The sequence below is a fragment of the Excalfactoria chinensis genome, chromosome 2 (assembly GCF_039878825.1).
Source record: "Excalfactoria chinensis isolate bCotChi1 chromosome 2, bCotChi1.hap2, whole genome shotgun sequence".
Lineage (NCBI taxonomy): Eukaryota > Metazoa > Chordata > Aves > Galliformes > Phasianidae > Excalfactoria > Excalfactoria chinensis.
The window spans coordinates 126,681,744-126,824,699 of record NC_092826.1 but is presented as its reverse complement, the minus strand read 5'-3'; the positions used below and the strand labels follow the sequence as shown (position 1 = coordinate 126,824,699).

Sequence of the window (142,956 nt, the reverse complement as noted above, 5' to 3'; positions counted from 1 at the left end):
GGAGCATTTTCTCTACTAATGAATCAAATAAAATTAAAAAAAAAAAAAATTAAAAAAAAAAAAAAAAAAGAAGAAGAAGAAACAGAAAGGAACAAAGAGGTGGAACAAAAAGCAATAGTGCAACATTAAGATGGAGAGTGGCAGGATGAGCAGCTGAAATACCACCTGCAGACAAGTGGTCTGGATGCTGAGGATGGTTCTAATTTTATATAACGTGGCACACAATATAAACTGATCCGCCTCTCTCTCATCCTCTTTCTCAGACTTACTTTTTTCTTGCATGTTGCATATTGAATTCTGTGGGTTTTGTTCTTTTTTAAGGCGGGTTAAGCAAACACATCTTAGACAGATGAACAGTCAGCATGTTAAGTCTTCTGATGAAAGGTGGGTTTTAAGAATTGCCCTTCATTGCATGACAGTCCAGAGCCACGCATGGATTAAAATCTTGCTGTGCCACGGGAAGTATGTGAATTCCAGGTCTGCCAAAGTAATTTTCCATGAGATTTCTGTGCAGTTTTGCTGAGGGCAGCTCAGCAGAATATATTTACCAGTCCCAGCACTGCAAGGCCAGCCAAGCAGCCCATGCCACCTTCACTGCTGCTGTTTTCAGTAACACGGGGAAGCTGGTGTCCTGGAGAATGGCAAAAGCATCTGACATCTCCCAGAGGAATAAGAAAAGCATCACAGGTGGAAGGGAGATGTGCAAGGCTGAGCAGGTCATCTCATGCTTTCACTTCCAGTGGAGAAAAGCAAGACTTGTAGTTTCAGATCCTGTGCCTGTTTATGCATATGGGCTTTGTTTAACCTGGTTTAGATGAGAATATCTGTGTTCTTAATCCAAGGAATCCATCAGGCCCAGGCAAAGCTTGCTCATATGTGAGATCCAGATTTGAGTCCACCATCAGGTTTGGTACATACTGGGACATGAACTTGTTCTCGAGCCCTCATTCCCTGACCTTCACAGATCTCTGTGCTTTCCCTGTGCATTGCCCAGCAAAGTGCTATACCTGGAATTTCACTATTCAGATCCTGGCAAATGAAGATAAGCCTTGGTCTCACAAATGGTATTTTGTCTCTTGGCAGCACTTGTTCATATTGCCATGTGCATCAGGTGCAGATGCAAAAATTGTAGGGGAAATCAAGTTTTCAGGAGACAGATCTAGGTGATGCTACACGTACTGGCAGTAGTCAAAAATTTTGGTTTCAGTTCTGTTTCATAAAACTGTTGAACAAAGGGTGTTTTAATTCTCAGATGTTCTGCACCTGTTGTTTCTCTCTAGTTGATGAATGTGGTGATGGAATTTATGTTGAGCAAAATGCCAATTTTTATTTAGCTTTTGTATTTTTGCAGCTGTAGCTTCTGCCTTTAAATTCCAGAACTGATGGTGCAAGAGCCTTTGACAGTTCAACAGTCCTTCTCAGCAGCAGAAATGTCCAGACAGTCTATGAGGATTTTTGTGTTCACACCAGTACCGTGCTGTGGCCACTGGGACACTCTCAGGCAAGGAGCACAGATGTGCTTCCAGACAGGATTGCATCCAGTTCAGATTTCTGATATTCAGAGCTAGAGAGAGAAAGAATAGCCCTCCTTTTTCCATCAAATTTCTATTAAATATCACTTACCCAGTGTTTGGGGACATGTTTAAAAACAAAACAAAACAAAACAAAACAAAGAAACACTATTTTTCTTCTATATTTGTGTGTTATTTCTGGTCTGAAAACAACTGAACTTCAAGGATTTTGAGCATTGCTCACTGACCTGCAGAAACAGCCATCCCAGTCAGTATAGAATCAGCTTATCTAGTTTTAATTTCAGTTTTCTTTTCCCATAGTTTCCAGTACTGGATTCAAGCTGTAGAACACAACTGGGACATGAAGAAATGAAGGAAGGCATTTCTTCTGCTGAGTGCTAAGGCCAATTATTTGTGAAAAGCACTTGTAAGCTTGGCATTTCCGTGGGCAAGCAACTTGGCAAGTCAGGAGCAAGTGACTTGCAAGAACGGTTAAGCAAGTGACAAGCAAAAATAGTTAAACCTTCCAGAGAGAATTTTCATAATTTGAACTTTGTCTGCTTTCAGAAATCATCAGTTTTACTACCTTCTGGCTTAATCTCTGAGAAAGTAGATTAATTAGCATTTTTCTCCTCAGACCACATACTGAAATAAAGATCTAGTTTGTTGATTTGAGACACTGCATCATTTGGATTTCCTAAAGGTTTAGCCATAAATTGAACTGACGGCAAGAAATTAGAGTTCTGTGCAGGATCTTGTTCTTTGTATCTTGATTATTGAAAACACATCCAACATTTGGACGTAAACTTCCTTTATTTCTGTTCTGAGAAATGTAAGGATATTTTTCTAAACCAGTACCATGGCTCAGGTGGCTTCCTCAATTGTCACACATATCATGAGCAAATGAAGCTACCCCTCTGTTGAGGTCTGACACATGTAGACATGACATGAGTATCACTGTAATGCATTTTATCTGACATCCAGTCATAAACAGCCCCCTGTCCAGTTTCCTAGATTTTTGCCAAATATAGGCCATAAGCTTACAATTGTTTCATTCACGTCTACTTAGGTTTTGCTTCCCTGAAAGTTCAACAAAATCAGTCTGGCTATCTCCTCAACAGCAACAGGAGAGCATTGGATTCCTCATACTCCATAGGGAAAGCATGTTATTAAGAGGAGAGAGTCATCAAATCCATTGTAGACGTCCCATTTTGGATCAAACAGCCATGGCTCACAATGTTTGTCAGTCACAAATAACTATAAGGAGAGCTCAGGGTGATCAGCTGACATGGAGATGTTGACTTCAGAGCATTGCCATTTGTTCGTATCACTCCCTGCTTTGTTTAATCTGTCAAAATGTCTCTGAGAGTCAACCTGTGTGAGATCTCCTCAGGCTGTCTTTCACATGAAGGGAACTAACACACCTCAATAGTCTTTCTGTACACAGTTCCCTGGCTGTAATGGGCTGATTCTTGCAGAGGAGTGGGTCAAGATGCTCTCAGTTTTGTGGTGAGAGCTGTGCACAGACATCTCGAATGTGTCTTGTGTTTCACTCCACTCTTGCCACTGCTGAAGTGCACTACCCACTGCCTCACTGCGTTCATAACCACTGTGTGATCTCCACCAATGTTCAGTAAGCATCAATGAACATCAGTGGATACACTGTTTTCTGCATGGAGGAATTCAATTTCACACCTTTGCTTCCGATGCCAGGATCTGACACGTTAGACTCCATTTTGTCAGACCGCCCCTCTGCTGCCATCTGTCACGTGGCAACAAAATGCAACAGGATATTGGTGAGAAGGTTCAACCTCTACTGCCATACCACCAACACGTGCCACTGACATTGTGGGCCATCATAATAAAATAGGAAGCATTACTTCTGGAGCAGCCTTTGTATGCTGGGATTTCCAAGATGGTCTTGTTGCTATGTAAGCATCAACAAAGCAGTTAACAAAACAAAAGAATAAGAACCAAGAGGAGAAAACAGCCATGTTTCAAAGAGTAGTATACATACCTCCCTTAGAAACAGGCTGGAGTGAGACATATTTTAATCGATTAACAACACTGATTAAAGCATTCGAATGACTCCATGTAGACAATGAAAATACATGCTGTCTTTGTGGGATCCTGGTGTTTGAGTGACCGGGCACAGGGCCAAGGTAGCTCAACTTGGACAGTGGGAAGAGACTGCCAAGGGGGTTGGCCACAACCAGCTCCAGCCTTGGGGGACCAGCATTAAAACCAAGCCTTCATCATCCGGGTAACACCAGAGCAAAAATCACCACTCTGTAACAGCAAAGCTTGTCCTGGCCACAGCCCCTGATGCAAGTCTGAACCACATCTGCAGTCCAACCTGCACATCCTCAAGCATCACATGATCCATGCAAAACAAGAAACATAACTATTTGTATGAAAATGTAGTTCAGCCTGAAAAGTCCTTTCACACAACAAAGAGATGCTCTGACAAATTGCTGGGGGCAGAAGGTAAACTGTGCAGCTCCGAGAACATTTTCCAAATAAAAGCTCTATCTCTTTCCCATTAATTTATGCTACTGCTGTGGAGGACATATCTGACTAATTGCATTTGTGGGTATACTCAGATCTGGGGAGGCAGGCATCTCTGCAGATTGGCTACATGTATCATTTCAGGATATAGGTGGAAAAAAATTAATGTTTTACCACAGGCCGTGCTAGGGATGTGATTATCTGATTAATGAACATGCATCCTGCTAATGGGATCCTTCCTCTGATAATGGGATTGAGAGTTTGCAGACTGAGAGCACAAAAGCTTTAAAAATACACCCCAGGTGGTTAACGCTACCTGAGGTTAATTGCAATGACCAAACAACACTGTCACTAAAAGCTCTCTGTGAAACGTAGATACTGACTTCTTTAACAAGTGATTTATCTAATTACTGTCCCGATTATGAACGGAGCACTGTTTTCCAGGCAGAAAGGGTAGCTGCAGCTTTCTGTTAGCTCATGTTAGACAGCATTTGACGAAGAAAAAGAATACTGAAATTAATTCAGGGGTCTGAGGAAGATCTGCATGGGCCTGTTTGCATGCTCCAGTGATGACATTTAGTCGTACAGGAAAGCATGTAGGACTGTCACTGCTCATAGAGCACTGTAGGCTGTTTCTGTGTCTCTCCCAGGCCATCCTGTTGCTTCTGGATAACTTTTCCTTCCCTCCCAGCTGCTTGCAGCTTTCAGGACATCTAATGTACCCCTGACCTAGTGTGCTGCCTGCTTGACACACGACTGTAAGTGACATTCATGCTTGTTAGCGTGCAAGAAAGCCATGCATTAGTTCCACTATTACAGAGGTGGATTCCCTTCTCAGCCAGGTGTAGTGCCATCCCTGTATTAGGGTAGGTCCAGATGCGCCCAGAGCTGCAAGAGAAATCTGAGGGGGATTTGTAACTGGATATAAAATGGAGAAACAATATAAGGACATTGTCCTAATTTTAATCAGTTCTTGACCAAGATTCCTCCAGTGCACAGGGGGGAAAGTCAGTATTTTCTCTTAGGAGTAAAGAAAGGGCAGCTGTTATTAGTACAAACATTTAAAGTTAGAGTTACAACGGAAGGATAAAAGTTAAAACAGCACAGAAATACACTTTTGCTTTTGCATGTAAAATATTACTATTTTCATTTATATACTCTTACATAAAAGAAGACTAACAAATACAGCTGTTTCACTGACCATTTTTAACATTTTTGTATAAACAAAATACAAATTTTAAATTGTTGAAACAGAAACCTCTTAAATACACATCTAGAAGTCATTCAAAAGATGTCCAATTTATAGACCTTCAATAAGAATCACAAAATTACTGTACACTAAAAAAGTAATAATGACAAACAACTGGGATAATGCAGTGTTCCTTTACATAGACAATCACCATTTCAAATAGGGCACTCACCACATCAATCAGCACTTTTCTACTGCTAAAAAATACATAATGTGACTTTAACATGCAAACTCATCAAGGAAAATTCATATAGACTACCTAGTTACAGTTCAAAATACTGAAAATGAAGATAAAATGAGAAGTATAATGTATATTGTAATTGTATAACGTAATGAGAACCCAAAGAAACAAAGTTAGTGCAATGCCAGGAGAAACTGGTGTGAGTTTTTTCTAGGGCAACACAGAAGATTACATTCATCATTATGTACATGTTCTAACTTGCCTTTGTCATGACATACTCTGAGATCCTGCAAAGTGCCCACTCATCTTTACACAATTAATGAAAGAAAGGATTTCTACAGATGGATCTCATGTTCTCCACTTGCAACTGCAGACATTTCTTTCTCTACAGTTCCATCTGCATTGGTTGTTTCTCCTAAAACTACTACTAAACTCGACAGAGTGGTATGAGGATCGAGTAGTTTCAGAAGAGGTACGTCCACCTTTCTGTCTTGGAAGATGCGATTCTGAATTGTCATAGCTAACATAGAGTCTATGCCCAATGATGATAGTGGTGTATTCATCGTCAGTTCATCTGGGTTTAGTCCAGTGAGGTCAGCCATCAGTGAGGTAATATAGTCTTCAGACTTGACTGAAGCAGTACCCTGGACTTGAGATTTCTCAGAGGTTTCAAGCTTACCTCCAAATTCTTCTGACATGAGTGATCTAAAACGACTTTTAAGCGAAATAATTCGGGAAAAAACATGATTAAATAAAGTTTTAAAATTTAACTTGACAACAGCTTGCTGAGGGTTATTTGAAAGTAAGCTCTTCTTGAGGTACTCATGAATCTCATGCACTTCCAGAATATCTATGCCCTTGGATCCCAGAATGTTCTGAATCTGGGTTTGATTGAGCAATATGCCAAGGTTCAAAGCACCCCAGTTAATGGATTGGCCCGAAAGACCACAGTTCCTCCTGTAGAGGCAGAAGACATCCAAGAAGGAGTTTGCAGCTGCGTAGTTTGCCTGCGTGGAGTTTCCTAGAAAGGAAGTTACAGAGGAGTAGCACACAAAGTAGTCAAGCTGTTCGCCTCTTGTAGCCCAATGAAGATTTAGAGTCCCAGCCACTTTGGGGCTCAGCACTTTCTGAAAGTCAGCAAACTTCAGAACTTCAAGGCGACCATCGTGTAAAGCAACAGCACTTTGAAAGATGCCTTTGATTGGACAACCTTGAAATAATTTTACGATGATCTGGAAAGATTCCTCCACATCACTGGTCAAAGTAATGTCACACTGCACAGACACTATTTTGCTGCCTTCATACTTCATCTGCAGATCCCTCATCTCATCTTGTTTCTCCTTGCTTGGAATTTTCCTGGAGAGAATTGCAATACACCCTCCTCCATTTGCTGCTATGAATTTCACAGTTTCAAAGCCAAGGCCAGTGAGCCCCCCTGCTACTACGTAAACAGCATTCTGCTTAAATATCTTCTTCTCAGATTCATACAACGGGATATCTGAAACAACGGAGATGTCCTTCTGCTTTCTCAGTACAACAAGTGGAACAGATTTGCAGGTAAAGGAGCACATCACAGACTGCAGCCTTTCAAAGTTCTCAGATTGCTGAAAGACGGAGCCTGGCAGATATCTAAACCGTTTCATATCTAAAGAACTGATCCACACTTGCACAGCCTTTTGGAGTTCCTTTAGAGATGCCTTCTGGAAGACACTGCTAAGAATGACAATATGAAAGCTGATATTTTCATGATCGAGCCCACTGACGTTCTGAATACATTCCGATTGTTGATGGCCACATACTATCACCACATCTTTCAGACAGTACATTTGGGCCAAATCCTCCTGAGACAGTCTGCCTGCTGGAGGAAGAACAACAAGGGCATTGCATGCCTTTATGTGCTGCAACATATTAGAAGTGGGCCTTGCAAGTACTGTTTTCCAGCCCACCTCTTCTGCTGCCACAGAAAGAACACGGCATAAAACCGATGATGGTTCTGTAGAAATAATACCCAAAGTTCTGCCATATTTCCCTTTGGGTAGCCTCTGATTTAAGATCTCCCACGCAACGATGAAGTAGGACACACAAGGGACGGTTTGAAAGCATGGAAATTTCTTTACGTTTAAACAAACTGCTCCTGGGACCTGAATTCTGGAGGACGCAGCAGCCGGATAACATGAAACCACGTGATCACCCACTTTTATTTTCTTCACAGCCGTGCCTATTGCTGTGACTGTGCCACTGAAATCAAGAGCTAAAAGCCTGTGTTTGTCTGCAGCTTGGGAATTCCAGTAGAGCGTATTACCAAAGTTACGACTAGAGACGCTAATGGGAAAATAATCTTCAGAGTGGATACATATCTTATCCACTTGAATTTCAACACTTTGATTTTCCAGCCGAGTAGCCGTGCTGGTGGATAGTTCAGCAGACAAGTCTTTTGCTGAGTATGGGTCAGCAGTGTACAAAGTGAATGCTTCGGAATTCTGGACAGACCTGACATGCTGGCTGTAATCTGCATCTACAAAAGGAGTGCGTTTGATTTCCGATGCATAAATTCTTCCTTGGCTGATGTAGATTTCTGGATAATCCTTACCACTGTATTTGACAAGGACATCTGATAATGCTGAGATGTCCAGGGAGCTGGAAGAGCTGAGGTCGATTATCTGAAAAGTGATTTCTGGAACTTCAACAACACAAGTTCTGGTCATGCCATGCAATACAAACCCACAGTTAACGTGGTCTACATTTCTTTCTGTAGTTCTGTAGCAGATCAATCGGATTGAACAGTGAGACCTTTTCTCTCTTAACGCCACGATAACTTGGCGATAGGCTTCACAACACTTTGAGAGCTGGTCTACCACTTTACTTGGGAACTCTTCATTCACCCTCTGAATTCCCCACAGGAAGAGAACTTCATCATAATCCTCAACCTCTGCTTTCATCTTATTCCCTGCGTGGTCATCCAAGAGGGATTCCCAGTCTTCATACATAACATATCTGGAATCAGGATGCAAGTATTTTCTGAGCTGCTCAGCTATCCCAAACTTGTCAGCAAACACCAAGACTCTAGGCACTGCTCCTAAATGGCCGGTCGTCTTTGATGGAGAGATTTCTGACCACTTGTTTTCAAACATGAACTCGTTGTCTCTGGAAGATGCTGGCGTCATGAAAGTGATTGCAACACGCTTGAGTTCAGCCAAAACAGACCCATGTTTGTCCATGAAGCATCCACAGACCTCAAAGCAGTTCCCAATGGATTTGCTTGTTCTCATATATATCATCATTTCTTCCTCCAGAGGTCGCAGCACCACCAGGCTACCTATCCCTGAAGGAAAGCCTGCTCTGGACTGCTGCGTGCTCGAGATCATGACAGCAGTCATCTGCATGAAACAGTCCAGCAGCACTGGATGGATACAGTAGCTGTACATCTCCCCGAGGGTCTCCTTGTTCACCTTGATGCTTGTTATAGCCTCCTTTAGTTCCTGGCAATAATGCACATCCCTGAGTTGCCTGAATATGGAGCCATACTGAAAGCCAACCTGAGACAGTGCTTCGTAGACCTCCTCTGTGCTAATCACTGATGTGCATCTGTGATAGACCTCTTGAAAGGAGATGGTGCTTTCTTCCACATCAGCCTCAGGCACCTTTCTCACTTGGCCTGAAGCATAAACTGCGTTGGAGGAAGAGAGTATCTCAAAGGTCGTCACTGCTTTTTGTGGACTCAGCTTGACATTCAAGACTTGTGAACTCTGTGTGAGAACACACGGTGCTGAAAAACTGATGCTCAACTGGCAAGCACTCAGAGGCATTTTAGGTCCTGAGCTGTTCATCACGCAGGCCAGAGCAAGCTCCACATAAAAAGCACCAGGAACTAAAGCCACACCATTGTTCTTGTGCTCATATAAATACGATGTGGTTTCCTGGGAGAGCAGGCTGCCAAACTCCATGTTGTCACTGTTGATTACATAAATTAAAGGATGACTGGAGCTGACATCACTTGGCTTTGCTTGTTGATGGGTATCCAGAGAGGGCACAGCTCTTTTACGATCAAATTGATACCGTGGAATGGTCACTGGAACGCTTTGATATCCCTCATAAAAGTGCTGCCAGTTGGGATTATAGCCCAGCTCAAACAGATTTCCTACCAAGCTGAAGAGTACCTGATACTCTGCATCAGACTGCAAAGAAGAGAACACCTTAGTGACTTTTCCTAGAGTCTCCTTGATATTTCGCTGCAAAGCCCTATGAGGACTTATTTCAACAAACACTACATTGTCCCTGCCTCTAGCTGCAGCTTCTATGGCTTGAGTGAAAGCAACAGGCTCACGGGTATGCTGGGCCCAGAATTTGCCGCGAGTGAAGTCATTTGCAGAAGCCGCTGCCCCGGTCAGTGTTGAAATTACTTCAAAGTCACCCTTCTGTTCTTCTAAAGGATCTATGCTCCGCTCCAACTCCCCAAGTATCACATCCATGCTAGGGCTGTGGTAGGCAGCTGGGACATTTAAAACATGAAGAAAGATGTTTCTGTGGCTGAAGGCTTCTGCTAAATCTTTCTGGACCAAGTCCACATCATCTGGATTTCCAGACAAGGTGCAGGAAACTGGGCTGTTGAAAGCTGCAATGCACACCCTTCCCAAGTAGGAATGCAGATGTTCAGCAATCTCTTGAACGGGGATGTTTCCAACCACCAGCATTCTGCCCCTGGCAGTCTTTGCCTGCAGCCTGCTCCTGTGATAAATCACTTTGACCGCATCTGCCAGGGAAAGGTACCCAGCAAAATGTGCTGCGGCAACTTCCCCCACAGAATGGCCAACTGCAGCAACCGGCTTAATGCCCCAGTACTTCAGAAGAGAAGCTAAGGCAACCTGCAGGGCAAAAAGCATGGGCTGGGAGAGTTCTGGATTCAGCAACTCCTTCGAGCTGCGACCACTTGCTGGCAGAAGGCTGATGGGAGCGTGTTTCTGAAAGAGCGCTTCTATTTCCTTACACTTGTCTCTGAACACCGGCTCTGAGTTCAGCAGTGCCTCACTGAACTCCTTCAATGTTACGCCGTTGCCACAGAACACAAACACCAGTTGAGGCTCCACCTTTGTCATGCCAAAGTCAGTGCTTGCTGCCGACATAACTTCTTGCTGCAGGTGTTGGAGAGAGTTTGCCACAAATGCTTTTCGGTACCTGTAGTTGACGTGGCTTCTTCTGCAGGCAGATGTATAGGCCAGGCTTGGGAGACTGATGCAGCTTCTTGTACTCAGATGCTCAGCTGTGTCTGCCATTGCCATCTGAAGGGATTTAGCTGACGCTGCAGACAGGAGGACTAATTCCAGCGGCCTCTTATAGGCAGGAAGAAGCTCTGGCTGCTTAATCTGCCTGACTACAACATGGGCATTGGTTCCTCCAAATCCAAAGCAGTTGATGCCAGCTACTCTTCCGTACTCACTGGAATCTTCCCAGGGCTCGACCGCAGTGGGAATGGCAAGGTTTAACCTCTCTGTATCGATGCTGCTCATCTCCTTTGAGTAATGCAAAGATGGAACAATCTTCCCGTGATGCATCATCAGAAGCACTTTGATCAAACCTGCTGCTCCAGCAGCTGACTCGGTGTGGCCAATATTTCCCTTCACTGAACCAATTTTCAGAGTGGGAACTTGTGAAGGTCTGTTTTTACAAATGACATTACCAAGGCTTTCAGCTTCCGTGGGGTCTCCAGCAGCAGTTCCTGTCCCATGTGCTTCAATGTACTGCACAACTGAGGGATCTACACGACCTTCATAAATGCTGCGCAGTAAATTCTCCTGCTCTATTTGGGATGGCCTTGTGATTGGCGTTATAGACCTACCATTCTGATTGACTGCACTGATGTTTATAACACCCCAGATTTTGCTGTGGTCTTCCATTGCCTGTTCCACAGAAAGAGAAAATCATCTTTAAGCATCTCATGTTTTATCTACCTGCAAGAAAAAGAAAAATCTTTCCCAGTGCAGGTGAGGTGCATAAATGTCTCCTTGATGCTAATAGTGAGCTTGAATTAGAGAAGTTTTTTGCTATGGTAATTATAAGAACTGGAAATACAAAATTCAAGTAAGAAGTCGGGCTTATTTTAGGCTTCTTCCCCAACAATCTTACCTTTTTCAGTGGCTTGAGGAAAACAACACCGCAGCCCTCTCCCCTTCCATAGCCATCTGCCTTTTTGGAGAAGGGTTTACTCATTCCATCTGGAGAGATCATTTTTGCTTTACTGAGAGACACAAAGGTACTGGGACCTATTATGATGTTCACACCACCGCAAATAGCTGCCTCACAATCTCCTGGAGTAAAATAGAAACATATTCCACTTGAGATGTTTAAGGTCACCCAAAGAAACACATTAACTATAACATAGTTGACTAAAAAGTTAGATTACAAAATGACTTTACTGATACTCTAAGTTAGCTGTGCTATCTTTATTGTTAAGATTGGAATCTGACATCATGACTGGATGTTGAAAAGCACCCAATACAGTTATCTAAAATTACAACAGGATATGATAGAGAAAGTAACTGAATTTCCTGCAGCAAAAGGATTACTGCTTCTGCAGGTACAGTGCATATTTCTGAGGCACTGGAATCCATTAAGGCACTTACTGGTGAACATGAAGGTCTTAATCACATCTCAGGAAGAATGAAAACATGAAAGAGTAATATGTCAGCAATTTTGTACTACATCAATCCTAATTTCTTTGCCTACCATCTCCTCATTCTGATTACCTGATTTAATTGCTCGCAAGGCATAATGCAGAGCAAAAAGAAATGATGAACAAGCAGTGTCAACTGTCAGCGATGGTCCAGTCAGGTTAAACGTGAAAGAGACCCTGTTAGCAGCTATGCTCATTGCTGATCCTGTACCAGCATAATGATTTATTTCACTTACTGATTTGCTTCTTATGATTTCAAAGTCTCGATTCATAAGGCCTGTAACAATACAAAGACATGTCACATTACCCTGAGCAAAAAAAAGCAATGTTCCACCTTGCTTGAACTCAACACCGCATCCTTATCTCTAAATTGGGGATACACGGATTTGAAGGGTGGACTGTTCGGTGGATAAGGAATTGTTTGGAAAGTTGCAGCCTGAGGTTTGTGGTCAATGGCTCTGTGTCCAGATGGAGGTGGTAAACAAGCAGTATTCCACCAAGGTTTGTCTTGGGACTGATATTATTTAACATCTTTATCAATAGCATATATGATAGGATTGAGTGTATACCCTTGTGGTGGAAATGCTAAGTCACGGCCTGAAACAGTGATTGAGCACCTGGTGGGAAGGCAGGGCCAACCCAGGTGAGCTCAGGTGCATGCAGTGTGCCTGAGTGACTGGAAATGGTGGAGCCAGGATCCATCCCTTCCCAGACCTCATTTAAGGGTTGACAGTGGAGATGAACATATCTTTTGCTTGAGGTCCCTGCCAACCTGAGGTCTTACAAAGGTAAGACACTCTTTTCTTTCGTTTCTGTGGCTGCTGCATTTGGCCTCATTTTCATTTGCTGTAGCCAAAGTCTTTGCCACCCTGCTATTATCATCATCCTATTATTGCATTCAAACCCTCAGAAGTTTTCTGATGACATCATGCTGACCAGTGCAGTTGATAGAGGAGAAGGAAGGGATGCCATCCAAAGGGACCTTGATAAACCTCTTACCAACAAAAACACCCGTTTTGGTGCCACTGATGGCTTCTACAGGGACTCCTGCATCCTCCAGTGCTTTGTATGTGCATTCTATCAATAACTTCTGTTGTGGATCCATGCTTTCGGCTTCCATACTATTTATTCCAAACAGCTGATTGTCAAATGTGTTAAATCTAAAATACAATATATATACATTACTTAGATTACCAGCTTTTTTTTTGTAATGTCACTAAAAGCAAAGCGGCAAGTGATACTGAGAACACAGTTCCCATTTATGAAATTAAAAAAAAGAGTAGACCAAGGGTGCTTTTTCTGCCATGAAATAAGTATTTTTATCAACTATTCTACATTCAGAGACAGGAGACCATTGTGATTTTTTTTGTTGCTGTTGTTTTGTTGCTTGTTTGTTTTTTTCCCCCACACTGGTAAATTATGATACTGGTGCCAACAGCCTTTCCCACATCATTAAGATTCCCTTTGCAGCAATGTTGACCTACTCAACAAGTTTTAAGTACTACCTTCTAAACAATTTAAAGACAATAAGTACCAATGACTGTACAATTTAAATATGTATGGGATCAGCTCAGATGCTCCCAGGAGATGCCCCTTCTTCTCTAATAATAAATTGAAAAATACTTTTTTTTTTATATGTGTTTATCTCTTAACTTTAAAATGGGCCCACAGTTATAAATAATTAAGCCCTGATTTTAGTTTTTATCCCAAAATCACATTTCTATGTCATTCTGTCATCTCTTGAATCAACCAAAAAATTAAATATCTAGTAGGAGACTAAGTTTGTAAGTCATTCAAATCCATACCTAGTAAGTACTCTTCCCAGGGCTAAGTAAGATTAATTGTCCATATATATTGAGGGAAAAAAATGTGTATCTCTAACATAGTTTGACTTGAAACTTTAAGGCACAAGTGAAAAGATATAAACTATAGTTCACACCTCCATGACTTCTTTGTTCAGAAGGATCGTTAACCAACATTAATGTACACAGGATAAGGTCCTGAAGTCCAGCAGATCTGGTCAACCTTCAAACTGAAACTGGGCAAGACTCATCAGGCAGATCATAATCAGAGTCCATACTCTGCTGCCTTCTTCCACAGGCCAGAAGTGGGATTTACAAACCCTTTGGCAGGCTGTAGCCCATCTCAGATCTGAAATACACACCTCTGTACATAATGTATGTGCATGTGAATATACCCAAAATGTACATGCATTCATTGCATGACAAGTATGCATACACAAGCTGCATTATGCTGATCCAAAGATCACGGCATGCAAAGAAACGTGCTCATAACTGTCCCATCACAGGAATTCCTGCAATTTGAAAACTAAAAGATCAATGTGTGAGATGAAAGAAAACTCACTTCTATGTCCAATATATAACATCTCCCTGTGGCTTGCTCTCTCTGAAAAGCTGGACGCATCAGACTAGATGCAGAAAAAATCTGTGGCACAGTAACACACTTACTCATTGAGAAGAGCAGCTCGTGTTGTATACGTTTTTCCTGGCTTGTTACCGTCTGGATCATACCAGTCTTTGGTATTAAATCTCTCTGGGGGGATTTCTACTGTGCAGTTTTTGCCTTCCTCCAGCACTTTCCAGAAATTGTCAATTCCTTCACCTATTGTATAAATATTGCAAAGAGGATTAAGTTATGTGCTCCTTTGCATCATGCTCATTCAGAAAGAAAACACATTCTGTTACCTGCAACTCCTACAAATGAAGCTAGGTAGCTGAAAAGAAATTGCTACAGATAAACAGATGACCACAGGTGACAGGAATACGGAAAGGAATGACTCATCTTTTCACTACGTGCTTCTAAGCAAGTTACCCCACCAAATTAAATCCTTGAAAACTCTGTAGAATGTTTAAGAAAAATAACACGGCAAACAGACAAATGACATGGCATCAATGTTACAACACACATCATTTCATCTCCCCGAGCTTCAGCTTTCCCCAGTACTATTGTGTCCTCGTCCACACTCACTCTGGAAAGGTGCTAACCTGTGGCATGACCAAGTACTGATCAGCTCAGCTCTAGCTGATGTGGAATATCGAAGACTGCAAATGTCAGGAATCATTACTGAAGGACAGCAATCTCACACAGGGCTGAACATCCATGCTCAGCCCTCCAACCAGCTACCTGAATCTCTCCACCTGTCTACACTAAGGATATAAACATCCATATGGATGCACAGAACTACACCTGTGTGTGATCATATGGCCAGCAAACATGCAATAACATGAAACCATCCTTGACACATTTGTTTTGTCTGCAAGAGTTTCACACATGTAGTTCAGCACCCTGCCCACAGCAAATACTGCAGCTCTTGCTCTCAGTGGACAAATTCAAACTAACTCGTTTTCAACATAATGAGATTATTAATATAATATATAATATTAGAATATAAGATACATGAGGCTGTAAGGAGATACATGATCCTATAAGGAGCAAGGCCATGAACTCTGCAAAAGTAAGAAGGAAAACATGTTTTACTCCACCTCAATATTAACAGGCGACTGTGCTTTTCAATATTCAGTCAGAATCCTGCTTTGTATTTACTCAAAACTTACCTCCAGGAAAGTTGCATGCTATTCCCACAATAGCAATTTCATCTCCTGTCTCCATCTTCGTCACCTGGGCAGCACAATGTAGTAAGAAACAACGCTCAACATACAACTTTACATTAACCGTAAGATAAATATTAGTTCAAAAGATTATCATCACATAACTACACATATTTGCTCAAAGGTTGGCTTATTTTGAATGCCCTATTTTTGGCTGCAGTGAGAATGGTGGCCAGACCTCAGGAGTGTTTCTCATTCACTCTCTGCATTTAGAGGAAAGTCCCTAACTATTTCCCCAGACTCCCTAACCCACAGACCTCTCTTTTCACTGTTTAGCCTCTGATACATCGATCACCTCCTCATCTGATCTTCAGCGAAAAGCACAGCTCCCAAACAGGTTCTGCATGTTACCAGTTAAAATCAGACCAGCTAAACAGCCAACAGACAATCAAGTAAGGGAAGGAACAATCCACACTCTGAAAAAGCGCTTGGAAAGAAAATCCTATTCCTGGCAGTGCTTTGCCGGATCCCATGGCTGCATACCTTTTCTCTAAATTGCCTTTTACTGGAGAGGTTCAATAAGAGAACAGACTATGCTCAAAGCCACCAACAGCAAGCCATGAGATCTCTGTAGTCCTGACACTGAGCAATTTGCAAATAGCACCACTACAGCCCCTGGAGTCACTTGCCTTGCATCCCATCCACAGATTCAAAGAGAAAGCTTGTGATAAGGAGAAATTTAAAACAAAACCACGACGTTTTTCAACTAACATAAAGGTAAGGAAAAAAACTGTATCCAATGAAATTTTTCAGCATAGATTTCAAGGACTTTTTGGTCAGTTTCTTTGTTTAATTCTGGGAATTTAAATTGGGAGACAAAAATGAGTTCAGTCCAAAGAATCTTGCATTGGAGCCCTTGCTGGGCTTCCTTCAGCCTGCAAAGCTGAGAATATCCACAGTCAAAAGGATATTTTTTAAATGCAATCATCTTTTAGCATCATAGCAGAGTAGGTCCCAAAGAGTCTTTCAGACATACTGACTGCAGTGAAGGAGAAATGAAGCTGATTCACTGCCAACAGATCACATCTATGGTTTCAAGGAGGCTATCTTTGGAATGGGTAATTAAAACAACTCTTAAGATTCATACTGTGTGATAAAAACTTAGGGAACAAACTAGAATATACAAGAAAGTCAGGATCTAGCTTTCTAGGATTAAATTCTATTTTAACAGTCATAATAAACATAAAATGCCATAAAAAATGTTTACTTCTGGTTCTTTCCTAATCTCCTGTTTTTATGACTGGGGATCCCTTCCAAACAGTTGAAAATAATTATGATCTTAAACACATCTATTACTTAGGATTTTTTCCCCTACACTAACCTCACATTCTAGTTTCTATTCCTGTCAAGCTCTTCATTAATTTATATTTTGAGTTTCAGCTTTGATTTATTTCCATTTCACAATTTAAGCACTATTATATTTGTGGTTAAATTTGCTTTTCATTTCCACTTTTGCTGTATTGGTTTCCATGTTATTTCTATTGCATATTTTAATTCACTGCTAACCTAAAGTGGCAAAGCACAACACAGATACTCTTACCACAAAGATACGTGAAATCACTGGATTTAAGTTAGCACCTAAATAGCATTTAATAGAAAAAGAAGGGATTTCCCCTTTTAACATTAAATATGACAGCTACCAATGAAATATGTAACTCTTACCTTATGTGATTCCAGTAGGGGTGAGTGACAGGATGAGTCTTTGGAAGTCCTTTATATAGCATTCTGGGAGGTTTCTTATTCAAATGCATGCTAAAACGTAGCAAAAATGTGAACGCCTTTTAGAAGAAAAACCGTAAATGCGTCATTACATTATGATTAGTCAGCAGCCCTCTCCACGACTAAAGTTCAAAGCTCCCTCCTTGAAGGTAGTAAATATTTAATGAAATCAAGTTTTACATCAGGACAAAAGAAAAATATGGTTCAGGCTTTTGTGGTTCTGTCTCCTCAGCCCGCTGGGGAGCCATAGCCACCTACCTGTAGCTTCTGGATTCTGGGTTAAATTCTATAAACCAAACAGTTAGGAAAGTGTCCACCACTAAAATGTTCAACTGGACCTACCCATCAAACAGCAGTTTTCCCCTCTTTTTGGCCATTGTCTTGCTTATAAATCCACAGACCTCTTCAGCAAGCAATGCCAAAATGTGATGTGCCTGTGCAAAAATGACACAGCTTCCAAATGTATAGATTTGCTTTTGCTTTCTCCCAAAGAGTAATTGGGGATCTACCAACAGAATTTATGCAGTGCTGGCAATATTTGGAATTTTCTGCTGTGCTGGGAATAATTCGAAACAAACAAACAAACAAACAAACAAAAAACACATTAGTAAATGTGGATAGCAATATACCATGGTTCTAGAAAACTATATAATTCCCTTACTGATTCTACACACCAAACTAAGATGACTGATGGTGCCTCTGAGTCACCTTTTTTTTCCTGTGGGACGTGTCTGCACTGGATTGAAAAGCAACATGGTTATGTTTTGAGCCTCTTACAAAGAGAAATCAAAGAGAATCCAAAAAAAGCAAGAATTGTCCATGGGTCAAGGTAAAGAAGGAAAAGGAAAAAACAAGCAGGTGAAGCAAAGGCAATCACTAGCCACCTCTCATGTGCACACTGATGTGCTGTGAGACTCTGAGCAATGGCCATCTTGGTAGAACTCCATGTAGTTTTATCACAGAGCATGGTGTTATATTCTATGGGATATCTCCTGTGTTAATTCAGGTCACACATCCCAGATGTGACCCCTGCTCATCTGTCTTCATGCTCATCCCCAGACTATTCATGGAAGTAGCAGAATGATAAACAGAAAGTCTTGATGCTCAAGATCTAAAACAGAGATATACATCAGCAACCACTTTTTGGTGACAAATCTAAACCACAGCACCTTACAGGCTGCTATGGAAAAAATTAACTCCATCCCAACCAAACCCAGTACACAGCCACAGGCAGAGGAAACCAGCACAGAACAGAACAGAAATCCACCGCAGAGCATAAAGACTTTTTGGACAGAAAAAAGGATGGGCAAGAAAATGCTCCATGCAGCCTCTGGACACGTAGTACAGGTGAAGACGTGACTGCCTCACTGTTTGTATGGGTGGCTCAGCAGTTGATCTGTTCTATGGGGTCTCAGGCAAAAGACACAGAAATTAGGCAAGTTCTACTTTTGCTGTTGTTTTTAACTTTGAATCTTCCGAAGGTTCAGACCTCAGCTTATAGCACTGTTTATCTGTGTAGTTAGTGTATATATAAAAAGGCCTACGACTTTCTGAATCCTCCAAAATTCACTGGCAATTTTTTCTCCCAGTCTAGGGAATGGTATTTGCTTGACCAGGCATGGTTCTAGCTGTCACACAGCCTGGACTGAGAATAAAAGCTCTCTCTACTGCATTCAGAAAACAATCAGAAATCATACTCTGCTGCTTTGAAAACCTAAGTCTTCCCTAAGTTAGAAGTCTGTTTTTGACTGTAAAATAATGTCATAAACATAAAATTACTCATGACTGCAATTGATACTGACGTTACATGAAACTAATCTGCTTCCCGAAAAGGCAGCTGATATGTCATCACACAGAAACATCAAGTACAAAGAACTTATGGCTTAAGAACTTACTTAAAAGCCATAAAAAAGGTTCAAAGTGTGAAGCAAAATGGCATTCCTTGGCACCTTACAGCACAAAAGATTCACCTAGAAGGAAATGTAATATTAATATGAACCTGAATAATCTGGACAACCTAACTTGCAGATAACTCCTTTACAAGAAATATTTCCTGTAAACAGATTATACGGTAATGGCAGGAGTGTGGATCATGAAGTGGGTGGCCAGCAGGGACAGTGAGGTGATTGTCCCTCTCTACTCTGCCCTCATGAGGCCCCATCTGGAGTGCTGCGTCCAGGTATGTGGCCCCAATACAAGAAAGGCGAGGAACTGTTGGAGAGGGCCCATAGTAGGGCTACAAAGATGATCAGAGGGTTGGAACACCTCCCCTACAAAGACAGGCTGAGGGAGATGGGCTTGTTCAGCCCAAAGAAGGCTGTGGGTAACCTCATTGCAGCCTTCCAGTACCTAAAGGGAGCCTATGAGCAGGAGGGGAGACAACTCTTTGAAAGGATAGATAACAACAGGGCAAAGGGAAATAAATGGTCTTAAGTTGAAGGAGGGAAGATTTAGGTTGGATATCAGGGGGAAGTTCTTTACTGTGAGAATGGTGAGGTGCTGGAACAGGCTGCCCAGAGAAGCAGTGGATGCCCCGTCCCTGGAGGTGTTCAAAGCCAGGTTGCATGGGGCCCTGGGCAGCCTGATCTTGTATTAAATGTGGAAGATGGTGGCACTGCCTGCAGCAGGGGTGTTAGAGCTTGATGATCCTTGAGATCCCTTCTAACCCAAGCCATTCTATGATTCTATGAGGTTGGGTTCAACTGCAGATTTAAACACTAAATGGTGCACACATAAATTGAAGAGTCTTTACAAAGAATTGCCCACTGACCAATTGTCACTCTAGATTGTGACAGTACAGTCATCGGGAAGATGAGTGTCTAAGTGTCCTTTACAGCCTGTGGACATACAGTCCACAAAATTAGAGGAGTTTTGCAGAGAGCTGGCCTTCTGACCAGTGCAGTTTCCAGCCTCCCATTCACAACATTTAGACCTCCAAAAACAATGAGAACTTAGCTCACTCACATAAAATTACCTACACTGCAGACATCTAAATGTAGGTGAGATGGGTGTCATTAATACCACTCCAAGTAGAGGCATTGAGCACTCCTGGAATGATCCAGAAAATGGAGAGAAAGGACTCTCAGTAAGTGGACAATTTCTATCCAAGAAAGGTAAATGGGAAGTAGGAGCAATGGGATTACATTTTTCTCTTAAAAATAGTAATCTCAGAAGATCCCTCGCCTAGCAGGAAAGATTTCTCTAAGCAGTATTCCAGTAGGTGACCAGCAAGGAAAAAGAGTGAAGATACAAAATCTGAATGCGCAACAGCAACAGCAGGATATGTTGCTCAGACAGTCACACTGATAACAAATAAATACGTATGCCTCAACAACCTTGACTGATGTGAGAAGGAGATAATTTTGCCAACGTTCTCTTGTTACAGGAAAAATGGCACAGATATTGATTAGCAGAAAGTTTCCATCCATGTGAATTATACTGTTATTTTCCCGTAATAAGCTATGAAAGTTTATGGGTTATATAGGTAACATCATAAAAGCTGGAATTATATCATTTGTTCCCCTTACTTGACCCTACCGGGAATTTTACAAGGAAGTTGTAATATAATGTGTAATATAACAACACCTGCAAAGGCAATATCCCCGTCACTGATAAGATAATGTTTAAAGCGGTTGACTTCTTACAGTTTCCACAGAAGTTCTGAAATAATTTATATTTATTGAGGAAAAAATTCTATAATTCTTATATAAGGAGTAATGATTCAAAAGTTGATGAAGGTTCTTCATTATCCTCACATTACATAGTACTTATGGCACTCCAGGGCTTTAATAGTGTAATTTAGAGCAGTTTTCGTTATTCTGAAATCACAGTGCAAACAGGAATTGTTACTTATGTCAGCTCTAAAAGAAATATTCCTGGAGCTTACATAATACAGTCAAGCAGCTCACTTTGTCTTTCCGGTAATCAGTATTAACAAGCTGAAATTCTGACCATCATTCTCATGTGCAGGGGCTCCTCTAAAAGTAATGCCTCCTATTTTATTATGTTGGCCCAACACATAAAAGGCAGATGTTGGTGTTATGGCAGGAGAGGTGGAACCTCCCCACCAATATCCCTGGCAATGTTGTTGCCACATGACAGATGGCAGCAGAGGGGCAGTCTGACAGAATGGCGTCTGGCATATAAGTGCGTATGCAACAAAGTTGTGGAACTGAATTCCTCCATGCTGAAAAATTTGCACCCACTGACATTCATTGATGCTTGCTGAATGTTTATGAGGACCAGTGGATGTAAGCACAGTGAGGTGTGGGTGGTATGTTTCAGCAATGGTGACAGTGACAGTGGGTCACCTCTACTGGTGAAGATTTCTAAGAGCATGGCATCACTAGTGAAAATGCATAACTAATGGCAGTCTCTATGTTAAAAAATAGTGCTTTGTAGCTGAGAACGTGCTCTATCAAACAGAGTTATTGTGCTCTTTGCACCTCTTTTAGTTTCCAAGGAAATAAATAGGAGGCATTATTTTTGGGCAATCCACGCGCAATAAAAGCAGCTTATCACCTAGCATGAGCATGTCCAGCCTATGGGCCAACCCAGTCTGTCCCGTGGCTGTCCCCCACCCCATGCCATCATGGTAGTGAGTCTCTTGCTGAGCAGCACAGCCCGGCCCCAGGCACACCCCCATCACACAGCAACAACCAAACACGGGTGTGCAATCAGTGCTATCTGAAATCAGGGCACAGGGGGGACAGCGCCCACTCAAGTTGTGGCAGATAATGGCAAATTTCAATACTTTGCCTAAACACAGTCCTGCAAACAGTGAAAAATATGCAGTCTTGTTTTCTGTTTTGATAAAGGGATTTGTGAACAGATTTCAAGATTGCTGAAAAGATCACCAGTTTTTGGTATATTCGTGTCTCCATTTTCCATTGACATAAAAACTTTACCTAAAAGTTTTCAAATGGAACGTACAGAGTTGCAGTCAGATATCCAATTCACAAACTTGACCACATCTCTCTACCAGACTTCTATAAGACCTCTTATTACCAGAGAAAAATATCCCTCACTTCACAATCATGCCTTACTCATGTTGTTGTCCATAAAATGAATTTGCCATCGCCATGCAATGAGTCGATCATCACAAACTCAGGGGAGGTGCTGCTTATTTATTTCAGCATTGTGCAAGCCAGGGTGCTCAGAGGTTTCTCTCGGATCCAGCAAAGACCCAAGGCAAATTCCTTCTCACACAGTGCGGCCCAGACAAGCCAAAACGTTGGATACCCACGATTTAGTCAGTTAAAAATCTACATGCAACTTTACACTTCCTAAAAATAAAAAAAGCTCAACTAAGTACAGAAATTCCTGAAAAGCCCCACAACACACCTAACACACATTGATAACTCTGCCATACCACACAAGGCACTCACAGTTTTTCATACGATTTGGCCACCTGCATTGACACTGTCCCTCCTCGCATGGCCTAAGGTACATAATCACAGCAAACACCACTCTTACCATCGATTAGAGGAGCAGCAGTCACTCACCCTGACGCATCCTGATACTGCTCCGTGGATGGCAATTCCACAGAATCATTATGCATAACAAAAGCAAGGAAGAGCAAATCTTCAGTGTGAATAAATATCAGCTCATCCCACATCCTGGTGTCAGAGTGACCTCAAAGTTCTCCTTAGAATAGTTATTACCTAAGTAGATGAGTTTCACTAGAAGAAATCATGAATTCACTCACCACGTAGGTATGCTCATCACCAGGCTACATCCCCATCATTCCCATCATCTGCACATGTTTAAAGTCACGGATACAGACTGTTGCTGCCAAGCACTGGAGGCAAAGACCTATCTTTGATGGCAGTCATGCATGCAAACAGAGAAAGCAGCTAGGCAACCAACAGAGCACATCCGCCCAATCCAGGCGGTCGGAAAGGCTGCGTCAGGCAAGGAAGCAGCTTCCCTGTCATTGCGGGGTACAGCAGTGGGCACTGCTAAGAACACGTTACTCAAACTTCCTTCAGAAATGCTGTGGACATACCTGACATTGCCTTACGGCAGAAAGAGTAGGACGAAGAAATGTATCAGTGCCCCTTTTGTAATCACTCTTGTGCACACCAGTGTGCCTGGGTTGTTTGTCAGGAAGCTCAGGGCTGAATGCTTCCCGTTTGTCTACAGACATCTGGCAAAGCACTTTCCACAGGTAGCCTGGATAAAGAAACACTCCCCTGTTCTGCAGTTCCAAAGAGAGGCGCAGAAATGAGCCTTCATGTCTACAGGCAAACAGGAGACATTCAGGCCCTGCTGGTCTGCACAAGAGCTGTTACGTTTCCAGACTACTCCCATAACCCTACAATTCAAACCCCAACTTTTTTACAGTGCTCAGCTACAGCAACCTGAACAACCAGCCTTGAGCTACACAGAAGCTCTCTGGAGCCAACCGTGCCAGCCTAATTTGCTGCTCTTCCCACGTCGTCACTCGTTATTCTTTCCCTGTGCACAACCTGCACTCCTCAGCCCCCTCAGTGAGTTTGTTCGGCTCCTCACACGCACCGAAAGCCGAGCGCTGCTTTTGGCTTGGAGAAGCTTTACGCTTCGAGGGGCCACCGCCACGCACTGCCAGAGGGCACGGGCGGACCGCCGCCCCTCAGCCACGGCCACGGCTGGCAGCGGGGCACCCGTCACACAGCCGACCCCGGGAGCGGAGCGGGCAGCACTACAGCCCCACCTGCGTGCACGGGGGTGCGGCGGAGGGAGCGGTGAGGGCGCGGTGAGGGCGCGGGAAGGGCGGGGGGCGCGGCCACCGGCCGGCAAGGGGACGGCCCGCAGCGGAGCGGCCACAGAACGCTCAGCGCCTCCGCTACGTGACGGGGAACGACCGGTCGTCTTCCCGCGTGGAAGAAGGCCGAGCTCCGGCGTGAGGTGGGTCCGCGGGGAGGAGCTGCCGCCGGCTCGGCCATGGGGCAGCCGCGGTCCGCCCGGGAGCGCTGCTCCTGCAGCAACACCAACTGCGTGGAGCGGCCCCTGACGCGACTCTTCGAAGCTCTGGGGCGCGTCGTGGCCGCCCACCCCTGGCCCTTCGTGCTGCTGCCGCTGCTGCTGTCGGCCGGGCTGGGCGCCGGCTTCTTCTTCCTGCCGGACCTGCAGACGAACGACATCGAGGGCCAGTTCACGCCGACCGGCGGGCCCGCCAAGGCCGAGCGCGACTTCGTGCGGCGGCATTTCCCCACCGACGATTCGGAGCGCTTCTCCGCCGAGCGGCTGCCCACGGAGGGCGCCTACGCCGCGCTCATCGCCGTGGCGGCGGGGGACGTCTCGGTGCTCGACGTGCCGGCGCGGAGCGAAGTGCTGCGGATGGACGCCGAGGTGCGCGACAGCGACTACCGGCGGCTCTGCGCCCGCAGCGGCGGCGCTTGCGTTAGCGCCAACCCGCTGCTGCCGATGCTGGCCGACGGCGGCGACCTGCCCGAGCTGCGCTTCCCCGGCAGCGGCGACGCCTTCCTGGGCACGGCGCTGGGCGGCGTGCGGACGGACGGCGGCGGGCGCGTGGAGCGGGCGCGGGCCCTGAAGCTGATGTATTACCTGCGGGAGGACGGCGGCGAGGCGGGCGAGAGCCGGGCGTGGCTGGAGGCGTTCGTGCGGGACTTCCCGGACAAGCTGCGGACGCTGAACCTCACGGCCGTCGAGGTAGCGCCGGGGCGGGGGGCTGCGGCTGCGGCGGAGCGGGGCTGAGCGGCGTCCGGGGCAGAAACGCGTCCTCTGACCTCTCGCTGTTTCCGCACCAGGTGACGTACTTCACCTCGCTGTCCAGACAAGAGGAGTTCGAAGGAAACACCAAAAGCGTGATCCCGCTCTTTTCCATCACCTACTTCTTGACCATCACCTTTTCGGTCGTCTCTTGCCTGAGGTAAAGTACCTGTAAGGCCCGGGGCTGCGAGCAGCCGCCTCTGCGCTTCCGCTGCGGGTGCAGCAGGGTCTGGGCTCCTTGGGCTGCTGCTGAGCAAAGTGGTTCTGAAGACGCGGCCCTCATGAAATGTAATCGTAGGCAAAACACGTTTCTTTGTTCCTTCTCTCCAAAGTACACACGCATTGCATCTGCTTTTGTGGGGTTTGTACATGTTTACCCTCAGGTGCGTTTCTCTGTCACTATCCAGCAATAATAGTATATGTGGCACCTGCCATATACATTCATTTTGTCTTAATGCTTGGGAGCAATCCTAGCAAATAGCAGCTTCCATCAAGTTCTCTTCGTGGTTGGGATACGATCCGTATCTCTGCAGAGAATTCAGTTGTCATGCCAAATGCCTTGGTGAAATACTTGACGTGTAACTAAGCTGTTCCTTAAAATGTTTTCAGGCTGAGCTGTGTAAGAAATAACATCTGGCTTGCATGCTGTGGAGTGCTTTCCTCCGGTTTAGCTGTATTAAGCAGCTTTGGATTGATGCTGTATTGTGGAGTACCGTTTGTGGCAACTGTAGCAAATGCTCCATTTCTTATTCTTGGTAAGTAGAAAAAGTGTGTTGGGCTCCGTGTGAAGAGAAAAGCAGGAATTAAAACAACTTGACAGTGTTACACTTTTGGTGGCATTGGTTCATAAGTAGCCTACTCCTATGGAGATGCAGCTTCCTCCAGCCTCCTACAGCACAGTGAGCTGGTCAGATTAGTTTGTGGGTACACTAAGAGCAGCAGAAGGGCTGCTTTCAAAAAAACAATGCCTGCCCTCATTCCACTGTTCCACGCATTGAACACCTTTTCTTACAGTACACTGAGAGCTCCCTATCTGGCTGCTTCACATCTGTTTCAGGGTAGCTCAGCAACAAGCACAATGGAACATATGCCCCATGTGCAACTTAGGCTGAACTTGCAGTGACATAAGCCAGTATGTGTATTATGAGCTGAGTATTGGAAGTCACTATGAGCTTTTCTATCCTATATTAGGAGTGTAGTCTTCTGTCAAATGAAATCAAGCCTCAATAAATCAGTACTGTCTGCTATTTTAAAGAAGTTCATCTTGTTTTAAGAAGATGTGGAATTTCCTATGCAATATAATGACTATATTTTGGTCTCTTATTGTTATAACATTGAAACAATGCTTGTTCTTAGAATCAGTACCCCACAAGAGCACAAGGAAGTTACTGAATATAACTGCCAGTTAGACAGACCACTTGTTAGCTGGAGCTTAGCTTTCAAAACATCTTCCAATAATGCTGCTGGAAATAAATGAGGGCTTACTGCTCATCCTTTCCTGGGTTTCTGGCTGATGCTCAGGGAGATGAGTGCCAATCCCAAACATGTAAAGGTCACAAGCTTGGTTTGAAATCACGAGACATTTCTGGAATAAAATCTATGTGCTTTTTATTCTTCTGCTTTGTGGGTATGAACAGCTGCTTGTGTTTATAGTCTGTTAGGTTACATTTTCAGGCTCTCCTTCGTGGCATCAAAGTTACAGGCACAAATGGGAGGGCTGAGCTCCTTAATCATTGAATGCTAGAAGCTGCGCTTTCAGGCAGATTCCAGGGACAGCAGCAGATGCTTCTAAAGATGAGGACAGAGATGTGACAGAATAAGCAATGCATTTGTATCTGTGCCATCTGTATCAGTGCGTACTTGAACAGCAGCCACAAAACACTTGTCAGAGATGGGTGAGGTGTGCTCAGTCCTTCAGCAGAGCTGGGTGAAGGATCAATGATGTGACAGGTCACCATGAGTTTTTGAAAGGTGGTAGAGACAAGACATCCAGCATCCAAAGGATGTGTTTTCTTGTATCTTAAACTCACAGCAGCACTAAAGCCAGCAGCCTCGCTTGCTTTTTGGAAATTCGGTGTAGCCTTAAATGCTGTTTATGTGGTGCTTTTGCTGGGCATCAGTGGAAGCCGCCTTGTGCCATGCAGTTAACTTTGTCTCCTCTTGCAGGAGTCGGTGTGGATGACATGTTTATCATGATCTCTTCCTGGGAACAGAGCTCAAGCAAGGCAGACAAAACAGACACTAAATCTCGTCTGGCCGAGACTTACAGCGAAGCAGCGCTTTCTGTGACAATCACCACTCTCACAGATGTCTTGGCCTTCTTCATTGGCACCTGGACTGCTTTTCCTTCTGTGAGGTCATTCTGCCTCTACACCGGCACTGCCTTTGTCTTCTGCTATGTTTATGTTATCACCTTCTTTGGGGCAATTATCGTGTTAGATCATAGAAGAGTGAAAGGAAACCGACACTGGTTAACTTGTATGCAAGTGAAAGTAGGAAAGAAGTCCTGCTTGTATAACGCATGTTGTTTAGGCCGCTGTTCCAGTGAGCCGCCTGAGCCAGAAACCAGCGAGGCAGAAAGCGAGCATCCAATGAGCGTATTCTTCAAAAAGTATTACGGTCCTTTCTTGACAGGTAAATGGGTCAAGCTTCTTGTGGTGTTGCTGTATGGAGCATATTTGGGTGGCAGTATTTATGGATGCACCCAGATGAAGGAGGGCATAGATCTTCGAAACCTGGCTAGTGATGACTCTTACGTTATTGCGTACTATGACGACGATGACAAATACTTCTCAGAGTATGGACCCAGGGTCATGGTTGTTGTTACTGACAGAGTGGATTACTGGAATGAGTCCGTTCGTAATGACATTGAGGCTTGCACACGGAATTTAGAGGACATTACCTACGTAGACAGGAACCTCTCACTGTCGTGGCTGCAAGTGTACAAAGAAATTGCTGAACGTAGGTTAATAAATATAAACAATAAGGATAATTTCATTAGTAACTTATCTGTACTATTCCAGTACTATCCCAGTTTTGAATGGGACATTAACAAGACTGCAGAAGGAATAGATGCTTCTCGTTTCTTCATCCAGACCGTGAATGTCACCTCAGCCGTTGACGAGAAGAATCTGTTACATCAGTTAAGAGACAGAGCCGAGCAGTGCGTAGTTCCACTCATGGTGTACCATCCAGCATTCATCTACTACGACCAGTACCTGGTAATAGTGCAGAACACCATTCAGAATGTTGTCATCGCTGCTGGGGCGATGCTCGTTGTCTCTCTTGTGCTTATTCCCAGCCCACTGTGTTGCTTGTGGGTGACTTTTGCTATAGCTTCCGTTATCGTTGGCGTTGCTGGTTTCATGACATTTTGGGACATCAGCCTCGACTCCATATCCATGATAAACCTGGTCATTTGCATTGGATTTTCGGTAGATTTTTCTGCACATATTTCCTATGCCTTTGTTACGAGTGGAGAGTCGTCAGCCAATGCAAAGGCAGTAGGAGCTCTGCACCAGCTGGGTTACCCAGTGTTACAAGGAGCAGTATCCACTGTGCTAGGAGTAGTTGTCCTGGCTGCAGCAAAAACCTACATCTTCAGAACGTTTTTTAAGATCATGTTTCTTGTTATTTTGTTTGGGGCTCTTCACGGTCTGGTGTTTATTCCAGTATTTCTAACCTTTTTTGGATGCTTTGGCAAATCACTACCCGTTACTGAAACTAAAGCAGTTGACCTTAGATTCGTTAGTAAATCTGTTATTCAGTACGTTAGGTTCAGAGATAATAAAGACTGCCCATAACTTAAATGTACAATGTAACTTATTTATTTTATGTAGAGTCAAATGCAGTGACCTCTGGAGAATTTAAGAAATGAAGGATAGGAAAGGTGGGATAATAAATATATCCGAGAGGCAAAGACTCAAGAAAGGCCAGGCATTAAGTAACAGAAGAAGTGAAAGCGCACAGAATGGATTTATATTTTGTCACTTCTTGTGTGCTTGACTTTTTTTACCCTTTTTGGTGTTAGAACGTTTTTGTAAGTTAGTTACTGCAACACTCAAACCCGAAGAGAAAATGATGAAATTTTACATTCACCTGCATCTTTTTTTAGTGTGCTGTTCTCTTACTAAGTGTAACCAACATGCTTTAAGAAGATTAATGAGTTTCCAAAAGGATATGCTGTAGATGGCTGGCCTTATGCAGACCTCCTGAGTAACCATTGCAGTAGATATCATGCCATGGCATGGCACAGGAAGGACAGCCCAGAACCATGAAGAAATTAAATTCTTGTGATGCTGCAGGGATTCTGTGAATTCCAGGTCTGCCAAAGTAATGTTCTATGAGATTTCTGTGCAGTTTTGCTGTGTCAGCTCAGCAGAATATATTTACCAGCACTGCCAGACCAGCCAAGCAGCCCATGCCACCTTCACTGCTGCTGGTTTCAGTCACACAGGGAAGCTGGTGTCTTGGAGAATGGAGTGAGAACATCTTCTAGAGGAGTAAGGAAAGCGTCACAGGTGGAAGGGAGATGTGCAAGGCTGAGCAGGTCATCTTATGCTCTTTTCATTTCCAGTGGAGAAAAGCAAGACTTGTAGTTTCAAGTCCTGTGCCTGTTTCTGTACATAGACTTCACTTGTGGTTCATTGCCACAAAAGTTCCGCTCTCTTAATTGACATGAAAGGAGCTCTTAAACCTGGTTTAGATGTAGATACCTGTGTTCTTAGTCAAAGGAACACACCAGGCCCAGGCAAAATGTATGGATGAAATCCAGGTTTAAGTCCATCGTTTCAGCAGATTTGATGTATGCTGGGATATATGCTTTGCCTTCTTACCAGGTGCTCAATCACTGTTTCAAGCCAGGACTTAGCATTTCCACTACAACCTCCCAGGTTTCACATTCACATCTCCAGCTCCTGAGAGTTCTCTGGAGTTGCTTTATATCACCACAGGGAGGCAAGGAAGCAGTGGGAAAGGAGAGGAGGGGAGGGCAGTCAGGCTTTGGCCCTGAAACATGTAATCCAACTCTGCCCTGTGATAATTCTGAAGGTTTTGGACTTCTTTTTCACTTGTGACCACACACTGAGCTAAGAACGAACCTCTTTGCGATAAACTTGCATAAATAAATATGGGGTTTTCTGTTGTTGTTGTAGTCATTTTCTGAAGGGTTTGTGCTACATGCAGCTTGCTGTCAGCAGGGAGTCTGGGAATGGAGAGGACTCGGGGGTTCTCGTGGGGCAGGGATGAAGATTTTGACAGTGCAGAGGCTTTGAGAGTGCTTCCCACTGCAGCACTGCACGACCTTCATAGCGTCTGCAGAAACCGGGAAGAATCCAGACATGGAGATAGCGTGAGATGGGCAGAAGGCCTCTTTTGATCGCCGAAGTCGCCTGACTCGGAGCCGTCCCGGACCGATCAGCAGCGACTGACCGCTCGGTTCAAGGGGGATCTCGGGCGGTTCCTTCCAGCAGGGAACCCCCGGCCTACAGGAGCAGCCCGGCAGCTCTCTGGGAGCCGCTGACGCAGCGCGTGGGCGTTGCCAGGCAACGGCGGGAGATTTAAACCGGCACAGGGAGGGCAGCGACTAGTCCACCAGAGACGGATCGGCCGGGCTGGGGTCCGTGCACCTCGGGACTTCCTGTTTCAGTGCTGGTAAGTATTCTCCTTAGCCATGGTCGTGCCCCGGCGGAAGGCTGCTGCCAGAAATACTGAGGAGGCCCAGACAAGGGTCCCATGCCCTCAGAAAAGGGAGGCAGCAGCCTAGAAGACTGTGGAGATCCAGACTGAGGTCCTGCACGTGCCTGATAGGAAGGCTGTTACCAAAAAGTCTGAGGAGACTCAGACTGAGCCCCTAACCCGAGATGCTGGTGTGCAGGTGTCTGGCTGTACTGAGTGCCAGAGCCTGGCCCTTGCAGTGCTGGGTGAGGGAGGCAGTGATTGTGTACGATGTGACCAGGTTAACTACTTGCTCAGCCTTGTAGTTGACCTGAAGGAGGAGGTGGAGAGGCTGAGAAGCATTAGGGATTCTGAGAGGGAAACTGCTGGCACCAAGCCCTTTCAGCTCCTAGATCCTGGCAGCCTGATGAGGCTCTGCATGGAGAATGCCACCCCCTGCCGCCTTGCAAACAGGTAACAGAGGGGAACCTACATGCAGATGGCATTCCTGCTACAGTGAACCCACTGTCCTCTCACCCTCCTGGGAACAAAGGCAAGGAATTGGAGGATGTAGGTCAGTGGCATAAGGCCCCTTCTCGACGATGCAGGCGTGCCCCCACGGTGAGTCCCCAGTCCCCCCAGCTGCTCCTGCAGAACAGGTACAGTGCTCTGCAGGGACAACTGGATAATGGTGGTGATGATGGATCTCCTCAGTTGGTGCTTTCCAGATCTAACCAGTCATCTCCTAAAATTAATACATCATCAATTAGGAAAACACGACGGGTCATTGTCATTGGTGACTCTCTGCTGAAGGGAGCAGAAGGGCCAATATGTAGGCCAGACCCTCTGCATAGGGAGGTCTGCTGCCTCCCGGGTGTCCAAGTAAGAGCTGATAAGGCCGACATCCTGGTGGGCGTCTGTTATAGACCGCCAAACCGGGATGAAGAGGCAGATGAGCTGTTCTATAAGCAGCTGGCAGGAGCTGCGCAGTCACCGGCCCTTGTCCTCATGGGTGACTTTAACTTCCCTGACATATGCTGGGAGTACGGCATGGCAGAAAAGAAGCAGTCTAGGAGGTTCCTGGAATGCATAGAGGATAACTTCCTAATGCAGCTGGTGAGAGAGCCCACGAGAGGAGCTGCCCCGCTAGACCTGCTGTTCACAAACAGGGAAGGTCTGGTGGGAGATGTGGAAGTTGGGGGCTGCCTTGGACAGAGTGACCACGAAATGGTAGAGTTCTCGATTCTAGGTGGAGCCTGGAGGGAGAATAGCAAAACTGCCACCTTAGACTTCGGAGGGCAGACTTTGATTTGTTCAGAAGACTAGTAGGGGCAGTCCCCTGGCGTTCAGTCTTAGAGAACAAAGGGGTCCAAGATGGCTGGTCGCTCTTGAAGAAGGAAGTCTTAAAGGCACAGGAGTGGGCGGTCCCCCTGAGCTGCAAAATGAGCTGGCAGGGAAGAAGACCAGCGTGGATGAATAGGGAACTGTTCTTAAGGTTGCGGGAGAAAAAGAGAATCTACCGCCTGTGGAAGGAGGGAAGAGCAACTCAGAATGACTACAAAGAGGCTGTTAAGATGTGCAGAGGGAAAATCAGAGAGGCAAAAGCCCAGCTTGAATCTAAGCTGGCAGCTGGGGTAAAAACAAATAAGAAACTCTTTTACAAATACATCAACTGTAAGAGGAGGACAAAGGGGAATCTCTATTCTTTACTGGACGAGGTTGGGAATGTGATCACAGAGGATAAGGAAAAGGCAGAGGTTCTGAATGCCTTCTTTACGTCTGTCTTTAAAAGTCATCTCGGTTATTCCCAGGGCTCCCCACGCTCTGACTTGGTAGCCTCGGCTGGGAAGCAGACTGAACCCCCTGTGATTCTTGAAGAAGCGGTCAGGGAATTACTGCTCCAACTGGACTGCCACAAGTCCATGGGGCCGGATGAGATTCACCCAAGAGTGCTGAAGGAACTGGCAGAGGTGATCGCTGAGCCGCTTTCCGTTATCTTTCAGCTCTCCTTGTTAACGGGTGAGGTCCCGGAAGACTGGAGGCTTGCCAACGTGACTCCCATTTACAAGAAAGGTTGTAAGGAGGATCCGGGGAACTACAGGCCTGTTAGCCTGACCTCAGTGCCAGGGAAGGTAATGGAACGGATTGTCTTGAGGGAGATCACGCGGCAGGTGTGGGATGACCAGGAGATCAGACCTAGCCAGAATGGGTTTGTGAAGGGCAGGTCCTGCTTGACCAATCTGATCTCCTTCTACGATCCTGTGACCCATCTGATGGATGAAGGAAAGGCTGTTGATGTGGTCTATTTAGACTTCAGCAAGCCTTCAACACTGTCTCCCATGCTATTCTCCTGCAAAAGCTGGCAGCCCGTGGCTTGGATGAGTACACTCTCAGCTGGGTAAGGAGCTGGCTGGAGGGCCGGGCCCAGAGAGTGGTGGTAAATGGAGTTAAATCCAGTTGGAGACCAGTCATGAGTGGTGTCCCCCAGGGGTCGGTGCTAGGGCCTGTCCTCTTCAACATCGTTATTGATGACTTGGATGAGGGCATTGAGTGCTCCCTCAGTAAGTTCGCAGATGACACCAAATTGCCTGAGGGTAGTGAGGCCCTACAGAGAGATCTGGATAGGCTGGAGAGCTGGGCCGAAGCCAACGGGATGAGGTTTAACAAGACCAAATGCTAGGTTCTGCACTTTGGCCACAACAACCCCAGGCAGTGCTATAGGCTTGGGGCGGAGTGGCTGGAGGACTGTGTGGAGGAAACGGACCTGGGAGTACTGATTGATGCACAGCTGAACATGAGCCGACAGTGTGCCCGGGTGGCCAAGAAGGCCAACGGCATCCTGGCTTGCATCAAAAACAGTGTTACTAGCAGGAACAGGGAGGTAATTGTCCCCTTGTACTCAGCATTGGTGCGGCTGCACCTTGAGTACTGTGTTCAGTTTTGGGCCTCTCACTGCAGGAAAGACATTGAGGCCCTGGAACGTATTCAGAGGTGGGCTACAAAGCTGGTGAGGGGTCTGGAGCACAGGCCTTATGAGGAGCGGCTGAGGGAGCTGGGATTGTTCAGCCTGGAGAAGAGGAGGCTCAGGGAAGACCTTATAGCTCTCTATAACTTCCTGAAGGGAGGTTGTGGTGAGCTGGGGGTCGGCCTCTTCTCTCGTGTAATTAGTGATAGAACTAGAGGCAGTGGTTTCAAGCTGCAACAGGGGAGGTTCAGGCTGGACATTAGGAAGTATTACTTCTCGGAAAGGGTAGTCAGGCATTGGAATGCACTGCCCAGGGAGGTGGTGGAGTCACCGACCATGGGAGTGTTCAAGAAACGTTTAGATGTTGCGCTGAGGAATATGGTTTAGCTGGGAAGTATTGGTGATGGTTGGACTAGATGATCTTCTAGGTCTTTTCCAACCTGAAAAATTCTGTGATTCTGTGATACTTTGCACTAATCTACCTTGCACAGTTGCATAGCAGGAATCCACCATCCAGGAAGCACTCACATGCAGGAGGCACTGTTGTTGAGAAATGGCTCTGGAAGGAGCCAACAGGAATCAGGAAGCTTACTGCCATTAGAGTCATAGAACAGAATAATAGAATCATAGAATAACTCAAGTTGGAAAAGATCTTAAAGATCATAGAGTCCAACCACAATCCAACCATACTACCCTAACTAACAACCCTCTGCTAAATCATGTCCCTGAGCACCACATCCACATGGTTTTCAAACACATCCAGGGATGGTGACTCAACCACCTCCCTGGGGAGCCTATTCCAGTACTTAACTACCCTTTCTGTAAAGAAGTGCTTCCTAATATCCAACCTAAACTTGCCCTGGCGCAACTTGAGGCCATATGAGCTTCTCCAGTACTGAGCAAATATTTCTCAGTTCACCTAGGATGCAATTCATTGTCTGTTTCATTTCTCTTGGCTCCTTAGCCCAGTGATGTTAATAGTCAGAGTCCTTTGTGCATAATTTAGTGCAAAGATTTGAAAATATATTGGTTAGATATAATTTGCTGAAAAGGTTTAACACTCGGTTTATCTTTCAGCATAGAATTAAAGAATATTACACCTCTTAAAGAAAAAGATGATTCCTGTTTCAAAAAAGGAAACTGAAATCTCTTCTGTGTAATACGAAGTATACTTTTCACCATAAGCTAACTTAGAATGATTTGCTGTGAGCTGAGGAAATCAATTGTGTTTGAAGGAGACTATCATCTCTCAATGGATTTCTGCAATACAAAAACCCAATGGGTGAGCTGTGGGATCTACTGAGGGCAGGAAGATTTTTAATTGAAGGCTTTTATATGTACTTGTATAAGGATGCTTTTATTTGACACTAAATCTTCTAGTACAGCGATTATTGTCTGCAGCCCAGTTATTTTATTCAATAATCTCAGAATTAAGCCATATCAACAACAACAACAACAAAAAACAAAGTCAGATATTTTCATACAATACTTATCACTCATTATAGCTTTAAAACTTCAATCACATTGTCCTTTGGTCATACACAGTGTTTGAAAGGATAAGAAAATGCATGAGAAACATGTTGTCACTCCAAAACAAAGACGTGATTTGTAAACTGCTGCTGCATTACTCTGATAAAAGCCAAAATGAAGAAGATTTTGTGAAACTGGAGGAGTAATAGGAAACAGAGGAGAAACTGAAGCAGAGCTGGACAGGATCACGTGAAGCAGAATGATTCCAGAGCTTGTATGAGGCTGTTACACACATTCAGCACTGCAGGCAGTGAAGTTGGGTTAAGTATACCTGAAAATCTCACATACACCTTCACGCTGCGTAGTTGTAACTGAATCTGTTGATCAAAGCCTTAGTGAAGCCATGTCCAGCCATGAGACTGAACCACCAACTCTGGCTGGCAGATGGCACTGCTGCTCTCTGGCTCTTACCCAAGCTGCCACTGCTGGGCCAGCACTGCCCAGCCACACGCTGTGGGGAAAGCCAGGCTCTCATCACCTCCGGATGGCACTTGTGTTCTGAGGTGGTGCTTGGGCGGCTCCTGCCTTCCACGTGCCTTGCTTTTGGTTGCTGCTCAGGATCTACCATAAAGGGCCAGAATATCTCAATAAAACCAAGACCATTATAGCCCACACACAGGAAGCACAGTAAGAAAGCTGATTTTGAAAAGGCTCTGGAGATGCCCATTTCAGCTGCAGCTGGTGCAGGGAGCATTTGACAGCCCTACAGCAGCAGCTCGCAGTACAGGGGAGCACAGCAGTAGCAGGGAGCTGAGGGCCCTTTTGCTTCTGTCTGCCAAATATGTAGGACATACAAGCAGAAAGATAGAGTGGGAAATGCAAGAAGACAACACACTAGGTCAGAGATACATTAGACGGCCTGAAATCTGCAAGCAGCTGGAAGCTGCGGAACATGAGCTAACAGAAAGCTGCATCTGCCCTTTCTGCCCAGAAAACAGTGTTCCATTCATAATCGGGACAGTAATTAGATAAATCACTTGTTAAAGAAGTCAGTATCTACGTTTCACAGAGAGCTTTTAGTGACAATGTTGTTTGGTCATTGCAATTAACCTCAGGTAGCGTTAACCACCTGGGGTGTATTTTTAAAGCTTTTGTGCTCTCAGTCTGCAAACTCTCAATCCCATTATCAGAGGAAGGATCCCATTAGCAGGATGCATGTTCATTAATCAGATAATCACATCCCTAGTGCGGCCTGTGGAAAAATTCTAATTTTTCCACCCATATCCTGATACATGTAGCCAATCTGCAGAGATGCCTGCCTCCCCAGATCTGAGTATACCCACAAATGCAATTAGTCAGATATGTCCTCCACAGCAGTAGCATAAATTAATGGGAAAGAGATAGAGCTTTTATTTGGAAAATGTTCTTGCAGCTGCATGGTTTAACTTCTGCCCCCGGCAAATTGTCAGAGCATCTCTTTATTGTGCGAAAGGACATTTGGAGCTGGATAAACCTCTGCCTTTTATTTCTATTGCCTGAATCACGTTATGCTTGTTAATATGAGCACAATTTCATGGAACCTGATGGGATGCATCCAGAGAGACTCCTGAGGTTCCAGAAGGAACTGGTGGATGAGTAGCTTAGGAAAATGGTCTAGTTTAGCTTGGAAGAGGTGGCTTCACGGAACTGAAAGTGATTCTCAGTTTTCTTTTAAAATGTTACTATTTTCATTTATATACTCTTTCTTAACAGAAGACTAACAAATACAGCTGTTTCACTGACCATTTTTAACATTTTTGTATAAGCAAAATACAAATATTAAATTGTTGAAACAGAAACCTCATAAATACATATCTAAAAAAGTAACTCAAAAGATGTCCAATTTATAGAGCTTCGATAAGAATCACAAAATTACTGTACAATAAAAAAATAATAATGACAAACAACTGGGATAATGCAATGTTCCTTTACATAGACATTCACCATTTCAAACAGGGAACTCATCACTTCAGTCAGTACTTTCCTATGGCTAAAAAATTCCATTATGTGACTTTAACATGCAAACTCATCAAGGAAAATTCATATAGACTACCTATTTACAGTTCAAAATACTGAAAATGAAGATAAAATGAGAAGTATAATGTCATACCACTACCCAAAGAAACAAAGTAAGCGCAATGCCAGGAGAAACTGGTGTGAGTTTTTCAGGGACAGCACAGAAGATTACATTCAGCATATATGCATGTTCTAACCTGCCTTAGCCATGACATACTCTGAGATCCTGCAAAGGGTCTACTCATCTTTACACAGTTATTGAAAGAAAGGATTTCTACAGACGGATCTCATGTTCTCCACTTGCAACTGCAGACATTTCTTTCTCTACAGTTCCATCTGCATTGGTTGTTTCTCCTAAAACTCCTACTAAACTCGACAGAGTGGTATGAGGATCGAGTAGTTTCAGAAGAGGTACATCCACCTTTCTGTCTTGGAAGATGCGATTCTGAATTGTCATAGCTAACATAGAGTCTATGCCCAATGACGACAGTGGTGTATTCATCGTCAGTTCATCTGTGTTTAGTCCAGTGAGGTCAGCCATCAGTGAGGTAATATAGTCTTCAGACTTGACTGAAGCAGTACCCTGGACTTGAGATTTCTCAGAGGTTTCAAGCTTACCTCCAAATTCTTCTAACATGAGTGAAATAAGCCGATTTTTGAGAGAAATAATACGAATAAAAACATGATTAAGTAAAGTTTTAAAATTTAACTTGACAACAGCTTGCTGAGGGTTATTTGAAAGTAAGCTCTTCTTGAGGTACTCATGAATCTCATGCACTTCCAGAATATCTATGCCCTTGGATCCCAGAATGTTCTGAATCTGGTTTTGATTGAGCAACATGCCAAGGTTCAAAGCACCCCAGTTAATGGATTGGCCCGAAAGACCACAGTTCCTCCTGTAGAGGCAGAAGACATCCAAGAAGGAGTTTGCAGCTGCGTAGTTTGCCTGCGTGGAGTTTCCTAGAAAGGAAGTTACAGAGGAGTAGCACACGAAGTAGTCAAGCTGTTCGCCTCTTGTAGCCCAATGAAGATTTAGAGTCCCAGCCACTTTGGGGCTCAGCACTTTCTGAAAGTCAGCAAACTTCAGAACTTCAAGGCGACCATCGTGTAAAGCAACAGCACTTTGAAAGACGCCTTTGATTGGACAACCTTGAAATAATTTTACGATGATCTGGAAAGCTTTCTCAACATCACTGGTCAAAGTAATGTCACACTGCACAGACACTATTTTGCTGCCTTCATACTTCATCTGCAGATCCCTCATCTCATCTTGTTTCTCCTTGCTTGGAATTTTCCTGGAGAGAATTGCAATACACCCTCCTCCATTTGCTGCTATGAATTTCACAGTTTCAAAGCCAAGGCCAGTGAGCCCCCCTGCAACTACGTAAACAGCATTCTGCTTAAATATCTTCTTCTCAGATTCATACAACGGAATATCTGAAACAACGGAGATGTCCTTCTGCTTTCTCAGTACAACAAGTGGAACAGATTTGCAGGTAAAGGAGCACATCGCAGACTGCAGTCTTTCAAAGTTCTCAGATTGCTGAAAGACGGAGCCTGGCAGATATCTAAACCGTTTCATATCTAAAGAACTGATCCACACTTGCACAGCCTTTTGGAGTTCCTTTAGAGATGCCTTCTGGAAGACACTGCTAAGAATGACAATATGAAAGCTGATATTTTCATGATCGAGCCCACTGACGTTCTGAATACATTCCGATTGTTGATGGCCACATACTATCACCACATCTTTCAGACAGTACATGTGGGCCAAATCCTCCTGAGACAGTCTGCCTGCTGGAGGAAGAACAACAAGGGCATTGCATGCCTTTATGTGCTGCAACATATCAGGAGTGGGCCTTGCAAGTACTGTTTTCCAGCCCACCTCTTCTGCTGCCACAGAAAGAACACGGCATAAAACCGATGATGGTTCTGTAGAAATAATACCCAAAGTTCTGCCATATTTCCCTTTGGGTAGCCTCTGATTTAAGATCTCCCACGCAACGATGAAGTAGGACACACAAGGGACGGTTTGAAAGCATGGAAATTTCTTTACGTTTAAACAAACTGCTCCTGGGACCTGAATTCTGGAGGACGCAGCAGCCGGATAACATGAAACCACGTGATCACCCACTTTTATTTTCTTCACAGCCGTGCCTATTGCTGTGACTGTGCCACTGAAATCAAGAGCTAAAAGCCTGTGTTTGTCTGCGGCTTGGGAATTCCAGTAGAGCGTATTACCAAAGTTACGACTAGAGACGCTGATGGGAAAATAATCTTCAGAGTGGATACATATCTTATCCACTTGAATTTCAACACTTTGATTTTCCAGCCGAGTAGCCGTGCTGGTGGATAGTTCAGCAGACAAGTCTTTTGCTGAGTATGGGTCAGCAGTGTACAAAGTGAATGCTTCAGAATTCTGGACAGACCTGACATGCTGGCTGTAATCTGCATCTACAAAAGGAGTGCGTTTGATTTCCGATGCATAAATTCTTCCTTGGCTGATGTAGATTTCTGGATAATCCTTACCACTGTATTTGACAAGGACATCTGATAATGCTGAGATGTCCAGGGAGCTGGAAGAGCTGAGGTCGATTATCTGAAAAGTGATTTCTGGAACTTCAACAACGCAAGTTCTGGTCATGCCATGCAATACAAACCCACAGTTAACGTGGTCTACATTTCTTTCTGAAGTTCTGTAGCTGATCACTCGGATTGAACAGCGAGACCTTTTCTCTCTTAACGCCACGATAACTTGGCGATAAGCTTCACAACACTTTGAGAGTTGGTCTACTGCTTTACTTGGGAACTCTTCATTCACCCTCTGAATTCCCCACAGGAAGAGAACTTCATCATAATCCTCAACCTCTGCTTTCATCTTATTCCCTGTGTGGTCATCCAAGAGGGATTCCCAGTCTTCATACATAACATATCTGGAATCAGGATGCAAATATTTTCTGAGCTGCTCAGCTATCCCAAACTTGTCAGCAAACACCAAGACTCTAGGCACTGCTCCTAAATGGCCAGTCGTCTTTGACGGAGAGATTTCTGACCACTTGTTTTCAAACATGAACTCGTTGTCTCTGGAAGATGCTGGCTTCATAAAAGAGATGGCAACACGCTTGAGTTCAGCCAAAACAGACCCGTGTTTGTCCATGAAGCATCCACAGACCTCAAAGCAGTTCCCAATGGATTTGCTTGTTCTCATATATATCATCATTTCTTCCTCCAGAGGTCGCAGCACCACCAGGCTGCCTATCCCTGAAGGAAAGCCTGCTCTGGACTGCTGCGTGCTCGAGATCATGATGCCAGTCATCTGCATGAAACAGTCCAGCAGCACCGGATGGATACAGTAGCTGTACATCTCCCCGAGGGTCTCCTTGTTCACCTTGATGCTTGTTATAGCCTCCTTTAGTTCCTGGCAATAATGCACATCCCTGAGTTGCCTGAATATGGAGCCATACTGAAAGCCAACCTGAGACAGTGTTTCATAGACCTCCTCTGTGCTAATCACTGATGTGCATCTGTGATAGACCTCTTGAAAGGAGATGGTGCTTTCTTCCACATCAGCCTCAGGCACCTTTCTCACTTGGCCTGAAGCATAAACTGCGTTGGAGGAAGAGAGTATCTCAAAGGTTGTCACTGCTTTTTGTGGACTCAGCTTGACATTCAAGACTTGCGAACTCTGTGTGAGAACACACGGTGCTGAAAAACTGATGCTCAACTGGCAAGCACTCAGAGGCATTTTAGGTCCTGAGCTGTTCATCACACAGGCCAGAGCAAGCTCCACATAAAAAGCACCAGGAACTAAAGCCACACCATTGTTCTTGTGCTCATATAAATACGATGTGGTTTCCTGGGAGAGCAGGCTGCCAAACTCCATGTTGTCACTGTTGGTTACATAAATCAAAGGATGACTGGAGCTGACATCACTTGGCTTTGCTTGTTGATGGGTATCCAGAGAGGGCACAGCTCTTTTACGATCAAATTGATACCGTGGAATGGTCACTGGAACGCTTTGATATCCCTCATAAAAGTGCTGCCAGTTGGGATTATAGCCCAGCTCAAACAGATTTCCTACCAAGCTGAAGAGTACCTGATACTCTGCATCAGACTGCAAAGAAGGGAATACCTTAGTGACTTTTCCTAGAGTCTCCTTGATATTTCGCTGCAACACATGGTGAGGACTTATTTCAACAAACACTACATTGTCCCTGCCTCTAGCTGCAGCTTCTATGGCTTGAGTGAAAGCAACAGGTTCACGGGAATGCTGGGCCCAGAATTTGCCGCGAGTGAAGTCATTTACAGAAGCTGCTGCCCCGGTCAGTGTTGAAATTACTTCAAAGTCACCCTTCTGTTCTTCTAAAGGATCTATGCTCCGCTCCAACTCCCCAAGTATCACATCCATGCTAGGGCTGTGGTAGGCAGCTGGGACATTTAAAACACGAAGAAAGATGCTTCTGTGGCTGAAGGCTTCTGCTAAATCTTTCTGGACCATGTCCACATCATCTGGATTTCCAGACAAGGTGCAGGAAACTGGGCTGTTGAAAGCTGCAATGCACACCCTTCCCAAGTAGGAATGCAGATGTTCAGCAATCTCTTGAACGGGGATGTTTCCAACCACCAGCATTCTGCCCCTGGCAGTCTTTGCCTGCAGCCTGCTCCTGTGATAAATCACTTTGACCGCATCTGCCAGGGAAAGGTACCCAGCAAAATGTGCTGCGGCAACTTCCCCCACGGAATGGCCAACTGCAGCAACCGGCTTAATGCCCCAGTACTTCAGAAGAGAAGCTAAGGCAACCTGCAGGGCAAAAAGCATGGGCTGGGAGAGTTCTGGATTCAGCAACTCCTTCGAGCTGCGACCACTTGCTGGCAGAAGGCTGATGGGAGCGTGTTTCTGAAAGAGCGCTTCTATTTCCTTACACTTGTCTCTGAACACCGGCTCTGAGTTCAGCAGTGCCTCACTGAACTCCTTTAATGTTACGCCGTTGCCACAGAACACAAACACCAGTTGAGGCTCCACCTTTGACATGACAAAGTCAGTGCTTGCTGCCGACATAACTTCTTGCTGCAGGTGTTGGAGAGAGTTTGCCACAAATGCTTTTCGGTACCTGTAGTTGACATGGCTTCTTCTGCAGGCAGATGTATAGGCCAGGCTTGGGAGACTGATGCAGCTTCTTGTACTCAGATGCTCAGCTTTGTCTGCCATTGCCATCTGAAGGGATTTAGCTGACGCTGCAGACAGGAGGACTAATTCCAGTGGCCTCTTATAGGCAGGAAGAGGCTCTGGCTGCTTAATCTGCCTGACTACAACATGGGCATTGGTTCCTCCAAATCCAAAGCAGTTGATGCCAGCTACTCTTCCGTACTCACTGGAATCTTCCCAGGGCTCGACCGCAGTGGGAATGGCAAGGTTTAACCTCTCTGTATCGATGCTGCTCATCTCCTTTGAGTAATGCAAAGATGGAACAATCTTCCCGTGATGCATCATCAGAAGCACTTTGATCAAACCTGCTGCTCCAGCAGCTGACTCGGTGTGGCCAATATTTCCCTTCACTGAACCAATTCTCAGAGTGGGAACTTGTGAAGGTCTGTTTTTACAAATGACATTACCAAGGCTTTCAGCTTCCGTGGGGTCTCCAGCAGCAGTTCCTGTCCCGTGTGCTTCAATGTACTGCACAACTGAGGGATTTACACGACCTTCATAAATGCTGCGCAGTAAATTCTCCTGTTCTATTTGGGACGGCTTTGTGATTGGCGTTATAGACCTACCATTCTGATTGACTGCACTGATGTTTATAACACCCCAGATTTTGCTGTGGTCTTCCATTGCCTGTTCCACAGAAAGAGAAAATCATCTTTAAGCATCTCATGCTTTATCTATCTGCAAGAAAAAGAAAAATCTTTCCCAGTGCAGGTGAGGTGCATAAATGTTTTCTTAATGCTAATAGTGAGCTTGAATTAGAAAAGTTTTGTGCTATGGTAATTATAAGAACTGGAAATACAAAATTCAAGTAAGAAGCCGGGCTTATTTTAGGCTTCTTCCCCAACAATCTTACCTTTTTCAGTGGCTTGAGGAAAACAACACCGCAGCCCTCTCCCCTTCCATAGCCATCTGCCTTTTTGGAGAAGGGTTTACTCATTCCATCTGGAGAGATCATTTTTGCTTTACTGAGAGACACAAAGGTGCGGGGATCTATTATGATGTTCACACCACCGCAAATAGCTGCCTCACAATCTCCTGGAGTAAAATAGAAACATATTCCACTTGAGATGTTCAAGGTCACCCAAAGAAACACATTAACTATAGCATAGTTGACTGAAAAGATTGATATTACAAAAAGACTTTACTGATACTCTAAGTTAGCCGTGCTATCTTTATTGTTAAGATTGGAATCTGACTGGATGTTGAAAAGCGCCCTATACAGTTATCTAAAATTACAACAGGATATGATAGAGAAAGTAACAGAATTTCCTGCAGCAAAAGGATTACTGCTTCTGCAGGTACAGTGCATATTTCTGAGTAACTGGAATCCATTAAGGCACTTACTGGTGAACATGAAGGTCTTAATCACATCTCAGGAAGAATGAAAACATGAAATAGTAATATCTCAGCAATTTTGTAATACATCCATCCTAATTTCTTTGCCTACCATCTCCTCATTCTGATTACCTGATTTAATTGCTTGCAAGGCGTAATGCAGAGCAAAAAGAAATGACGAACAAGCAGTGTCAATTGTCAGAGATGGTCCAGTCAGGTTGAACGTGAAGGAGACCCTGTTAGCAGCTATGCTCACTGCTGATCCGGTACCAGCATAATGATTTATTTCACTTACTGATTTGCTTCTTATGATTTCAAAGTCTCGATTCATAAGGCCTGTAACAATACAAAGACATGTCACAGTATCCTGAGTGAAGAAAAGGGAAATATAGCTCTGAACTTGACACCATGTTGTGATTTTGCTGTTTCATCATTAACCTACTTAGCAAAGGACTCCTACTGTGAAGCTTTTTATACTCAAGTCAAGAGACAGTAAACAACATACTTATCCTACTGGCTTAGCTCATTGTATGGCACAATTAAGGTATACATAGCCTGTTTAGGTCCCTGAATCTCAGTTTCAGAGTAGTTGGTTTGGCTTATCTATGACAATAATTACTAACAGGTTAGAATGAGGGCAGCTGGAACAGAAACTTACAGAGCGTTACCTTCAGTTCCTCAGATGCTCTAAGTTAAATATCATAGTAAAAGCCACATCAAGTGTTCGTCACTGTGATCCATTAAGTTAACACATAAGTAGAAAAGAACAAGACATGTTTCTGGAGGAGCATCTGAACTCCGTCCCTCAGAACACACATGCTTGCATTAAAGGGGACCTCAAGTCCAAAGGCATGTGTGGAAAATGCATTACATCTATATAGAGAACGATCACCTTGGTGTAGCAAGAGCATATTCTAGACCATAGAGTAACATAAATAGCTTGTCCCTATCCTTTTATCAGTCTTAGTATGCTGGACAACTCTAGAAATAGACACACACTACACCAACCAAAAACGGGTTAGCTCCTTGGGACAAACAGCAATTGGACAATTACACCACGGTAGCATACTACTAACCACTGGATGATGTCTGGTGCTTTCAGACAATCTTAACCTCAAAAACACCTTAACCACTGGTATACTGCTAAATACCAATGTGTCAGACTGGCTTGAGAGTATCAGACTTGGAAAGGGCTTGGCGAAGTGAAGACTTTAACTGTTTTCTGTCAACACCAGTGCATCTAGGTATTAACAGGGACATCTAGGAGTAGATATGTTAATTATACAGTGAACTTCTAGAGTGACCTAAGAGTCCATCTTCATCAAAATTTTCCAGCAGTGTCATAATACAGTAGCCTTAAGGTCACCTATGCCAGAGATAGACATAAACTTAAAAAGGAGTGTTCAGTTTTAATGAGTGTAAAGTGAACATTCTTCACCATGAAATTATGTCTTACCAACAAAAACACCTGTTTTGGTGCCACTGATGGCTTCTACAGGGACTCCTGCATCCTCTAGCGCTTTGTATGCGCATTCTAAAAGTAATTTCTGTTGTGGATCCATGCTTTCAGCTTCCACACTATTAATTCCAAACAGGTGGTTGTCAAATGTGTTAAATCTAAAGTAAACAGAACAAAAAAGTGCAGAATATGAATAAAATATTCATTTAAATCTAGACAGATTATTAACCAATATTTATGCACACATAATTCCCCAGCATGATGAAGGACTGGCTTGAGTCAAAAGGGTGAATTTTTATTATTATTATTATTTTTATAGTTGTTGTTGTTACATGACAGTACAAGCCCAGGGGAAGGCAGGATTGATTATGATCCAGTTCAGGGTTCTCATAATACTGTTCATAAGAAGTGGACACCTCCACAAGCAAGTTGAGCATAAGAAGCCCTTTTTGACCATCTAACAAATGCAGACTTCCTTACTTTGTATTAAAACTGTCACAGCTTCATTTTAAATAGAACTACTTGCCCCTGCAATCACAGGATTAGGGCCTGAGGTCCAGCAGATCTGGTCAACCTTCAAACTGAAACTGGGCAAGACTCATCAGGCAGATCATAATCAGAGTCCATACTCTGCTGCCTTCTTCCACAGGCCACAAGTGGGATTTACAAACCCTTTGGCAGGCTGTAGCCCATCTCAGATCTGAAATACTCACCTCTGTACATAATGTATGTGCATGTGAATATACCCAAAATGTACATGCATTCATTGCATGACAAGTATGCATACACAAGCTGCATTATGCTGATCCAAAGATCACGGCATGCAAAGAAACGTGCTCATAACTTTCCCATCACAGGAATTCCTGCAATTTGAAAACTAAAAGATCAATGTGTGAGATGAAAGAAAACCCGCTTCTATATCCAATATATAACATCTCCCTGTGGCTTGCTCTCTCTGAAAAGCTGGACACATCAGACTAGATGCAGAAAAAATCTGTGGCACAGTAACACACTTACTCATTGAGTAGAGCAGCTCGTGTTGTATACATTTTTCCTGGCTTGTTACCGTCTGGATCATACCAGTCTTTGGTATTAAATCTCTCTGGGGGGATTTCTACTGTGCAGTTTTTGCCTTCCTCCAGCACTTTCCAGAAACTGTCAATTCCTTCACCTATTGTATAAATATTGCAAAGAGGATTAAGTTATGTGCTCCTTTGCATCATGCTCATTCAGAAAGAAAACACATTCTGTTACCTGCAACTCCTACAAATGAAGCTAGGTAGCTGAAAAGAAATTGCTACAGATAAACAGATGACCACAGGTGACAGGAATATGGAAAGGAATGACTCATCTTTTCACTACGTGCTTCTAAGCAAGTTACCCCACCCACCTGAAAACTCTGTAGAATGTTTAAGAAAAATAACACAACGAACAGACAAATAACATGGCTTTAATGTTCCAACACACATCATTTTATCTCCTCGAGCTTCAGGTTCCCCAGTACTATTCATGCATCTTCATCCACACTCACTCTGGAAAAGGTGCTAATGTGTGGCATGACCAAGTACTGATCAGCTCAGCTCAGCTGATGTGGAACATCGGGGACTGCAAATGTCAGGAATCATTACTGAAGGACAGCAATCTCACACAGGGCTGAACACCCATGCTCAGCCCTCCATCCAGATACCTGAATGTCTCTACCTGTCTACACTAAGGATATAAATGTCCATATGGATGCATTGTCCTACACCTATGCGTGATCATCTGGCCAGCAAACATGCAATAACATGAAACCATCCTTGACACATTTGGTTTGTCTGCAAGAGTTTCACACATGTAGTTCAGCACCCTGCCCACAGCGAATACTGCAGCTCTTGCTCTCAGTGGACAAATTCAAACTAACTCGTTTTCAACATAATGAGATTATTAATATACTATATAATATTAGAATATATATGAGACTGTTTATAAGGACCCTATAAGGAGCAAGTCCGTGAACTCTGCAAAAGTAAGGAGGAAAACATGTTTTACTCCACCTCAATATTAACAGGTGACTGTGTTTTTCAATATTCAATCAGAATCCTGCTTTGTATTTACTCAAAACTTACCTCCGGGAAAGTTGCATGCTATTCCCACAATAGCAATTTCATCTCCTGTCTCCATCTTCGTCACCTGGGCAGCACAATGTAGTAAGAAACAATGCTCAACATACAACTTTACATTAACCGTAAGATAAATATTAGTTCAAAAGATTATCATCACATAAGTACACATATTTGCTCAAAGGTTGGCTTATTTTGAATGCCCTATTTTTGGCTGCAGTGAGAATGGTGGCCAGACCTCAGGAGTATTTCTCATTCACTCTCTGCATTTAGAGGAAAGTCCCTAACTATTTCCCCAGACTCCCTAACCCACAGACCTCTCTTTTCACTGTTTAGCCTCTGATACACCCATCAGCACCTCATCTGCTCTTCAGCGGAAAGCACAGCTCCCAAACAGGTTCTGCATGTTACCAGTTAAAATCAGACCAGCTAAACAGCCAACAGACAATCAAGTAAGGGAAGGAACAATCCACACTCTGAAAAAGCGCTTGGAAAGAAAATCCTATTCCTGGCAGTGCTTTGCCGGATCCCATGGCTGCATACCTTTTCTCTAAATTGCCTTTTACTGGAGAGGTTCAATAAGAGAACAGACTATGCTCAGAGCCACCAACAGCAAGCCATGAGATCTCTGTAGTCCCGACACTGAGCAATTTGTAAATATCACCACTACAGCCCCTGGAGTCACTTGCCTTGCATCCCATCCACAGATTCAAAGAGAAAGCTTGTGATAAGGAGAAATTTAAAACAAAACCACGACGTTTTTCAACTAACATAAAGGTAAGGAAAAAAACTGTATCCAATGAAATTTTTCAGCATAGATTTCAAGGACTTTTTGGTCAGTTTCTTTGTTTAATTCTGGGAATTTAAATTGGGAGACAAAAATGAGTTAAATCCAAAGAATCTTGCATTAGAGCCCTTGCTGGGCTTCCTTCAGCCTGCAAAGCTGAGAAGATTCACAGTGAAAGGGACTTTTTAAAACTGCTTGGCAATGACAAAATGATCATCTCAGAGCTGGCAATGTAGGTCCCAAAGAGTCTTTTAGACATACTGACTGCAGTGAAGGAGAAATGAAGCTGATTCACTGCCCAACAGATCACATCAATGATTTCAAGGAGGTTATCTTTGGAATGAGATGTTAAAACCACTGTACTGATTTATAGAGTTAAAAGTGTACTTCATGGTGCTATAAAGTGAGACAAAGCTAGAGGGCAAACAAGCAAATATAAACAGTCCAAGGTCTGGCTTTCTAGGATTGAATTCTATTTTAACAATCATAATTTTTAAATGCCATAGAAGAAAATCTTTTATGACTAAGTTTTTAAAGACTGGAGATCTCTTCCAAAGAGTCATTAGAAATTATGACCATAATGACATATAAACATACCAGTGTCTCGGGATCATTCCCTACAACCCAGCCTCGGGTTTAAGTTTCTATTGCTATTAATCTCTTCATTAATTTATATTCTGGATTTCAGTTTCTATTTATTTCCATTTCAGTTCATTTAATTGTAGTTAAATTTCCTTTTCATTTCTACTTCAATTCTATTTATTTCCATATTTGACATTGTATTTATATAATATCCATATTATAATTCACTGCCAACCTAAATTTGCAAAGCCCAACACAGATACTCTTACCACAAAGATACTTGAAATCACTGGATTTAAGTTAGCGCCTAAACAGCATTTAATAGAAAAAGAAGGGATTTCCCCTTTTAACATTAAATATGACAGCTACAAAACTGTCCAATGAGATACGGAACTCTTACCTTATGTGATTCCAGTAGGGGTGAGTGACAGGATGAGTCTTTGGAAGTCCTTTATATAGCATTCTGGGAGGTTTCTTATTCAAATGCATGTTAAAACGTAGCAAAAAATGTGAACGCCTTTTAGAAGAAAAATAGCAAGTGAGTCATTACTTTTATGATTAGTCAGCAGCCCTCTCCATGACTAACGGTTCAAAACTCCCTCCTTGAAAGTAGTAAATGCAATCAAGTGTTACATCAGGACAAAAGCATAATCTGTTTTATCTACCTCACACTCTTATCTACACTCTTATCCACAAGCAAACTCTGAAAGCATCACATCCACCAGCCTCTGCTAGATGCCTTTTTAACCCTTCCTCGGCTGATTTCATCCCAACTACCCAAACTCACCTTTCTCCTTTTCTTACTTGCCAGTGGAAGCACAGTCTTTGAGGAGCCAGAATAGTCCATATGTTAGTGTCTTTCCTGATGTTAGTGCCTTCCCTGGCTGTGGAACATGCCTCTTTCCAAAAAAGAAAGAAGAAAACATTGTTCTGAATAAAAGAAAACAATGTATTCTGCCACTAAATGGCTTTGAAACCTGCTCTGAAAAGCCCAAATTCTGTTCTCACTTTCGTAGCTGCAAATCGCTTTTCTGAATTCTCGGGCTATTGGACTTATCTGTGCCATTTCTTCAAGTAAATTAACCCACTGGCTCTGCTCACAGCATCATCACTAGGCTGATTCACAAGGTGGCTACTCTGAAGGCAACTTGAGTCTCCCTGTATTTTACACATGTCTAAAAGGCAATCATTTCAGTGGTGATACCACAAACATCCCCAGCAGGGCAGGTCATCGGATGAACCTGCAGTGCACTGTGGAATCTTCATTACTTTTTCACTGATAGTTTTGAAAGTAAGAAATGCTGAGCCATGTGTTGAGGTATTGGTTCAGTATTGGGAGGAGTATTAAAACAAATCCTGCACAACTATGAAGTTCAATGCAAATTAAGCTCATCTGTGCACTATTCAGATACTAGTAGGAAAGTGCTGTTAATGTCACTGATCCAGAGCAGAAGACTGATGAACAGTTATCATTCTGTTGTATGAGCATTGATGACTTGCTAGAATACATTTATGAACTGAAATGAACACAATGATGACACAGTCCCTCTGAGCAATGTAAGTAGTAGAAATATGAGCTAAGTATGTAAGCCCACACTGCAATAAAGGAATGAGTCTACTATTATTGACATAGGCACTCTCCTTAAAATGGAACTACAAGAAATCTGTCTTCAAATTTGTTAAACAATTCACCTAAACTTCAAATGTTCAGAATATCAGCTATAAAGGACTGTCAAAACTGCAGAGTGAAATTCAGATCAGCTTTAGATGGCTTAACTTAGATACAAATCCACTTTCACCACTAAATGTGGTAGTACAATAACATTCCTACACCTAATAAACATTCTTATTTAAGTGTCCAGGGAAGCCATCAAGTTGTGATTTTCTCTCCTCTACGCTAAATTTAAATTCTTGTAATCTTGAATATTATCAGTTTCCTCTCAGAACTGTAGCTTCTCAGAAAGGAATACCACATCCTGCCAAACACTCAAACTTCCCTATTTGACTCAACCAGCTGTATTTAACTGCAACCCTGACAATTTCACTATTGAGAAACAGCAGATGTTATTAGGGCATATATTGAAGTACTTAAACTGCCAGAGAAGATAACAGAGAAGATAGATAGGTTTGCATAAACAAGTAATCTTCATTTAAAAATAATAATGAAATGACGTAACTAACTGGGAAAATGCACGCTTAAGTCTTTTCAATAAATTAAAACAAGCATTTTCCTTAATATTCAAGAGCAGGTAATTCATACTTTCTCCTAAAATAAATTGGCTGAATAATTTAGATTATAAATGCAAAAATAAATTGTGTAAATTTAAATCCAGCCTGTAACCAAAATAATCACAGTGAAAAAAAAACAGCAGCAGCTCTCTATTTGACAGCTAACAAATTCCAGCCAAAAGTCTCAATTAACAGCTCAACACTGTTTTTTGGGGAGATGAGGAGAAAAACTGTTCTTCTTACTGCCTCCGAAGACCTCTTAACTACCCCCAGCTCAAGAGCACCTATCAGCCTTCACAGACTGGCAGACTGTTATAGGATTGCAGGCAGCAAACAAGCTCTCTAAATATTGTTGATTTTGGTCACTTCAAAAGTGTTTTAGGCACGTGGTAAGACACAAATAATTCTTTTTACATATACCTGTGCTTTACTAAAGGGAGTTTCTGTCTGGCCAAAAGGACAGCTTTCTTTCTCAGACTTGCAGACAACAAAATCATATTTCTCACTCTGAAGAAACTTCACAAGGAATGCGCAGAAGGAATGCACACACAGATCCCAAACATACCAGATGACATGAAGGTGACTAATGTTAGCCCATACAGAGATAACTGAATTCTAAAGAATTAAATAATCCATTTGCAAGATCCTAAGCACACTGTGAGCTTACACTCACATTTCCAGATAAAAAAAGCAGACACTGAAGATACAGCTAGCTATGCAGATAAGCACTCCCCTGTAGACATACCTCTGGGACTAAGGTGTGGACAGACTAAAAGAGATACGGAGCTTCTGGCAAACAGAGGAATTCTTAAAATGGATCATGTATTACAAGCTCTTAGCAAAGTAGGCTGTATAACATCTACCTTGTACTTTTGCAGTTGAACATACACTTCCAGCAACTGGTTATAATTCCCAACAGCACAGCTACCAGTACACGGAGTAGGTGAATACCAGGTAGAAGAAAGACTACTGATGGCTTGCTAGATCATCTGTGGGCTCACCTGCCCTAGTTCTGACTTCCATCTAAGCATGACTGTCCTGATTTTGGCTGTGATACAGTTGATTTTCTTCCTAGTAGCTGGTATGGTACTGTTATGTGGAGTTAGGATGAGAAGACTGTTGGTAACACAGCAGAGTTTTAGATGACTTTGAGCTGAGCTGTACTTACACAGAGCCTACAACTTTTCAGCTCATTGCGCTGCCCTGCGGACATGGGGAGCACAAAAAGCTGAGAGAAGACAGGGCCAGCAAGCTGACCGAGTCTGGTCAAAGCGATGTCCCATGACACATGGAGTAGTGCTGAACAGTCACACAGGGGGTTGGCTGAGGGGCTGCTGTTGCTCAAGGACTGGCAAGGCACTGTTCAGCTGGTGGCTAGCAGAAGTGTTATGCACCACCAGTTTTGTTTTTTCCTTTTGTTGCTTTTTTTTTTTTTTCTTTCTTTCTTTCTTCTTTTCTTTTCTTGTTCTTATTATTTTATTCCTTTTCTTTCTTTCTTTCTTATCAAAATGTCCCTATCCCAACCCGTGAGATCTTGTACTCTACTCTTACATTTTTTTTCCACTTTTCTCACCTTTTCAGATGAGGGCCATTCCACTAGGAGGACCAGCTGGGAGACCTGAAGGGGATCAGCTCAGTGCAGGTGTGTTTCACACGGGGTTGTGGCATATGGGGGGGGTCCTAAAAGGCAGCCTCAGGGAGTAGGACAGGCAATCAGGTCTTGGCATGGCTGCTGGCATGGAGGGCTCTGTCACTCTGCTGCTTCCAATGGCCATGGCCACCCATGCATGAGAATCTCTAGGCATGGCATCTACTTGGCAGAAAGCTGTGTCCTCTGCATTCCCTGTTGTCTCTCCAACAAACAGGAACCAATGCAGCTACTGAAATGGATCTTCCAAGGAAACGTGCAGCCATGCAGGTCTCAAGGTTTGTTGAAGTTTTCTGTCAGGGTCTAATGGCAGCAGTGAATGCACCTGTGGGTAGAAGGACTGCCCAGCCTGGTGACAGGGCTTTGTGAGAAGCCAAGTAGGCAGAGAGGCATCAGGGAATCAGAGAAGATTGACTGCTGCAATCATACTTTATTATCCTTGGGATAGACATTCTGCCTCCTCAAAAAGTTTATGTCCACGTGTACATTAAAAAAAATGTAGAGCCACAGATAGATAAAAGCAAGTTGAGTTCATGTTTTTTTGTCTGTTACCACTTCAATAGACAAGGGCCCCTACAACCAAAATGACAAATGCCAGCTGAACCTGGACAGACATGACAGAAAGGGTACTGCTTCTCTAACACCCTGATGGCACAAGAGAAAAGTTTACAAAGTCAGTGATTACTCTGTACATAGCAGACATCCTTTTTCTCAAGGAAGTATGAAATTCTGGTATCACAGGATGATTGTTCAGAGAGTGAAAGGAGGAAGAGATGTAATAAGTTCAACAATGTAATTTCACCCACAACTGATTTTGTAAATGTGTTTTCCTCCATTCCTCTTTAAGAATGGGAAGAAAATGGTCTATGCTCTTGTAATGGTTGGTTTGCCCCCCTCCCCCATCTTCCCCCCCCAAAAAAAAAGAAAAAAGAAAAAGGGATCTGGATTAAGTCAAATCTGGCAGCAGGTGTACATCAGTACGGTTCACACAAAAAGTAAACACCCAAAACACTTTCTGTTTCCCTGGGCCATCAACATAATGGCACATAGACAGATGCAAAACAAATTGGGAGTGCCACAAACAAGCAAAGGTCCCATTAGGTGTGGACGCTGAAAACTCCAGCTCCCAGCCTCCTGCTGAGCAGCCACCAACACCTGGAAGCAAACCCTGACAGCAGGCTTTGCGGATGGTTTCCAGCATGTACAGCAAAAAAGGGGAGAGTGAACAACATTCAGATAGAATGGAAGACTGCAGGTTGTGATTTTTGTTTTAGGCTGGATGTAACAAAGGTTATTTTTATCTAAAACGTCAAACTTCTCATTTCTGAAACATGAAATTTCCCTGAAAGTTCCCTTTAAGTCATTCACTACTTTTCCAAGCCTAGAAATAATGATTACTGTGGAAACCACTTCCCCTAACATTGTTCCATTATTCTCTATTTTTACTCTGTACATTTTTGCAATTCAGACAAGAAAGCTACAGTATTTTCCTATAAGTATATAAGTATTGTTGTGTAATTACAGGGAAACAGATGTGAATTCTGAAAATGTCTGAACACAAATATCGTAAGTCACAAATATTGTATTCAAGTGCTCATTTTAGCCATCTCCACAGTACTCAACACTGCTGAAAACGAAGGAAGAATTTGTGTGTACACAAATAATATTAATAATAATAACATCACACAGCATATTGGCTTTGCCAGTATAAGATAGTTCAATTCTGAGGAACTTCACGAGCAATACCCTTACCTAACCAACTGCAGGAACTCGGGCCTGACCTATGTCCCAAGTTCATGTCATCAAAAATGCAACTACTCCCTTTCATAGAATCACAGAATGGTTTGGGTTGAAAGGGACCCTTGAGACCATCTAGTTCCAACCCCCTGCTATAGGCAGGGACACCTCCCACTAGACCAGGTTGCTCACAGTCCCATCCAGCCTGGCCTTGAATGCCTCCAGGGAGGGGACATCCACAACCTCACTGAGCAACCTGTTCCAGTGTTTCACCACCCTCACAGTAAAGAATTTCTTCCTGATATCTAGTCTAGATCTACCCTCTTCCAGTTTAAAACCATTTCCCCTTGTTCTGTCGCTACATGCTCTTATAAAAAGTCCCTCCTCCTAGTTTATTTAGTCTGATTTTTTTATATTTTTTTTTTTTACATTTATTGGATACTATGGGTTTCATAGTTTTGACAGACAATAAAGGGAGAAGAGCCTGCTGTAAGAAACTGAGCTGCCCAAATAGATTAAACTGAATGAGTTAATATTTCTAACACTCAGCAGAAGAAAAGAGATGTTACAGTCATCTCTGTTTCAACAGGAGCACCTGTAAGAGATTGAGATATTGTGATTGCCTTACTCAGGTTGGATATCACCTCTCTAGGACTAACTTACAGTGGAGGGGAGAGCACAGGGTAGCCTGCTCAAATCCCCTGCTGGAAGGTCTTGGAACCACACAATGAGCTTTATGTGAACTAGACTCTAGAGGTAATAATCCTAAGGACCCGTGTGTGCATGCACTGTCCAGAGGAACCAGACCCAATATGTTGCTTGAACCCAGGGTGGTGGGTTAGACCTTTCATTTATCTCTATTCTTCTATCTTCAATTTTTCCTTTCTCTCTCATATGTTAAGTGCATTAGAGATAACAAGGTTGAAATAATTTCTGCCAAGATGGGTTCTGCCAAAGTAGCTGCTGCCATCAGTATTTTTAAATGATCATTTGGTGTTATGTCGCCTTAATTTAGCCTAGGAGTATCTTACAGTTTGATTGCTTCTAAGTGAGGAAGCTGAGCACTGTAAGCTGGAATTTAGTTATGTCTTAAATGCTCAGTCAGGTTTCAGGAGAGGACTATCCATGTTTGTTGTGTCAGCCAACATGCTATAGCCATATCACTGCCCTCTGGCTTTTTTGTCTTTTTTTGTCTTTTTTTTTGTCTTTTTTTTTTTGACCTTTAGTACATCACAAACACTGCTAATGATTTTCCAGTGGTGAGAGCTTGTTCGTTCCTCTGGAGGGGCAAACCAAAGTGACAGTCAAGTCCAGAAAACCTCAGGATGAGCTCAGAAATACCCATTCAAGAACTTAGTAAACTGGAAAATGGAATATGAAGTATTTTTTAAGACTCCTCCTCTGGCCCTCAACTGAGAACTAAAGGTCCTTACAAAGCTGGAAGATGATATAAAATTTAGAACAAAAACAGGGATATTTTGCTTCCTAGATGCTTTGTCAAATTCATTTTCACCAGGAAGATAACAGGGCAATAGCCCTTGCAGATGGAGCTGGGAAACAGAACGTTTTGCATGTGTGATAGCATATTATTTTCTGATAAATGCATATTTTCCCAAGGTGCTTCCCATCTTAGGTTCTTCTATTAGGGTTCAAACAGTTATTCCTCATTTACAAATTTAGTACCCTCAGGAATATTCTTCTGTGCACTTCTCTTCTTATTTTCCAGCCAATACTTCAGGTTTGATGGGCAAGGCAAACTGGAAAACAGAACCTTTCTGAGTGCCAGACATCTCTTGGCCAGCAGCTCTTGACACTCCCCTCACTGGGCCCACCAAGGGCTGGGGTTCACTGGGTCAGGAAAAGGCCTGGTAGCCAGGGAACAGAACAGGCCTGGGGCAAGAGAGGCAGCCCCAGCCTTGGGCACTGGCACCGCCATGGAGACTGGGACAGGCTGAGGCCAGGGACAGGTCCAGGCCGAGGCCTGTGGTTGGGGTCTAGGCCCAGACTGTGGGCCATGGCCTTGCACAGGCAGTTTCCACAGTGCACGCCTGGCCCCTGGCTGCAGCCTTCCCTTAGCCCCACTGGGAGCCTCAGCCCACCTCCCAAAGCTGCTGTCAGCTGGGACTTTGCCCTGTGTGCTCTGAGCCCTGGCAGCCAAACCCATGCGGTTTGTTCCTCTGGAGGGGCAAACCCCCTCAGGACTGATACAGCGTTTTCCTTGTTGTCCTGTTTCCCGCTCAGATTTGCATAAAGTCTAATCTGAGGGGGTTTTGGGGAAGTCCCTGGCCTTCCTGTCCCTGGGACGTAACACTTCAGTCATGCAGGACACTAACCACTATTGTGTTCTTTTGTTTTTCTTTTTTCTTTTTTTCCCTCTTGCATTAATAACACATAGTTACAGAGCAGGACTCTATATCAATAGACAAACAGTCCTGAGCCTCTTAAAAACAACCCAGGTTCCCTGGTATGCACAGGGGGTGTTGCAACATTTGCAGACTGTTATTGTAAAAACCAAACAGCAGCAAACTTCCTAGACTGTTTGAGGAGCATCACTGTGGAGATATTCAGAACCATACTGGGCAATGTCCTGAGCAACCTGACCTTAGAGCAAAGGGCTGTATCTGCAGTGTTAACAGTTCTGTGACTCTCTAAAAGGTACACGTATAATTCTGTTTCTCAAAGAACATGGCTCTCCAACTTCCTCGTGTCGTTATGAAAGCTGAGAAAAAAAAAATTACATTTATATATATATAAAAAAAAAAAGATAGTTGAAGAATGGTATCAACACAGCATAAACAAAAGGAAAATCAAAGAAAAAAAATTGTTTCCCATTTGTAACCATAAAGTTCCAAAGAACAGCACAATTAAGCTAAAATTTCTGGCAGTGTTTTCAAGAAAACAGGAAAACTCACCTGGAATACTATTTCATGATACTCTATCTCATGGTATCTGCAGTTGTGTTTGAAAATTGCTTTTAGACTATAAGAATTTCTTGAAAGTACAGAAACTGGAGATATCTTTTGCCTATGAAGCATGGAGTAGGTAGGGATTTCATTAAGTCAGTCTTAGAAAGAAATATGCTTGGAGCCGAGAAACCAGAGTGCTTGTTGATACCTTTTTTATCCTTTCTCACAAGAATCTACATTTGGAAATTTCTGTGTTCAACTGAGTTTTCTTTTTTATTTTTAGGAAGGATTAAGCTTTCAGAAGAATTCTAACAGACTAGTTGACAAGCTGTTTTTATTGTGCATCCAAATGACGGACAGAATTTCAGCTTCTTAGTATGGGTTACCAGAAAGACAAGATCAATTGCCAGATTTTGTTAATTCAGCTCTGGGATATTACTTCTCACGCTGACATAGACAAAGATTCCTGTCTCTACTGTGACTTCCAAATCACGAGATTTTCTATGATGGCTGTTCTAAATTATACTTTTAAAAACGTGGAGAGCTGTAAGAACTCTGTAATGTGAGCATAATGAAGAACCTCATCAACTTTGGTATTTCTTTTTCTTCATATAAGAACCATGGAACTTCCTTTTCCTTCATACATAAATGTTTCTTTGTTATGTCCATGAGAAGTATGAAGTGTCTCTTTAATCAGTGTCTTATCAATAAGGAAAATGTTACCTCTGTATGCTGCTTTTTTTATTACCTGTTTATAAAATTCCCTGTAAAATGTCCATACAAATGGAAATTTGTATGGACACAAATGAACTTCAGGAACTGTAAATACATGTTATTGATGCCAAGAAACCGCAGCGCCTCTATTGATTACACCAACCAATGTCTGTTTTAGCTTTTCAGAGTATTTCTTGTTTTGGGAAAAAATAACTTCTTGTTTTGAATGTTTGGTGATTCTGTGGTGTTTAAATATCTAAGAATTTGGCTCTGAAAACAAGCTATGATTTAGCAGAGCCTGAATACTCAACAAAGTCACTGAAGGGGGTGGCAATTGGATTATTTATTGAGTTCTTCACATAAGAGAGAATTTTTCATACCTGTGGTCATTCCATTTACAGAAAGATGATTTTATACATTCCCAAGATGTAAAGATTAGGCTTGATCAAATGATTGATGTAATCACTGTTATTCTGTGACATTTTTCCTGGCAGGCACAGCCAGGGCCCAGTCATGGACTGCAGACTACAGACTGTGCCTGGACATGGCCCTTCTCTGGGTGTGGACCCCACTTGCAGGCCCCAACCCAGTGTGGCCTTGGCCTGTCCCACTTTACATGGCAGTTCCTGACTATGAGTCGTGATTATTTGCATTTAGACATATTTCCAGAATTGACAGCAGATTTCCTGCATATAGCTAAAAGGCAAAGCAGTGTTTAAAAATGAAGACCTCTGGTAGGTCTGCTTTTCTGGCAGTGAAATTGCAGCTGAATTTGCTGTGAAAAGCACTGTCTAAACAGAAAAAATGCGAAGCAGTGTTAGGGGAAGTGGTTTCCACAATAATCACTATTTATAGGCTTGGAAAAGTAGTAAACAGTTCAAAGGGAACTTTCAGGGAAATTTCACATTTCAGAAATGTGAAGTTTGATATTTTAGATAAAAATAATGCTTGTTACGTCCAGCTTAAAAGAAAACCACCATGTAGTCTTTCATAGAATCATAGAATCATAGCATGGCCTGGGTTGAAAAGGACCACAGTGATCATCGAGTTTCAACCCCCCTGCTATGTGCAGGGTCACCAACCACCAGACCAGGCTGCCCAGAACCACATCCAGCCTGGCCTTGCATGCCAGGCAGGGATGGGGCATCCACAACCTTCTTGGGCAACCTGTTCCAGTGCGTCACCACCCTCTGTGTGAAAGACTTCTTCCTAGTATCTAATCTAAACCTCCCCTGTCTCAGTTTAAACCATTTCCCCTTGTTCTATCACTATCCACACTCGTAAAGAGCCGTTCCCCCTCCTGTTTATATGCTCCCTTCAAGTACTGGAAGGCCACAATGAGGTCTCCCCGGAGCCTTCTCTTCTCCGAGCTAAACAAGCCCAGTTTCTTCAACCTTTCTTCATAGGAGAGGTGCTCCAGCTCTCTCTGATCATCTTAGTTACCCTCCTCTGGGCCCATTCCAAGAGCTCTGCATCTTGTACTGAGGGCCATAAGCCTGGGTGCAGTACTCCAGGGGCCTCCCAAGAGCTGAGCAGAGGGAGATGATCACCTCCCTCTCCCTGCTGACCACCCTTTTTTAACACAGCCCAGAACACAGTTGGCCTTCTGGGCTGCAAGCACACAGTGATGGCTCATGTCCAGCTTCTCGTCCACCAGGACCCACAAGTCCTTCTCCACAGGGCTGCTCTCAATGGGTTCTTCTCCCAGTCTGTATAAACACCCGGGATTGCCCTGGCCCACGTGCAGCACCCTGCACTTGGCCTTGTTGAACCTCATTAGGTTCACATTCTCCAGACTGTCCAGGTCCCCCTGGATGGCCTCCATTTCCTCCATTTAATCTGAATGTTGTTCACTCTCCCCTTTCTTTGCTGTACATGCTGGAAACAATCCACAAAGCCTGCTGTCAGGGTTTGCTTCCAGGTGTCAGTGGCTGCTCAGCAGGAGGCTGGGAGCTGGAGTTTTAAGCAACCACACCTAGCAGGACGTTATCTTGTTTATGGCACTGCTGACTTGTTTTGCATCTGGCTGTGTGTCATTATGTTGATAGCCTGGGGAAACAGAGAGTGTTGTTGGGTTGTTTATTTATTTATTTATGGTGAACCATACCGATGTATACCTGCAGCCAGATTTGACATATACTCACATACAGAACACAGACCCTGCCCTAGCAATCATATCAGCAGTTACCTTTCATAAAGGAAATACACTCAGAAACTGAATAGTTTTTTTCCCCCTCAACCACAGATTTATGGGAAACCCCTCAGGAAATGTTTCATAATTGGTCATAAATGATATTATGTGTAGCTTGCATAAATTTTAAGGCATTAACAGAAGCACATTTGATCACATGTTCAAACTTCTATTATCTCCCTCTCTTTCTCGCTAGGGAAGTATCTTGCAGCTGGTACAATATGATTTTTCTGTTGCTAGTAATGGACATCAAATTACGTTAAGTGAATGTGCTTAGATCCACCTGCCTCTATTTATTTATGTGTAGATTTAACTCTAGTAGAACAAAAAATATATCCTGAAATTATGTCTAATTGCCAACTTGTTTTTCATAAATCACAGCAGAATCGTGAAGAGCATTTCAGGATGTTGCATCTTCAAACACATGGATACAGATGTTCACTAGATATTCCTCCAGTACCTTTTGGATTCAGTTGTGTCCAGTTTCCTTAAGTACTCTTCACCTCCTCCTCACGTACCAAAGGTAACATGACATGCATGGAGCATAGAATATACTCTATACTGGACAGTCCTGGAGCAGTCTGATCTGGCTCACCCATCTTTGATTGGTGGTGTTGTAAATAATCATGAGAGAGGTCCCCACCAGAGCTTGTACCCAGCACTCGAGGAGCCGCACACAAACTCCAGCTCTTGTCTGGGAACACACAAACTCCCAGAGCCACAACAAGCCATCAACTTTTATTTTCTTTCTCAGGAAGCCTAAAATAACTGATAACCCTATTCGGCTGGTCTTTACTGTTCAAGCATTCAAGTGGATGCTTTCTCTTCATGTCTGCTGCAAGCTCAATGCTCTGTCCGCAAACAGGTCCACTGCCAGAACGTCCTCACAGTCTTCTTAGCACCTTTCTGTGGGGACAGCCATAGCCGATGTTGATTTGCTCATCCATCTGTTCTCCTCAGTTACCCCCACAGAAAACAGGCTGCCATTCCCAGCTGTTGCCGTAACTCCTTACCAGTAATTTGCCGAGCGCCTCCACGACATCAAATAACTTTTCTCTGGAAGCACTGGTAGGAAAGAGCTGCTTTTTTTCAAAGAAAGGCGAGAAGAAGCGCCCGTCTGAGTTAATTGGCAGGACACTCAGAAACGTCATATCTGTGGTTAATTTCGTTCTCAGCCAGAGGGCACTCCAATCAGCATCATTAAGAGAGCGGTGAACAGCCGGCTGCTGGGTACGCCGTGGGCTTGGCGGGATGCTTTCTATCGTTGTTAGTGCACAAAGCTGCCATGTGTTGTAACACTGCGATTTTAGTCGCTTGCACATTCCAGTCACTGAATACTGTTTCCGAGCCCTTTATCTCTTCAGTTCTCATTCCCGTTTTGTAAACTTGTTCACCCCAAGCGGAGACACAGCACAGAGCACATCACTGCGTTACATGTTTTGCTCCCAGGCAGTCAAAACAAGTAAATAAATAAATAAAAGCGCCCCAGCACGGCGCTTCGGTTCGCTTTCCGCAAAGCACTTCGCGATTCTGGTTTCTGACAGCCTCAGAGCGCGTCTCGACAGCGGACAGAGCGGGGGAAGGTGGAACGGCTGGAGAGCCGCTGGGGGGGGCACGGGCGTTTCCAGGCGTTACATCGCCGCATAACGGCAGCCGCGGCAGCGGGGCGGCGTCCCGCCCGTGGGACATCCCGGGCGCGGAGGGGCAGCGCCGTGGCCCCGCCTGCGTGCTGGGGTTGAGGGGGCGGCGGGCGCGGTGAGTCAGCGCGGGGAGGGCCGGCAGCGCCGCGGCTGAGAAGCGCTCAGTGTTTCGGTTACGCCGGCCGGGGGGCGGCATTCCTCCTGCGGAGCGAAAGCGTTACGCTGAGCGGGAGCGGCTGCCGACGGCCCGGACCGCCGGCTCGGCCATGGGGCAGCCGCGGTCCGCCCGGGAGCGCTGCTCCTGCAGCAACACCAACTGCGTGGAGCGGCCCCTGACGCGGCTCTTCGAAGCTCTGGGGCGCGTCGTGGCCGCCCACCCCTGGCCCTTCGTGCTGCTGCCGCTGCTGCTGTCGGCCGGGCTGGGCGCCGGCTTCTTCTTCCTGCCGGACCTGCAGACGAACGACATCGAGGGCCAGTTCACGCCGACCGGCGGGCCCGCCAAGGCCGAGCGCGACTTCGTGCGGCGGCATTTCCCCACCGACGATTCGGAGCGCTTCTCCGCCGAGCGGCTGCCCACGGAGGGCGCCTACGCCGCGCTCATCGCCGTGGCGGCGGGGGACGTCTCGGTGCTCGACGTGCCGGCGCGGAGCGAAGTGCTGCGGCTGGACGCCGAGGTGCGCGACAGCGACTACCGGCGGCTCTGCGCCCGCAGCGGCGGCGCTTGCGTTAGCGCCAACCCGCTGCTGCCGATGCTGGCCGACGGCGGCGACCTGCCCGAGCTGCGCTTCCCCGGCAGCGGCGACGCCTTCCTGGGCACGGCGCTGGGCGGCGTGCGGACGGACGGCGGCGGGCGCGTGGAGCGGGCGCGGGCCCTGAAGCTGATGTATTACCTGCGGGAGGACGGCGGCGAGGCGGGCGAGAGCCGGGCGTGGCTGGAGACGTTCGTGCGGGAATTCCCGGACAAGCTGCGGACGCTGAACCTCACGGCCGTCGAGGTAGCGCCGGGGCGGGGGGCTGCGGCTGCGGCGGAGCGGGGCTGAGCGGCGTCCGGGGCAGAAACGCGTCCTCTGACCTCGCGCTGTTTCCGCACCAGGTGACGTACTTCACCTCGCTGTCCAGACAGGAGGAGTTCGAAGGAAACACCAAAAGCGTGATCCCGCTCTTTTCCATCACCTACTTCTTGACCATCACCTTTTCGGTCGTCTCTTGCCAGAGGTAAAGTACCTGTAAGGCCCGGGGCTGCGAGCAGCCACCTCTGCACTTCCGCTGCGGGTGCAGCAGGGTCTGGGCTCCTTGGGCTGCTGCTGAGCAAAGTGGTTCTGAAGACGCGGCCCTCATGAAATGTAATCGTAGGCAAAACACGTTTTTTCACTTTCACTCTGATGTGAGCATGCTTCCTATGTGCTTAAGTGGAGCACATGCAGAGCATCAGGTGAATCCCCAAGCAGAACTTCTGTTCAGTCTTGTGCAGCCTGAATGTTCATACCCAGCAGTTCATCCTGTGAAGTCATCAATCACTTATGTGGTCCTCATCTCATAGGAATCATTTCTTTTGTTACTGGTATGTTTCCATGTGTTGCAGCTATGTCAGACAACCACAACAAACCATACTCTTAGCAGTCAGAGTGCTGTAACTGTGGCACAAACAGTCACAGCCGCCAGGTCCTACTTGACCTTACTAAGGAAGGGGACCAGGAGCTGCTGGATGCTCTGTGTGGCACAGAGCTCTGCAAACACTTTGTAAAGACAAGTCCAAAAAAGGGAAGGAAGCCAGAAAGTGAGGAGGAAGTACGCTGTTTTCAGGTCTTGTTGCACTGTTTTTCTACCACCTCAGTTGTGATACGGGTGAATTAACGGTAACTTCATAAATTGCTGCAACTCTGTGTAAGTCTTTAAGCATCCTGCTTACTCAGAGTATCCTGAGCCTTGCCTGTGTCACAGAGAACTTGGGCTGCCCTCTTTGTTCAGGTGGAAGGTGAGCTGTCCTACATTTGACTGCTGTAGGGCAGGGTTTGTGTGCTGCGCTTGAGGAATAAAGTTCTGCTCAGGGGGTGGGTTTCTTGAACTGGATCTTGTGTGATGCACCATGCTAATGAGGACATGCAGTTTTGGGTATCAGCTATCTCAGCTGGGAGCACAGCCAGAGTAAGGGTGATTCCACCAAATCGCGTCTGTACACCCACTGGATTACTCTGTACCACACTGACCTCCCAAGAGTTAGGTAGCTGTGATGTGCTTCTCATATTAGAGTCTATATGGGGGTTTCAGCTGGATGCAGTTCCAGCATACGCAGTTGTTTATGTATACAAAAGTCATGGCTTACCCAAAAGGGTGCAGCCTGAATTGGATATGGTAGCTTACCACATTCATCTTGCTTGGAACCAAGAGGTCCTCTTAAAGTTTGGACATGTTCTAGAGCTTGGAGGATACTTCTCATGGGGCAGAAGACAGCTCTGCTGTCCCAATGCAGTGCTACCACATGCAAAGTCTCCCACTGGGAGTGTTCCATGAGGAATCTTCAGTCCAGTCATTGTGGGCATCTTGACAGATGGAAAGCTTATCTACAGCACAGTGCTTACAGCCCAGGAAATACATTCATACTATACTTGATGCTACCCTAAAAACCTGGACAGAGCCTCTGAAAATGAATGACTTGTTTGAACACCCTAAATCTAACTCCTCAAAGGTACGTATCTTCACTGTAGCCGCTTGCTTATTGGCACAAAGATCAGCGTGCATATTTTACTCTCAGGTGCGTTTCTCTGTAACTGGCCAGCAGTAATAGTATATGTGGCACCTGCCATATACATTCGTTTTGTCTTAATGCTTGGGAGCAATCCTAGCAAATAGCAGCTTCCATCAGGTTCTCTTCGTGGTTGGGATACGATCCGTATCTCTGCAGAGAATTCAGTCGTCATGCCAAATGCCTTGGTGAAATACTTGACGTGTAACTAAGCTGTTCCTTAAAATGTTTTCAGGCTGAGCTGTGTAAGAAATAACATCTGGCTTGCATGCTGTGGAGTGCTTTCCTCCGGTTTAGCTGTATTAAGCAGCTTTGGATTGATGCTGTATTGTGGAGTACCGTTTGTGGCAACTGTAGCAAATGCTCCATTTCTTATTCTTGGTAAGTAGAAAAAGTGTGTTGGGCTCCGTGTGAAGAGAAAAGCAGGAATTAAAACAACTTGACAGTGTAACTGTTTTATGAGTGTTAGTTCGTACCTAGTTCAGCAGTGAGCAGTGAGGAATACATGCACAGCTTATGCCAAACCAGCAGAGACTAAAGCCAGTATGAATATGCAAAGGAAGTTACTGGGGTCTTTGATTAGATAAAATCAGGCCTGAGTGTATCAGGACAGTCTGCAGTTTCAAAGTTCATCTTGTTTGGATGTGAAATTTCCTATGTAATATAGTGTCTTGAGGCAGCCTCATTTTGGTGTAACATGGAGGTGATGCTTGCTCTTAGAAACAGCACCCCACAAGAACACCAGGAAGTTACTGAATATCACTGTGTCACAGTTACACAGACCACTTGACAGCCAGAGCTTAGCTTTCCAAATGTCTTTGAATAATGTTGCTGCAAATAAATTACACCATTACAAACCTTACCTTACAAATTACACCATTACAAACCTTACCTAGTCTCCTATGTGATACATTCATGTGATGTTTTCTTGTCTTAATCCCTTGCTGAGGAAAGTGCATGGACTTCCTGAGCTCTTAGGGGCTGCAGGTTGTAAGTGTCCGACATGCTAATTTTATGTTTTGCTTTTTATGTTTTGCCCTCTTTTTATTTTTAGTAAATATATTGTATATAAGTAACAGAACTTGTGTGTATATATATATATACTTTATATATATATATATATATATATATATAACTATATTATAACCCTTACATGTGGCCCCATATAATTCCTCTTTGCTCAGTGCTGCCCAGGGAAGCCAATAGTTTGGACACCTGTGCAAGGTTTTGTTGGGTGCCTAATACAAGTGCTGTGTAGGAGACAGGACTTTTCTTTGTTTCCTCTATGATTCAAATGTGTTTGGTATTTGCATGTTTGTCCCCTGGATGCAAAAGCTCCAAATTCAACAAAGCACCTCTCATAAAGCTGAAAAACGTCTGCAAGCAGTCTCTTCAGGTCTTTACAAACATCACGGTGAATGTTAGTTTTTGGGTTAAGGCAAACAAATGATCTGTATTTTAGAAGAATTGCTTTCAAACCTACCTGACTGCCACGACCTGTGTGGCTCGACACCATTCAGCGCCCCCTTCTGGCCTGCTGCTCCTGGGTGATGCTCAGAGAGATGAGTGCCAATCTCAGACATGTAAAGGTCACAAGCTTGGTTCGAAATCACGAGACATTTCTAGAATAGAACCTGTGTGCTTTTTATCCTTCTGCTCTGTGGATATGGACAGCCGCTTGTGTTTATGGTCTGTTATGTTTTCAGGCTTTCCTTCATGGTATCAAAGGTACAGGCACAAGTGGGAGGGCTGAGCGCTGAGATGGCTCCTTAATCACTGTATGCTAGAAGCTGAGCTTTTAGGCAAACCGTTCCATCAGAACCAGAAGTTGGGGCGTAGGGGGAACTTCATGAGGGGGACAGACTCAATTCTGCTGCCAAATGTGTTTAGGAACCTACTGATAATTAAACAGAAAGCTGTTTGTAATAGTGATCTCAAGAACTCTTGAGGTTGCCCTGATAGCATTAAAAAAATCATTCCTTGTTCCTTCCTACGCATCAGTGATAATGAATTTTTTTAACAGTCCTTTATTAGAGGACTGTTATCATGCTGCCTTCTAGCGGGCTGATTAAAGTGTGCAAATATTAATTTCAAAGACATTGTATTGTTATTCCTAGTGGAGCTCATGCGTGGTGCACACAGTCAGAATCCATGCAGAGTTCTCTGTTTTAATTCTGCACACAATTAGGTGCTTGGTGGTCCTTTGCAGAGCAAGCACACATCTGAATAGAAGCGCTTTTTGTTATACGCAGCTGTTAACAAAACTATCTTTTCAGTTTTTCATTGGTTACTGTAATTTATTTTTGCTGGTCGTGCATATTTTGGGGCTAGGAGATTCTAAATCTGGGAGGAGAAAGCTGCTGCCTTGAGAGTAATTTCATTTCCATGCTTAGAGTGTGTATTTTAGAATGTAATTAGCTCTTAGTAATCTTAGTGGTCTTTTACAGTACACTTCCTTTCTTCTTGACTTCAGTAAGGCTTTTGACACTGTCTTGCAAAACATCTTTGTAGGTAGCATTAGGAAACGTGGTAGACAAGTGGACAGTGAAGTGAGTTGAGCACATATTTGTGCTCATTTCTACTTTCCTCCTTGATGGACTGCAGGTCTCTCCCTTTGAAAATATGAACCCCGCTGTTTGTACTCCCTTTCTCCCCCCCCCCCTCCCTCCCTCTCCAGCAGACTGTATTACAGTGGACTATATTACAGCCTTATGTGTCTGCTGCATCTCTTTCTGGACACAAACTTGCTGATAGCAGACGGATCTGACTTGCTATATTTTTGAAGCCAGTTATAGGGTATCTCCACGTTCAGTTTATCTAAATTCACCAGCTGTTACATTCAGCTGTGCCTGCTTTGCAGGATGCACTTTCTGTGAAGGTCTGCAGGAGATCAAGGCGCTTTCAGCCACTTGCCACTGTAGTACCTGTATTCCCAGACCAGCACTCATCCATATATTGTTCTTGCAGTGTTCTTACCCTCTTTGGCTGATTGCTCTATACTTCCTTTCCTTCCCTTAACTCAGATCTGTTTCAACTACTTAGCCGGTTATTCTCCTACCTATGTGTTCTATTTGCAGTTCTTTGTGTTTGTTGCTTTTTCTTTCACTGGTCTGCTGCAATTCTGAAAGCCATTATATTAGTATTTCTTCAGTTCACCAAACTTCCTGTGAATTGATTACACCTTTTGAAACACTTGTAACTCTTCCCAGCTACTAGTGGGAACATAAATTTTTCTTGTTGTTGTTGTGTTGATTCAAATATTGACCAACACTACGTCTTGTGAATGCTTGTGATCAAGATAAGTACTTGTTTTATAAACAATTTATAATTGCCTTTTTACAGCCACTCAGTTGTGCACACAGCATGCAGTGTTTTCACCTGCTTAGCAGTGCCATCTATTGCATCTTTATTCATCTGCTCCTGCTTCCATTTTCTGCATGTTTGTTTTTCAGAGAACAGAAGAAATCTTGATACAGTGATGCTGGCAAAATACTGACCGGTTTCTGATAAACTCGTAGCAGTTAGAGCTGGGAGAAGCTGATTAACTGCTTACTTTCTCTTGTGTCTTTGGTGAAAACTCTAGACCAGAACCCAGAGTTTTCCTGGCATGGTCTTCCAGGATTCTGATGAGGATTGTATGCTGGCATATCTGTAAAAATGGGAAGATCATTTAATATAAGAAAATAGTTTAAGAATCATGATGAAAGTAAAGGTCAACAAATAATATGCATTTCAAAAATAAGCTGTTTACAGAGATCATGAGTAAATTCTTGTAAGAAAAACTGGGGAGAGTGAAGAGGGAATGAGAGCGACTGGCAAACTTCCATGACTTCTCCTTGTCTGCAGAAGACCAAGCAAAAAATAATTGGTCTAATTTGCTGGAGATTCCAGGGACAGCAGCAGATGCTTCTACAGATGAGGACAGAGATGTGACAGAATAAGCAATGCATTTGTATCTGTGCCATCTGTATCAGTGCGTACTTGAACAGCAGCCACAAAACACTTGTCAGAGATGGGTGAGGTGTGCTCAGTCCTTCAGCAGAGCTGGGTGAAGGATCAATGATGTGACAGGTCACCATGAGTTTTTGAAAGGTGGTAGACACAAGACATCCAGCATCCAAAGGATGTGTTTTCTTGTATCTTAAACTCACAGCAGCACTAAAGCCAGCAGCCTCGCTTGCTTTTTGGAAATTCGGTGTAGCCTTAAATGCTGTTTATGTGGTGCTTTTGCTGGGCATCAGTGGAAGCCGCCTTGTGCCATGCAGTTAACTTTGTCTCCTCTTGCAGGAGTCGGTGTGGATGACATGTTTATCATGATCTCTTCCTGGGAACAGAGCTCAAGCAAGGCAGACAAAACAGACACTAAATCTCGTCTGGCCGAGACTTACAGCGAAGCAGCGCTTTCTGTGACAATCACCACTCTCACAGATGTCTTGGCCTTCTTCATTGGCACCTGGACTGCTTTTCCTTCTGTGAGGTCATTCTGCCTCTACACCGGCACTGCCTTTGTCTTCTGCTATGTTTATGTTATCACCTTCTTTGGGGCAATTATCGTGTTAGATCATAGAAGAGTGAAAGGAAACCGACACTGGTTAACTTGTATGCAAGTGAAAGTAGGAAAGAAGTCCTGCTTGTATAACGCATGTTGTTTAGGCCGCTGTTCCAGTGAGCCGCCTGAGCCAGAAACCAGCGAGGCAGAAAGCGAGCATCCAATGAGCGTATTCTTCAAAAAGTATTACGGTCCTTTCTTGACAGGTAAATGGGTCAAGCTTCTTGTGGTGTTGCTGTATGGAGCATATTTGGGTGGCAGTATTTATGGATGCACCCAGATGAAGGAGGGCATAGATCTTCGAAACCTGGCTAGAGATGACTCTTACGTTATTGCGTACTATGACGACGATGACAAATACTTCTCAGAATACGGACCCAGGGTCATGGTTGTTGTTACTGACAGAGTGGATTACTGGAATGAGTCCGTTCGTAATGACATTGAGGCTTGCACACGGAATTTAGAGGACATTACCTACGTAGACAGGAACCTCTCACTGTCATGGCTTCAAGTGTACACAGGAATTGCTGAACGTAGGTTAATAAATATAAACAATAAGGATAATTTCATTAGTAACTTACCTGTACTATTCCAGAACTATCCCATTTTTGAGTGGGACATTAACAAGACTGCAGAAGGAATAGAAGCTTCTCGTTTCTTCATCCAGACCGTGAATGTCACCTCAGCCGTTGACGAGAAGAATCTGTTACATCAGTTAAGAGACGGAGCCGAGCAGTGCGTAGTTCCACTCATGGTGTACCATCCAGCATTCATCTACTACGACCAGTACCTGGTAATAGTGCAGAACACCATTCAGAATGTTGTCATCGCTGCAGGGGCGATGCTCGTTGTCTCTCTTCTGCTTATTCCCAGCCCACTGTGTTGCTTGTGGGTGACTTTTGCTATAGCTTCTGTTATCGTTGGCGTTGCTGGTTTCATGACATTTTGGGACATCAGCCTCGACTCCATATCCATGATTAACCTGGTCATTTGCATTGGATTTTCGGTAGATTTTTCTGCACACATTTCCTATGCCTTTGTTACGAGTGGAGAGTCGTCAGCCAATGCAAAGGCAGTAGGAGCTCTGCACCAGCTGGGTTACCCAGTGTTACAAGGAGCAGTATCCACTGTGCTAGGAGTAGTTGTCCTGGCCGCAGCAAAAACCTACATCTTCAGAACGTTTTTTAAGATCATGTTTCTTGTTATTTTGTTTGGGGCTCTTCACGGTCTGGTGTTTATTCCAGTATTTCTAACCTTTTTTGGATACTTTGGCAAATCACTACCCGTTACTGAAACTAAAATGCTAGACCTTAGATATAGAAATGATAAAGACCATGCATGACTAATTTAAATGTTTACAGTTATGTATAAATTATTTGGAGTTTAAAATGCAGCTACTTCTGGGGAATGTAAGAAATGAAGGGTGGGAAGGATGGAATAATACAGCAGAGAAGCAAAGACTCTAGAAAGGCCAGGCATTAAGTAACCAAAGAAGTGAAAGCGCACAGAATGGATTTGCATTTCCTCCTTTTTTGTGTGCTTGACTTTGTAACTTTAATGTTGTTAAGCCTTCTTTCTGGTGCGTGTGCAAATTGTTTACTTAATGTATTGGAACTGAAATTATTCTGAACACTAAAGATAGTCCCAGTGTCATAGACTGTTACAGTTCAGTCAGGAAATATACAGAAAAGGCTACAGCAACCATTGGTTCCCTGCATTTCCTGGCTGTTTGCCTTGATGCAGTCACTCTACACTGAGCCTGTAGACAGTTTCCTTAAGAGACTCGAACCTTGAGGTTTTACAGCGAGATGATCAACAGGTGAGTGCTGCCTCATTCTGCAATGGTTCATAAATGTTTGGGAGACTTAGTCTGCTGAGGTTCCTAATGCAGCACAAGAAGCCCATAGGGAAGACTAACTGACTCATGTTTTTTTGTTCAAATGGATTTTTTCTTGCTAAGATTAAACAAATTGTAGCTTTAAGACGACTGTATTTGTTTTGTTGGCTGCAGTTTCCAAATGGATATATATATATACCATAGACTGACCTTGTGTGGACCACCTGAGTGACCATAGTGCTAAATGGCATGCCATGGCATGACAGGGCTGGAATTTCCTAGAAAGCATCACACCTGATTGAGGACAAAGTCAAAAAGCAACACACAGGTTTAAGCCATTCAGTTCAAAAGCTAAAGCCATAAATTCCATTGTGTTTGTCTGTAACAATCCAATTTTTGACTCATCAATGGAGCAGAAGAGCTTTCACTAAAATATTGATAATAAACTAAGAATTTTAACTTGTAGGGACTGGATTAAGAGCCATTACGTAGTTTGTCACCAATTTAATGAGCTACCTGTTAGAAATCTCTGTTCCATCTGGATTTGGGGCCAGTTCCATAGGAATACACCCAGACATCCACTGGAAAAGTAGCACAGCGAGCTGTAGGCAAGAGATTGGAGGCTGCCTGGGCTGTAGCGATCATGCTGTGGTTGACGTCACACTCCAGAGGGACATGAGACAGGTAAAGAGTACAATTAGGAAGCTAAACTTTAGGAAAGCTAACTTCCAGCTCTTCATGGAGTTAGTCAACAAAACGCCCTGGGAAGCTGTCCTTATGGACAAGGGCAGAGCTGGCAGATCTTTAAGGAGGCTTTCTTCAGTGTGCAAGAGCTCCATCCCCAGGTGTAGCAAGTCAGGAAAGGATGGCAAGAGGCCAGCATGGCTGAATTGGGACCAACTAGTCAAACTGAAGAGCAAGAAGAGAATGCACAGACAGTGGAAATGGGGACAGGTACTGGGGGAAGAATATAAGGAAGCCACTAGGCTGTGCAGGAGTGAGGTCAGGAAAGCCAAGGCAACGCTAGAACTGAACTTGGTTAGGGATGCCAAAAAGAACAAGAAAGGCTTCTACAGGTACCTTCAACCAGAAATGTTAAGTCCAGCAGGGCATGCCCCACCACACCCCAGTGAGTGACACTGGCAAACTGGTAACAAGAGACAAGAAGGCTTTATTTTTGCCTCAGTCTTCTCTGCTAACTCCTCACCATGCAGCCCTCGACCGTTGGGTTTGGTAGGAGGGGGCTGAGTAGGCAACATTCTCCCTCTTCAAGCAAGGGTCAGGTTTGTGACCACATGAGGAAGCTGAACAGCCACAAGTCTTTGGGTCCTGATGAGATGCATCCCAGAATCCTAAGGGAATTGTCTGATGTGTTTGCCAACCCGCTCTCTATGATATTTCAAAGGCCGTGGCAACCAGGTGAAATTCCTGGTGACTGGAAAAAGGAAACATCACACCTGTTTTTAAAAAGGGTAAAGGGATGACCCTAAGAACTACTGACATGTCAGTTTCACCTCGGTGCCAGGGAAGATCATGGAACAGGTCTTCCTGGAAGTTACGGTAAGGCACATGGAAGGCAGGGAGGTGATACAAGAGAACCAGTGTGGCTCCACCATGAGCAAATCCTGCTTGACAAACTCACTGGCTTTCTATGATGGTGTCACTGCATCAGTGGATGAGGGAAGAGCCACTGATGTCATCTATCGTAACTTCTCTAAGGCCTTTGACACAGTAACCCACAACATCCCTCTCTGCAAACTGGAAAGATATCAATTTGATTCATGGACTGTTCAAAGGACAAAGAACTGGCTGCAGGATTGAGTCCAGAGAGTGGTGGTCAAAAGCTCAATGTCTGGATGGAGATCAGTGATGAGTAGTGTCCACTATGGGTCAGTGCTGGGGCCGATACTCTTTAATATCTTCATCAATGGCATTGGGGTAGAGTGCACCCTTAGCAAGTTTGTGATGACACCAGGCTGCGTTTGGGATGTAGTCAACACATGAGAGAGACAGGATGCCATCCAGAGGGACCTGGACAGGCCTGAGCAGTGGCTCCAGGTGAACCTCATGAGGTTCAACAAATCCAAGTGCAAGGTGTTGCACCTGGGTCAAGGCAACTCTCATTACCAACACAAGCTGGGGGATGAAACAATTGAGCACTGCCCTGCTGAAAAAGACCTGGGAGTACTGGTGGATGGGAAGCCGGATGTAAGCCAGCAATCTGCCCTTGCAGCCCAGACAGCCAACTCTATTCTGGGCTGCATCAAAAGAAGCGTGGCCAGCAGGTCAGGGAGGTGAGGCCTCACCTGAAATACTGTGTCCAGATGTGGAGTCCTCAGTGCAGGAGAGACATGGACCTGTCAGAGCACATTCAGAGAACGGCTACAGAAATGATCCACAGGATGGAACATCTCTCCTAATGAGGACAGGCTGAGAGAGATGGGGCTGTTCAGCCTGGAGAAGGCTGTGAGGTGACCCAAGAGCAGCCTTTCAGTATCTAACGGGAGCTACAAGAAAGAAGTGAACAGACTCTTTAGTTTGTGGTGATAGAATGAGGGAAAATGGTTTCAAGCTCAAAGAGGGCAAATTTAAGTTAAATTAATCTTATACAGTGAGGGTGGTGAGGCAATGGAACAGGTTGCCTAGAGAAGTGATTGATAACCCATCCCTGGCGACTTTTAAGGCCAGGATGGATCAGGCTCTGGGCAACCCAATGTAGCTGTGGTCTCCCTGTTCATTGCAGGGGAGCTGGACTAGATGGCCTTCAGATGTTCCTTCCAACTCTAAGGATTCTACAACTCAGTACAGCAGAATCCTGTTTCCTCTGTGATGTATCTGTTGACGGGGACAGCAGATGTCAAGTCATCTTGTTCAGAAATTAACAACTTCCAGTACAGTAATAGAATCACAATCTATAGATACTACATTAATTTCAACTTAAAATCACTGTGATGGCGATGCAACAGAGCTCAAGATAAGCCACCATCAGACAAGATGACAGTATGCCCGCAGTTACTTGATACTGGGCAAGTCTGGAAACAACAAAATCATTTATCAAAGATCACAGGCAAGTGTCTGCCCAAAGCCTGTTATTGACCGGGCAACCAGAAAAAGCAAACTGAAATAAACCCCAAGAGTATTCTCAGAACGCTCTTATTCTGTGCTTTTCCTTTGAAATTGGAAAAGCAAAGAATGCCAGCAATGACCTAAAACTTGGCTTTAAATACTATTTTATGTTAGTTGCTCAGATTCTACTACAATGATGGACGAAGACAAAGAGGTGCTATGAACAGTAGGAACTACAGTCATCATTAAGGCACTTAATATACCCATTTGTAAAAGCAAAATGGAATCTATCAGGAAGCTGATTTTCTAGACTTTATGTGCATAAAAACAACTGCAATTCAGCTGCTGCTGCTTTGGGCAACCTGGTCTAGTGGGAGGTGTCCTTGCCTGTAGTGGGGGGTTGGAACTAGATGATCCCTAAAAATCCTTTCCAACCGAAACCATTCTACAATTCTATCAAGTGTTCCAATGTCTGTATCAGTGCTTTTATAATGGCAAAGTCCCACATGGAGTACTGTGCCCAGGCCTGAGGCCCCCAGCACAAGAGAAGATGGACCTGTTAGAGCAGGGACACAAAAGTCATCAGGTGTCTGGAGCTCCTCTCCAGGGTTGTTCAGTCTACAGAAGAGAAAGCCCTGAGGAGACCTTACAGCAGCCTTCCAGTACCTACAGTGGATTGAAAGGAAAGACGGGGGGGGGACTCTGTCAGGGAGTGCACTGGTAGGACAAGGGGAAATTGTTTTTAAACTAAAAGGAGATTTACATCAATTAGGAAGAAATTCTTCCACCTGAGCAGGGCAAGCAAAGCACAGGAACAGACTGCCCAGAGAAGCTGCGGATGCCTCTTTTCTCAGGAGGTGTTCAAGGCCAGGTTGGATACTGTCCTAAACAGCCTGATGTAGTGGGAGCCATCCCTGCCCCCAGCAGAGGTTGGACCTGGATGAGCTTAAAGGTCCTCTCCAAATCCAAGTCCCACTGTGCGTCCACGTGAGTTTGGTTGAAAGCACATACCTGACACACCACCCCCAAGGAAAAGCAAGTCTTCCAGAGCATGGCTGCTACGAGGTGACCAGAAAGCAAATGTATGTCTTACACCTGAAAGAAACTGCACGGGGCTCTTCTGTGCGTATACCAGGAAACGTTGAGGAAAAAGATGTCAGACCTCAGGACTTGCCCCAAGAAACAGATCATTCAGTAGAGATTTCTACTTTTGAAGTCAAAAGTTTTCTGCATTTACTTTTAATGACAGATTTGCATTATTCAACTGGAAACACTTCTGTCCAAGTCCCATTACTGAAGCAGGAACTGAAGAACAGGTCTGAGTAGAACAGGTCTGCTCGGGAGAACATCCCCTAGAAATATAATTAGTATACAAATGTTCCATAGCTACTAAATTTATTTACAAGTTCAAATGTCTCATATATTCCATTTACAAAATAGGAACTCTGTATTACATTCTGTAGCAGTTTACAGTGGTAAGTAAAAGGAAAAGCCAACGTCCGTAATTAAATCGAACCTTTATTATTCCAAAAACAGATGCAAATATGCAGTATATTTCTGCTTCCATTGGCATATTTCTAAAATACATGTACAACTGTAACTAGTCAGCCCAGGCATTTGGTATATTGTTTTGTAATGTTTTCAAGTTGTGCCACGCTGGGATGTCACTATAATAGCTGACAATGGAAAAATAAGCAAATGGAAAGTTAGCCTAGTTTCAGAAGGAAAAAAAAAAGAAAAGCAAAACCAGGTATTACACTCAACATTCTGAAGCAGTTTAATGTTAGCTTTAAATGCGGTTATCAATTGTCATTCACGGTTATTGGCACCAGCCCAACTGTACGCATCTCCAACCACGTCAAACCTTCAACGTTAACATAATAACGAAGGCCTTCTCTGCAGCAGAAGTCTACAGCCCCAGGAGCCTACCATTAATTGTGAGGAAGATTCTAATAAAGCCGTGTTATTCCTAAAAACCAGTTCCATGAGATCAGCAGAACACCGGCATAGAATTGCTATAGAAGCAATCACTTCTACTTGGTTGGAAACTGATTCTTCATAAGAGTCCAGAATTTCCAGGAGCTTCTGTAGAAGTTGGATGAAGAGAAGGAAGGAAAAAAAAAAAAAAAACCCACAACAAAAATGACCAGCTTTCCTGGTGGTACTGAACAGGACTGGGAATGTCATTTGAAACGCACGCTTCAAACATTCTGAACTACTTCTCAGCAATATTGTCCTCTTCGAAGAAATTCTTTGTTGGATTATCAAATGCCTATACATAGTTTCAGCACAAATTATATAGGATCTCCAGCAGTATAAAAGCACTTATCAAATCACATCCATCTACTGCAGTAATAAAACAAATGAGGAGTCTTGTCAGCAGCACATCAGAGGTCACAGGTATTTCTCTTATCCCTGCCATGGTTCTGCCCAAAACACAGTCCAAAGAGATTAGACGTGTTCAGCCCATTTCTGGTGTTTGCATTAAAATCTCTCCCAGCTCTGTATGTGTGTATTTTAACTCCAAGAACACTGAGAAGATAAATCAGTAATAGTTTTGTTTTACACGGAGCTCTCATCCATTCTCTTTAGAGATGCGCTCTGTAGCTGCTTCATTCATACATGTGCTTTGTTGCATTTCCAATGTACCTCCCTTAAAAGCAATCTCTACCTTCAAACAGAGTATGAGCATTAGACTACACACAGTTTCACACGTCAGTTTGTTACCACCCATAAAAAAACTGTAGTATACGTTAAGGGGCATCACTTCAAACACAGATGTGGCTGCATGACTTGGGAAGCGATGCCGAAACACACCACAGTAACACCTGCACATTTTTCTTCTCAGCTTCAACACGACTGACTAAACCAGAACACTGAATTCAACCCTGAGATTTGTCTTTCTGAATAACTTCTTGTGGGAAGAGCAGAAGATGAAGAACACTTTTTATTCTTGTGTCTTATTCCAGTGAGACACAACAAACAGATAAATAACAGAAGCTCACAAGAAACAGAATTAATCTTAACATGTCACTAATGCCATACACACATCAGAAAGGGAAAGAAGCTATGCTGCGTACACTACTGCACTGCTAGATGTACATTCTTCAGGTTACCAGTTATAACTGTATCCCAGAAGTTATCATCTCACTTCTAGTTTTTTTCCCTCTAGAACAACTTGGATTTCTTTGGCATCCAAAGTCTCGTATTTCAAGAGAGCTTCTGCTAAATTCTTGTGTTCTTTTGCGTGAGTCTTCAAGATGTTCTTTGCTCGCTCGTATGAGTCCTAACATTAAACACAAAAATAAGCAGTAGGAATTTTTAAGACTTGAACAAAAGTAACAGCAAAATTGTTTTTAAAATTATTTCTGAGTAAATGCAGCTTGAAATGTAAAGTGGTGCCACATGAAGCACAGCTGGCAAGCTCCTGCCTCACCAACATCTAAAAGCCAGCTGGCATAACCGCTCGAGAAAACGTAGCTTCATGCCAACCTCGCATTTTGCAGAAGTTCAACTGAAAACCAAACCCACAGACAAGGCTGAGTGTTTTTAAATATGACTTTGAAAACCTTTGCTAGGTCTGTAAAGTTGCTTATTAACTATTTCATTGCACATTACTGACAGCGTTGCAGCATTCAAGGCGTTCCTCAAAGTGTAAAGTTTCCCAAACATTACTGAGCTCTCCAAGTTTATCACGTACATCCAGAAAGGTGAATGCTACCCAGCAATTATCTGTTGCTGCAAGTAGAGCAGCAGCACCGGCAGCTTCAATTTCAATGTCAGTTCTACATTGACAGCTCTTTAGCTCACCAGGTCAGTTCAGAAACAGCTTCAGCAATAGTTTAAAGGGTTTAAATATTATTAGATATAAATAACTCTTATGTCTGTAGGAAACTCAGAATACCAGAACAGGTCCAGAAGCTTGGTGACAATCAACTGTTACAAACTTCCCTAAGCATCTGATTCTGACCCCCGTGAGGAACAGAACCCCTGACCAAATGACTCCGATCTCATCCCATACGGCCATTTCTACACAAAATGAGTTAGCTGCAAGTTACAAAATGCGGGAGTAAAACACAGCTGTCGTATCTGTTCTCTAACACTTTATAGCACTTTTTTTTCCTATGAATTAAGTACACAACATACAAACCGTGATGTAATGCAAGAGGCAGTGTTAAGGAATGTTAAAAACCCAACACCATCAACTGTTATCCAGTGCTTGCAGAGGAAAATACACAAGAAGTTTTGACACACAGAGATTCCAAGTTGTTGCTACATGAAATACTGGGAATACTTGCAACAGCCTATTTGTTTTACTGGTACACATTACCAAACTAAACTGATGCTCAGCTCATCTCTCAACAAGTGTATTACAGCAAAAGGAAGATTCTTACCCGTAAAAGTGTTCTTACTTCTTGTTCAATTGCAGATTGAGTTTCAGGGCTAACTTTACCAGTGTCAGTATAGGTCATAACACCAAGCTAAAGCAACAAACAAGAAAAGATATCTTAGCATTGTTGCAACATTGCACTTAAAACACCCTGTAAGAGCTCAATCACCCACTGCTTGTCCATGCAAACAAATAAAATAATTCACAAAAGGAATTTCAAACAGAAGCAGCAAAACAAGAAGCCTATCTGTGAACTATGTAGTCACTGCAGAGTTCTGTTGCCATAGACCATAGTACAGAACCTTAAGTATTGCATTTAAAAGGAAAACAAAAACCTCAGACTACTAACATGATAACAGTGATGATGAAAGAAGTTTAGTTAGAAGTATACAAGACCCAGCACTTCCTTCACCCTGCCCAACATGGGAAGATTATTCTCAACTCCACAATGTTTGATTTTGCTCAATTTTTTTTTTTTCCTGCAGACCTCAGTAACTTTTGAGCTCATTTTGAGGAGAAGACCTTGCAAGTTGATTTTTAAACTACCATATATACAGGTTTTCTAATTCAGTTTCCTATATCAGGGCCAATCATAAAGCCTTTCTTGTTGGCAGAACTACTTTGCCTATCCTAACTGCCAGCTACAGAACATTCCTGTGTAGCATTTAAGTATTTAAGCACTGATGATACTCTACCTTCTCACTCATTCCAAATCTAGTCACCATCAGTTTTGCAATTTTAGTAGCGTTGTCAAAATCACTGGAAGCACCTAGATAGCAAACAAATTTAAGTTAGTTACTGAAACCAAGTTAAACATGCCTGTCCATGAACTCTGATCAGAAATTCTTCTAACTACTGATGACTTGACCTGTTGTGATGTGATCACTTCCAAATATCAGCTCTTCTGCTACTCTTCCTCCCATGCAGACATCCATCTGAGCAAGTAACTGGGATCTAGTTTCACTCCATCTGTCATTTTCTGGTAGCAAAGACACCTGGAAGATAAAGAAACAGGTAACAAACTGAAACAATCTGAAAAGTATTCTTGTAAATCCAAGGAGGATGTAATGGCCTTTACACAGCTGTGTGAGTGCTCTGGGGCTCCTCCCAGGCTATGCCCTCATCAGGTTTGCTTGGTCTACTTGCTGAAATTACTTCCTTTGAGCCATGAGGGCCAAAAAAACTAATTAACAACAGAAGTTTACAAGTAGGACCAGCAATAGAACAACCTATTCTATCCATTTCTCCTTATTTTCTACATTTGGACTGAGCACAAATCAACTTTCTGGATGATTCACACCAATTACTTCATTTTTCTGAACACATTAACTTGCGTAAAAGTTCCACAGAAACTGACAGACTGGAACTACACTTTCTCTTTCCTGCCATAAGCGGCCATGTGCTTACACAGAAACAGTATTGATGGGACAGAAAGAAGGTAATCAACTAATTTCATTTAGAAAAAGCCACACTAAACACAAAACAAATGGATAAAGTATGTTTGCATTAGAAGTACAGCTGAGCAATGTTTCTACTCTCTCACAAAATTATAAAAATACTTACGTGCCCCAGGGTTGTTCCCCGTGTCATGATGGTAGCCTTGTTGATTGGCATTGCATCCTTGGTATAGTAGGCGATGATGGCATGTCCAGACTCATGGTAAGCAGTGATGGTTTTGTTTTTTTCATCAATTTCTACACTTCTGCGTTCAGGTCCTTAAAAGGAAGCAACACTAAATAACCTTGCCTGTAGGGCTGGCCGCCGTGATACCCATGGATTATACATGCTCATTGTACAAAGAAGCAGTTGAACAGCATACAAGCACAACTAAAATCCTACCTGGAAACACTTTGCATTTAATGAACATTAATTAGTGTCCAAAACTGACCTACCTGTACTTAACAGCAAAGCTGCTTCTAAAGGAATAGACTAAACTAAATATGATTTTGTGTATTTGATGAAATTGCACTTCCTCTCAAGCTTGAATAGAGTAGACCTTAAGTCTATATGTCACAGGTGTTATAATGGTAACACAACAGGTAGTTGAACAGGAGTTTCTAGTTACCTATTCCCCTCCACATATTCCTAAATGGAGGGTAGAAGGAAATCAAACCTGTGCCATCCTCTGGGTTCAAGTTTAAAACACAATTTCTGATAGAGCATCAACTCATAAAGAATGTTTTCTATGCTAGTATAGTATTCTCTGGCCTCAAATTCTATTCAGAACTAACTAAACGGAAAGCATATTTCTATGAAAACAAAAACTCTCTCTTCTTCTATGAAGGTGTAAATCACGCACACAGAGAAAATGGCTTTAACATATACCCATGTGTTACGTATATTATGTCCTACCCATTAGAATCTTGTCCTTGGAGAATTCCAACTCCTTCATGGTTACCATATCTTTTCCATCAACAGCTGCCTTTAAGGCAGCTTGATTTACAAGATTCTCAAGCTCAGCTCCGGAAAAACCAACTGTGCCTCGTGCAATTATTTCGGGATCAACAGCTGTGGGGAAAATAAGAAAGTCGTTAGAGTCCACATTACTCCTGAAAAATCTTCCACCGTGAACAGATACCAAGAAGTGATCAAATTATGAGCAAGAATCACATTCTACTAAAAATTCTGCATTTAACAGAAGTGCTCAAGCTTTATAAGAATGCTAATGCTAAAAGGCATCATGACCTGTTAAGGGGTGGTAAGAAAGACTTGCCCCAGAAAACTGCCCTAACAATCTGTACCATTGTGTTTTATTGTGTTGTTTATTTTTAGGTACGAGGTAAAGATACTGCTGCTGTTAGAATAAAGGGCTGAGACATCAACAGGCTGATTGAGTAAGAAGAGTTATGTCAAAAGATACTGTAATAATGTATTTACTTACATTGATCGTACTTGATTTTATTAAGGTACCATTTCAGAATTTCCGTACGACCTCTTACATCAGGCTTGGGAACAGTAACTTGCATGTCAAAGCGACCAGGACGAATTAAAGCACTAAGGGAAAAAGATGGTTTAATATACTGACTCAAAAAGGCTGCAATAAACTGTTCCTAAAAGATATGAAGAAGAATCTACCTGATCCTTCTAAAGACATCTACATAGACCATATTTCGTTCCTTATTTGTAGTTAAAAAGTCAGATGAAAGATGCATTACCAACCAATTTTAGATGGTTTTGTATTTGTAAATACAGCAAGATGCTATTGTTAACTACTACTGAAATGCACTGCAAACAAGGAACAAAGCCAGTCAAATTAAGTGGAAAATCTTGCAGAAGTTTTAGTTATTTAGAAGCAGGTTACTTATTTCTTAATACTTAGCTTAACAACCTTTTACGTGCCAAGAACTCTTCAATTTACAAACCTCTTAAGCTGAAAATACCTTCAACTACAACACTGTAGGAACTGAAAATTACCAAAGCAAGCTTCAGTTGTTGTATGAATTTAAGGAAAAAAAACAAAAAAAGACAACCCAACAAAACATGCCATGGAAATGATCAATGAGTCATACTCACTTATCTAATGCTTCAGGGAAGTTTGTTGCACCAATAATAACAACACCTTCATTAGGTTTAAAGCTGTATTTAAAAAAGAAAAGAAAGGCAAGAATACATTTTTATACAGAATTTACACTTATTTTTAAACAATTTCTATTGCTTATTAGGGATGACTTCAACTGACCAGTCACCTCAACCCACATTTGATCCACTAATTACCACGTTCAACCCAGTAATTGCTGATCTTACAGTTGAGATATGGAATCATTTCTTATCAGATAACTGTAGATACTACACTCTTGTAACTTAAAAGCTTCTGTGTTACTTAAGGCCATTAATAACTACTATCTACTACTGCCAACAGTAACACAGAAGTATTCTCATGATAACATATAGATTTTTAACCTTAAAAGTATTTGTAAGTTAAGACAACCAAAGCTGTAAGGAAGAAAAATTCACCCAAATATTCAAAATACTAGTCAACACTTTCAATACCCTCAGAATCCAGATATTTACCCATCCATTTCAGCAAGAAGTTGATTAATCGTCTGCCTTGAATATGGATGCATTGGAGATTCAATTCTCTTCCCACCAACAGAGTCCAACTCATCAATAAATATAACACACGGTGCATTTGCTTTTGCTTCCCCTGACAAAAGAAGAATAGCTGAAGGACACTTCAACCACACAAACTAACAGAAAGCATAAGATGCAATTCAGGATTCTCCTATTTCTATTAGATTTGCGTTATGGAACACTGTATCATCACCAAAACGGTCCCAATTTTAGCATCCGCTTCAAAAATAATATTTTGTCCTTGAAGCAACACAGAGAAGTTCTTCATCTCTACGCCAGCTTCTATATTCTTATCATGTTACAAATAATTACAAGTACAACAGATTAAGAAAGTCATCCTATCTTCTATTGGCTCCATAGAACAGTTGATTTCACAGGCTCAAGTACAGAAAATAAACCTAGCAAGTAAAAACAATGTCATTTTTACAGAGTCTGCCTTTTAGTGGTAAAAGACATCACCCTCAAGCACACAGCTAATGAAAACAAAATAAAATAAGGTAATAAACTTTAAGGTAAGTCTTATACATGCATACCAGGATGCAGTTCATCTCATCCAGCTAGACATGTAGTGTCAGTGTTAAGCTCACATGTACTTATCTAAACTTCTGTAACCAACATAAAGAAAGGCACCTTCTGTTCCCCTTCTAAAAGAAAGCAACATTTCTTCTACTAATGCAAATCACCTCTTACAGTGCTGATGCACAACACTACCAATCGTACATGCAAAAGACAAGTTAATTTCCCCTCCAACACCCTCTGTAATGTTTATCTGCATAGTTAAAGAAAGCCTCTCTAGTGTAAACTATCAACCTGAAGAGGTAACTAAGAGTTTCATTCTAAAGCCCTTTATTCTGAGCCCATTGAAGGGAGCAAGATTCACATTTTACAGTAATTCAATTACAGATTAAAATATTACTTTTATTTACAGAACACTGCATCTTTCATTAAATAACTTCTACTTGCATTGGCATGTTACCACATCAGTTATATTTTTGCTACAATTTAATTTTCACCACCAACTGTCTACAACTAATTGCTGCTCATGGAAATCTACAACGCTTAAAAGACTTATGGCTTTATTTGTTATCCTGATACAGTGCTATTTTCTAGTAACCAAAACTGTACCTTATCAAAGCTCATACTTTCTCTATCTGTAAACAACACTGAACACTCACCTTGCACCACAGAAAGATTTCAAAAACACAAAAACTTACTGAATAGGCTTCGGATACGACTCGCTCCCACACCGACAAACATCTCATCAAACTCTGACCCAGAAGCATAATAAAATGGTACATCGGCTTCACCAGCTACAGCTCGGGCAAGAAGAGTTTTGCCAGTACCAGGTGGTCCAACCAACAGAATACCTGAAAGGAAAGAAAATGTAGAAGAAAAACAACCCAACAACAACAAATCCATACAGCCTCATTATACAGCTGTGCTTTCCATGCACTAAAGGAATTCACATTTGGCTTCAAAAAGCTGTGAATATCCTATTTCAGATACTGCTCGTTTCCTGCAGTATGAGGGGGCTTCCTTTAAAAGATCTGGAGTCCGACCCACATTTAAACAACTACAAAAAAGGTTTGTAAGACTATCAAATAAAAGCTGAAACAGAACAAAAGGAGGAAATCCACTACAATGCCTAACACTGTTTTACTGTTTATCTCAAATATAAGCAAAATGAAACAGTGGTATTTGGTACCACTTTGGTCATGCACCTTTTGGCTCCAAAACCAAAGAAAAAAAATATTCAGTGATTAGTCTGCAAATCAGTCATTCAACACAGAACAAAGCTACAACACTCGACGTGGACCAAAGACAAAGGCGGCCATGTCTACATACAATTCTCACTTCTGTGAGCAATGTTTCTTACCTTTCGGAAGTTTGCCTCCCAGTACAGTAAATTTATGTGGGTTTTTCAGGAATTCTACAACTTCCTGCAATTCCTGTTTAGCTTCTTCAACCTACACATTAAAAGCATGTAACAAAAAGTCAATAAGAATTCATAAAATACTGCATCTTTTTTGTAGACAAACTTTGTACCACAGACTTAGATAAGTTTATTGGAACAAAATGTAAAATGGAAAGAAAGAAGATAAGAGTATCACAAAACTTTTGTGTTGATACCAAGTCTATTTCTTACAATTGTTTACATGAATCAGTAATACTGAAGTTCAAAAAACTAAGGGATAACCAAACAGTTCAGGACCAAATCTGACCAACAAGACAATGTGGAATCACAAACTATGTCAAGGTATCAAATTAATCAGTTAAAAAGATTAAGCTATTCAGGCAAGGGGAAGTCCTCATTTTGCAACACACTGCCAAGGAACAGATGAACAAAAATAAAGTCACCCTGCCAGCAGTGTCAGGCCCACTTGTTTCTAGGAATCGCCATATCGCCAATAAATAAGTAAAAATGCAATTATCGTGTCTTTCAAATATAGAAAGAAATGTGCGAAGTCAAAAAAAACCACAGATTATAACCTGAAGTCACTCTGCAGCTCTGCCTAGATTCAAACATATTGAGAAAGTTTTGGAGGAACAAGAGGAGCAGAGAAACAAGTCAGTTACTAAAGACTGCACTGCTCCTCTACTTCACAGAAATGGGAAATGCAATCCTATCATTCATGTTCTCTGTTCATCTCAGTTTTAACATCTTAGGTTTATCCAAATATGAGAAAGATGTGTTTCTTTTAAAACAGGTCATTGAAAGCAGTTCCTTTAACACAGTAAGACAACCTCCAAGCTCACAGTGCTTACTCAATAAATTAACAAATTTTTGCATTTACTTTTGGGTTCAGAATTTTTGAACTTACCCCTTTTACATGTTCAAAGGTAACATTTTTCAGCTGGATTGGATCCACTGCTGCATCAAAAATACTTGATGTTCTAAAGCGCACTGATAGCAAATAGCAGAAAAGGCGAAATTTATGCAAAGTCATTTTGTTCCAAGGGCATACTTTGCACTCAGATCCAACTGAGTGCAATTGACAACTTAGTCTTTGAATTTTAATGGTGTGATATCTAACACCATCTACGAACAGACTACCTTTACGTTAATCTCCATGCAACTGTTTCACTGAAATAATCGGGGAAAAAATTCCTAAAAATCAAAGTTATTCTTGAAAAACATTCTGTAGCATTACTGTTTAAAAGACTTAAGTCAAAAGCAGTAACTATTTTTCACTAGTACACCAAAATGTTATCCGAAAACAATCACAGGAAAACAAACTTAATTTGAGCTAAACATGAAGGAAAGAATAAACTGAAATGATTTAAAAAAAGGTAACTAACCAGCATCTGAAAAGGAGCCTTTCCCAGGTAGAAATGAGGAATATACAGCAAGATAAAAACATAAAACAAAGAGAAAGAAGGAAAGCAAACGGGATCTTCTTAAGGAATCTGTAAAAGAAAACAAAGTAAAATATTAAATAGGCTAAAATAAACTACTTTCTGAAAGCAAAGACAAAAATACATGAACTAAAACAACTTACCGAGTGTTTTTTGCAGGAATACCTGTGCTTTCAAAAAGCCTTCTGCAAAACCAGTTTTAAAAGCATCCTGGTGTGCTTCTGGGATGTTTTTTGTTTTCATTAGCGCATCCAAATTCTCAACATCAATCCTTCGTTTTCTCAGTATAAAGCCCTAAAACACATTCCACAAGAATGTTAGTCTATGCTAAGTTGCGATATACAGTTAACTACTTTCGTACCATGGGTGAGGGGAAGAGAAAAATAAAAGCTTAAAGTTCAGTGCTGCAGGGTCAGACAATATTGGGCAGTAGGCTAAGTGTGAGATCACAGAGGTACAAGCAAAAGCCATCTTGACTTTTGCTCTGAACAGATCAGGCTCAGAACCCCAATCAAACAACTGAACCAAGAAAGCTTTGCACACAGCTAGCTTTATAGACTGGGTTCAGTGCAAGTTATTAGCTTACGCCTTTTCCTTCATGAAAACCACCTATTATTCCCAAATGCAAAATAACTTCCAGCTATAGTTTTGACAGAGTTGGTTAGATAAGTATCACACACCCTCACAAATTAAAGACCACCACCACACAGAGCTAACTCTGGTGTATCTCCATCCACAGAAAATCCAGTCCACGGATTACGTGAATCACACATGCCTAAACAAATTGGAAAGTTCAGAGCAGCATAAAAATAAGCACATAAAATAAGAACCAATTATATAATTAGCCTGACTTCTACATAACCAGTTAGAAGCAAGGAGGCTCAAAATGAACTTTGGCTTGTAAGTGCCTGCCTACCCCAAGCCTAGAGTTCTCTACTGAATTAAGAGCAGACAAGTTTTTAAACTCACAGAAACATCAAGTTTAAAGTTTTTGCATCTTAAAAAAGATAATTACTACAAATAAGTCTATTCTCAAAGCATCAATAGCAGGCTGAATTACTAGGAAAAAAATAATTAAGAAAAAGGTTTTATGTTAACTAGCTGTATTTCTGTTTAAATACTTGACCAGCTCCAAGCTATTTTAAACAAAACCACAGAAATAGAATAGACAATTTTATTTCCAAAAGTTCAAGTCAGTTTTTAGATTTGAAATTATCTCCCTAAAGATTATTTTAATCTCTAGTTATAACATACTAGTACAGACTTGTTTTCTAAGAAAAATATTATGTCGCTGTTTAGTTCAGGACTTAGAATTACTAATTTAAAAAAAAATATCTTGGAGCTCTCTTGGTAAATTACAAAGATTTATTCAAGAAAAAGAGATTGTCTGAAAATGCTCAGCACAACTTCCTAAAGTTACCTGTACTTACCTTCAAAAGTGAAGGAAGTGAACTCTTTGTTTCGGTCAGTTGTTCAGTGGTTGACTGCAAGCGCCTTGATCTTGACCGCAAAGTCTTAAAGCTCCGGGTCTGCATGTAAACTTGGGTTTTAAAACAAAAATAATTATCAGAAATGGAAAGTTGAACTATCCCTTACCACCACACTATGATTAAAAACATACGAAATGTCAGTGCATTAAATGAAAAATAACTGAACCAAATATAACCTCCACTAAATAATCAGGTTAGAAAGTGAACAGAGTCATAGACCATTTCCACCCAAAAAAGTGTGAAGCTGACTGAAGGCACTTTTGGATCTATTAGGAATAAACAATAAAACATTTTAATGATGGAAGTGCATTGTTAGGCAACCCTGAACAAAAGCTGCAATCCAAACTTTCAATTTCAAGTATGCTATGCTGCGTTTTATAACACATTTTTACCATAATAATTTTTAAGGATAATTGATCAGCTCTATCTTCATCTCTGAGAACAGCAGAGACAAACAGATTAATTAAATCCAGGCACACTCACAACTCTCATATTTGAAATCTGATCCAGAAGGATGGGAATACAGATTCATGCTTTAAAACAAGCTCTGTTCAAAAGCTCAGCTAAAAAGCAGCCCAGAAGAGATCCCGAATGACTGTGACGCATTACTAATGTAGAAAGTGACAAAAGAAATCAGACTGTTTAAATGCAAGGAGTTTATAACACCGCAGGTCTTCTTTTATCACAACAGAAACCTTGTGGTGGACATTTTAATCATATAAATCACAAAAGCCAGGAACATTAAATTTCTTTCACTACTGCACTCTAAGATAATCAACAGCAGTCTAAAGGTTAGTCGTTAAGTGGGACTTCTTTTATCACAGAACAGCACCATGAAAAAGGGACTTCCACAGATCACTTACTCCAACCTCTGTTCAAAAAAAAAGGGCAAACTTCAACACCAGATCAGATAGTTCAGTCACAACCTCTCCAGAAAAAACTGTGCCAGAACTTCATCATTACACTGAGAAAATTCCCCAGCACAAATTTCCTTTGTTATTACTTGCAGCTGCTGCCTTTCCTTCAAGGTGCAAGAGAGAAGTGTAACTAACTAATTTGCCTCTACCAGCAATTAGATCATATCTTGTCCTCTCTTCTGCTAACTTTAAAAGCTCAATTCCTTCAGCTTTCACTGTACTTAAAGTGCGTTACACTCTGTACCCTTCCAATGCTGGGCTGCTTCTACTTTGTCAACACTTCAGTCATAACTGAGAGACAAACCAGATACAGTATCCAGATGCAGCCTCAGAAGAACTGAACAAATGTCAATAGCTGAACTCACTGAGCTCCTGATTATTTTCTTGCTAAAACAGCCCTGCTATTACCCTCCATGTATCCAGTAGTTTAAACTAATTGTTAAACCACAGAAAGAGAATCAGATTCAACAGATGCATGGATTCAAAATAAATCTTCTATTGTCTTTTAATAATATTATCCACAAATATTAACAACTTTGAACAATATTCTCTTGTTACAGCACATTTACTAACTTAATTCTGGAAACATACCTGGCCAACACCTGAGCTCAGAACAGAAATGCTGGAGGGGATGAGGCTGCCGTCTGTACAAACATGATGAACGTAAAGCACTAAAGATGTCCACAAAACCTGTAAGAATTGATAGAACAAAACGTAAACACATGTTAGATGGTAATTAAATATTACTTCTCACACAGGCTGTTTCTCCCTTTCTTAAAAAGGAATTCCATTTTACTGCTCCCCCCATCCTTAAACCCATCCACACAGTTGACAGTCAAGATGTTCCCCTTACATGCTTCTTTCCCTAACACACCACTGAACATCTCTAAATACAGGAAGTGAAGGTATCATAAGGCCAATCCCAACAAAACATAAATAAGGAAACACTCTTGCTTTGTAGTTTTTTTACCCCCAGCAATAAAATACTGTATGTGTCCTGTTAACAGTTAGTTACCCTGAACTCCCTTTGATTTAATTCTCACGTAACATTGCTTCAAACAAAATTGGAATAGCCTTATGTAAACTGGAGATTTTCACAAATGTGTCCCACTAGTAGATGGGCAAAATCCATTTTATTTGGTGGAATAAAGTGGTGATTAAATTTCTAGCTCAGTCTTGTCATGAAGACAACACGTACTCATGCCATAGCTGAGTTCAGACAAGTTCAACAATCACCAACTTCAAGCACAAGCTCAAAACTGGATTCGGATTTCTAAAAAAAATAAAACTCCCATAATTCAAAAAACACCATTCTAGGGACAATCTGCATACAATGAACAAGATATTAGCACCCTTTCCATTAACAATGTTATCAGACATTTTTCAACTACCAATCATCTACAAGACAAGAAATTAAACTGCAGAACAGCGCTCGCTTTCACAATTTACCCATTTTCATCAGCACTTCACTCTAAAACATACCATGCTTATTCTCAAAGAACGACTCAGCAGAGACGTACGACGTATGCCACCGTGATGAGACTTTGTTATCTGGGTAGTACCCAGGAAGCAACCTGTTCACGAGTTCTTTGTACTGCTTAGGTTTCAAATCAGACAATCCCAGGTCTCTGAAATTAAGTACAGTCTGGGGGGAAGGGGGAAATAAGTGTAAGTGTTCAGAATTTACTCCATATTAATAATAACTTGGGATTAACAATTAAAATGGTTAAATATAGGTGCTGCATTGAGCCAAGAAGTTCAGACAGACAAAAAAAAAGTGACAAGGAATAAATGAAAGGACACTGTTTAAGAATATTTGCTACTGTCAACACAAGAGCTTTCCCATATGCACACACTGATATTCCCATCATCAGGATACACCTATTCTAAGTAAATTTTCTTCCCAATTCAGTCTTCTTTTTTAATAGCTTTCATGATAGGAAGGTCCTGATAGGACAAGAGGAAATGGTATCAAACTAGAAGAGATGTAGTTTGGACATAAAGTATTTTATTCATAGTTTTGTTTCCACGATAAGGGTGGTGAAAGAGTGGCACAGGGTGCCCACAGCAGCAGTGGATGCCCTGTCCCAGAGGACATTTAAGGTCAGGCTGAATCAGGCTTTGTGCACCTGATGTAGTCTGGGTGCCCTAGTTTGTCCATCCCAGGGGAGCTGTGCCTGTAAGGGCCCCTTCCAACTCAAACAGTTCTATGATTGCAGCAGACATGAGAAAAAGTACTCTTTTCCAACTCTTTCTAATCTTCACATATGAGTGAGCAGAGGGTGTGAGGGGGATGATGTACAGCAATATCCACTCATTATATTCCATTCAAGTGGGGAAAAAATATTCCCACACTTTCTCCTTTGCTTTTTGGCCAGGCTTTTTACAGAAAAACTTTGATAGAGGAAATTTAGAAGCAACATGAAGACTGGATATTTAAAAACCAGATCCAGAATTCAAGTAAAAATGTTGAAATAATAATCATTTTTGTGAAAAGGTATGAAATGAGTGGACACAATGAAAACGTTTTTGTTTAGAGCAGCCCAAGAACTAAGATCTGTAATTTCTTACACAGACAATTAAAGATACTGTGAGAAAAGCAAAAGGTGCATCCACTTGAGTTACCAAAGAAGTCATCTTGCTTTAAGAAAACGCGATCTTGTATTTTACAGAAGGGTGTTTTTTAATCGTGCTCAATGCTACTCAAAATGCTCCAAAAGCATTTTTTCCTATTGGCTTTGACCCTTTAAAATACATATGAGCCTCTCAAGAGAGCTTCTCACTAGTCTTAAACACTTTTCTTAAACTCACTTTCTCTCACTTTTCTTAAACAAGAAGTAAATGTACGTCAAGCTATCCAAAATGTATTTGCATATAAATTTTGTTTTTTTACCATCAGGTCATTATGGGTTCTATTTTTATTTCTCCGAAATCATTTTAATGTAAATTTTATGTTGCATTTTTGAGATGAAACTAGATTCTCAAGTAAGACATGCATGAATAAAACATCAAAAGCTGAAGTCATTTTAAGAGAGTCTCCACAGTTATCACTGCACTTTAGCAGTTGATTTCTTCATCTCAGGAAGTTATTACTGAGACAGACACTAGCTGCATTTTTTTCTTATTAATAAAATACTGTATTTTTGTAGGGCTAACAAAGCACTGACTTACTGAAGGTCTGTTAAAAAAAAAAGTTGCATTCTATCCATGCATGTTCCCATTACACTGTTTTATGAGTCCAACACTGAATTAAGTTATAAGCAAACAACCCATATTCCAAAAGCAGTACCTCACTGCTCTGAGGATCGTGCTCCGAGGTGGTGTCCCTCTGGACAGGCTGTATGGATGTCGTGCTGGAAGTAGCAGGCGAAGGTTTGGGAGAATGGAAGGCATTGATAAGGTGACTCAAAGGAACGGTGGCCTGTAAGAAGAAAAATATATATTTAAAGCTGCCTTCAACAATTTAAACAAGTCTACCTTCCCAACTATGGCTTACAATTATCTCGTACATTGCCTTTTAACCAAGAATTGCATAATAAATCACGTGTTCTTAGTTCCAGCACTACACGGTGAGTTAGTAGCTCAAAACACAGAAAAATTGAGAGTTTAAGTATGTACAACAACTACATTTCCTGTTCCTTTTCAAATGCAACATGGATTCTAGAAAGCAATCACTACATTTTCAAATACAGAAACAGCTACAGATTATCAACATTTAGGCAACAGAGACTGCCCTCAGTTCCCACCTAAAACATTTAGTTACAGAAAACTTACACATGTGGATGCTTACTGAAATAGTGTGAAAAGAAAGTTACTGTTACAATTAATACTTCCATCCTGAATTTCCAGACTGTTTTTTCTCCAAGTATAATTTATTTGTTGTACTACAGATAGTAGTAAATTATATTGCTCTGTTATTTTTGACAAATAATCCACAATTTTGTATCTTATTTGCATGAAATGATTGAAACTAAAGGTGATTTTCCCTCATAGGAACTAAGCCTCCATCCATAGGAAAGATGTGGAGCTTTTGAAGAGGGTCCAGAGGAGGGCCAGGGAGATTAATTAGAGCACTTCTCCCATCAAGACTGGCTGAAAGAGCTGGGCTTGTTCAGCCTGGAAAAGAGAGCTGCGGGGAGATCTCACTGCAGCTCTCCAGTATTTAAAGGAAGATGATAAACATGAGGGAAATAATTTTTTTATGCAGGTAGATAGTGATAGGGCAAGGGAGGATGGTTTTAAACTAAGGGAGGGAAGATTTAGATTGGATGGCAGTGAGAAGCTTTTTAACTAAGTGTTGAGGTGCTGGCATGGGTTGCCCAGAGAAGCTGTGGATGTTCCATCTCTGCAGGTTCAAGGCCAGGTTGGATGGGGCCCTGGGCAGACTGGTCTAGGACTTGATCTAGCAGCTGGTAACCCTGCATGTGACAGGGTGGTTGGAACTTTACAATCCTTGAGGTCCCTTCCAACCCAAGCTATTCTACAACTATAGTCAGTTAAATTACCTTCCAAATAGAAACATACAGGCACATAAAAAGGAAACACAGACTTGGAGAGATAGAGGTAAAGCAACAGCAAACTATTTCCACACTGAAAAAAATCTGCAAGTTGACACCAACTCTTGAAATGCTTAAATGCTGTTTATTTACGGTTATTCTCTTTCAGAAACTCTCTTTACGTGGTATTCCTGAGGCCGTCTTGGTGTGAGGACAAAACTAAGAATAAAGATTACCCTTCTAGTAGATGTCACAATGTAGATGCAGAAGAGAACTCTCTTCAAGCAAAACAAACAGAAAAAGAAATGTAAATGAGATCACTCCTCTCACCAATGGCCAGGACTCAACTTCAGATATTAAGATGGACTACTATAACACAGAAAACTCTAGATTACCCATGGACATATTACCTCAATAGTAGATCTCATCAAGCTCGTTTCATCTGAAGCTATCCCATGGCTAAAGAGTGTTTAACCCTGAGAGTTTAATCAAAATCTTACTAATTCAAAGGAACTTATTCGTAAGTACTGTGGGCTCCACTAATAAAATAAATAAAGCACCTCTTTTCCTCTACAAAGTCATACTTATTCCTAAGTTTACTCTACATTTTCTCCCTTAACATATCACTTTAGCAACCTCCCTGAGTACAACATCATCCTACACAAAGCATGCACACACAGCACAGTTAATTCTGCAGTTTAGCAGCCCTCAGCCATTTCAGTGACACCATTTTATGAATTGCTACAGGTGCCCTGGGCTCCTGCTCCATCATGACTATGGCTGCCATGAATACACAGTACAACTCATTTCAACACCTCTGAAATGTCCCAGTGCCAGCATGCATCATCACTAGGTTGGGCTGCAGCTCCTGCTGTGTGAATGTCGCCTTGCAACTGCTGATTAAGCCTCTGCTTAAGTGCTGCAAGAATTTCTACGTGCATTGACTGAAGATCCAGAAAGACCGTGCTGCACAACATGATAAGTCCTTCAGAATTAACTGTTCCAAGTTAAACTCCAGAAGTTTGCACTAAGATTATAAAGGCTCCAATGGTCAAAGTCGGCACTAACTGCTTACCAAACTTCCCCCAGGCATTTCCCAATACAAACTGTGGAACGACGCATTCCCAAAAGTAACGTCACTCCTCTCACTTCACGACACCAATGAAAGCAATTAACACGAAGCTCACTATAACACAGTAACCCCACCAATGCAGAACACGGGAATAAAAGCACTGGTTCAGCTGGACGCCCACACAATTGACAAGTGGCATCCCGCTCGCTGGCTCACCAACGGAGTCCTCCCTCCCAACTGCATCCCAATTGTTTTACATTACATAATTAAAGGGCTTCTCCTCCACTTACGCCTAAGCCGCTTCTTTTTCACTGCCACGACGCCCCGTGACAGCTAACCGCACAACTCCAGCTGTGCGAAACGAGCAGCCCCTTGATTCCGTAACCAAAACAACTAGAAATGCCCCCCTGCAGGTTACCTCCTGGCCTCCGACGTGCGGAGCTCCAGCCGTACCCTGTTCTCTCCCCCACTGCCACGTTCGCTCCCTCCGTTCTCCCCCGCCCCAGAACATCGAACTGCCGCAGCCCCGCCGGGACCCCCCCGCCGCCCGCCCAGAGCCCCGAAGGAGCCGCCGAGAGCCGCCTACTGAGGAAGGGCCCCAAACACCGCGAACTGCGCACCGCCAGACGCCTTACCTGAGGCTGCACGGTGGAAAAGGAAAACATCCTCCCGGCGATGGGCACGGGGCGCCGCCCCGCTTCTCAGCCCACAAGAGAAAGCCGTGCCCTCCCGCCGCCCGGCCGCTGTGGCAGCCGCCGCGAGCAGGAGGACCCCGCTAGCCGGGAAAATGGCCGCCCCCTGCGGCCGGCCGCCACCAGGCCCGGAGCGATCCCGGAAGCGGTGGAAGAGCTTCCGGATCGCTCCACACACCTCCTCCCGCCCCACCCGCCCCGCCACCGCCCCGCACCCAGGTTGCTTAGCAACCCATTTTCCTTAGGACGCACCATCTGCGTCGGCAGCCGGGGGGGGGGCGAGAGACACCGACCACGCGGGAACAGAAAGCAGCGAGGCCGGCGGGAGTGGTTTGGGGCCGAGGGCTTCATCTGAGCTCCGTGTATCAGCGCGTCTATTCAAGCAAGCACTTCCAGTATCAGTAACATAAACGCTGTTGTTCATGTTTAGTTATGATGCAATCTAAATGATAGAATGGGCGCATGTACCTGCATATAGCAGAAATTGGTCTTTGACGCTGAGGGAAAGCAAGACTTCCAAGTGCAGTGTCAGACTGTACGTGAAGTACATACCTTAAAACACAAGCCTAACGATGCTGTCTTACTGAGTTACTGAAGACCATAGTTCTGCACTGACCTCTAGAGAGATGGCTCTGCTAACACAGAGATGGCAGCAAGGCAATTATGGCTGGTAGAGATGAACTGCTGATAGCAATGTATACAGAACAGCAAGATAAAGAACAACAGTGAGGGATATTAAAAAATAAAGACTAGGAGAACAGCTGAGAGCAGTAAAACTGGTAAACACTGAGAGCCCTAAACCTGGGAGCGGAAGGTCTCCACTCTAATATAGCTGTATCACAGATGGTTTGTCACAAGGCCGCAGTTTGATAAGAGGAAGACAGCAACAAGGTTATTTGCACTGCATATGCCATACCTGTTGCTGCTGTTGCAACAGGAATGCAGACTGCAGCTGTGGAGATACACAAAATAAACACAGAAAACACAGTGACCTGACCTAAAACAAATGGAGGCTGAACTAGGAACTGGAGGGAGGCAAAAGATCATAGAATCATAGAACCACGGCATGGCTTGGGATTGAAGGGCCCTAAAAGCCCACCCCATTCACTAGGGTGTCCCATCCAACCTGGCCATGAGCACCTCCAGGGATGGGGCATCCATAGCTTGTCTGAGCAACCTGTTCCAGCACCTCACCACCCCAAGTGAAATTTTCTCTCAGCACTAAATGTTCTATCTTTCAGTTTAAAACTTTTCCTTTTCGCCCTATCACTATCAGACCATGGAAAAAAGCTGGTCTCTCCCCACTTCATAACCTCCCTTTATGTTCTGGAAGGCTTCAGTGAGGTCACCCTGCAGCCGTCTCTTTTCCAGGCTGAACAAGCCCAGCTCCCTCAGCCTTTTTGTACAGAAGAGGTGCTCCAGCCCTCTGATCATCTTCATGGCCCTCTGACCACCTTCACAGCCCTCCTCTGGACCTGCTCCACCAGCTCTGTGCCTTTAGTAGATCACATCATAGTAGTTTGTGATTAGAAGAGCTGCTCAGAAAGCAGTTTATCAACCCCCATCCAGAGGAATCCAAGCCTGGCCATATAATCCTTGATTTTGCTACTTTCAAGTATACAAGTAGGAGAAGGTGTGTATGTGAAGCATACCTGAAAATGTAGGACCAAAATCAGTCATTTCTTCCTAAATAAATATTACCTTCCCATTCCTTCATGTGTCACACTGCATTCTATTAAATTCCTGCACCTTCCGACATCCCACAGACACACAGAGGCTGCGTCAACCTGCTTCTGAACAAGAAATCTAAATGACAAATTCTTAGTCTGAACAACTGCAACATCTTTTGCAATGTAATCATCAATTATCACTAAAATTATCATTAATTATCATTAAAATAATCATCAATTATCACTAAAAAACCCAACCCCCCACACACAAAAGGTTGTTTCTAGCTGCTCTACATGATATAAGCAGTAAATGATCAGGGGGTGCTTCCAGCCAGGCCGGGGAGGCTGTGATGGAAGAGCTGTGGTGCAGCAGAGGTGACAGGATCAACCCAAGGCACGGACGCTGAAGCAGCACTCACACACTGTGAGAGCAGACTGCACAGAGCTTCATTCCGCTTCTGTCAGCAACAAGCTCTTAGTCCTGCGCGGTCACGCACGACAGTTGTGTAAGCCTTCAAGAATCAGGCACCACCAAGAGGCCGGACTGCAGCCTAGCACCGCTGCAGCGATACCACAAGCGCTTGGCCAAGACCGCGCCCACCGGCAGCCATTACAGCCAGCTCCTCAACGGCCATAACGGCCGCACGGTCTCGCGAGAGCTCCGCCCCTCTCCGCCCGGCGCCCGTGACGTCAGCGGGCGGAGCGCCGCTTTGAACAGGCGCGGGGCGATATGGGCACGGTGGAGCCGCGCTCGGAGGAGGGCTGCGCTGCCGGGCCGAGGCGTATCGAGGTGCCCCGGCCGCCCTCCATCGAGGAGTTCACTATCGTGAAGCCCATCAGTCGCGGCGCCTTCGGGAAGGTGTATCTGGGCCGCAAGGCGGGCCGGCTGTACGCCGTGAAGGTGAGGCCGCGGGGCGGGGCGCTGTATCCCCTCAGCTGTGGGCTGCCGGCCGTGCCCGGGGAGCGGGACCGCGCGGCGCTGCGGCCGGGCTCGGAGGTGGCGTAAAAGGGCCGTGCAAAGCGGTGGGGAAAACACGGGTGTTCAAAGCTGGATGCGCTTATATGGAAAAGGGTCTCTAATAACCTGTGATTGAGGATCTCCTCGTTACGTAGAGTTGGAGCTCTGTTCCTAAAACCATTTTATATATATTTATGCTGTACATGCATAGAAGTTTGCAGTCTAGAGATGAGCGAAGTGTAACTGAGTTATGTACCTAGGAAACGAATGTATATCTGCTGTTTTTTTTCTGTCCTTCAGGTGATGAAGAAAGCAGACATGATCAATAAGAACATGGTTCACCAGGTCCAGGCAGAGAGGGATGCACTGGCTCTCAGCAAAAGTCCTTTTATTGTGCACTTATACTATTCACTGCAGTCAGCCAATAATGTCTATTTGGTGAGTAACTACACAGCCGGGGTCTTCTGTTACAGCACTGGAGGTGGAGTGAAAGGCTTTATTAATGTCTGAGAGCAGGAGAGACTTTTCTAGTAGTTAGTCTGCTTTAGGAAGATGTTTAGAAGTCCTCTGGAAAACAAAGCAAGAAATCATTCTGTTCAAACAGGGGGAAAAAAAGTGTCATTGGAAAGATTCTGATGCTCACTAATGTGGAAGTCTGTTATTTGTTGCGTCCCCTCAAAATGCATTAAGGCAGTTGGCTTGGGTGGTGAGAGGGTAAGTGGGTGGCACAGGGAAGCGCTGGTCAGTGTGGAGTGCTATGTACTGCACAGGGTTTGAGCGTGGCTTTCTCACCTGTCTCTACATAGAAAAAGCGTGGTTTGAGATTGCCTGCAAAAGGTCTGGCGTGTCTGCTTGCTGTACGCACACAGTGTGCTGAAGTCCTAAGGCTGATTCACACTCTTTCAATGCAGTTTGTGTATAAAAGGTATAAAAGGAGGCTTCCTTTTTTGGGCTCTGTTAATCACTGCTCATCAAGCAGATGCCTGAGTCATGTATTCATGAACAAATCTACATGTACTAATATGTTCTATGTTAGTATGTAAATAATGATGAGGCTTCTTGACAAAAAAAGATACATATACATGTAATTTTACTATTGAAAGATATTACATGGGTGTAGTGATATAGTTTTATGTGTGGTGTTTTTTATGTGCATCTCTTTTGACTGCTGTCACATATAAATTGTTCTCACTCTGTCCTGTGCTTCTGTAAACTTACCGTTATTTCATAAGGCTTGGGTCAGAGTTTCATGTTGTACAAACACTTGCAGGATGAAATCATTTGGGTACTTGTCGTTGAACAGATCAGAATGTCAGTGGTTGGTTTCAGGCCCTGAATTTCATAGAAGAGCTTAACAATTTATTTTGTTAGGATAGAAAAATTTTTGGAAGCTGGCATCTATTCCAGAAAGTAATCTAGGCAAATAATAGAAAACACTAATGCCTATTAACAGAACATGTTTCATGTCCACTGCCATTTATTTTATACGAGTGAAAGGTATTGTGTGGGAAAATGAAGTAAGATAATACAAGGAAGCTTCTGTGCTCTTTTACTCTTTGAAATGAAATAAAAGCTTTTTTACTTACAAATTTGAAATGCATTTTAAGTTATCTTAAACTCTTTGATTGGCAGGTGATGGAGTACCTTATTGGTGGTGATGTCAAATCTCTTCTCCATATTTATGGATACTTTGATGAAGAAATGGCTGTCAAGTATATTTCTGAGGCAGCGCTGGCTCTTGACTATCTTCACAGACATGGGATAATCCACAGGTAAAACCTACTTCCATGTTATAAAAAAGGACTTGGTAGCTTGGGGTCTTTTTTTTTTTAGCCTTCTAGGAATTAAGATTGTGAATTTCATGGAATAAATTTAGTTGCCCTAAGCATGTACTTGCTATATAGCCTTTACTAAGGATGAATGCATTCATATGCCTGTATGTTTTATTTATTATGTAAAACTATACGAGCATCTTATGCCCAGACTTGTGGCATGCCAGCTGTAGATCGGATCTTTGTACAGTATGTATGGCAGGACAACAACCCGCTGCTGTTCAGGCAGTGTATGGGATTACTGGCTTGTGTTGCCTGTGGTCGGTTCATACAGTGCTGTATAAACTGGGCTGTCAAATGAGTGCTCTGGAATCCTCTGGATACTGTGAGCAGAGCTGTAGGACAATGAAGTGTTTACTACTCTAATGATTGTGTTCTCTGCTGCTCTCAGTAGCACTACAAAGAACACGTGAACTCTTTCTATTTGAGGTTTGTTTATTGTGCTTGCTCTCATGTGTAGGAGCTACACATCAGTAAATTTTGTCACAATAATATTCAAGAGTACTTATTAAACCCTCAATATCACAGAATGTGCAAGTTTTGATCTGCATGGTGATGTTACAAGGCTTGAGATGTCTGTACAATATCTAATTCTAGATCTATTTGACTGTTTTGGCGTATTCCTCTAATTGGAATCTTCTGTTGTAGCTGAGAGACACCATACTACTGACAATCAGCGTTACTGCCAGTTGTTTTGGACTATATGTTTCTGTTCAGGTAGATTCCATAACATTGCCCAGTTATCTTTTTGCTGACTGCAACTGTATTCATGTCTTCAGGGATCTGAAGCCAGACAATATGCTCATTTCTAATCAGGGCCACATAAAGCTGACAGATTTTGGGCTTTCCAGAGTTACTCTGAACAGAGGTAAGAGTTATCTGTATCTTACCAGTTCTCTTAAAATATAGAATCATAGAATGGTTTGTGTTGGAAGGGAGCTTTAAGATCATCTAGTTCCAAACCCCTGATATAGGCACATAGATCCATCAGCCCTATCTGTGTTTTTTTTGGACATCCTTCTGTATTTTTTTTGAATGCTTTACTTCCTTGTAGCAGACAGTTTTCATTTAAATAAACCCTAATACTGCACCAGCACCTGATTTCTACTAAGTACTGATTAAGTGCCTGCTAGCAAGGGAACTGTTCTGTGATCTGCACTTCCAAAGCATACATATTTATTCTTTGGGGTAGGGATGTATGAAAAAGGAGTTATTTCTCTGAAGGGAAATGGATTTTGAAGTTTACTGTGATATCTTAGCATCCAAACATGCTGTTTTCAAGTAGCAGGAAGGTATAGCTGAGTAGTCAACCTGAATTTAACCTGCTTCTTTTTTAAATGTTTGTAGAGATAAACATGATAGATATCCTTACTACACCATCAATGGCAAAGCCAAAACATGACTATTCACGTACTCCAGGACAACTGCTGTCTCTTATCAGCTCTCTGGGTTTTGTAAGTAATTTCTACTGTTGTTTTTTTTGAAGTACTTGGTGATTTTAATTTCCTTATCTTTAGTAGGAATGCTAAGGCTATTCTTATACTCCTTCTGACAGCATTTCCAAATGCTGATTGCCAATTCTGATTTAAAAAAAAAAAAGAATATAGTTATGGTTACCTTGAATGCATATTTAATAAAGAGTGTGTGAAGTTACACTCAGTATCTCAGGTTCTTTTCTAAGGCTCTGTTAACTTCTATGTATGCTTCTTCCTGCCTGATAGTATACTCCTGTTGGAATGAAAATGCCTATCAATCCCAATTCAGGCGGAACATCTGACAGTCTGCATGAAGTGAGTTCACCCTTATCTATGATTGAAAAGGAAAACACTCCTCTTTCAACTAAATTATTCAAAACAGGTGAGTATACAAAACCTTGTACTGGGTAATGCTCTTCTCTGTACCATTGTTCTTCTTCTGTTTGATATAAATTTATAATGTTAGGAGTAGCTTGAACCCATTGGATGAAAGTTGTTTACAGTCTTGCTGATTACCGTTCTTCCAATACTTCAGCATTGACACTTCCAGCTAAATTACTAATGTAGTGTTTGGATTTCTTTTTAGAGTGTAACTACTGAATTCAAAACTACTCTTTGGGGTTTTATGGAAATGGTATCAGCTTTTGTAGTTCCACTGCAAATGGTTTAATGTAGCAATGTGTGCTTTCATTTAAACTGATTTTTTTTCGGACCAGAAATGCAAAGGAAAGTAATTATGTTGCTATTACTAATGTTGCTTTTAAGCTGTTGGCAAGTGCCCACCTCAGGGAGAGAAAAATATATGTATTTACTGTACAGGAAAGGATATGGTAAGTTGTTATCACACAGCTTCCTGTAACTTCCTTTGGTATGAAAACTTGACCTAATGTGAAGCAGATTCATATATGCTGCACATATGGGTCAACATTTGAATTCTTATTTTTGGATTCTTACTTTATATAGATACATCTATATACATGCCTACATCTATCTATCTAAATCATTTTTCCTCTCTCAAGGTCTGGATACTTCTCCATTAACTCCTGTTATGCCAGCGAGAAGTTTAACTCCTGCTCTACTTCAGTCAAGAGAAAGGTTTGGTACCTCCACTGCCAGTAGTCAGTCTCACATGCATTTGTCCAGCATGGAATCAGAATGCTGCAGCAGCCCCAGGTGGGAGAAAGAAGTAGAGGTCAGGACTGTTTCGTTTTTCTACTACAAGTTAAAATTAGCTTGCACTTCTGTATGCATGATTGCAGATGCCTTTATTTCCTTCTAGTTATTTCAAATTTAGAGAAGCCTTCTTGCTGGACAAGGAGCAGAGATTGTAACCACTGCTGACCAGAAGTTTTGAATCAGCCTGGTGTTGTTATTGTTATCCTCAGACAAATGGTAATTCTGCACAACATGCAGACAAAGCAAATGATATCTAGCCTGCTGCAAAGCAGCAGAAGTCACTGGTCAGCAGTGGTTTGCTTCTGTTCTCTATTAGGTGTTCAGTGCTGAAGCTCTCTGGGAGCTGAACTTATCTGTGCACTTCCGTTAGATCAGTGAGCAGACTGGGGAATTTCCTCAGAAGTCAGAACTTGGGGAAGAAAAAAAACCAAAAACATAAAAAAAAAACACCACCAACATTTCAGTCTGTTACCACTTGTACTACTGAAGAGTTTTGTACCAGCTGGCCTTGCCAGTAATTACTCATAGCTGGTAAAAAGAAAATCCTTGCTTATTTTAAGTTGTTAATGAAATGTCGCTCTTAGGTTTGGTCACTTGCTGTGATTCCGACTTAGATCATACAAGGCAAAGGATTATGAATTGTTTAAAACATTTTCTTCAGTCTAGTTCTTAAGGCCTTGTTTGTAGTGTTGTATTATCAAAACAATAGCAATGTTGTATTTTCCTTTCATCTCTAGAGTAAAACATGCCACAGAGCAGTCAGGATAGTATAGTAGGGTTCCTTGGTTTTGGTGGTTGTTGAAGTGTTTTTATTAGCTGGATACACTTCTGTTGCTTATCTTTTTAACATAAAATTGTTGCAAGTAAAACAACTTTAACCACAATTTCTTCCTCCTTACACTTCTAAAATTACCGCTTTTTCTTCTGTAGTCTTGCAAACTTTTTTTCTTGTTAAAGTCTTAATTATCAGAGCTGCTCCCTAATTTAGTTTGTGGACTGTTTGAGCATAGAATGTATTCTTTTTTATCACTACTGGTGATTATAAAGAATAAGTAATGTTTGCCAACCTGCAGTTTTCCCCTGAAGTAGAAATAAGATATTTTCAAGGACACGTTTCTGTAATGTGATAATTTTATTTTTCTTGATACTCAAAACATAATGTGCTCATTTGCAGCAAACTGAAGATGAGATGTGTTCTACAGGCACAAGTAACAGCAGGCCAGCTCTGCCTTCTAATAGAGAATTACTAAATAGCGAAGATCCTAAAGTTCTTAAGAAAAAAGAACTAGAATCTGCAATTTCTCCCATTAGTAGCAATGATTCTGGTAGCAGACAGAAGCTGGGAACCAAACGTTCTGGAATAACAGACACTCCAGTGACTACACTGGATGCGAAAGGGGTGGTAAGAAAATGCCTCTCAGAAAACAAGATCTGGGAAGAAAAACTCACTGCAAATAGAGAGATGACCAATGAAATGTCAGAAACTGCCAGCTCCCAACAGTCACCTTTAATCCTGAAAGATCCTGTCAAGCCAGTCAAAGAAGAAGAAATTTTTGAGAAGCCGGGTGTAAAAAGAAGCTTTGAACTTGTTGATACGAGTCCTTGTCAGGAACTTAACTATGTTAAAAAAACAAATGCAGAATATAAGCGTGGCTGTCAGATCTCAGAATTTTCTGCAAGCAAAAGTACAGGTCTGACAACGGAAATTCAGTCCTTATTGCTTAGCGGTGAGACCTGCGAAAGCAAAGAAGTTATGAGGTGTAGTGATGGGCAACAAACAGAAAAAACTGTTGTTCCTATTGTAGCCAAAAATCTTTTGCGTGATCTGGATGCAGACCATGAAAAGGATAAAAAAGAGTATATGAACTCAAGTCTTTTGTGCGCTGATGATGAAAAACCTTTAGGAGCCCCGAGTGCAGATTCTGACCTTTCGTTTCCTGAAATTTCTGTTCCTGAAAGCCATTTAGAAAAGCAGCTCCTGGATTTGGATAAAGGTGTTAAAGACCTCTCCTTTGAGGAACCTAAAGCAGAAGACTTGTTAACAACATCACCCAACTGCCAAGATGCTTCACAAAATGGAGGGGAAGCGGATGTTGTTCAGAACTGCAAGATGTTATGTTGTGAGCAGGATAATCACCAAAAACACACTGAAGAAACTTACCCTGACACCATATTGTCTCCTTCTGAAAAGATGACAGAAACAGTCAATCTCTTCAGAAAAAACAACGTTGTTTTTCGAAGTTATAATAGTCCAATTAATGTGTCTAATGTGTCAGATCCGTGTAGCATGACTTCTTTAGACATCATGGATCTTTCACCTGCTTGTAGCGGCTCTTACCCAACAGCTATTACTCCACTGCAGAAAGGAAGGCCGTTCAGAGCCTATCAGGTATATAAGGGGACGTGGAATCTGTGTGTTAGACTCTGCTGACCTGAAACCTTTCTTCCAGGTGCTGTTTAGGAGAGCTTGAGGTAGTCTGTCAAATATGGCTTTTGCTGACATGCTTTCACTTGCTACATTTGTGTGTCCAAAACTGTTTCTGTAAGAGCTTGGCAGTAGCTGTATGTTCCCTGACTTGCCTATAGTTCAACATATTGTCTGCCTTCATATGTGCAGAAACCTTTGTTCTTAGAGAAAAGTGGTAAAGAAAACCTGTAATATGATATCTCTCTTTCAGAGCAGTGCAGTATGTCCTGTGAGCTATTCTAGCTTTCTCAATGCAGTGGAATGTCTTTGACTTTCTTGTTGCACATCAGCCAAGGCAGTCTGGAAATGCTGTTGTGCTGCTAGTAATTGCTGTTGTGCTTGCTGCCTCTTTTCATCATAGGGAAATTGATTTACTGTCAGGTAACAATTAGAAGCATATTATAAAGACTTATGCAAACATTAACACCTGCCTCTGAGTGATGACACTTTTCTTTTGACTATGTTAATCCAATTGATTGTAAATAAAAATCTTAATGTTTACAGTCAGTCAGAAATGTGGGAAAAGTAAGCATATGTCGGTCCACATTTCCTGGTCTACTTTGGTACAGCTTTACAAACCTTTTCTAATTCCTTAAGCAGTTGCAGTATTTAAAGACTTCTGACAGAACTACAAAACCAGTTGTTGCCAATGTGTTGAATGAGGTGGTATACAAGAAACAGACATTCCAAGTGGTGTTTTGGGGAAGGACTTTCTTCCTTTTGATGCCTGGATTGCTTGCTTCTGTTTCAGAATAAGATTGCTAATTTACTATGGAATTTGTGTTCAGATGAAACAGTCAGTGTGTTGTGCTTCATCTGAGAAATAAATGACTGGTGTTATGTTTCTGTAGTTTGAATAGGAAAATTTCTTTTAAACTTCTGTGTTACTTTCTGTAACTTCAGTACTGAGTGATTTCTACTAAAACAGAAAGCAGGCAGATTCTGTAGCCCAACCATATGTTGAAGTTATAATTAATTGATCTCAATTGTATTGAAAACAAAGCTGTAAACAAAACAACATCAGATAGATGAGAATTAAGAGGACATTGAAAAATAGAGAATAAAAGTCTCTGTAAGATACTTCAGTGACCTCTCCAGACCTCAACTGGAAGTCTTTCACTGCAGTCAGCCTTACAGTCTTGCAAGAAAACCCCACAGATGGGTATTTCCTTCAACTTACATCCCAAATGATTTTCAGTGGGTTTGCATAGCTGTAAGCTGTCACCAAGGCTCACCTGAGGAGAATTTCATCTTCAGGCACTGTGTGTCACATAGCGAATGGGTTAAAGGATGAATTCAGCACATTTTCTGTATACGTGGTATGTAATAAAACATGTACTGTTTTGGATACGAGATGCTTGTTCTTCATTAGGTAGCATAAAGAGCTGTGGGGTAAAATTGGAGGTTATTTTGACAATATATTTTGGAAATTATTTTTTCAGATTAAAATCTAGGAGGAGTTTAATTTTGAAACATTATTTATGAATTTGACACTGGAAGAGAACTTAGGGAAAATTTTTGTCTAGATAGGCAATGTTTGACTTGTGCCTCAAGACACATGAGGTAAAGAGATGACAGCACATTGCACACACACTTTGGGAAATGTATGTTTTGTAATTGGTTCTTGAATTTAAACTCAAGTTTCAGCTGTTGTTGTAGCCTTTATTAAGCAAGAAGACGGGAGTTGAGAAGTTTGGTTTGACTTACATGTTTTTTGTTGCTTACTTAAAGACACCTCGTCAGGGGGATGCAGGCACACCGTACAGGACCCCAAAGAGTGTGAGAAGAGGAGCTGCCCCAGTGGAAGGTGAACGCATCCTGGGGACTCCAGACTATTTGGCACCTGAGCTGCTTTTGACAAAGCCTCACGGTAAGACAAACTGTGGAGTTTGTAAATGTTTAGAAGCGTAGATATGTTCCTTTTTAAATGTGTTTAGAGCTCTGAACTCTTTGAGTAGGGCAACAATTATTTTTAAAAAGCAAAAATAAAGGAAAGGAAAAACACCTTGTGTTGGCTTCTGCCTACGCTCATGGCTGCTTGCCTCAGCAGCTCCCTCCATTTGCTTTTTCACAAGGTTTGGGCTGTCTGGTGTAGTCTCGGTTCTTAACCTAATGCACTGGGAGCAGTGTTTATGCAGCCTGAGACCTTCCTGTTCCTTGGGAATCACAAATTGCTCATTGAAAGTATCCACAGAGATTCATTTAAAAAAACCAAAAGTTGAAATCAGCATGAAAGGATCAAGCTTCCAGTTGTCAATCTATTCCACATCTTTTGATACTGAAGTGTTGCGTGCAGTAAGAAAAGCTTCTGAAACTGCATTAAAACTAGTTATTTTTGAACTGAGTGACTTGAATTGATTTCTTGCAGGATCCTCAATAAAACTGGACAGTTGCCATCAAATACTTATTGAGAACACTATAATAAAATGAAACAACATTAAAGCATGTAAACCTCTTTGACTCTAATCCTGAGCTCTGTTGAGATCAACAAAAAGCCTGACGTTTTCCTGTTAATTTTCAGGTCATTAACAGCAAAAGTCAGTGTACCCCCTGAATACTCTTGTTGTATTTATAGTTACGTTTTATTTCAAAAGCCAACTTTTAGGGTTTTATAAGTTTACTTTATAAAGTAAATAGTCTTAGGAAGATTGCACTGATACTACTGTTAAATTTCCATTGAGAAATAATGATCACTAATCTGTAGAACAGTAAAGTTCTTTGGTATGTGGTTAACTTCATGGAAGAAGTTTAACAGACTTAACAAATTTGAGTATAACTGGACTAAAATAACTAAAGCTATTTGGTAGTTCTCATTTCTCTTAAAGAGTCACAGTTATTTGGCAGATATTAAAACTGGATAGTAGTTGAAAATATGACTAAGGGTACTCCAACCAAATCTGCTATGTTTCGATATGACTTCCATGCAGTTATTGAGGGATTTCAGGCCTTCATTAGTAACTTGCAAAGGGTCTGGATTTTCTGTTGGTAAATATAAAAGCTCCCTTCATTGAAGCCAGGGTTTGCTGACTTCAAAACTCAACTTTCCTGCCCTAAATATTCCTGTTGGTGTTAAATTACCTGCGAATGCTGTTGTCACCTTAAAGTAGTTCTGTAACACAGCTATAGTTCTTTTGCTTGTACCTTAGGCTTTAAAAGCACCATTTTATTGTTACTGTTGAGTTGACAGATTTCAAGAAATCTGTGTTCCTGTGCGTTCAGAGTTACATTTGGTATCTGTTGATGTTTGCATTTGTTAAGGGGTTTTGCAATAACTGTAATGTTTTCTTGCTTCGTTGTCTCTTCACATACAGGGACTCTGATCTCTGGTGAGTTTGCTGTGTACTGCATAGAAAAGAGAGTGCTCAGCATAACTGCAAGCAGTCAAAGTGTAACTAGATCACAACTCATGAGAACTCTTGGATGAGCAGGGTCTATACAGAAAGAGATGTGCAACGCACACTCCACATAATAACGTGATGCTTCCACAAAAGATTCAGGAAATACCAGTTTTGCTGATGAGACTATCAGAAGTGGGAGTAATAGACTCACAGAATAGCTTGGGTAGGAAGGGACCTCAAAGATCATCTAGTTCTCTAGTTCCAACTCCCTTGCCATGGGCTGAGTTGTCCACCACTAGTTTAGGATGCCCAGGGTCCCACCAACCTGGCTTTCAGTGCCTCCAGGCCTGGGGCATCCACAGCTTCTCTGGGCAGCCTGTGCCAGGACCTCATCACCCTCTTGGTGAAAGATTTCCCCTTGACATCTAATCTCCTCTCTTAGAATAAAACCATTCCCCTTAGTCCTGTCGCTATTTACCTGTGTAAAATGTCCATTTCCCTTCAGTTTATAAGTCCCCTTTAAGTATCAGAAGGTAACAGTGAAGGCACTAGGTCAATTCTCCAGGTGAAACAAACCCAACTCCTTTAGCTTGTCTTCATAGGAGAGGTGCTGCAGCCCTCAAGTATCCTCATGACCTTCCTCTGGACCCACTCCAGCAGCTTCACATCTTGCATGTGCTTGGGGCAGATCTGGATGCTGTATTCTGGGTAGGGCCTCAGGAGGGCAGAGTGGAGAGGGACAGTGCCCTCCCTTGCCCTGCTTTTGATGCCCACCCAAAAAACTGTTGGTGTTCTTAAAAATCTTGTGTAGTAGGAGAAAAGGCAGATGCTTTTTTCCTCACTGGTTCATATCTACTTTATGCAATCAGTCTGAATCAGTTTGTGTATGTGAAGAAGACTCAGATGTTTAAGGCTGGATATTTCTGTTTTAGTCTCCCAAGTACTGATAGGTATGACTTGGTCAGGATGTGGTTGGGGTTAACTTCAGTTAAACTTGAGGTGGGAGGGGTTTAAAATTGCTGCTGAGCCCTTTGTTCGGATTTGTGATCTAATTAGACTTAGACTAAAGCTGAGAGCAATTGATTTGAACATCCAGGCACTTCTAACAATGATGGATGTGATTTCACTGCTCTGATATGCTTAGCTTGGTGGGGCGCTCTTACTGCTGTTAAAGCTGCTAAATGTGCATTATACTATCTATACAGCTTACAGCTTTTCTGAACGTCATTAAATAGCCCTTTTGAAATGGCTGGGAATACTTCTAATTTTTAATACTAAAAAACCCTTAAAATTTACCCTTCAATTTTGTTTCAAAGATTTTTTTGCAACAAGTGTGGCATCTGTTCTTCATGCGGTGATGTAGGTGTAGCTTAAAGGTGAAGAAAGCTTGAAGTGCATGCAGAGGTGTGTGAGACTGCTTTGCCTGCTTGTTTTTAAGTGGTTTAATAAGATTTTGCAAAATCTGAAACTTGGGAAAATGAAACTAGTAAAGATGAGAGTGCTGTTAATTACACTGAAGCCTTAATCAGCTTCAATATCATGGGAAGTAATCCAGTCTTTCGCGTGCTGGCTGCTCTCTGTAAACCGCCTTGAATATTTTTGGCATAAATGTAGGTAAATGAAATTTTAAGTGAATTATTTGCGTATTCTCAAAGATCCGAGGGAGAGAAAATAGCAGATAGCATATAGCAGTTAGTATAGCATGTGTTAAAGGCAGTCATCTCCTGTCCAAAAGAGGAGCAAGCCTTGGAGAGTTCAGCTCCTGGATTCCTTGTGATAACTGAAATAACTCCCTTCTTTTGTCAGTAAAAGAGGAAAGAATCTTCTGGTGAGTAAATAAGGAACATGATGACTTGAAAAAAAGCCCTTTAATATTTTTTGTCTTCAATGATTGTCAGGCACAACATATTTGCCTTTCGTTTCCAAGAACTTTTGCAGGGTCAAAACACTTTCTAATTGTTTTCTCATATGTTTGCAAATACACTAAAATAATGTCTTTAATAATAATGGTCTGGGTTTCTTATTCAGGTTCTGCTGTAGACTGGTGGGCTCTTGGAGTTTGCCTGTTTGAGTTTCTAACTGGGATTCCACCTTTTAATGATGAAACACCAGCACAAGTCTTCCAGAATATTTTGAAAAGAGGTAATTGTTTCCGTAATAAAGGAAAAGGTGAGGGGTTTTTTTCCCCCAAAGTTGGCTGCATGGTTTGATTTATTGACTCTTCTGCATCTTTGTCTATAGATATTCCCTGGCCAGAGGGCGAAGAAAAGCTGTCTGACAGTGCCCAAAATGCAATAGATATTCTTCTAACCTTTGACAGTACTAAGAGAGCTGGACTGAAGGGTTGGTATTAAACTACTTTAGCATTCATTACAACCAAAGTGCTATTGACCTCCTCTTGAAACTTAGGCGTTGTAATTTATTAATCTACTTATGGTCCATATATAGTGCTGGAACATCTAGCATGTTGGGGGCATTTTCAGCTTCCTTGGGGAGTTTTGCCCTTCTGGGTGAGGAGAGCTCTGGTGGAAGTTGAAGTGTTTTTCTGTTAATTTTTATTGCTTTAACATTGTCTTGCTCTAAATATTCGGTGTTTAACACCTGATGTACTCACGTTCACTGTTACTGTGTTCAGCAACAGGTATGTAGGGGACCTGGACAAAAGTGATTTTAGGCTTTTAATCCAAGTTTCTGTAGTTTGAGAGAGAAGTTTCCTTCAAAAGGTAATTCTGAGGAGTTTTTTCATAAGTATCAGCCTGTCCTTGCTGAACGTATGGGGAGTATTATAGGAATTACCTACAATATACTCTTTACAAAGTATACTCTTCTTTCCCCTTGCATGGGGTCTGAAGTACTTCCTACTATAGCAGGGGCTATATTTCATGTAAATTTGATAATAAAGAAGGAAACCAATGAGTTAAGATGTTTTAGAAAGGGGAAAAAACCTTGGAGAACTGCTTAAAGGAACCTCTGGGGGAGGAATTATTACTGAAATGGTTACCCTGAGAGTAAAAGTTAAAACAAAGCCAGTCTGAATCAGAAAGTGCAGGTTTGTAAGTGAAAGTCATAATAGCACCAGGGACTTCGGGCTTTTAGTGACTCTCAAAAAGCATCTGATGTTTTACTTAACACATTATTGGCTTTATCCTAGGTGATAGGGTGAAATCTAATTGCCTGTAAAGCATATAAACATAAAGTTAGGTGTCATAATAGTTCATTTCCTTCTGAAGTTCTTGGAAATTAGTTCTTTGTCAGGAGCTGTAACGTGGTACAAGTTTTTCCTTTTCTATGGAAGGTGCCACATTATGCTCATCTTTTCATTTCAAGACAGCCTACAGTACATGGGAACTCTGAACACATAGAATCACCAAGGTTGGAAAAGACCTAAAAGATCATCCAGTCCAACCGTTCACCTATTACTAATAGCTCCCACTAAACCATGTCCCTCAGCACAATATCCGGTCTTTCCTTGAACACTCCCAGGGTTGGTGACTCCACCACCTCCCTGGGTAGTCCATTCCACTGCCTGACCACCATTTCTGAGAAGTAATACTTCCTAATGTTCAGCCTGAGTCTCCCCTGCCATAGCTTGAAACCATTCCCTCTGGTTCTATCACTAATGACATGAGAGAAGAGGCCGACCTCCAGCTCACTACAACCTCCCTTCAGGAAGTTATAGACAGCAATAAGGTCTCCCCTGAGCCTCCTCTTCTCCAGGCTGAACATTCCCAGCTCCTTCAGCCTCTCCTCATACAGCCCGTGCTCCACAGCTACCTACAGTTCTGATATAGTGGATCCACAGTGTCCTGCTGCATGTATAGTAGTAGAAGTGACTAGGAGGAGTTGGAAGACAAACTGCCTTTTGTTTTGTCTACAATAAGTATTTGTGCTTTAATATTGTGCTGTGTTATTTGATCAGGCAATTGAAATGTTCCTGGGGTATCTGTCTTTATTTGTCTCATGCTAAGCAGTGACCTGGTCCAGAGAGACTGAGCGGAAGAGATCTGGAGTCTTGTAGCTTCATTTTTCCCCCTTAGGCTGGGGAAGAGGAATCTGGTGGTCTGTGGTAACTTGGCTGTGGAGGTGACTTGGATTTAAGTTCCTACGCAGAATTCAAGTGATAGGAAGACGATAATTTGGGGACTGTATGAAGCAGAAAGCTATTCCATGGGCTAGTGAAAGATGGCTGCTCTCGGGTGCTGTAGGATTTTGGCATATCTAGACACTGAGATCAAACCAATGCTTAAAGTTTCCCCCTGAGGAGCCTCTGTCCTGCTGTGTGTTGTGTGGAACGGTTCCTCCTGCTAGGGGAGGAGAGCTTGCCTGGCAGCAGCTCGATCCCACTGATGTTGGGTGTAATTAAAACATATTTGCAGTCTGCCCTTTTGTAAATTAAAAGAAATATGAATCTAAGGGAATTTTTAATGCTAATATAAGAATACTCATATAAATTTCTGTTTCAGAACTGAAGCATCACCCCCTCTTTCATGGAGTAGACTGGGATAACCTACAGAATCAGCCTATGCCTTTCATACCACAGCCGGATGATGAAACAGACACATCTTACTTTGAAGCTCGGAATAACGCGCAGCACCTGACCGTGTCTGGATTTAGCCTATAGCATCGAGATGAACTGCCCATGCTTTTTGCACACTTATAGGTTGTTCTACAACACTAATATGCTCTGGAGATTCCTTGCCAAATTTAGTGTGCTTTAAGTTCCCGGTCTGCTTTTAGTATTGTATCCTTTCTTCTGAAGTGAAACTACTGTATGAAGTTTATCTGCATTCATGCTACTCTTTGTTTCACGTACTGCACCTTACTGGAGCCAGTGTTGTATTTCTTAGAGGAGGTAACACTTGGCATGGCAAGAAAGCAATTAAATCATAGTATCAATGAGCAACTCGAGCTAGGAGGTTATAGTTAAACATAATAGGGGAAGGGTGTCAATCCGTGCTTGCTGTGTGTGGAGGTGGTTCAATGTACTGACTGTCTTATTTCAGAGTGGTCCTTTCTGACCATTGTGCAGAACTGATGTTTCCATTCACAGTGGAAAACTGAAATCTTTATGCAGCATTAAAACAGTGCGATGCTGTTTATCTCAAGGTTTAAGACAGTGGTTTTGCAGATTAACTCGGCCATATGTAGCCAGTTAATGTAGAAAAGATTGGCTGTAATTCTTCTGGTAATGATCCTCACCTTGATGATTGGTGCAGGGCTGTATGCTTGGATCAGGTCTGCTAGACACGGAGCTGTTGGATTGTTGCATTGTAAGCAGTCACAGTGCAAGGAGACCAAGCGAGTGCCTGCATCGTAGTGGTTACTGGTTCTGAATAGAAAACGCTTGTGCTCAGCCACGCCAGATGGCAGAAAGCAGAATGCACCTGAGGGCTGGCTAATGCAGGAGTATTGTGCACACTGAAGCTGCTACGTACTGAAGACTACAATGTATTGTAAAGACTGTAAATTCACAGCCACGTTCGAGAGTTTGCTGGGATTTGTTACAAGTGTATGTTCAGTATTACGTGTTCTAATTATGGGGAAGTATATTTAAATGTATTTTAAAGCTGCAGCACAGCTTGCGTTTGCTGGATCTTAAAGGTTTATTGGTAGGTCATGGTTTAAATTATCTTCTTGTAGTGTTCTTTTTCTTGCATAGCTCTGATACCCTCAGCTGCCTTGCTGCAGGTTTTATTTATCAGGTTATTTTCAGCTCCATGTCGCATGTGCTGCACAGCGGTGCCCACTAGAGGCCGCATGGCTGGAGCTGGGCACACTTTGATGGGTCGTGCTAAGGGACTTCTGCATTTCATGCACAGAATTAAGCCGCCCCCTCATTGCCCTGCACCCTGCGAGCTGAGCCTTAGCCATGCAGTTCTGAGAGAACACTGTGCTAGGCTCTGTGCTTTCCTTCCAGGTAGCTTGGGAAAGGCGCTGGAGGAAGGAAGGGAGGTTCTGATTCTTGTTAACTCCAAGCATTTGTCCCTCTTAGAGCTGGCGCGTTTCGTAGTGGAATTGAATCTTGGGAAGCTGCAGCACACGCAGTGACCCTCACTCTGTTTGCCACAGGCTTCTGTTTCTCATGACTTGTAAAGTGTTGATTCTTATGGAGAGGGATGTTACGTGAGCAACGTGCAAGGAATTAAATGTGACGTTATTGAACCCGCAGACAACATCCTTGAAGTGTGATCAGAAGTTCCTTACCGTATGAATTTAATAAAAATGCAAGTTTTTGCTCTGTAGACTTTGGAAGATAGAAATTAAAACAAACCACCAAACCCACTCACTGTACGACTTCTTTTTCCTGCACTCTGGGATATCAGTTTCATGCAAAGAAAACTAAAACAGTGTGTTCAGAGGTGATGCAAATAAAGCACTGCAGCTGTTGTGTGCAGTGCCTTACAAATGGTTGTGAAGTGTCCCCTGTGGGGGGTAGGGGGGTAGTTGCAGTGGTTGACATCTTGAAGCTAAACAGCCTCAGACTCCTTGAAATCATTCTTAATCAGCTGCCAGAGCCACGTGAGCTGCTAAGCTTTACCAAACCAACTGCAAGGAGCTGCAGAACTACCTGAAGCTGGGCTGCCTTTGAGGTAATGCAAAGCTTTTGCAGTTACACAAAGTGAAAGATGAGGGTACAGGAAGCTGCCGGCTGTAGAGTTGTATCGACTTACAGTGGATCTTCTAACAGTTACATAACACAGCACAAAACCTACAGCTGCTGCGGGGCCATAAATCTGCTGACAAATCAGTGTGTTTAATGCAAGCCATTGTCACTGCAGTACATGCATGTGGCTGTAACTGTTAGCACTGCGGGTAAATGCCCACAGTAAAGCCTGTTTTGGTACCTTGTGCTTAGCCTGATCTTGGCAAATGTGGAGCTGAAAATGCATGTTCTGTGTGTGGGCTTTTGTTTAAATCCACGTATCCTGGCTGCATTCTTCACTGTGAATCATCCCAGAGCTTCCTTATTACCCTGCATACCACTGCTTTCCTCATTTACTATTTGACTGGAACTACTACAGCCATTTGTGTCAGCTGGCAGAGATGTTGGTCCCTTGCGGCCGCAGTGTTTGAGCCTTTGTATTTATGGTATTTGTACACAAGGGCACCCCGTAGTGGTTCCTCAGCTACCAGCAGGAAAATGGTGTGAAGGCAGAAACACGATTTTGCACTGTTATTGTCTGCCACTGTCTGGAAAAGAGCCCAACTGCTGCTCCTCCTGTGCCCTGAACTGAATACCTCACAGCAGCTGGAGCATCTTCCCTGTCCTTCCAGCCAATGCAAAGCTGTGCTTTGAGATGGATTCACTGCAGGAATTCAAGTGCACGTTTACTTCAAAAGTGCTGTAGATGCTTCCAGTGCCACATAAAATCCACAGTGACTGCAGGGCCTTAGGAGAACCCCAGATAGAACAGGGCTGCCAGTTCTCAGCACCACTGCTCTCTTTGCATGGCCTTCGAGTTAGTGCTGTCTTTGTACTCTGGCAAGTGACGGTAATTTTCCTTCAAGGTGAGATAGCAGCTAACTGGAAACTTGAGTGAGTCCTATCAGGCTCCAGTCATGGGGAGCTTGAGGCCCCATCAGGAGGCAGCTATGGAAGCTGTGTAGCTTTCTACTACAGCCTTTAGGTTGAGGCTGTTTTGGCCCATGAGTTCCACACAGCCACCGCACCCGCCACGCTGCATTTACTAAGCATGAAGAAAGTGCAAGATTAAATACAAAATATTAAAGGATTGATTTATTGAAACATTAATAAATAACACAGATAACACATGCCTAGACTGAGTTCAGTGGGAAGTTAACAGTTAGTTAGGTACCTTTGGGAACTCTAAAAGGGAGCCGCCTACATGGGACACGGTTAGCGGCTGGGACGGGCACTCCATGGTGCTCCATCCTGCTGGGGCGGGTCGGTGGGTTGGAAGTGACCTTCAAGCTGGAGTGTTCTTCCTGCATAATCCTTTCTGTTGTTTTATGTTAAATTAATCACTCTACGGGCTTTAAGCTGCAGGCACAGTGGCTTCAGGTCACAGTAGAACTTCCCTTCCAGCATAAGATTTGTTCAGACCTGAGTTTTTCGGTACATCTCTTGCCAAAACTGACCTCTGGCGGATGGAAGCTGATGGTTGCAGCGGTCTAAAAGGTTGTTCTGATCGTTTTATTTTGTAATTCAGCTTTACAATACAAAAATCAGAAGAGGGAAAAACAATGCTTTAAAAAAAAGGAAGGACTTAAAACAAGATTAAAATTGCCCCAGCGAGGCAAACATTGAACCCCGTGATTGCAGCTTTTACAATATAGCTCGTAAGAAAAATGCTTTTCAAACTATAAAAGATTTCCAGGAAGGGCAGAAAAGAGCTTTCCTCTGTTCTCTGTAATATTGGTGTGGATGGAGAATGAAAGTGCATCAACAATGCGGTGAATTTCTACCTCTTACGCACAAGCTGGGAGATGACTTCATTCTTTATAACAAAGAAGCATCTTTGTTTTCTGTCTAATTAATTTTAGTGCACTTCCGCTTCCCAGAAATGAAGCCGTGTTTACCTACCCACGTATGCACAGCTCTTGCTTAATAAATCCCCCGTGAAAGAAAAAGAATCGGCACCAAAATTAGTTGCAGTTTTGTTTGGTGAGAAATCAGGATAGGAGAGAAAGCAATACCAAACCTAACAAACACGTTCCCTATGGCGAGTGGGGAAGAGTGCGCAACAGGTGAGGGACAGGAGCTCTTATTTAATTTGACATCAACTGACAAAAGAAAACTTGCAATGCACAGAGCTTTGTCTAATCTCAGAGATATACTTTACTTACAGAGCGAGCTTGCTTGCTTCTTAAAAGCACCTTGTGCCTCACGTAAGGGGTTTCAGTTACAACAAGCTGTAGCCAACAAGAGCATAGCTATCAACCGACATTAAAAACATAAGGTGCAGCCTTTTCAGATGGATCCCTTGCTTTGGGGGGATCACACCTACTTACAAATACACATTTCACAGTCCCTCTGTTACCATGGGCTCTGACTTCCAGGACGTTTACCCATGCAAAAACCTCGTTTATGGTCCTGAAGGCCATTCGATGCTCCCCACCTCACTTCTCAGTGGTTTACAAGGAAAGTCGTCCCACGCCAGTTTAGCAGCAAAAAGAGCCAGTTGAATTCCTAAGAGCTATACTGTATTTTTTCAACAGTTTACGATGCATTAATTCATACTTCATTAGTGCTTTCATCTCATGGTACGCAAACCTGTGGAAAAACAGGTAGGGATATTTTCATTGTAACCTTATCTCTATATTAAAGTGACAGCTTTAGGGTTTTTTTTTGCTTTTCCTTTTACAAAGATGATATTTGCTCTGTTATCTGGCATCAGCAAGACTAGCAGTTCCTAAAGGCCCATCCACAAACAGGTTCCAAAACAATTAATGTTTGTGTGGTTTTAAGGATGAAATTATTGATTTTATTTGTAACCTAGGAGCAGCAGATCATTCAAGTATCAGTGCTGTTAGTCCTTAAACGTCCAGCTCAAAGGCAGAACAAATATTACTATAACTGAAGGAACATCATCCCAGATCCTGAGGTTCTCTTAAGAATTCAGAATTCCTTCACTTCCCAGGGCTTTCTTTCAGCAGTCCTAAACGACGCCATGAATTCTCAGTTCAGCTTTCTAGAAGAGGAAACAAATAGTCCAGGTTAACATACAGCCACATGAGACAGTTTTTCATTTGTCTCAATACCGAAATTGATTAAGGTTACAGATGAAAGAAAGGACACCAGCCCTTTAAAATACAACGCTGACTCGAGATACCTGAAAACTTGCCCAAGATTCATAGAATCAGAGAATGGTTTGAGTTGGAAGGGACATGAAGGGACATTAAAGCCCATGAAGTCTGCAAAGAACAGGGACACCCACACTGGATCAGGTGCTCAGAGCCCTGTCCATCCCGGCCATGGGCGTCTCCAGGGATGGGGCACCCACCACCTTTCCATGCAACCTGTGACAGTGCCTCCCCACCCTTTGTGTAAAGCAACCTCTTCCCTATATCCAACCTAAATCTCCCCTCTTTTAGTTTGAAACCATTTCCCCTTGTCCTGTCGCAGCAGTCCCTCCTGAAGAGTCTGACCCCTTCTTTCTCACAGCCCCCTGTGGATACCGACAGGCCTCTCTTAGGTCCCCCCAGAGCCTTCCCTCCAAGCTGCACAGCCCCAGCTCGCACAGGGAAGCAGTTTCACCCCTTGCATCATTTCTGTGGCCCTCCCTGGATGCCTTCTTCAGTTAGGGAACAACATGCAATCTGACAGAACCAGCAGAACTTAACTGCTATTGTCTCCTGGAGTACAGGAAAGGAGCTTGTGGTAAAGGAGGGTGACAGCACCAGGCCACATCAGAACTTTGCATCCGTGAGCTGTTCTGTAAGTGCTGAGAGCAAGCTGAGGTACCCCTCCCCAGGGGCACAAGTTAGGCACAAAGCTTGTGCAGGCTGTGGAAGGCTTTCTCACTGCCCCTTCCATGGAATCTGCTCCATAGTTTAATGCTGAGTTACCTCACAAAGTAGCAGAGACCCCCAGCATCTGCTCTCAGACAGCGTGTGTATTTCAAAACCAAATGTATAAGATATGGTCAATATATGCACTGTGTACACAGCTATTGCCTAAAAGCTTACACACCTTCCAAGAGTACAAGCTGAAACTGGCACTGTGACAATACAGAAGGAATCTTGTTTCATTTCATCTGCAAGTGTACTGATCAACCTCCTGCCCTTGGCTAAAGGAGATGAAACTCCTGATGGAGAGGTGATGCAGAAACTGTCCTCAAACATAGGAATGTTTCTTCACAAATGGATAAGAAAGGGACTGAAACATCTCTTCTATGAGGAAAGGCTGAGGAAGCTGGGGCTGCCCAGCCTGGTGAAGAGGAGACTCAAGGGAGATCTGAAGGGAGGATGCCAAGAGGATGGAGTAAAATGAGAGTACAGCTGTCCTTCATCTAAAGGAAGCCAAAGTAGACAGCACAAAAACACCATTGCAAGTTGCTAGTAAATGTTAAATAAGAAAGAGGTGACACAAGACTCCATGAAGTATTTGACAGGACACAGCTGCCTCATGGCACAAGGTAAGTGGGGAGCCTAGCAAGAAAATGGTGCAGGAGGACGTTGGGAGTGATAGGGTCACAGAATGCCATGGACACACCTCCAAGGTATCCAACCTTAACTGGATAATGTATAATCTCTGAAATTGATCTCTGCATCATCACTTCATGGTTTTAACCTAAGTTGCCTCTACTGAGCATACTGCATAGAGAATCATACTGCACAGAGTCATACTACACACAGTCATATTAACCAACAATTTCTAACACTGAGACATTTCCTACTCGTGTCTCTTCGTCGAATAAGTCCCAGCTAACGAAGGCATTTCTACCTTCCAGCATCTCTTGTTGAGCATTTGTCTCGAGTTTTGGGGAATAAACCACACACCTTCCTAAGGTCAACATATCACAGACTCTACTGTTCAATCTGCTTTAGCTTTCTGCTGTCAGAGCTGGGAGTTCCCAATACAGAAAAGAAAACATTAAGCAGAATGTGCTGAAAAGAAGAATTTAAGGAAACAGGACCTATCGAGCTCCCTGTTCTGATGTGGAACTCATGGTTCGGATATGCTGCCAAAGATGGATACTCTTGCATTATTCTCATGTGTGAAGGCAGTTTTTTTAATGTCTAAATAACCTACTTCGTACCGATCTCAATAGATGAAGGAAAGTACGTATGAACCACTGAATGCACATTGTTACCTTCGCTTTCTTTGGAGATATACGTGCACCAACCACTGGGCAATAAATGGCCACACAATAGCAAAAGCTAAAACGCCAGGAGAGATTTCAAAGGGCCACCATGATGGTTTCTAAGGAAAACAGAAAAGAGTCCAGTCAGCAACCTGCATGTGCACATACAACCCTACTGCCATACTTCACAAATGCTTCAAATGCTACAACACCAAGGCAGAAAAAAATGGTAAGACCAGAAAAAAAATAAAAGATTTGTCTATTAAATAATTTTTTCACGAACAAACGATTTTATCTCCTCATCAAGGAAGGGACAACATGAAAAGCACATCCAAAGAAAGCCAGATATAAAATACTCATCTCATCCTTTCACATTGCTTTTTGCAAATAGAAAAAGCAGCATTTACCTTCACAGAGGAGGCGGGCTGATAATTTGACTGTAGTGTTGCAGATCTTGCCTTTAAATACAAAAAAAGTCCGGTAAGTGTCAAAAAGAAAACAACAATTATAATATTTCTGCTTCACTAAATGAGAATATTTAGTTCTTCATGGTCTTTGCAGTCTGTCTGTATGACAGGAACAGTACATAAAAGGAAAGGAAGCTTTTCCTTGACGTGTTAAAAAGTAGTACTACCCCCAGTGCAACCCACGTTCCACCACTTGGTTCCCAACTTCACCTCTCATGCTTCTGTTAAACTTCAGAGCACTTTTATCACATTTCTATGTTAAAATACAAATCAGTATCACTGACTGAACCTCTCTACAGCTTTTCAAGTCTCCTCCTGCCCACACTGTCACTGCAACTTCTTCATCTCTGCTCCAAATTCAGCAGCTGCAATTCAGATATGAAATCCCAGCAAGTTAACTTGCGTAACAAAGTATTTAAACACTGGTCTGTAATAAAGGTAAGAGGCATTCTTTCAGTGTGCCCTGAGCCATAGCTACGGGCATGTCTAACAGTACAAAGGAATCCATCCAAAATCCATCCAAAATCTTACAGACAATACAGAGAACGAGAAGTACCAGACACACTTCAAGCCTTTTCCCATATACTGCTGTGGTGCTTTCACAGGAATTCAGCTTTCTAGGCCTTTCTTAATGAATGTGTGAACCAGAAGCTTCTTGACCTCGCTGTTCCTCAGAAAGCGAAAGCACAGCATGAACTGCTGGGGAAAAATCTTTGACTAATACTTCAAATATTGCTTTGGTTAAAAAAAAGCAGGAAGTCAATCTGTGTACAAACAGCAGATGCTTGAACAGCCAAGCTGAAGCAAAATTTCTGTTTTAAGAAATCCTCTTCCCTGGCTGCCTCAGATTTGGAGCGTGTGCATCTCGTAGGACACTACTGACGTGGCTCTACAATGCTCAGGCAGATCAAATACAAACACAGCAAAGAGAAGCAAGTATTTCTGACTGCTGGTTGTGCTATATTCACAGCACATTCTATCCTCCTGCACACACTACTGAGCGTAGCAGTATTTCTCTGAAATGGAAAGAAAAAGAAACACCACATCAACAAATACCTACAATCTTTAGACTTCTGCTTGCCTTGTACACATGATGTGAAACTCCAAGGGAGCTTGATTATTTTGAAGGAAAGGAATGCTATGAAGAACCAATTTGCTAGCTGAATAATGGACTCAGAACTTCTGCCTGCAAACATTCACCAATCTGGGAAATTAAGATGATTTTATTCCTTTGAAGACACACTGAGATCTACTGATGAAGACGTATGGGATCACACATTACTGACATTACCCATGGAATATCGTGTCGTGACCACATAATGTGTACTGATATTGATGGCTGAGATTAGTTGTATAACAGAAATGAGCAAAGTAACATATGGTTAATAACTCAGTTCATATGCACAGTTTTGTTCACAAGTCCTGAATTGTGTTCCTGAGATCAGGTAACAAAAAGAAAGTTTAAGTTGAAACAAACTACAGAATGTAATTGAAATTTATTTACAGTTTTAAGAAAACACTGTTTTAATCTGTAAGCACAAAGATACTCAAGGAGTTACCTGTGATGCTGTAACTGCCTCCAGCATATGCAACCTCTGCAGGACATTCTGCATGTCTTCTTGCAACCGCATCAGCACCACAGCGATCTGCTCATTGAGGCTGCCCCGAGGTCCTCTGTCCGATCCCCAGCGCTCCCCATCCCCTCCGTTACCCATCTGCCCACCTTGCGAACCGTCACCTAAAGGATGAAGTCTGTGCCCTACATTGGGAGAGAAGAAGTAGATACTTAGAACACAGAACAGGCTACCAGCTCTACTGAACGCTTTATTTTGAATACTTGCTCAGTTTTCTTCCTCCCCAGCTGAGCGCTTTGTTCAGGCAGTTCAAAAGTGCTGGGAGGGTCCTGAAACAGCATTTGGAAGCTTCCCTATATTCTCAATGTAACAGCACCTTGCCTATCACATTCCCTTACCTATACATAGATAACAAAATGTGTTTCTGTCTGCTTGAAGCAAACTAAGTTGAACAAGAAAAAAGGGGAGATGGTTAAACTAATGTGCAATCCTACAATATGTTCTTCATAATAGTTTACAACATAAATGCTCTTTGAAAATTTTCTTTTCAACTTTGATGCCATACAAAAATACCTGGTTTAAATAAATGAAACGCTTTCTGTTCTAACATCCACAACAGACAGCATCAGCATAAATATGAGGTGTGGCCAATACCCCACTTATATAGAAAACAGTGTGTAGTTGACACTTTCCAAGAGGTTCCCTGGTTTCAAATAAGACACTGTAGAGGTATAAATGCACGTGCATTTACAACGTTTTTTGTATGCACAGATGGATTTTGAGGATTACATGTTAAGAAGGGTGGATGCTACAGATAGCAGCTGGATTTTAAGGTAAGCCAAAACTGAAGCAGCCAATATGCTTATTAAAGATCTCCATAACACACTGAAATTATTCTGTGATGACTACTATGAATGAAACAAATGCTTTGAGCACAAAACTGATCGCCACCCACTGGAATGAACATTTTATTTGCTATTTTTACTGTGAAGGACGAAGGCACTGTATAGTGGGACTGTCTTACTGAACAAGGCTGACCAGTGCCTCTTAGTCTCCTATCATTTATAGCCACGAGCACTGTAGGAAATACAAAAGCTGTGTGCAGTACCTCTCCCTCTTCTGATACCATAGAAATCTGCTTTTTCTCCATCCTTCTTCTCCTTGTGAGGGGCCCCATTACTGGCTTTGCCATCTTCTCCTCCACACTTGACTTCACCTTTTTCTTGAACTACACCTTCTATAGCATTTCCAAGCCGCAGATTCCCAGCAGTTGTGCAAGCAGGCCTTGGAAGATCAGTATTTTCTACTTGAAGACGGTGATCTACATCCAAGAAATGGGATGAACGCTTTAAAGATCCTTTAGCTGTTGTGATGATCTCTAAGGGCTACAAATAAACATTAATGAGTAATTAGAGTCTGTAGAATATAACAGTTAACCGATAAAAAAGGAAGAAGCAGCACACTGTCTTTCACTTTAAGAAAATAACTTGCTCTGCATTATGACTCTTAACAGGAACATTTGTTTCACTACAGAACTTGCTTGCTGTTGCCCAAACATACTTTCCAAATTGAAAAGGTTAGACAATCACTTGAGACAAATCCTCTCAAAGCACTGAACTACTTGGAATTACTTTAGACATTTTCAGCGTACAATAACATTCACCGAACCTGTGGAAGATCTCAGAATGTTCGGTTTTCCTTTGGCTTTGCCTCCCAGCCAGTGAAGAAGTATCCTAAACTAACTGGTGAACCATACCGTCAAAAGTCACGTGCCATTAGCAATCTTGGGCCAGCAGTGCTTACACTCACTGCAAAGAAATCACATTATTTATTATCAACTGACTCAAAATTGCTTGACCGCACCTGTATTTTTCACAAGTAAAAGTAAATTCTACCAAGTTTTTCATTCAAAATGTGTGATAACGCAGAAGGACATTAAAAACAGATGACATGAACATTGACCGGGTCACAATTACATGCTCTGCAAGAGGACAGCCTTAAAGTGCTACAAGCACCCTTTGGTCAGTGAAAGGACAAAGTATGAGCACAATCACATGTTGAAGCAGACTGGGGATCTCAGCTTGTTGGAGAGTAACTCCATGAAAAAGGAAAAATAGCAGAAAAGAAGAGGAAAAGAAATGGAAACTGCTGCCAAAAATCCTGTTTGTCAAATACAGATCATAAACCTGTATCACCAGAACCAAAGACTGAGTATTTGCTACACCTTTTGCAACATTTAAGTTCAGTGAATGTTTTCCAGTTTTAGTCTGTAGTTGTACTTCTATATTTATTTCCAAACACATCTATCTGAAATAAACGTTTCATGTTCAAGTTGGGAAATAGATACCTATCTACCCACTCCTACTAAAGAACCTCAAACAAGTTCAAACAATACATAAGACAATTGGGAAACAACCTACATAAAAAACAGCTTGAAGCATTTCTACCAAATCACCTTTCACAATAGCTTTCACCACTGCAAAGAATTCTGATCTGCTGAAAGGAAACAGATGCATAAGAAAACAATGCAATACTGCAAGCCTTTCTGATCCCATGCACCATTCGCATTCTCCTCTCCTGAGTCAGGAAGGTAGGTGTTTGAGTACACTGTGCCATGCCTACACTTAAACCAGATCTACGAAAGAGGGCCAGACCAGTAATTCAACTCTGACCACAGTTAATACAAGCAATAGTTCAGTGATAACTAAGGCAGTACAGCTGGTGCCCACCTTTTACATGGAAGTTAAAGATGCATGTTGTGGCTGAAGAGAGTACAAGAACACCCACAAATCATCATCACCTCCCACTTTTCCAGATCTAGGCCACTTTCTTCCACTTTCCTACAGGCTGCCTACTCAGGCTTACTCTATTTATTCTAGGAAACAAGTGCAGGATTTTTAAGGTCAGGAAAAGAGAGCAAACATCCACACAGTTACGAAGACACTTCATGATTCTGAGGGTCAGCTGAATTCTGGTCCCTACATATGTTACATATGTTATAGACCTTGTTACCTGTGGATATAACCCTTACTTTCTTCATACTGTTCTTTCTGACAGCTGTTTCTGTGAACTGTTGGTTTGGATCATTTCCCCTTACCTAAATTCTCTGAGGGCAATAACGTTCAGGCTGTTAGACCAGTATTAACCAAGCTGTAAAAGACTGACACTAAAAAGAACAAAAAATGATAGTTCAAATTATATTATTATGTTATTTTATTCACCTCTGTATGTCCAGGTTCACCAGACAGACAGGAACCCACTTAAAAAATAAGCATATTAGCTTCAAAGCACACACAGAAATACCAAGCCCTTACCTCTTCTAGCCCAAGTTGCTCCATCGAGTCACAATAGACTTCACTGTCTGAATCACTGGTTAAGTGCTGAGTCCCTGAGACCTCTTCAGTGTTCTCCTCATTTGCACCTGTATTTAAAGGAAGTATGCACACACACTTTGTAAATGTGAGCCAATCTTGGCAAAGAGTAAAAAAACGAGTTAAAATATCTACGTGAGCTTCAGTTCGTGCCCCTTTCATCCATTATTGTCATCCTATTAATACAGGAAATTACACTAAGCGTTTGCTAAGGGAAAACCAAACATCATACTGATATTTCTATGTTATAAGATCAAAATTTTAATTTGTGTTTGTTCGTTTCACTCCCTTCCTAATCTCAGTATAAAGTAGTTTCGTACAAAGTTATCAATTGATTTCCAGTTGGTAGATTCAGACATCAGTTCTGATAAGTTGGCATTCACAATATCTTCAGCCTTGACAAATACAGATATTAATGATTGTCATTTAATAGCAAATTAGCTTTCAAATGCAAATGATACATAAGCAGATAATACAATGATTTTTAAAGATAACTGCACTTCTGTATATTTGATCCTCCCTCTGAATTTATCCCTCTTTCTAAAAGTTGTTTTAAAACACTAAACTGCTAAAGCTAAACTGCTAGAAATTGGCTAAATTTCTTAGTATTCTTTCTTCACATCTGTATTAGTGGAAGACACCACTTCTCATTTTTGAATCCCAGGATTAAGATTTCCAAGAAAAACATATGCAAATTAACACCTGATCTTGCAAGGAGAATACCTTGGTGAGCACAGTTATTAGCTATTTCTAGGCTTGGCTCTGTCTTCTTTATTTCTTCCTCCTCATTCAAGCCATTCAGGGCAGATTTGTTCTGGATGCCATTCTGCAAATCTGGGATAAAGCTGTCCTTGTAACAGTCATTAGCAACAATGTTTTCCAAATCCTTAGCAGCTAATGATTCTGTTTTCAGGCTCTTACATTCTGTAAAAGAACAGAAAACCTCACAGATAGAAAGCCAGGTATACAGTAGCTAAAAACACAGTTCTTAAAGCAGATAACTTTCTGATGGTCTATGTGTAAATTGTATAAGCAGAACAAAACACAAAAATGTTCCTAGATTCACATTTGCAGGGATTGCTCTGTTACTGTAAAAAAGTATTAATGTAACCGTTTAATTTGCATAAAGAGCAGCTGATGTTTAACACATAACTAAGCAATTCCACCATAGGTCCCTCTGACAAACTCAATGATTACCCTAATGTCCCTGGAGGGAAAAAGAACTGCACAGAATTCTAAACATGTAATTTCATTTGGTTTTCACTCGACACTGCCACTACTCCAAGCCCTTTAGGAACCCTTGAAATGAGTGTCATTGCAAGTTTTGTTTTCCTTTCTCTGAAGAGAAGAAATGTGATTTTCAATTCCACTGTTATTAACAGTTGTTACAAGTAACATTGACAACGAAAAGGAAAACAATACATGATATTCTATTGATTCTTAGGTCTAACACCCTGACACAGCTTTCTAGCAGTCAAAAAATGTATGGCAGTACAAGTACAGCATTCACAATCCATTGGGATTTTCTGATACTTATATAGACAAAAAAAGAGACAAAAAAAACTCTGGAAGAATCACAGCATGTCTGTGGTTGGCAGGGACCTCTGATGCCATCTGGTCCAACCCATGCTCAAGCAGGGACACCTGTGTGTCCTTGTGTGCCCACAACCATGTCCAGGTAGCTTCTGAGTATCCAAGGAGATACAACCTCCCTGAGCAACCTGTGCCACTGCTTCATCACTTGCACAGTAAAGAAGGGCTTTCTGAAGTGTTTCCAAGAGACACTGGTCTAAGTGTAGGAACATACCCTTTACATTTTGCTGTAGCTCTTTTTCTTCCTCTTCACGAAGACCTTCTTCTTCTGACTCTGCTCCACTATCACTACTTTCAGCTTTTCCATTCACAGCCTTTATGTTTGGAGCGGAATTCATGACGTTACTAAGGTCTGAGAAAACATTCAACAAGGAAAAGTATTTTAAAAGAAGCCAACACACAGCTCCCCCAGAAATATCAGGCAGCTGCTGCATAAAAGCATTTCCACATTAAAAGAACAATCAATGAATGCCAGTTTTATTTTGGTATGCTCTTCCTTGATTATTTCAGTGTTTCCTTTCTGTGGTTTACCACAGAATGCCCGACTACTTGTGAATGATTCTGAGGAAGCCTACTAGAAAAAGCCAACACATTACATGTTACTTTCACTACGAAACCTCTGACTATTAACCATACTCCTGGTACAGCAACAGTAACGTCTCATCTAGGACCAATATGGCCATTTTCTTTGAATCCAGAATTATTTTTTATAGAAGTTCCCTTTGGGGCTGAAATGCTTCAAAATTGCAAACTACGAAACATTCTATTCAATTATGTGAGCAACCAGATGCTGTGAAAGGGAAATTAATCTCTTCCCACAGTGGTTTAAGCAGAACATGGTAACAAAATGTATACAAATATTTATCTGGCAAAGCGCACATGGAAGTAAGCACTCTGAGATCACTGAAAAAGATGGTGTAATAAACACACAGTGCATTTGTTTGCTTGTCTAATTACACAAATACATTATATATATGTGTGTATATAAAACAAATATCGAATAAATAAAGTAACTGTTTAGCCTTTGTTTTCCATATCTGTGCTCTTTTCAAGGTTTACACTTTACTCCATGTTCAAAGTATTGCAAGGTAAAGTTTCTTAAAAATACAAAAAGGAAAATTTAAGCCTTTTCTACACCCTACATTAAAAAAATATGGATAAATACATACTGCTGATTTTAACCTTGTATATTAGCAGAGTGACTAAGGAACAAAGTGGACAGTTACTAGACACTCCCACACTCTACTTGTTTACCATAGGGCTGGATTCTGTCTGCTTTGTCATCACGGCACTCCACCTGCATAACTTGTACATTCCCTTGACAGAATCTTGGAAGATTAATTAATGTCAAGCCTTAAATTAATTAGGCTTAACATTAAAGAGCAAAATAATATTCAATTATACCAAAGTTACCAAACCAGCCCTGCTACTTTCTTTGCTGCCTGTAGAGAAAAGGGTTTGCCATTTTAGTCCTGCAATGAAGAACTGATCTGCCCTCCTACAGTCCTTTAGTTTCCAAGCTTACCCATGCTGCTTAAAAGAATAAATAAAATAGCTTTTATTTCGACATAGTGAATACGTTAAATGCCCTGTTCACCTCAGTCTTACTGTGAAATAAGCACTCTACGGGCACCCTGTGTCACCATTTTGGATTGTAATTAAACTTTTATCTGAAAAGTAACTGGAAAAGCTATCACCTTTTTGTGGACCACAAGAAAACAAGCCATCACAAAGTCATTCTATTCTTCCTGCAAAAAACGTATTTCCAAAATAAAATGACTTTCACAGGAGATTCCCACCATATTCCCTGTTTACTTCTTGTAAGCATGTTTCACTTACTATGAATCTCAATTCTAGAGATGCTTATCTAGGAACAAACAGCGCAAGAAGGATAACGTAACACTGACATCCTCTGTAGCACGAGCAGCAGTACGCACAGTGTCAGCTCGCTGGCTATGGAGATGCAGGCATCACCTCCCCATTGAAATGAAAACAGGGTGGGGAACAAACACACAAGTGCCTTACCCAGCTGTGGGAGTAAACGGGAAAAACAAGATTGGAGATTCATCCAGCCATAAAGGCAGGCGGTTAAAAAACTGTAAACCTCCTCACCCTGCCCAACGTATTGGGAAAAGCACCAACTGTACCATCAACGTATTTTCTAAGATTTACTTTTTTGTTGTTTTGAAGAGAACTTTGTTGAACATGCAAATGTATTCTTGGTACTCTATTTCAACATGGAGATTATTAATCTGGGGAACCTTCTGTGTGCTACACTGCACCAATTCAAATAGAATCACAGAATGGTTTCAGTTGGAAAGGACTTTAAAGGCCATCTGGCCCAACCCTCCAGCAATAGACAAGGACACCTACACTGAATCAGGTGCTCAGAGCTCTATCCAGCCTGATCTTGGGTGTCTCCAGGGACGGGGCATCCACCACCTCCCTGGGCACCCCGTGCCAGTGCCTCACCACCCCCACTGCAAAAAAAGCTTTTTCCTTGTATCTACTTTAAACTAATAAAGAGGTAGAACCAAAGGAAAGTATCAGGAGCAGTATGCCACAAAACACCTGAAAAACAAAATCCCTCAGGATCGTATTTCTTCCACAAGGTCACTCTTAGCAACTCCTGAAGACCACAAAGAGGCACAGCTTTGATGCAGACTCCAAAGAACGTGGCATGCTGTACAGAGCCATGACCTCCCTGAAATACCGTGCCTGTACTTATCAGAATCCCTACAATGTTACCCTCACCAAGTCCACCCCCAATTGCTACTACTTCTATGGGGTAAGAGCACCAAAGCCTTATCAGAGCCAACTCATAGCAACTTCCCCAGCCTTGTGCATAGGTCAGTAATTGCTCCCTAAGGAATGTATCTTTTAATATGAATAACTCCATCAGCTTGAGAGTAGCAAAATCTTAGCTACTAAAAGATTATTTCTATGACTTTTACTTGTACCACTTTACAAATGGACTTTTAGCATTATGTTTATGTCAACTAAAGCTCTGTCCAAATTTGGCTGTCAAGTCTCCAGGCATCCATATATATATATATAAACAGTGTAGACAGTTACTTTGATAATCAGGTAACTAGAACTGTTTTCTTGCCATTGTAACTGAATGTTCCATGCTTGCAGCTGATCCACATAAGCTTCCTGTTTCAATTCCAAGTTTATGCAACTATGTTCTGCCACTTCCCATTCACCTAGTTTCACAAACCTCCTCCTTCCTTTTGAAACCAATGCATTCCCATACTGTATTACTGCAAGGAGAGAGCACTTGCCACAGGGGAAGGAGTACACTTCAGGGTTTACCCATGCTTTGGAAATCCTTCTGATGTTTATCTTTCATAATGGCCTTCCAACCAAAAGCCTCTTAGAGCAGTCTATGAAACAGGAACCACAGGTGATAGGCCATGAGAACTGAGGCTGTAAGTAGTATTTTAACACATGGTTCGGAGCATAGATACGCATCCTTTCTGGTCTGTAGCTGTGCTGCCTGACATAGCCTACACTCACCCATTATCCCTACATGAGACTACATCACCTTCAAGTTGGGGTTTGCTTAAACAACACATTTTAAAATGAGTGATAGATCTCCTTGGTTTAACTAAGAAGCACTCAGATGAGCAGCTCAGAGGGCAGACTGCTGAAAGCAATTGCTTCTGAAGCTTCATTTATTTTCTGAGGGGAAAAAGGACAAAGGGCAAATGCAAGCACTGGGGAGTAGTAAGTCCTTCAACTAGAAGACTTTTATGCCCTTGTTTCTTTCCATTCTTTCTCTGCTCTACAACACACTGTCCTCACAAATAAAGACAAAAATACAAAATCCCTTAACTACCATTATTTTATCACTCTCATGGTATCTAATGATCAGATTTTCCTCTATACAGTTTACATATTTATTTATTTTTGTATTTAGTCTCCCTGAACTTCACTATAGCAGGGAAAAAGGCCTCCCCTTTTCTTTAATTTACTGCAGATGACCACAGCCCTGTTTTATCCACATTCCTCTCTCTCTGCTTATGTGCTACTCAAGCTGTATATAAAGATATACCGTTTTATTTCCATAAACAAAGTAATTAACAATAGTCATGTCTTTATTCACCATTTACAAACACCAAAACAATCTGTGGATAAATAAACATTGAGAGCAGCTTCTCAGACATACTATTAACTTGCAAGAATGCACTGAAGATTATTGACTTAATCATCCTGGACCTTTACGTTTTTCTTCCATTCAGTATCAGTGGAGTTCTTCTCCATTCATATCACTGGTACCTACTTCCCTGAATTTTCAGGGCACTTTCCACATAAAAATAACACTACTGAGTTTTATTTCAATAGATGTATTCATGGTTTTCTTCTTTCTGTGCTTGAGACTTGTGCCACTAGAGACAATCTGCTTGTATTTTTGGGCAGCGAGCAGCTCAGTACGGACAGCAGCTGACCCGCAGGTTATCCCAACAATGGCAGGCAGTTTTGTGTAATAAGGCACCAGACATCCAAAATACAGGGCCACAAGCACATGCAGATCAGTTAGATGGTGCATGTGCAGCAAGAACAATGGATCTAAGCTTTGCCAACACACTGTCAACACCTTCGAAAGTGATCATGCATAAGAATGAACATAAAAAACAGCTGCTTCTTAGATTTCACAGTAACTCTTAATAACAGCAATCATTCCAGGATCCAGGATGTCCTCATGTTTGGTACTATATTCCTCTGGGAGAATGAGCAGGACTTGTTATGTTCTCTTCTGTGTGGAAGAGATACAGTCAATATTTGGAAATTTTTTGTTGTGTAAGAAGTAGAGAAGAGTTTTATGTACTAGCGTGATGATACACGTAAGTACACATGAATATAATAACACACATCTGTCACAGGAAATGTATCAAAGCCCCATAAAGAAAATGAGTTATGCCTGAAAGCAACAGAAGAATCTATTTCTGGGTCACCTATAGTCCAGTCAACTGGAAATACATTTCAGTCAAAAACTGTTTTTCCTTGTACAAGAAAAAACACACAGGAAATAACATGAAGATTGTGTGCCCCACAACCTACTCCTAGCAACTGAACAGCAACAGCCTTTCGCATTGCCCACATTAAGCACAGCCTCATGGATAACTGACGGCTCTTCCATACATATTTGAGACTATGATTAAAGTAATTATGTTTCTAATAACAAAGTCATGCATAAAACACTAACCCATGCTCATTAGGCACAGAAACTATTACTGTTGACTCAGTTCCAGCATGAAGCACAACACAATCAGGTTTGCTTTGCACAAGATGGTTTTGGAAGTAAACTGCTGAGATAGATGCAAAGTAAGATTCACACTAGCTTCTAGCTTCTATGAATATGATCTGTAGCCTTCACAGAAGCTCAGAACAGCTGAGGTTGGCAGGAACCTCCGGTTCCATTTGTTCCATCCCCTGCTCAAGCAGAGTCAACCAGAGCAGGGTGCCCAGGACCATGTCTATGATTTTTAGGATCTCCTGAGAAGTAACTCCACAACCTCCATGGGATATCTGTGCCAGCACTCTGTCATCCACACAACAGAGAAGCATTCTAAACAGAACCTTGATTAGAGCTGTTAGCTTATCACAGGAGACTAGAACTGGAAAGAAAGCTTAGAGCTCAGAACTTCAAAAACCTCTCTGAACCACCCAACAGTTTCTCCTGCCCCACACTTGCCCTGCTTTAATGCACCTCATAGCTGTTGTACAGCCACCCATTCCAGATATCCTACTAAAACACAGCATTCTGAAGTAACAGGGACTGCAGTTATCTTCCCCCTTCTTACAAAGCGTTAGGGATTCATAGCCACTGAGTTCCTTAAAAATCCTAGTGAGGAAAGAGGAAGGAGGAGGAAAGAAATTAGTTCAGCAAGTATCTTTGAAGTCAAGCACAAATGAGAAACTGAGCTAATAAAGCAAACACGGAGAGTGTTTCACTAGAATCCCACACACAAGCAGGAAAAGCATGCCACCAAATGCTTCATTACAAAGCAAAGCCATTAAAAATGAGATGAGCTCTTTGAGAAAATACAACAATTTGAAAGAGAGAAACTAATCATACACAATCTACAGAAGCACAGTTGGAAAGTATATTATATTTTAAGAGCAAGAGAAGTGTTTCTAACTGTGAAGTAATAATTAAGAGCAGACTCGCTTCTTTCAAATGCAATGGCCACCTCTAAGCTTACCTGAATCCTGAACTAGAAGCACTGGAATGGATGCACTTGCTCTAATAGCATGCACACCTCAGTGAATACCGTCTTCTTAGCTTAGCTCTCACATCCAAGCAACTGCTCGATAACTGTATCAGCCTGCAACTTCTGTCACTCACACCAGATGCTACTGAAGTGGTGCCCTGTATGGGCAAGAGGAAAAAAAAGCTACACTGCAATTAGCACTGCCCCAAAGTAGCCTATCTGGCAGTAAGAGTATGAGACACCATGCTTCAACAGAGCTTATTACAGTTGCAATTATATGCACCTGGGAGCAAAGGGCTCAGGAGAAAAACACTAAGCAGGATGACAGAGATATTACAATGCTGAAACTTTCCTGTCTCCACAGTGCATAACTTGTCATTGCTGAAGGCAACATTTAGTCTTCACAAAGGTTTATAAGGAACAGTTCTGCTCAGCATAACAGCAGAGGGTTAACTTTATTTAGTGAGATTCACTGACATAAATGTGTTTCGAAATCATGGTCTTTTTTTAGCTGCAAGTTGGACTTCAGATATCTCATTCATTTATTAGCTGCTTTTCTAAAGCAGCAGTATCCCTGCCAGGTACAGCGACCTGTCCCCATCTTTCCCAATATTCCGCTCCTACCAACTACAGACAAAAAGTTCCCTCTTTAACACAGCAAAAAATACCCATTCTCTTGTGTAGCCCCAGGACAGACATGGGTCTAGTTTCTTCTTTGATGTTTTGTATTTTATGGACCTGAATTAGTTTTTTTTCCCCACCCCCTCCCCCTAAAATACTTCCTACCGGTCAATGACTATTCTCTGGAGAACCTCAGCTTCTCAGCTGCAGTCTGAGTTTTCAGAACACTGCTCAAGTTACGTGCTCTGGAAATATTCCTCAGACCTACATAGGTTTTGTCCAGTAGGACAAAACTGTGTTCTCCCACCTTGACTCCTCTTCTGATTTCCCAGAGGTGAGGCACAGACCAAGGCTGGGGATTGCAACGCATAAATCCGGCAAGTTTGTCTTAGCTGCCATTTTAATGCTGGCATGTGAGGCCTCAGGGTTGCTCATTAAGGTGAGCCACAAGCTCTGTTGACTCCAAGACATTTTTTCCAATGATTTGCATTTAACATTAACAGTGAAACCACAAGGAGTAGAAATTCAATTTTAAAAGGCAACACTTCTGTTGAGAGGCCAGTCTGCTGGAGACAATAACATATCGCATGCATATTGTCTGGTAGCAGGTACTGAAGCAAGATGATATTCTTTATTAATGATATACTTTTTAGGAAGCAGCATGCAATTCTTACATAGATGGACAGTCACTTTCACACAGATAAAAGCCTGATGGAAAAGCAAAAGGTAAATCTTCATTCAGAACGGGCCAAAAGAAAGCAGAGTACAATACAAAAGAAAAAAGAAAAAAAAGGGAACTAAGAGAAGGGGCCAAATTTCCAGGACATAAAAATTACCTGTCCCTTAAAAAACAACAACAACCAACCAGCTTCCTAAACAGAAGCTGAACAGAGAAGAAGCAGAGGAGACTAGAAGAACTAACACAACACATCTGTTTTTAAGAGTACTGCCACCAATGTCTAATCACTACAAAGCAAACTTGGGCAGAGCAGTTTAACTCCTCAGCATGAACCTGGGGAAGTAAACATAATCGTGTTTCCCATATTTCCATGAGAAGACCTGCACTATGAACAATACTGATTATTTCCAATTTCGCTTTTCAGCATGGAAGCAGTAAGAGCCCTGAAGAAAGGATTTCAAAAGTCTTAAGTGTAAATATAAAATTCTACCATAAAACAATGGAATTCCACAAAAATTTTGTCATAACTCAGTGTGGCAGAATTAGATGTTACAGATTTAAGTTGTACGTGGATTAATACACCTCACTAAATTTATCCTGTTGTGCTATTGTTTGTTGCAATAAAGTTGAAGTTTGCTACTCTGTGTTGATTTTATTTATACCGCCTTGTGCTTAAAGCTGAATCTCCACACTATGCCTATTCCAGAAATAAATTTAGGATACTTTTCTTTAAGCTTGCAATTCTTTTTTTCTGCCCAAATCTTTTTTTCTTTTAATAAGGCACTTGTGGCACACTGCCATAGAAACCAAGTGTAAGTAAATCCTTATTACACAGCTGACTGACCTGAATCTACTGATACTCTTAAAATCTTGCCTATCAATCCAGCTGTCAGGCAAGCTCATTAAACTCCAGCAATGAAGTATGTGCAATTGTAATTAAGGAAAAAGAAAATACAGTTTCAAAGCAGCCATTTGAAAACCTCAACCATTACCTTTACTCAAATGGAATGAATATTTATCTCCCTGTGAGACTCGATACCAAAACCAAATCAAAATTGTGTTTGTTTAAAAAGAGGAAAAAAAATTCACATGCAAAAAGGTAACTTCACCAGTCACTGCTACTAAAGCACATCAAATTCATTTGTGCAATGGTTTGGGTTTTGGAGCTGTTACAACTTTTCTCCTTTTGCATTTCAACAGTTCTCACTGAAATGAAGACCATTCAAAATTGCTAAGGCTTATATCATGACCTTGCGAACACATTAACTATAGCATAAAAACCATTATCAAAACATTTTTACAACAGCATTGCTAAATAAAAGCAACACATTGATTTTTATGCAGCTATGACACCGCTAGGTTTGCCACTTGTAGGAAATGTAAAGTGGTTTAAAAGATACTCCCCTTGTAAATTTGAGTCTCAAAAAGCTTAGCTTGAAAGTTTCACAAATTCACCTCATATTCTGAAGGCATTATGAAACCACGATTAACAAAGCTGTGGGTTTTTCTTTTTTAAATAAAATTTAGATCAGATAATAAATGCGTAGCAGGAAGCATTTCCAACAGTCATTCCTTTGATGAATGAATAGGCAAGAGCTATTTTTGACTTTAAATACACTTCATTCTCTAGGAAAAGTTTTCCTTCAGCAGCTCAGAAAACATGTAGATAATGACTAAAGATACAGCTTCCCAGATCCAACTCTGTTTTTTAGCTCAAAATAGAAATACAAGATTGAGCCTAATGAGATGGCAAACCCAGAAGTCACAAGTGTTAGCAAAAAATTACTACAGCACCAAAACAATGGAAGAGATGGACTTATCCATAATTTCTTATTCCTACCTTCCAAGTATTTAGATACTTTCTCCATTCGAACTGCCGTAGAGAGAATGAACAGAAAGATGCAACATTTAGCTTTAAAAATCACTTCCAGCAAACAAGCACCTCCCGCCTCCCCCCAAAAAAAAGGTGGAGATGTGATTATTGATAGTACAAAGGAAGTTATTTGTCCGAACCTGAGGTTAGGCCAGATCCTCTGTTCTTTTTATCTTCTACTATTTCATAGAACGGGCCTATTACTTGTAGTAATTCTTCAACTTTGTCCGTCATTGGCATACTCTCAAGTATCTGCACAAGTCCAAAATATGAAGGACCTCATGAAAAAGCATTTCAATGATTCATCCATTTCAACTAATGTTACAAACTGTCAGCTATTGAAAACTTACTAATATTTCACTGCATCTCTCAATACATTATTGTGTTTTATTTATTACAAAAACCCACAACATCATAAACCAAACCTAACTTAACTATACAAGAATCCTAATTAGCTTTATCAACTTTTCCTAGGCAAAGACAAGACAGGAGAGCTCATACATTTGCCACCAATAAGGGACAGCTTTAGCAAAGTATTAGCAGACTTTGGAATCCATTATTTCAACAGCTTAAAAGTAAACCAACTCAAAGTTCATCAGGCTGCTGTTATCTGATGCAATTTAGTTTTGCTGACTACCTTCCCACAAAGAAAACAAAACTGAAAGAGTTATTTGCAAGAGGATTCTTCTGGTTTGTCAGACCCTGTCATCTTTAGTGGAACCTAAGGCACAGACCAAGGGTACTCTCCCATGTCCACCTGAAACTCCTCCCAAAACAAAAATCCCAAGTGGACAGAATACAGCAAAGCAAACTGCCACCTATGGCACATTTCCTCTTTCAGAAGGGCAATGGAAAGGAACAGATTGGAGGAGTGAGTTGCCAAACAGCACGCATCTCACATAAAAGCACCAAGCACATCATTCAGCAGCAGAAGCTTCAGGCAGGCTAGCAGGTAACAAGCAATTTCCAAGCCAGTCAAATACACTAAGAGACAAAGATCCTAACAAACTGCAGTTTTACTGACACTTCTGACCTATTTAGTTTACATAATTCATCTTATATCTGTAAGTGAGAGATGCTGTGTGCTCAGCTATGGAGCTAGAAATAAACTCAGAAAGGTTTGTTTTTCTTAAAAAACAAGAAACAACAACAAAAATACAGAACTGATATAAACAAAATACCCTCTGTACAGTAACACACTTGTACAGGGTATTTACATTCACCAACTAAACTATGAGCCAACAGCTTTTAGGCAAGAAAAAAATAAATAAAAGAAGAAGAAAACAGGAAAGACAAACGAATTCTACATTACTGTTTTCTTTGGATGTCGGACAATTCATATATGAAGATTCTTGTTTTAAATTAAAAACACCATAGTGTTTTTTATGCTATTACTCAATATGTAATACAGTAGTTTACTTGAAGTATAAATCAATTAATCTAAACAGTATGACAACATAAAAGTTTCAGAAATGTGACTTAGAAGAGATATTTACCTTAAACAAAGTGCACCTAAGCTCACATTCATCTTAGCAGGGACTAAGATGCTGGGTGCCCATCCAGCACCTCAACATCTCACTCAGACCCCTTCCTCAACAACTGCAGTTTTCAGCACTGCCACATGAGGGGAAGAAAAATAAACAACCAAAGCCACCACACAAATCTACAATAACATTAGTGTTGTGAATGGGTCACCTGACATGCGCAGCTTAGGGTTATGCTCCATGGTGGTGGAATTGGAGAAACATACAAGGGCATACCCCTAAGGTACGTCAGTATCCAGATGTTACCTCCCTCCCTGACCATGGTTATCTATGTAGCAACAGAACACCTGCAGTAACAGGATGGAGATCAGTGTGGCATATGCTGATAGAACAATCCAGTGGACCTGAAACACACTTCTATTGGTGTTTCAAGAAGAACTAATCAGCCTGGAAAAGCTGAAGCAAGCATTTCAAGTGTGAGGGCTGAAGCAGCAGCAATTCAGGGTAAACAGATCCCTGGTTTCAAAGCTGAATGAGACAAGAAGTCATTTGCTCTCCAATCCTTACACGTGATCTCTACAGAAGCAGAATATTTGTGCTTCATTTGGGTCAAGCAAGCAGGCTTCCTCACAGGAGACATACTAGGGTGTTCGTTTGGTGCAAATGCAACAACTTCACCTAATTTTTATCATCCTGACAAATCAACTACCACATTGAAAACAACAAGAACACCACTGATGGGTCAATGCATTTCAAAATGGAGATTTGAAAGGAAGCACAAAATCTTGTGATCTGCATTCAAAAGAAACTGTTAAAATTTAGTGGGGATTTTGTTTTTAATTTATCTAATCCAGATGAATAACATACAGCTTCCTCTGCTTTCTGGAGATGCAGTGGGGTTACGCTGCTTGTTTGCTTTAAGTTTTTCATTTAGAAGCAACAACAGCAGTGCCAACAAGAACAATCAAATTCACAATTAGAAAAAAAAGTAGTTGAATTCCAGCTCCATGCCAAGTAAAGTTTTTTTGCTATACCAATTATCAATCATGCCAAGTATTCCAGCAGACATGTAACACTGTTAAAATACTGTCCTAAGAGAAAAACCAATCGTATCCAGAGTAAAACTTAGATTTCCCTTCCCTTGATGCTGACATCATTTAAGTTACAGATATATCTTCATTCAGTGACCATAAAAAAAGAAAATTATATGTTTATAATGGAAAGGCTACCTGAACTAGATACAGTGTAAAGGATTGCAGAGCAAAGGGTTAGTCAGCGAAAGACAAGAAACCCTAATTCTGAACAACTACCTTAGGTAATGCTTTACTACTACATTAGTTCTGTCACTTAAGCTTCATATCAACTAGAACTCTTGTATTTCCCCCAGACCAACCCAAATTCAGTAGTTTTGAAAGGAACTACAGAAATTTATTTGCCCCACAGACCAAAAAGCATAGTACTGAGTGTAACAGCTCACATAAGGAAGATTCATTTGGAGATCTGACAGTATTCACTGAGAATCCTTCATATTTCCTAGTTTAGCTCATGGAATATTTGTTCTAAAAGACAGCTTCCAGTTGTTAATAAATTTACCTTTTTCATTTCTTCAACATAAGCTATCATGGCTTCCTCTTTGGACATATCTCCCAGGGCACTCCAAGCATCCCTAGGAAAGAAAGTCACACATCTTGAGAGACTGGAAGACCCACAGGATTTTTTTTTAGCCTGGCCTTAAATAGGTCAGTTATATAATGCTAAAAGTTTCTCTCATGCAAGTAAAACTTAAAAAAAATAATAATTTAAAACTGCAAATTGCTGTTAGGTCCAAGTTTGTAATTCACTCGGATAATTAAAGTAGCGAGACATACACACAGAAGAAACAAAATGAACAGCCTGGGGACTAAACAGCTCCTCGCTAATCAACTATGATCTTGTACCCAGTGAAGTTGTTTACAAGTCCAGATGTTATGAAAAACACACGCTTCCCTTTTGACCGACTTAGGAACCTCTACAACAGAAAAAACATAGTGCCTAATACTTAGCTGGGACCTACAAATATCTGTCACAATGTCAGTCAATAATGTCACAATAGGCTACAACAAAAGTATGTTGTCCTTTGCATCTGAGTTTAGCAACAAAGGAAAGATGCACCTGTCTAATAGGCAAATAATTTAATCACTGCCCCTAGCTACCACCATATTTAACTCATGACCTAGAAAATACCTACCTTGCCAGTTCTGCAAGATAGAAAGCATCAATCAAACTTTTTAGCATTGCAGAAAGAATTCCAGAGCACAGGCTGAAATAGAGCATTTCCTTACCCAGTATTGCACTCGTTTTGACACTACCCTTACCTTTTGCCAGACTACCTGTCCCACTTACAGCAAAACCTCAAGGCTGGGGGATCACATTTCAGCCACCAACAGCTAGATGAGTGGGAGCTTACTGTCCCAGTCATGCAAACATACCTTTCCCCCATTTCACAGATCCCAAGAAGACCCTGACCATAGAGACAGCAGTAACAGCAGCTTTTCAGGAAAAATTATCAAAATAACTTAATTAGAGGAGAGCTCATACAGGTTCTCAGAAGGCTTGTAATTTGTCAAAGAAAACATGATCAACTGCAAGCCCTGCCACTGAACACATAAACCAGGCACAAACTAGACTTCACCCCAAGAGCCTGAAGCTGTATTAAAAGCTTCCAGTGAGCATCTATTTACTTCATGCTCACATTATATAAGAAAAAAGAATTTTATACACTGTCCTACAGTCACACTCTGCAGACTGCCTAGTTTTGTTCTACAGTGTGGACATACACTGCGGAAACATTATGATGTTTATAAAACCCCAAAAAATCATCTGAGAGAGAAACACAAGAAGAAAAACAAATAAAATATCAGAGATTGAAAAAGAAAATGGAAAAACAAAAATTGTTCCTCTAAGAATTAGTCTTCTTAACACCTCCACCCAAGCATAACAAAAAAAAGTCATGAAAAGTTACCATTTATATCTACCAATGGGATCCCAAAATCCAGGTCTTGGAATGTTACAGGGTCCTTGCGTTGCCTGCTTATAAAAGCTATAGAACTTCAGCATCATTTCATTTGTTGGCTGGAAAGAACCTAGTGAAAGCATTTTAAAATACAATTAAAGTGTAATCAAGTATATTAGCAAGTATTTTGCAAGCCTAGCATTTCTGTCAGAAAATAGCCTGCAGTTTATTCTGGCCTCATTCACAGCAGTACAGTTTAAGTCAGGGAAAAACATCTTCACTTCATCTACCTCGAGTCACCACACTGACAATATTTACTTTACAACCAGATAGCAAGCTGCAGATCAAATAAGGGACTATAACCTTTACTGCTTCTAACGTCAGAATCCACGATTAGCAAAAAGAGTAATAAGTAACAAGGAGCAAGGCTCCTTTCACTTAGTTTAAATGGGCAGATTCTGCTTCCAGGAACGAGTGTGTCAGAGGTCATTTTCACATGGAAAACAGGGATCTACCAAAAGACTCCAGAATGTGGAACAACAATAACTCCTCCCGCATTGCTTCTGTGTACTTGTTATTTGACGGAACTTTCAATCACAACTTCATCACTCTTCCTTGTTTTCGTCTCTCCTCTTCCTTTGCAGAACAAACATTTGTAGGGGTAGGAAACGTAAACACAAAACTGCAATAACTGGCAGAGAAAATTCATACTTACTCCTTTAGAGCAAATATTCTGAATTTTTGTCATTAAGGGATGTCAGCAATGACCTTTAGTCCCAGCTCCAGACAAACCCAGCTTTACTTATCACAGTAACCAAGAGAATACGTTTTGGCTTTTCACTCTGCTGTTTTGCTAAACATTTCAGTAGAAGAAGCCCATGACATCAGCTCGCAAGCTGCCAAACCAAGTCAGGACCTGAAGAAGGCCCTTCCCCCCTTTCCCCGCACAGAGTAGCGGGCCGGCAGGGAGCCGCAGACCGCTCCTCCGGGAGGAACTTATTTTCCGAGTTCGGAAGGAGCCGAACCGGCGTTTCGGCCATGACGGGGCCCCACTCCTCCCCGGTCCCTCCGCCGTACAGACCCCAGCCGGCCACCCTCCCCCGCCGTCCCCCGGCCGCACTCACCATTTTTGGGCAGGCTCTGGATCACCTTCACGGCCGCCTCGAAGCGGGTGGCGTGCACGGAGCCGGTCTCCGCCATCTCCCCGTCCCTCACCGCCTCCCGCTCTGCCACCGTGTCGGGCTGCGTCGGCGGAGCGGTAGCAGGTCAGTCTACCCCACTGTGCCAGCAACACGGGCAGGGGCAGAGAGGCGCCAGGCCGCCACCCCACCGCCCCCCGGCGGCAGCGGGTGCCCGGGCCCGCCCCGCTTCCCAGCGCTCCCCCTGCGGCGCGGTGCAACACGCAGAGCTGCGGCCCGGCCTCGCCCTTCAGAGCGAGCGCGACCCCCAAAGCCCCCCAGCACGGCCAACAAGCCACCCCTACCTTCTCCTGTCGTCAGGCGCCCATGTTATGTCTCCCTCAGCAGCGCCCTTCCCCTCCCATCGCACCGCCCCGGGGCCGTTCGGGGCTGGCTGGGAAACGTAGTTCGCCACCGCGCGGCTCTGTGGCCTGTTGGCACGGCACGGCACGGCGCTCGGCTGGTTCCGAGCCGCCGGCACAGGCCTCACCGCCGCGGCCTGCCCGTCCACGACCGCCTCCAGCTGCGGGATGTGCGTGAACGATCTAAATGTGCCACAGTCCGCCCATGTACGGCGCTCACTGCGTACCTTCAGGGGATCCCCCGCTGCCCTGGCCGTCTGCCTTGCCGTTTGCTGCTCTCTCACAACCGCCCTCTTACCCGCACCTGCTTCCACGTAATTCACCTGAAATATCACTCCAATAGCGCTTTCAATGACCCCTACTTACATTTAAAATCCCATTCCTAAATTTTTAAAGCCTAGAACCATAGAAATAGCTCCTGCCGTGTTGTTCAGAATGAGTGCTGTTGCAGTACAACGAGCTGCCTCAGTAGCTAAACAAATGCCCTTCCTGCAAAGCACTGTGCATCCAGCACGCAAGATCAGACAGAAGTATTCTAAAACTGATTTTGTAGCAAGTGGAATGGTTTACCCAGTGAGCTTCATGATGAATTAATAACATCTTCACGCAGAGCAGAGTACAAAACCTTGGCATTCCAGTCGATTCCTTTATCTGGTGCGCAATAAAATGTATTTTAAATTCCTCTTAGGGCAGTTGCACGCTCACAGTATGTGCCCTCTGGTGGGAAAGCAAAAGCTCCACAGAGAGGGAATTAATGCAGATCAGCCCATGCTCTGCTGAGCTACTTCATTCCACAAGGTCAGCAGCCAGCTGGCCAGGGAGAGCTTTGCTGGAGAGCAGCTTACACTTTCAGAGGTGTTCAGATAGGATTCCCTGCACTGAGCAAAGGACAAACCCCAGTTATGAACGTCGCTGCTCCACTCACATGAACGTTACAGCAGAATTTCTTTGACATTTTCATTTCTAGTGCTAGATTTCTAAAGCTCTCGTGTGTTTTATACCAATACCCATCTTCCTTTCTATCCGCAAACGCAGGAATGACAATTCCGGATCAAAGGGAAGTGTTTGTTTGATGATAAGTGGGTCTCTGTATAAATATGGATTCTTTGAGCATGCAAAGCGTTAACTGCAAAAAAGTAATAAGGAAATGAAGGCCCTCTTGTGAGGTCAGATGATGTGTAAATTCTATTTACCTGAGAAAATCCGTAATTACATTTGCCATTTAATTGATTTAAGAGAAATGCAGTCTGCATTTTTATAATGAACATTCCCAGACTTTCACTGAAAGTAAACTTTAAAAGAGATGCAAATGACAACCTGTT

The 142,956-nt window shown here is 42.4% G+C and overlaps 7 protein-coding genes across 8 annotated transcripts; 3 read left to right on the top strand and 4 right to left on the bottom strand.

Moving 5' to 3' along the window:
• Positions 1-5,784: 5,784 nt before the first annotated feature.
• Positions 5,785-15,770, bottom strand: LOC140249084 (uncharacterized). Its single transcript, XM_072330354.1, has 6 exons — positions 15,692-15,770; positions 14,585-14,738; positions 13,116-13,276; positions 12,190-12,393; positions 11,570-11,751; positions 5,785-11,343 (listed from the first exon to the last, which is right to left on the bottom strand). Exons 1-6 carry the CDS (start codon positions 15,744-15,746, stop codon positions 5,785-5,787), a joined length of 6,315 nt encoding a protein of 2,104 aa, XP_072186455.1. The 5' UTR covers positions 15,747-15,770.
• Positions 15,771-24,211: 8,441 nt separating this feature from the next.
• Positions 24,212-29,098, top strand: LOC140248447 (patched domain-containing protein 3-like). Its single transcript, XM_072329198.1, has 4 exons — positions 24,212-25,117; positions 25,216-25,337; positions 25,787-25,932; positions 27,344-29,098. Exons 1-4 carry the CDS (start codon positions 24,389-24,391, stop codon positions 28,978-28,980), a joined length of 2,634 nt encoding a protein of 877 aa, XP_072185299.1. The 5' UTR covers positions 24,212-24,388; the 3' UTR covers positions 28,981-29,098.
• Positions 29,099-37,596: 8,498 nt separating this feature from the next.
• On the bottom strand, positions 37,597-47,490 carry LOC140249028 (phenolphthiocerol/phthiocerol polyketide synthase subunit C-like). Its single transcript, XM_072330247.1, has 6 exons — positions 47,431-47,490; positions 46,340-46,493; positions 45,320-45,480; positions 43,996-44,199; positions 43,382-43,563; positions 37,597-43,155 (listed from the first exon to the last, which is right to left on the bottom strand). The coding sequence occupies exons 1-6, from the start codon at positions 47,483-47,485 to the stop codon at positions 37,597-37,599; spliced, it is 6,315 nt and encodes a 2,104-aa protein (XP_072186348.1). The 5' UTR covers positions 47,486-47,490.
• Positions 47,491-62,003: 14,513 nt separating this feature from the next.
• On the top strand, positions 62,004-71,129 carry LOC140249107 (patched domain-containing protein 3-like). The gene is made up of 4 exons (XM_072330399.1): positions 62,004-62,853; positions 62,952-63,073; positions 64,837-64,982; positions 68,889-71,129. The coding sequence occupies exons 1-4, from the start codon at positions 62,125-62,127 to the stop codon at positions 70,490-70,492; spliced, it is 2,601 nt and encodes an 866-aa protein (XP_072186500.1). The 5' UTR covers positions 62,004-62,124; the 3' UTR covers positions 70,493-71,129.
• Positions 71,130-75,558: 4,429 nt separating this feature from the next.
• YME1L1 (YME1 like 1 ATPase) lies at positions 75,559-94,663 on the bottom strand. Its single transcript, XM_072329273.1, has 19 exons — positions 94,482-94,663; positions 91,568-91,699; positions 89,761-89,923; positions 88,870-88,968; positions 87,302-87,411; positions 86,015-86,165; positions 85,815-85,922; positions 85,337-85,419; positions 84,391-84,481; positions 83,729-83,881; positions 82,455-82,587; positions 81,957-82,019; positions 81,325-81,437; positions 80,796-80,951; positions 80,007-80,158; positions 79,312-79,438; positions 79,139-79,212; positions 78,448-78,534; positions 75,559-77,339 (listed from the first exon to the last, which is right to left on the bottom strand). Exons 1-19 carry the CDS (start codon positions 94,509-94,511, stop codon positions 77,196-77,198), a joined length of 2,169 nt encoding a protein of 722 aa, XP_072185374.1. The 5' UTR covers positions 94,512-94,663; the 3' UTR covers positions 75,559-77,195.
• A 2,202-nt stretch (positions 94,664-96,865) lies between these two features.
• On the top strand, positions 96,866-113,735 carry MASTL (microtubule associated serine/threonine kinase like). The gene is made up of 12 exons (XM_072328606.1): positions 96,866-97,109; positions 97,467-97,604; positions 98,799-98,938; positions 99,778-99,866; positions 100,346-100,452; positions 100,720-100,855; positions 101,493-101,665; positions 102,824-104,038; positions 105,848-105,986; positions 109,483-109,596; positions 109,696-109,797; positions 111,918-113,735. Exons 1-12 carry the CDS (start codon positions 96,939-96,941, stop codon positions 112,073-112,075), a joined length of 2,682 nt encoding a protein of 893 aa, XP_072184707.1. The 5' UTR covers positions 96,866-96,938; the 3' UTR covers positions 112,076-113,735.
• Positions 113,736-115,167: 1,432 nt separating this feature from the next.
• Positions 115,168-141,711, bottom strand: ACBD5 (acyl-CoA binding domain containing 5). Of its 2 annotated transcripts, XM_072328366.1 has the most exons (14): positions 141,578-141,711; positions 141,219-141,336; positions 140,104-140,224; positions 138,696-138,768; positions 135,759-135,870; positions 135,586-135,618; positions 126,442-126,579; positions 125,358-125,558; positions 124,578-124,684; positions 122,372-122,648; positions 121,249-121,448; positions 119,630-119,680; positions 119,232-119,341; positions 115,168-117,107 (listed from the first exon to the last, which is right to left on the bottom strand). In XM_072328366.1, the coding sequence occupies exons 2-14, from the start codon at positions 141,292-141,294 to the stop codon at positions 117,095-117,097; spliced, it is 1,512 nt and encodes a 503-aa protein (XP_072184467.1). In that variant the 5' UTR covers positions 141,295-141,336; positions 141,578-141,711; the 3' UTR covers positions 115,168-117,094. The 2 variants fall into 2 exon arrangements, with proteins under 2 accessions (XP_072184467.1, XP_072184468.1); XM_072328367.1 differs by lacking the exon at positions 135,586-135,618.
• Positions 141,712-142,956: the final 1,245 nt, after the last annotated feature.

Excerpts from the sequence above, each read along its gene's own strand:
- LOC140248447 (XM_072329198.1), top strand. The coding sequence starts at position 24,389 with ATGGGGCAGCCGCGGTCCGCCCGGGAGCGCTGCTCCTGCAGCAACACC. Across the intron at positions 25,118-25,215 it reads TGAACCTCACGGCCGTCGAG|GTGACGTACTTCACCTCGCT; the intron begins GTAGCGCCGGGG and ends TTTCCGCACCAG. Across the intron at positions 25,933-27,343 it reads TGCTCCATTTCTTATTCTTG|GAGTCGGTGTGGATGACATG; the intron begins GTAAGTAGAAAA and ends CTCCTCTTGCAG.
- MASTL (XM_072328606.1), top strand. The coding sequence starts at position 96,939 with ATGGGCACGGTGGAGCCGCGCTCGGAGGAGGGCTGCGCTGCCGGGCCG. Across the intron at positions 100,856-101,492 it reads AACTAAATTATTCAAAACAG|GTCTGGATACTTCTCCATTA; the intron begins GTGAGTATACAA and ends TCCTCTCTCAAG. Across the intron at positions 104,039-105,847 it reads GGCCGTTCAGAGCCTATCAG|ACACCTCGTCAGGGGGATGC; the intron begins GTATATAAGGGG and ends GCTTACTTAAAG.
- ACBD5 (XM_072328366.1), bottom strand. The coding sequence starts at position 141,294 with ATGGCGGAGACCGGCTCCGTGCACGCCACCCGCTTCGAGGCGGCCGTG. Across the intron at positions 125,559-126,441 it reads GCTACAGCAAAATGTAAAGG|AATGTAAGAGCCTGAAAACA; the intron begins GTATGTTCCTAC and ends GTTCTTTTACAG. Across the intron at positions 119,681-121,248 it reads AGGCAGTTACAGCATCACAG|GCAAGATCTGCAACACTACA; the intron begins GTAACTCCTTGA and ends TTGTATTTAAAG.
- LOC140249084 (XM_072330354.1), bottom strand. The coding sequence starts at position 15,746 with ATGGAGACAGGAGATGAAATTGCTATTGTGGGAATAGCATGCAACTTT. Across the intron at positions 12,394-13,115 it reads CAAAACGGGTGTTTTTGTTG|GCCTTATGAATCGAGACTTT; the intron begins GTAAGAGGTTTA and ends GTATTGTTACAG. Across the intron at positions 11,344-11,569 it reads TCCTCAAGCCACTGAAAAAG|GCAATGGAAGACCACAGCAA; the intron begins GTAAGATTGTTG and ends TCTGTGGAACAG.
- YME1L1 (XM_072329273.1), bottom strand. The coding sequence starts at position 94,511 with ATGTTTTCCTTTTCCACCGTGCAGCCTCAG. Across the intron at positions 85,420-85,814 it reads AGGCTCCTTTTCAGATGCTG|TGCGCTTTAGAACATCAAGT; the intron begins GTTAGTTACCTT and ends ATTTGCTATCAG. Across the intron at positions 80,159-80,795 it reads CAAGGACAAGATTCTAATGG|GACCTGAACGCAGAAGTGTA; the intron begins GTAGGACATAAT and ends CTTCCTTTTAAG.
- LOC140249028 (XM_072330247.1), bottom strand. The coding sequence starts at position 47,485 with ATGGAGACAGGAGATGAAATTGCTATTGTGGGAATAGCATGCAACTTT. Across the intron at positions 46,494-47,430 it reads AGCATGCAACTTTCCCGGAG|GTGAAGGAATTGACAGTTTC; the intron begins GTAAGTTTTGAG and ends TTTATACAATAG. Across the intron at positions 45,481-46,339 it reads CGAGCTGCTCTACTCAATGA|ATTTAACACATTTGACAACC; the intron begins GTAAGTGTGTTA and ends TGTTTACTTTAG.
- LOC140249107 (XM_072330399.1), top strand. The coding sequence starts at position 62,125 with ATGGGGCAGCCGCGGTCCGCCCGGGAGCGCTGCTCCTGCAGCAACACC. Across the intron at positions 62,854-62,951 it reads TGAACCTCACGGCCGTCGAG|GTGACGTACTTCACCTCGCT; the intron begins GTAGCGCCGGGG and ends TTTCCGCACCAG. Across the intron at positions 64,983-68,888 it reads TGCTCCATTTCTTATTCTTG|GAGTCGGTGTGGATGACATG; the intron begins GTAAGTAGAAAA and ends CTCCTCTTGCAG.